Source organism: Carya illinoinensis, chromosome 15, assembly GCF_018687715.1.
Source record: "Carya illinoinensis cultivar Pawnee chromosome 15, C.illinoinensisPawnee_v1, whole genome shotgun sequence".
Lineage (NCBI taxonomy): Eukaryota > Viridiplantae > Streptophyta > Magnoliopsida > Fagales > Juglandaceae > Carya > Carya illinoinensis.
The window spans coordinates 33,433,238-33,557,184 of record NC_056766.1 but is presented as its reverse complement, the minus strand read 5'-3'; the positions used below and the strand labels follow the sequence as shown (position 1 = coordinate 33,557,184).

The 123,947-nt window shown below is 38.2% G+C and overlaps 1 protein-coding gene and 2 non-coding genes across 5 annotated transcripts; 1 reads left to right on the top strand and 2 right to left on the bottom strand.

Annotated features, from left to right (window-relative positions):
- Positions 1-23,954: 23,954 nt before the first annotated feature.
- LOC122296385 (transcription initiation factor TFIID subunit 2) lies at positions 23,955-82,431 on the bottom strand. Of its 3 annotated transcripts, XM_043106017.1 has the most exons (25): positions 82,203-82,431; positions 81,770-82,100; positions 81,059-81,204; positions 80,870-80,936; positions 72,138-72,337; positions 71,892-72,045; positions 68,695-68,779; positions 68,477-68,568; positions 67,400-67,525; positions 67,246-67,299; positions 64,597-64,665; positions 54,728-54,825; positions 54,230-54,577; positions 44,384-44,471; positions 38,060-38,185; positions 37,915-37,971; positions 36,316-36,395; positions 36,185-36,227; positions 34,746-34,832; positions 29,036-29,125; positions 27,134-27,192; positions 26,951-27,041; positions 26,707-26,872; positions 25,688-25,871; positions 23,955-25,352 (listed from the first exon to the last, which is right to left on the bottom strand). In XM_043106017.1, exons 1-25 carry the CDS (start codon positions 82,316-82,318, stop codon positions 24,200-24,202), a joined length of 4,110 nt encoding a protein of 1,369 aa, XP_042961951.1. In that variant the 5' UTR covers positions 82,319-82,431; the 3' UTR covers positions 23,955-24,199. The 3 variants fall into 3 exon arrangements, with proteins under 3 accessions (XP_042961951.1, XP_042961952.1, XP_042961953.1); XM_043106018.1 differs by lacking the exon at positions 54,230-54,577; XM_043106019.1 differs by lacking the exons at positions 81,770-82,100; positions 82,203-82,431 and having other exon boundaries at positions 81,028-81,107.
- TRNAF-GAA lies at positions 79,311-79,383 on the bottom strand. Its single transcript has one exon. It is a non-coding gene; the product is annotated as a tRNA-Phe (tRNA).
- Positions 82,432-84,620: 2,189 nt separating the features above from the next.
- On the top strand, positions 84,621-84,708 carry LOC122298044. The gene has a single exon (XR_006239100.1). It is a non-coding gene; the product is annotated as a small nucleolar RNA Z102/R77 (small nucleolar RNA).
- Positions 84,709-123,947: the final 39,239 nt, after the last annotated feature.

The window sequence follows — 123,947 nt, the reverse complement described above, 5'->3', positions numbered from 1 at the left end:
GATAAAATTTAACAAAATATTATTTAAATATAATTTTTTAATATAAATTTTAATATAAAATTAAAAAATTAAATTATTTTGTATATTTTATTTTAAAATTTAAAAAAATTATAATAATGGGATGAAATTGAACCTTAGCCCCTCAAATATATATATTTTTTTAATAGCTAAATGAGACGTAGCATTGTGTTCTCGAGGTCATCTCATTATATGTATGAAAAGTCTTACGACTATAAATTTATAAATTATAATAACTATAAGTTATATTTATTTTATAATAAAGATAATTATTTTTAAAAAAATTTACTATTTTAAATAATATTTGAGAGAATCAAGAGACATGTCACGTACACTCAAATGTAGAATCTGTGCACGTGAGAGAAAGAGATCAGGGATAGAGAGAGAGAGTAGCTGAACTTTCGTGGCCAATCGCTTTATGCATATGGTTGCACAGACCATATATGTACGTGTATGAATATATATCCGACCAAATTTCAAACAAGAAGACTAAAAGATAGAGCAGCAATTAATACACTCTCAAATTCCTTGCAGAAAGATTCCGAGGGTAGCCTAGCTAGCAGCTACTAGCCATGCCCACTATACTTCTGATCATGATCTCTTTCCCATGCTTCGATCGTACGTACACATATGATACGTAGCTATTACTCTATTTTCTCTTTTGTTTTCATGTATTTTTCCAGCTTGCTGCTGCATCATGTGTTTTTGTCTACCTACTACTCTAATAGCAACAAGTTTAATTTGCCACGAATTTCCGTAAGCAACAGTTGCCTATAAGCTAGAACAGATCAGACCTCTTACCCACTTGTGCCTTTTCAATTATTAAATGTGAGAAATGATTTATAAAAGTTTTATACAAACATTGTCGGTAAAAAAGTGAATTTTATCTTTAAAAAAATATATAAAAAAATTATTTTTTATTAGTAAGATCTATTTTTTATTTTAAAAAAATTATATAAAAAGAAATTTTATAGGTCAAACTCATCTCATAAAATTAATTCAACAAAAAAAAATTACTCATTATTTATAAATATGCCCAATATTTTATTTACAGATAATATGAGATTTATTTTTCAATACTCTCCGTCACTTGCAGGTCATTATTTTTCTTGATCTTTGTTACAAGTTGTGGGATCTCTATTTGTCCTGTGGTAGATCACTATGATACCGTGAAGAAATTCATGGGTGCAGGGGCAGAGCTATGTTGTAGGTTCCCTCCAAAATTTTAAAAATTAATCTTATATATTATATAATTATAATTTTAAGAGTAAATATTTTTAAAATATTTAAGATTGCCCTCAACACGCAAACACACATTATATCACTCAAATATCTTTAAGTCCATTAATATAGTAGTCTTGATTTGATATTTCTATCTCTCTTTATTTGCCTTTGGTGTGCATTGTACAGTATGTTTAGTTTTATATCAATGATATCATGTAAGCTTTTTTTATTTTTTTGAGCTTACATATATAGTTACATGATTTATTTTTTACTTATTTAGCATTTGGGTCATTCTCGACTTCATTGAATTTATTGCCTGTACAAATCTTCATTTACAACCTTTGAGATGTTCTTAACCATATATTAATCAGTTAACTAGCTAGAAGTTTCAAGAGAGTTTATCTAATAGTTAAAAAAAATTTAGAAGATTCTTACACATGGGAGGCAGCAAATTTATCTAGCTAGATGATTTATGAGACATTTCTAGAGAGATAGAGAGATTAATATGTGAAGAATTTATTTTCTTTTGTGAAGAATTTATTAGTTATTCACATGTTTTTTTTTTTTGTTCACTTATTAATATAAATACAATTATAAAATAAAAAATCTAACGACTTTTATATTTTTAGATACTTTTTCAGGTTTATCCTTGATTTATAAATTTTTCTTAAAATTTAGAAAAATATGAGTAAGTTGAGAAAAATTATATAATTTTATGAAATATGATTATTTTTTTTATATAGTCACGTGCAAAAAGTATATATTATTTATGCTGACACATATTGTACACTTTGCCAATCACCTCTCTAGACACCAAATCATAGTTCTGTCCTTACATGAGCTTAACTCATATCATAAAGCTAGTTCAACAAGATAGAGTTGTTCATTATTTATAAACATATCAAAGACATTATCTACATGCAATGTGAGATTTATTTCTCAATAGTATGCAACTTGACTATTTGAGATTTGTACGTGACATTACTCTAAAAGTAATTGTATCATACAATAATATTATATAAATTCTTGAGTTATATAAGTGCTATATATTTCTTCTAAAAAATATATAATATACTTTATAAATAAATAATTATTATTTTATGTAAATTCCTTATTAATTACTTATTTTTTTTTAAAAGAAGTGTACAAGGTCACTTAAATATTATATAATTATAAATATCATTTCTTTCTTATTTCCATCTTCTCAAATTTCTCCCTAATGCAAGAAATACTTATAAATTTCTTCCTAGTGGGAAAATCCCTAAACGAAACCTATTAGTAGCATTCATTGATCTAGATTAAACGTTGATCAATCTTCATTGTATTTTCTCCACCATTTAGCAAACGAGCAAACGAGATTGGAATATATTTTTTATTTTAATAATGTTAGATATATATAATTTTAAGATATATATCTTCCATATATTTCTTTTAAAAAAAGTATGATTTATTATTAAAAAAATAATTTTTTATGTAAATTTTAGATTTACTCAGTTTTTTTTAAAAAAAAAACACAAAATTTTCGCGCATTAAAATTAAAAATATTATTTCTCTTTTTATTTTTATCGGCAAACTCATTAGACTTTTTGATAAAATTATCAACATGCACGCATGATTACTGTTTTGTGTCTTCTATATATATATATATATATATATATATATATAATTCTCCACTTGACTGACAAGGATTTTACCAACGCCAATCATTACCTAATGAACAACTCACACGTGCCACTTTTAATATTATATGGAAATTCACGTGTAATTAATAACTTGATCTAGATGTCTTTCGATCAACAATATTGTGTGCTACATTAAAGCCTAAATAATCATATTTTACTCCAATACTTTGTAAATCGTGAACCCAATTATAAGGAAGCAATGCCCAAATTCGATTTCTGTTTAAAGGAACATGCACGCATGGATACTTCGTTAGTATTTTTAGGAGTTGTTTGAATAGTAAGATAAGATGAGATGTTTTATATGGACGTTAAAAGATAAATAAAATATTATTTTTTAATAATATTATTATTATTTTAATATTTGAAGAAGTTGAATTATTTATTATATTTGATATGATTAAAATTTTAAAAAATTATAATAATAAGATGAGATGAGATGAAATATTTCTCAATCCAACGGTCTTTAAATAATTTTAAAACGGTCTCACATAATTAGAACATGAGTCCCATTAATATTGAAAGTTTTATTTTACATGATGTATATCTAAAAGAACCAATTATTTGTTCAAAAAGGAGATCTAATATTGGATCATCATCTATTTTATCTTCAATTCTCATTTTCATCCTGCTGCATTTAGTTGGTGATGTTCATCAATGTAACTTCTTTTTTTTTTTAATTCATTTCTCTTCCTAATATTCTTAACACTTGCTAGATGAAATTGACTTTGATATTTTGCTAGATGCATAACTAGGAATGAAATGACCCCATGCATCTAATAGTTCTAATTTTTTTCTCATAATATATATAGTGGCACTTTTTTCATCTTTTACCTTTATTTTTAATTTTCTTGCTTATAATTTTCTTTATTTTTTGTATAGGAATTAGAAATTATATTATATTGTATATGAATAGTTATTGCAAATTTATTGGCAGTTAGAAAGAATATTTGAAATTAATAAAATATTTAAATGATATAGAGAAAAAAAATAAATAAGATGACATATGGTATATTATAAAAATCATTAGTTAAAATGAAAACAAAAAAGTGAATTTTGGTGATGCATTAAAAAGAAAATATATACAAACCATTTGGAGTCGTGCTCTAAGAAAGAGAATTCAAAGTATACATTTATTAACAAAAATTCTGTTTGCAGTCATTTTTACATACTCTTTATGCACTCCATTAATGTGATTGACCGTATCACGTTTTTTAATATAAAATAACTAATTTGATTAATCACATCAATAAAATGTATAAAGAGTACACAAAAATGACTGTATGTCAAAAAATTCATTTATTAATGCTTGCACTTCACATGCTATATTGTACATTTGCATGTTTGATTGTACACTTGGGTGTATTTTGGCATGCGTGGATAAGAGAGAGGTTCACGCATATATGCGTGGCTGTGGGGTGCTTTCGTAGCACCTTGTTGGTGCAATTGGCACTTAGCACGAAGCATCAAAGTGATCCTAATTGTTAGTTTTTGGAAGGTCCTTAAAATATATTTCATCTTTCACTTCTTTCTTTTCAATTTCTTCCTTTTCCATTATTCTGATCTATTATTGATCATTAGGGTTCTTTATCAAAATCGTAAATCTTTTGTTATTTTGATTTGATTTCATGAATTGAATGGCTTGCGCAATCACTTTATGATATTTATTACCTATATGAGCTTTAAATAACTATTTAAAATTAATTGGGTAACTGTTCCAAGCAAATGTTCATTCACTTCTCCATTTATAATAATACGGTTGATCGCTTGGACCACGGGATGGCTTCCATCATTACCAGGTTGATCTCCTATGTGCATGATTGCAACTGGGTCGTCCGTTATGCGAAACTCGCGGTTGCACCATACCAAAATCTTGCCATACAAATCAAAGCCTATCATTGATCTTTTGCCTGACCCTCATTTACTTACTGCATATTAAGCCTACATGATTACTTAAAGATCATTAAAGTCTATTGTGCTATAGATTACATACTATTACTCTGGTATTAATCCTAAGTGACATTATGAATTTATCCTAAGTTGTAAAGCTAGCTTTGGCACCCTTGACCAAGGATGCTAGTCGATCGGCTATATATCCCTTGCATTCATGAAAAAGATGTGTGCCCATATGCTAAGCACACAAGTTGTAGTAAATCGCTACTCATGAATTTGTAAAGGGATTAGTCAGAGACTAATCTAATATTGCCAGAGAAGTATAAAAATACTCTTTACTACTCTTTACTAATAATAATAATAATAATAATAATAATAATAATAATAATAATAATATCCAAATGTCACTATCACTTAGTCCCAAATATAGTTACACACCATCATAAGGTCATCGCTTACATCAATCTACAAAGTAATCGTCACCCAACTACAATGAACATCCTAATTTTACTTCATGGAGATAGACCTCCATGGTTACTCTTCGAGCTGGTCTATCTTCCTTGAGGAATCTTCTTGGGCTACATTTGCATCAAGGTCTACTGCTCCAAAGAATGAAACCATAGGTGGGACCAACAAAGTGAGATTTCAAAGAGGTCTCAATAGGTTAAAACCCATGATAGTACTAAGATTGAAAGATAATGACAGTGAATTTACATGCACTGATTCATGTAAATAAGATTAGAGGACATTTTAAACATGGTAAGAAATCACCTTCTAAGTCCAAACACATGTATTCCCGAGCTTGGCAAGGAATCATCCTCTGAGCAAAACATATACATCCATAAGTATCATCAAGTACGGTGAATCACTCACAAATTTGACATAGAGAATCTCTCTACCTAGTCAACACGTGAATACATTTACCAAAATAATAGAAAATCACTCCACTCATTCGACATGGGGAATCTCTCTATTCGGTCAACACATGGAACACCTCGACCAAAACACCACCAAGGATACTCCACCTGATCAACATGGGGACTCTCTCTATCCTTGACATCAAGTGAACTCAAGACGGAAACGCCTTATCCTAATCATCGTGAAGAATCCCTCTACTCAAATGAAACTTGTGGCAACGTACCACTCAGGAATGGTACGGAGAGTCTTCAACCCAATCACTTGAGTACAGATCACATTGAAAGCACATCACGTTAAATCACATCGTAAAAGTATTTCATAAAATAATGAGAAAAGTTTTCACTTTCATGAGAGAATGATATAAGAAGTGGAATAGGCAAATCCTAATATATATACACATAAGCATGTACCCCATAATTCTAGTATGGTCGTAAGAGTGAACCTACCTTGATAGTATTCTAAATACTAATGGACGTGCTGGAGTGACAATCCTTTATGATCTCTAAAGTGGGATGTTGAAGCCTTAGCTTCCTTAAAGCATTCAATTAGAGAAGAAAAAAATCATTGAAGTCCTTTATGATCTCTAAAGTGGGATGTTGACTATTGTCCATTGCCTTTTATATGGCAAGATCTAGTTACAATCCCGATGAAACTTGATGTTACTTTTGACTTCTTTCTTATTTGAATGAGATAAATTCGATTTCGGCCGTCCATTTGTCCTTTGGACCTGAAGAATAGTAGAGACTGAGTGACTAATGAGACAAGGCATGCAGGTACATATTTTCACAAGCGTGTTTCTGTTGTGCCTTTTGATGAAGCATGGGCCTTGGGCACGACATATGTTGCTTCTTGGGCCCCTTTGTGTCTATCTCGAAGTGCTCCTAGTTATGTATCTGGCTTGTCCTCACCCTTTCCTTGCCCTTTGTGAGATCAGTACATCCTTTGCACGCCTGGTGTTGGGCAAAAATTCCTTCACCGCCCTATGTTGTTCTACATTTTCCAGGCTCTCTACAACGTGCTGCTCAACCTACTTCTACCTTGGCCACAATTTGCTTGCTTGGTTGCCTCATTGTCACCACATTTTTCCCACTTGAGGGGATTCCTTTCCTTGGTTTGGCATAATCCTCACATTTATGACTCCATGGTTTTTGTTTTTTAATGTTTCTTTCAAAGAGTCCTAATTGTAATCATGGTATTCCTCCACCCTAAATAAGGATCCATTAAAAAATTTGGGGTATAGTCCTCTTTGCTTAAAAAACTTTGTTCACGAGTTTGAACGGAGTCGAGTCGAGCCTTATGAGTTTGGATCACTTAATATTCAAACCAGTATTAGTATTTAAGGGCATCACACTTATTAAATGAATCGAGCATGCCATGCTCCAAATCTAGAGGGCTAGGGAGTGAGTTCCTATTACTTAAATCAAAGGAAAATGCTAGTCTTTTTGCTGGAGTTTTTTTTTTTTTTTTTTTTTTTTGTTTTTTGTTTTTCTAACTTCATGATTGAAGAAGTCTTTTTTAATGATGTTATGAATATTTTTAAAAATGTTTAAAAGTGTTAAAAAATGTTGTTAAAAAATGTATGTGAAAAAAAAAACACATGAAATGCACTAGCGGGAGCTCCGAGCGGTGGATGTAGAGCCACCCTAAATCAAATTCCAACAATAATAGTATAGACTCCAAATAATATTAAAAATATCTTAACAACACCTGAATATCATTTATTCCAATAATACATTCCTAAAAAAAAAAAACACATAGTTGAACTCCTCCAATTTATAAAATTGAACCTACATAAAATCTCAACAATTGCATTATATATTATCTCTAAAGGAAAATACTTTAACCACAAATGGATTACAAAAAATAAGCCCACAAACTGATGTGGCTTGATGTGGTATGTCAGATTATAAAGTTACTTTTATTACAAAATAGATCTAACGGATTCTATGAAATCATATTAGCTTGTGAGTTTACTATATTTAATCTTTTTATATCTATAACAATTCTCATCTCTAATATCATTCAAAATAAATAACTAACTTCATAAATAAATCCCTCTAATAATTCTCTTGTGCCATTTGACACTTATTCCAATACACTCAACTAATCCCACCTGTGCTTCCTATCTCCGATCTTCGGCTGGAACCTCAAAGCCATTTGAAAAATATGAAGATAAACGGGTACGTTATCAACAAATCAGTTTGTAGATAACCTATATTAGTGTGTAAACATGAGCTAGTTACAAAATGCAAAACAAAAAAAGTCTAAAAAAATAACAAAGTCATATTTTAGAAACATTTAATATATGTTGATAAAAGATCTTAGGCCATAACTAAAACACCATACAAACTAAAACAGAGGTCGTGTATATGGTATACTCGTGACAGGGTTGTGCATATTTGCGGTGTGCCACCCCCTCCTCCCTCACCCCCCGGCAAGGATCATGAAGTCGGGATGTTAGTCACTCGGATCATACACCCATCGCACAATGTGATAATAAAATGTGTACTCACATGCTCAATATATGTGTATAGTTAATTTGCTGCGAAAAATAAAAGAATGGTCATTTAAAACTAATTAACAGTAATAGAAATATTTAAACACAATGCAACCCAAATTATCCATAAGCCACTAGTCCCAAGAATATAGGCAAAGAATATTACAATCATATGATCTTTATATAAAATTCAAAGCATAACAAGTTAACGATGTGGGTAACAGTCCCAATCCTCAATCCTCAATCCTCTGGCGGTGTTGGACCTTCATGCTCATGACTGTCACCATATTCTTCCTCTGCATCAAAATTTACAATTACGAGGAGCGGGACTTTAGTGGAACTACCATGGTGAGATTTTACAAAATTTCAATAAGTGGGATTAAGATTAATATTAAAAAAATACATGCCAATGAAAATGAAAATTAAGAAACACTTTTTATGCAAGGAAACTAATAATTTGGCATTTCATATTTAACCAAAATTTAAATATAACCAATAAGCCCCATGTTTTCTCCCACGATCAATTGTTCAAACGTGATACCACATTAAGAGACTCAAGGCTTTGTGAAATGACTTGAACTTAAGATTTCTCTATCCTCCAATAACTAAGAGGCAACCACTAGACATGAGACATTTATACCCTCCGAGTCTCAGTTGGGTTCACTTGGCCAAAGACATTTATACTCTTTGAGTCTAATTGCACTAGTTTTTGTACTCAATTTGGAAAATTCCCCACTATTCATACACATGAGAATTTATCATACTCACACACCCCACATAAAATCTATTTAATCCAAAAACCATCAATATTACAAAATCTAGTTTACAAGCACAATTCACAATCCAATGGTAAGAATTCCAGCAAATAGTTATAAAGCATGAAAATGTCAATAATAAATAATCAGCAAATAATTACATGATGGAAAGCAAAGCAGCATCAAATAGATGGTAACAAACAATATACGTGGAGAAATTTCCAGCAAGCATTCACAAGCTGTAATTCATAGCAAGAAAGGGAATTTTCATCTTACATTCACAAGCTAAAAACTAGTGCAAAAGTGAGAAAGTTCCCAATACCTCCTTGTGATTGAAAAGTATCGTGAATGATGGTAAAATCCCCATGTCACAATGTAATATCATAAGTAATGAAAAATGGATATACAACATTATTTATGCAATGAAAATAAATAATTGGATAGTCAATAAAGGTACTACTAGAAAATCATATAAAATCACAACTTCACTGGGCTTTAAGCCACAACACAAAACTCAAAATAATCCCAAAGTTCCACAAGGCTCTCAGCCACAACACAACTACACAAATCACCCCATTACTTCACACAACATTTGACCACATCACATAACTACGTAATTTACTATTCATAATTTCCATCATAATTATTTTCAAGGTTAGTCCGAGAGCCATTTATAATGCGGAGGGGAAAATTTTATGGATGATTGTAGGCATCCCAAACTTTGCTGCACCCTGTGATTGTTCTAGTTAAGTGGAGGCGTTGTGGTTACTCTGGTGGTTGTAGGTGTCTTGGGCAGAGAGACAAACAGAGTGTGTGTGTGTTGCAGAGAGAGAGAGAGAGAGAGAGAGAGAGAGAGAGAGAGAGAGAGAGAAGGGGTGGGAAAATTGGCCAGTGAAAGGTGGTGCTGACGACTAGATAATTTCACAAAGAGAGAGAGAGAGAGAGAGAGAGAGAGAGAGAGAGAGAGAGAGAGGGAGCAACGAAGATAGAAAGGGAGAAAGAGAGAATGTGAGGGAGAGAGGGAGAATGAGTGGCAGAGGTAAAGATCAAAGGTTCATTGTGGCTTGTGTGAGACAAATGTGGCACAACTAGCTGGAGGCAATGACTAGGGTTCTGAAACCTAAAATGGGTTTGACCTTTGTGTTAGAGAGACATGGAGATTGTGTGTGTTGCCCAGATGACTAACACAAGAGGGGGGTGAATTGAGTTGTATTAAAAAAATAACAATTATAAATCAAATATATAATATAAAATATAAACAAAATATGAAATAACAATAAATATAAAGAGTAAGGGTAAGAGAGAAGCAAACTCAGTATGTTAACGAGGTTCGGCCCCACTGCCTACGTCCTTGCCTCAAGCTACCCCTTGAGGATTCCCAAATTCACTAGTCAACCTCCTTCAGGTGGAGATAGAAACCTATTACATCTTTGAACAACACCGCTACAAAGGATCCGTGTAGAACACCCTTTACACTTGCAATCACCTTACACGTGGTGATTCAACTATTCCCCGTGTAGAATACTTTCTACACACACAAGGGTTATACACACATTTTTTCTGATACAAGAGCTGATAGTGGGTAGGTTATCAGAAAACACTCCTTAATGAGTGAAATAAGAACAATACAGCGCAAACTATATCTCTCAAAATGAACAAGAATTAAGGCTCAATGCTTAGAGAAGAGAAAATGAAAGCTTTGAATGAATGTTGTATACTCTTGGTGTTGTGAATGTGAAACTCTCAAATGATCTATTTATAGGCATATGAGACTTCATATTCAAATTTAAAAAAATTCACATGTCAAAGACAACATCATTCATTTTTTCAAAAAATTCAAATAAAAGGTTCTTCCTTTTCAATTGTCAAAGACAACATCATTCACTTTTTCAAAAAAATCAAACCTAATCTTTTACTTTTGGTATATGACAAAATGAGCACACTTTCCTTTTCAAAGAATTCAAATCTAATCTTTTACTTTTTGCATATGACAAAAGGAGCACACTTTCCTTTTCAAAAAATTTAAACCTAATCTTTTACTTTTTGTATAAGTCTAAAAAAGTATCAATCACTTTTGAAAATATTCATATAAAACATCCACATGTGAAAGATGACAATCAATCATCTTTAATATTTTCAAAGTTCAACCCTTTAATCAAGGCATGCACATGCAAAAGATGACAATCAATCATCTTTCAAAATTTTCAAATTTAATTTTCAAAAATATTCATGCACATGTGGAAAATGTATTTTAATGCTTTATGATAAAATATTAATTTTGAGCATTAATCCTAATTTTGAATTTTAAGAGATTTACAACATTACTCTATGACTTTAATGTGAACTTATTTCCTTCTTGCTCATGCTTGGTTCTTTGATGTGCTTGATTCCATTGTGTGAACAACTTGAACTTGAAACTCTTTTATTCTTTGAATTCATTTGTTATCATCAAAATCCATGTGTAGATTTATAATCACATGAAACTTGAAACCTTGGGTTCAACAGTGTGTGAGGGATGATCGGAGAGAGATATGGAGGGAGAAGATAATAGATAGAGAGAAGGGAGATATGAGGGAGGGAGAGTGAGTTTGAGAGATGAGAGGGTGTTAGAAAGAGTGAGAGGCTGCAAGAAAAGGGAGCAGGTATGATGAACATCAACTATAGAAGAATCATTGCAAAGAGAGAAAGAGAAAAATAGAGAGGGAGAAAGATAAGTAGATGGTAAGAGAGAAGAGAGAGATGAACTTACTGCTACCGACACCAGACAGTGAAAGGTGCAGTGAGGTGGCGATGGACGAGTTGGAGGGTAGATGTGGGCAGCGAGTTTGTTTGCTGAGAGAGAAAAGAAAATGAGGAGAAAAAGGAAATGAGGGAAATGATTTTAGGATTATGGTATATGGGCGGGCTTTGGGCTTTAAAATTGGGTTTGGGTTAAAACATCCTTAGGCCTTGGTTTTTTAATGGGCTAGATTATTACATACGATTAGCCAACTAGAATAGAAACCACTTTATCTCTAAAGTGAGTACACTCAGAACAAAAATGTAGATACTAACATAATAATAGAAGCCACATTTTATACCCACAGTAGGACAAATAACATAATAGAGACCACAACTATAACCTATAGCAAGGCCAGTAAAAGAACAGAGGCCACAATTTTTACCCATGGCAAGGCCTGTAACCAAAGTGAAACATAATCTTATACTTGAGGAGTTTTAGATACAATGCCATAATAGAACACTATATTGAATAGATAAAACCAAAAAACCAAATAAAAATCTTAGACGTCATATTCACATTATATGCAGTAGATAAATAAAGTATAAAAATGCTTATGGAATAAATATCTCATTTCAATGTTCAGATATAGGGAATAGTGCAATAAATAATAGAGGTTGTTCTCATAACAAAAATACGCAAGTTTTTTTACAAAATCAACCTCAATCATATTTTGCAAAGTCTAGTATAAGAGCAATACTTTCTTAACTTTTGCAATGTGTTATATAAGCCTTGTAACTGAATAGTAGCAATGTCACAACCTAGACTACAAATCACTTGTATTATAATAACTCTATATCATTGAACCAACATAAATTAATATAATTCTATTATTTAGACTACATTTCAACAAGAACCAACTCCTTAGACCATAAAAGGGTATTCAATGGTTTATAATGGCTCACATGCAATGCTCCCAATAATACAACTTCGCCAATAGTCAACCCAACCTCCTTGAATTTTGCCTAAAACCTATTTCAAACATGACATCATGATTCACATTCACAACCTTGACATATTAGAATACCAAATTCAAGGTCAAAAACCACTTCCTCCTATGCCCATGATATCTCAAAACTGACCTCCACTCAAACCAACATGGTCAAACCAATTTTACAAACACAATCTCAATCAACAAAATTTTACAAACCGTCTAGAGACTTAATAACTCAAGTTAATTATAGTTGGACCAAAAATTACACGAGAGAGAGAGAGAGAGAGAGAGAGAGATAGAGAGAGAGAGAGAGAGAGAGAGAGAGAGAGAGAGAGAGAGAGAGAGAGATCATAAAACACTTATCACTGTGAAGTGAGGTGGTGGTGCATCTGGACGTGGTGTAGAGGGTTCCATTGAGCATGGTGGCCTGCCTAGTAGATGGCGACAGTGTGGTACTATGGGGTGACCTTAAACACAATACCAACCACATAATGGGGGGGGAGAGAGAGAGAGAGAGAGAGAGAGAGAGAGAGAGAGAGAGAGAGAGAGAGAGAGAGAGAGAGAGAGAGAGAGAGAGAGAGAGCTGAACATAGGAACTTATTGATGTTGTTGTTTTGGGGTTCCTTATTTTCTTTCTGACCTTGTGGGCTTGGTTTGTAAGGTACTTGGGTGTAGGCCAAGTATAATAGAGTATGTATGAGCCAACTTTGAGCTATTCATGAGTGGTTTTGTTCATTTGTAGTATGGGTGCTACTCGCACCTCCCATTTGCCTCTGCATGGGTCAAGGGGTGGGGGGCAGTTTAGGTTCGTGAACTCCAACATTGCCCCCGTGGGTGGGTGCCTCGTTGGGATGTTGGGGGGGTGGATTGGCTCCCAATTTGTCCGCTACCCCTTCCAACAATGCATTATAGATTCCTGAGGACCGGAATACAGATATTACATAATACAAATCTTACACAAAAACTCTAAAAAAGATCATAGAAAGCATTACATATAGCACATATCCAAACAAAAACCAAAACCCAAAGAAACCTATAGAAAAAAAAAATCTAACAAATCCAATAGAAAAATCTACAAAAAAATACATAATTAATTCTAAATAAGTGCATAGATCCACTAACCACTGATGTGGTCATGGGTCATATAGATATGTGCCAAAATCTTCAGAGATCTGTGGGCAATTCTGTATGGCCCATGGTCGTGGCCGTATGTAATTAAGCTCACATACCCCTCACAACATCATCTACAATCGCAGTTGCCAGCCACAGAAGTTAGAACTCCCTGCCCATAGAGTTCTAACACAAGTTGTGACCCACGAAAATGGAGAAAACTCCCCTGTCAGCTTAGAGGAGGAGGAGAAGAAGAAGGGAAGAGGGAGGAGAAGAGAAAGGAGAGAGAAGGTAGGATGATGGCTACTAGGAGAAGAGAACAGGGGAGAATGAAGCATGGGAGTAGAGGGGACCACGGTTGGGAATAGAGGAGGATAGAAATGAGAGGCGAGAGTAAATTTCCCTTTTACACTTAGGATTATGTTTCGAAAACAATGCCGATATCCTTTCATTACAAATCTGTTATATATTAATATATAATTATATATATATTACGTATGTCAGCTGGATGGGGTATATCTTGGGTGGGCTTGGGCCTAGTCCCTACATGTATTTAACATGCAGACGGATGCCTAGCAGCCTGCATCTAATAGGTGAGGCCCCTTGCTTTGGCTAGGCAAGGTCAGGTAGGGAGAGGGTGGGTGCATGGACAGGTGGTGGGGCCTTGCTGCCCACTCCTAATTTGTAGCTCTAACAATGATCTCGTTTGTCTATCCATTTAGACTACAACTGTTTTATGTATGGTATGTACTTTGAATGTACTAAAATATCAATATCTATACAAGGGTAAGCAGTAGCTTTAAGGCAAAGACCTAGCAAAGCTAGATAGTTAAAAGTTAATATATGTAACGACAGTCTACTCAATTAGGAAGAAAATTAGAAATTAAGGAGAATCCATACCATTATAAACCCCATCTTCTGCGATTGGACTAGAATCCATATATACCAAAAGGGCTATTCAACCAATAGAACATATGGTTGGTAAGCTCATGGGCATTTTCAGAGGTATTAAAGTCCTTAGGACCGTATATATATGTGTGTGTCTTTCTCTAGATTGACCAAATACGAGGTAGGAATTGGCTACAAAATCAAGTTTTTACACAATGTATGGTGTGAAAATAAACGTCCAAATGGCCTTTCATGGTCTTGTTCAATACTGGAAAAAATTGGAAAAGAGGGTGCTCTAGTGAGGTTGATGGGCTTATGGAGGTTTGTCTATGGAAAAAAAAAAATCAGTAGATTTCTCATTTGTTATTCTTTTATAAGTAAATAAGAATTTTATTGATGAAAATAGAAGTCATAGATCATGTACATACAATGCATAGAAAAGAGACTTGAATATGATGATCAATAGATACACTAAAACCATGAACACTTGGTCCATCTTAATCTATTGCAATGCCAAAAAAAATAATGTTGGAAAGAAGTCAAGTTCATCCATTATCCACTCACAATCTTCAATACTTCTATTGTTCATTTTCCAGTAATCGCACTACAAAGTGTTAACGCCTAAAAATGACATAACAGACTGGAAGGGGAGAATGATCCATTCTAGATCCTGCTGAGGTGATTCTAGGCCTTGATCGGTGTTGTATGTGCCCTAGTAGTGGTCCAATACAGCTGTATAGTGTTAGTGTGTACATCCATGATGACAAACAGTAAACAAATGAAGGAAAAGTAAAAAAAGATGAACACATAGATTTACATGGTTCTACACTGGATCTACGTCCATTGAGGTTTGGGGAGGGGAGAATCTATTATAATAAACTTGTTTTACAGTCTCTCATGGTCTCTCATCCTCACAATATAATAGATTTTGAAGGTTTCTCTCCCAAGTCCAGACTCCATCGCTGGAACCCATGTTTTGAGGTTGAAGAAACCTTACTCCAGAAACTGGCCAAAAGTCCCCCTCACCTTTATCTCCTGCTCTCCCCTTGCTTTATGTCATTTCACCCATCCTTTATATCCCCTTCTCTCTTTTCCTCCTAACAACCTGACAAGCACCTGACCTTATCTTTCTTTTTGTCCCCTTTCTCTCTCTCTTCTGTTGTCCTCTAGTGATTACCCTTTGATGGGCTAGTCTTTGAGAACTATTTTTGGCCTTGTGATATTTTACCCTCTTATAGTTGCCTTCAATTCTTAACAGAAATTTTGCTCAGAAAGCAGACCTTGAGAATCTTCAAAGGTAAAATATGAAATCGAATTGATTCGCCTTAGTTCATAGAGAAATAAATTTTGGGAGCTGGTCCCTGTTCAATCGTTCCCCTTGTGTTAAGCAATAAAGATTTCTGAATGTGAGACTAGGCTGGAGATGGGCTCGATTGTGTAGAGTGCGAGTGCGTAGCTTGGCTTGGTGAGATAAGTGAGAGATAGGCTTGACTGTGCAGAGTGTGAGTGCGTAGCTCGGCTATGGTGAGAGATGTGAGAGATAGGCTCGACCGCATAGAGTATGAGTGCGTAACTCGGCTATGGTGGGAGATATACTCTATTGCGTAAGGTGAGAGCACTTAGCTCAACCATGGCGGGGTAAGTGGGAGATAGGCTTGATTGCATAGAGTGCGAGTGCGTAGCTCGGCTTGGCAAGAGAAGCGGGAGATAGGTTCGACTATGTAAGGTGCGAGCGCACAGCTGACTATGGAGGGAGATATAGTCTACTGCATAAGATGGGAGCACTTAGCTCAGCCATGGTGGAGTAAGCGAGAGATAGGCTCGACCCTGTAGAGTGTGAGTGCACAACTCGGCTTGATAAGAAAAGCGGGAGATAGGCTCGACCACGTAAGGTATGAATGCGCAACTTGGCTATGGCGGGAGATACACTCTATCACGTAAGGTACGGGCGCTTAGCTCAGCCATGGCAGAGTAAAGCTGGAGGTAGGCTTGACCATGTAGAGTGTGAGAGCGTAGCTCGGCTTGGCGAGAGAAACAGAATTTAGACTTAACCGCGAAGCTCAGCTATAGTGGGAGATGTACTCTGCTGCGTAAGGGGCAAGCGCAAAGCTCGGCTACGACAAGAGATGTACTTTGCCACGTAAGGTATGTACAAAGATGGTTAGGCAGTCAAGTGACTTGGCTACCTATTCGGGCACTTGGTAGGTGGGGTTGTCCCTGCCCTTTCCCAAGTAGGGTACAAGCATGAAGCTCGGCTACGGCGGAAGGTGTACTCTACCATGTAAGGTGATCACGAAGGTGATCGGGTAGTCAAGTGACTTGCTCGCCGATTCAGGCACCTGGGAGGTTGGGCTGTCTCTGACCTTTCCCGCATGCTGACTTCTTTAGAGGAGGCCAAATAGTGTGTTCAAGTTGAACTTGCCTAGTTAATTGTTGCTCTTGGCAAGGGGGCCGAGCAGCACATGAAGGTTGGGCTTACCCTGAGTCTTTAGAGGAGGTTGAGCAGTGCGTTCAGGCTGAACTCGCATCGTTGACCCTTGTACTTGGCAAAGGGGCTAAGTAGCACGTTAAGGCTGGGCTCACCTTGAGTCTTCAGAGGAGGTTGAGCAGCACATTCAGGTTGGACTCGCCTTGTTGACCCTTGTGCTTGGCAAGAGGGGTCGAGCAACACGTTAAGGTTGAACTCACCTTGAGTCTTCAGAGGAGGTCGAGTAGCGTGTTCAGGTTGAACTCGCCTTGTTGACCTTTGCACCTGGCAAGAGGGGTTGAGCAGCACATTAGGGCTGGGCTCGCCCTGAGTCTTCAGAGAAGGTTGAGCAACGTGTTTAGGCTAGACTCGTCTCGTTGACCCTTGTACTTGGCAAGAGGGGCCGAGCAGCACGTTAAGGCTAAACTCACCCTGAGTCTTCAGAGGAGGTTGAGCAGCGCGTTCAGGCTGAACTCGCCTCGTTGACCTTTGCACCTGGCAAGATGGTTCAAGCAGCACGTTAGGACTGGGCTCGCCCTGAGTCTTCAGAGAAGGTTGAGCAGAGTGTTTAGGCTAGACTCGTCTCGTTGACCCTTGCGCTTGGCAAGAAGGGCCGAGCAGCACGTTAAGGTTAAACTTGCCCTGAGTCTTCAGAGAAGGTTGAAATTTTTTGGCGGAGATGCTATCCTTGGGGTAATGTCGGGCAGTCGAAAGATTGAACTCGCACTTCGCCGTGAGGTAGGCTAGGCCTCCTTAAGTCTTGACCAACTTGTTGACCCTCAATGGGAAGGTAAGCAGATGATGTTTGTCCATGCTACAAAAGTCAAACCAATTAGTGTAAATAATCACTTAAATTCGCAAACTTGAGCTGTTTTGCTGATGTGTGGTGAAAAATCGAGGCATTATCCGTTTGGTGTTCCATTGTAAGAGATGGCATCTTCGGAGTAGTGTTGGGTAGTCGAAGGACTAAACTCGCACTTTGTCGAGGGAGGGGTAGGGATGCCTTAGGCCATGCCCTCCCTTTTGGTCTCCCAATGAGGTAATCTGTTGAACAACTAAGGAGCTAGTTCGCATTTTGTCGTGATGGGGACGAGGTAATTCATTTTGGCAGTTGAGAGGCTGGGCCTACTCTCCTCCATGGGGGTGGCTAGACCCGCCTTTTGACCCTTATAGGGGAGGTAGGTCGGGGTAAGTTGTTAGGTGAAGGAAGGGCTAGACCCGTTCTCCCTTGAGGGAGAGAAAAGATGGCTTTAAGGCTCATTTCACCATTTTGAGCCCTGTGGAGAGGTAAATTATTGGGCAAAAACTTGACTCACTAAAAAATGAGTAGCACTAAAGCTATCCCAAGTGCAGGAGGATGTCGTGGAATAATTAGGAATAAATTCCTAAATCGTCTCCTCAGAAAAAGTTACTTAAAAATCAAACTCGTTAAAAAGGGTGAAAAACTTCACAAAGAGAAAATAAAATGATGGTATGTGCAATGGATGGAAAAGGGTACTAGTAATGGACTAGATTCATGTTTTTAGATTTTGATTGTCAGATTGGAATGTAAAGGACTAATAGATTAGACTCAGAAATTAATAAAACTAAATTAAGAATTAAACTAGATTAGGAAGTAATTGACAAAACGTGTACTGAAAATTAAAAAGCCCCAAAATCAATGTTCTAGGGTTCATCATTGTATTCAAATCACAAATTCTCAAATTAAACCACCGTAATTGTAATCACTATTAAAATGAAAGCTTAACAAAACGATAAAAATAAATAATATGAATGAAATGAATAACAAATAAATTACTCAAACGTCTAAATCAAAATTCTCCAAAATAATTTAGAAACTGAAAACTGAAATGAAATAGCAAGTAGGGAATTGAAAAGATCAAGCCAATTGAATGGAGATGAAGATTCGAAGCGGTGGAGAAGGCTGAGTTGCAGTGGCAATTGGACCCCTCAAGGAGTTCTTTAATCTGCTGTAGTGTGAGCGAATGATCCAGTGGAAATTGTGTAGCTGTGTGAATGATTGATTGTATGAATCCTCCTCTTTGAATCTGAATGAAAATCAATGAAAAATAATGAATTGTCAGTGTTTCTCTACTCAAAACCGAGTTTTCCCAGCCAAGAGTCGGCCATAAGATGTAAAAAAATCATCTATATACTCTGACGGCGGAATAAACCCTGATCTGTAAAATACGATATTCGCTCGAGCGGAGTATCGAGCGAACATCGAGCGTTCGACTCTGCCTAAGTTCGCTCGAGCGGCCTGTCGAGCGAACATCGAGCGTTCGACTCTGCCTGAATTCGTTCGAGCGGCCAAATGCCTCTGCTCGAGTGATCCCTTTTCCTGCAACTCGCTCAAGCCCACTGTTGAGCGGAAGTCGAGCATTTGAATCTGCCTGACTTCGCTTGAGTGGCCAGAAGCCGCCGCTCGAGCGATATGTACCATAAACTATATTAATCAACAGTTGATAAAATTAGAGCAGAAATTCATGCTTTTAATCAATTAAAATCACAACTTTGATTTATTCATTTTTCCATATAAAACCAATGATAAAGTAATGAAAGAATTAATATATATTGGTTCCAAAAGTATTAAAAATGTAATAATTCAGCTCAATCACCTACTCTCCTCTATAGGGGTGGCTAGACCCGCCTTTTGACCCTTATAGGGGAGGTAGGTCGGGGTAAGTTGTTAGGTGAAGGAAGGGCCAGACCCGTTCTCCCTTGCGGGAGGGAAAGGATGGCCTTAAGGGCTCATTTCACCATTTTGAGCCCTGTGGAGAGGTAAATTATTGGGCAGTCTGGGACTGACTCGCTTTTATCTGTTGACGCTCATAAGAAAGGTAAGTTGTTGGGCAGTTGAGGACTGACCCTCACTTTGTCGCCGTAGGGATCAAGCAACCTTAGGTATTACGCCCATCCCTTTGGTACCTCATGAGTAAGGTAAATGTTGAACATATGAGCAGTCGATCCGCACTTCGCCATGATGAGGACAAGGTAATTCGTTTGTGTAGCCAAGAGGCTAGGCCTACTCTCCTCTGTGGGGGAGGCTGAGTTGCCAGGGGCATTGGACCAGCCTATTGACCCTCATAGGAGGGGTAGGTTGTTGAAGCAGTTTGGGATGGGATCCACTCCCGCCTGTTGACGCTAACAAGGTAGGTAAATGTTGGGCAGCCGAGGGCTAGCCTGCACTCCGTCGCGGGGGGGATAAAGCGGCCATAGACATTATACTCTTCCCTTTGATATATTGCGGGGAGGTAAGCAGTTGGTGGAGATAATGCTGGTGGAGACGTTTGAATGATGTTCGAGTGGGGTTGTGCAACTGGTGTTATGCACCATTGGAAATAATTATGCTACAAAAAATAAAATTCACACAAGTTTTGAGGGAGATAAATTGGAGTATTTGAACTACTATAGCCAATTTTTGCTTGATTGGATATGGCCTACTACCAGTTGTCATTTCTTCTTTTCCTTGCCTTTCCTTGCTTTTCTTTTATTTATTTATTTATTTTTTGCATATCCTTTGAGATGCATGCTTGTCTATGGTTTGAGTATGGCGGCTGGCATCTGGTATCGATTTCTCGCTTGCACCTAGTTGAGACTGAGGCTGTCCAGGGTATGCATGTAACATGCAAGGTGGTCGGGGTGAGTGCATGCAACATGTAAGGTGCCCGGGGTTGTGCATGTGGTAGCCACGCAAGTGAGGTAGATGGCTGTGAGCCTATGCTCGACATTTGTGCTAACCGATAAACCCCTTGTCATGGAGTGGCATGGCTGAGGATCATCTGGTTGACAAGCTCATGGCCAATGAGAAGCCTGACTGAGCAATTCACGTGGTCGTAGAGTTTGTCTAACCAAGCAATTGTCACGGCCATAGAGTTTGTCTAGGTCGGGTGTTGCCCTTGGGGTGGTCGAGACATGTTTGATCGAGGAATGCACGTGTTGTTCGATGAGCCAAAGGGTTTGATCGACCAGTTTATTGGCTGGTCGAGGAGTTACAAGTCAAGGGCCGTGGGCGAGGAGGAAAGGGCCTTGGAGTCTGTATGAAGAGTTGTCACTGGCCGTGGAGTGAAGGGCTCTCCAGTGGGTGAGGATAGACCTCAGCCGTGTAGCATGGCCAAGGAGTGGAGGCCTTTGGCCGTGGAGTTATTCCAAAATGCTAATAGCTTGTGACTAAGGGACCTAGCCTGTAGGGGAGGAGTACCACGGTGGTAGTGGTTGTGTTGCCCACGGAACACCCTCAAGACGGTAGAAGACATCGGTGGTCTCGGCGAGGGGCTCATAGTAGTCTGCCATGAGCTCCTCATGTGTAAGTTGTGTCTTTGAGCATGGTTGCGGGATAGCTTGCTCCTGCCGTGGCAGTTGAAGACCATACCGACGGAGATAGAAAATGTCGGCAGTTGCCAATGCTCCTACCATCTCACTGCTGGACTAGGCCGCGGCCATGTGCACGGGACTGCACATGGTTGGTGCAGTGAGGTTGCTATTGTGGGGTCACATTTGCGGACCATCTCCAAGGAGATAGACAGTGGTGGTAGTAGGTTTGGTGACAGTCGGTGAATTTTACTTGGTGTTCCATGGTGGGGTTGTGGAGATCATTGGGCGCACATTGCCATGCATCGTGGTACAAGGCCCTGGGTGCGGCCCAGCTAGTGGGGGCCACTGTGGGTTAGATAGAAACCTCCAGCTCCCTATGTGTTGGCTGCTGGTAGTTTCACCTAGCTCGTGGCGGGCTACCGTGAGCTTCTATCGTGTTGTAGGGCGTGCTTGCACTTTGCATGCCATGCATAGTCAGGACGTAATGCCCATGCAGGAACTGTGCACTTAAGTGCACATTGTTTGTTGGCTGTGCACGTGCCTACGCTCTGTGTATTTTTGTGAGCAGTATTTACACTACTCACTTAAATACACTATGAACTTAAAAGCACATAGAGTAGTGGGCGCTATTTAAGCTCAACTAGTAGGAGAGTTTGGGCTCTTGGCTCACATGCTGCGTGCATGGAAAAGCATTTTAAGTGCATTGACTAGGGGAGGAAAGGCTCACTTGCCCCTTTTCTACAGTAGAGCTTTTCATAAAAATAAAAGTGAGAAGGCCAAGAATACTGATTTGAAGAGTTTCATTTGCTCCTTCAGAAATTATTGAGCACGCAAGGAAAATGGTCTTCTTTCGCTTCCAGTGTAAAAAGTAAGTCAATTGCACAAACGACGCCATATGTTAACGCTTGAAAATGGTACAATAGACCGGAAGGAGAGAAGGATCCATTTCAGGCCCCGCTAGGGATTAGTGTTGAGTGGACCTCCGATAGTGGTCCGATGGAGCTGTATGGTGTTAGTGCGTACATCCATAGTGGCAAACAATAAATAAATGTAGGAAAAATAAAGAGAGATGAACACACAAATTTACGTGGTCAGCATTGGGCCTATGTCCACAAGGGTTCGAGAATGGGATAATCCACTATAATAAGCTTGGTTTACTGTCTCTCATGGTCTCTTATCCTCATAGTATAATAGATTTTGAATGTCTTTCTCTCAGGTCTGGATTGCATTCCTGGATTCCATGTCTTGAGGTTGAAGAAGCCATCATCTAGAAACTTGGCCAAAAGTCCCCCACCTTTATCTCCTGCTCTTCCCTTGCTTTATGTCACCTTACCACTCCTGTATGCCCCCTCTCATCTTTTCCGCCTAATATCCTGACACCACACCTGACCTTCCCTTTCTTTTCTATCATCCCCCTTCTCTATTTCTTCTTTTGTCATCTAGTAATTGCCCTTTAATAGGTTGAGCCTTAAAAACCATTTTGATGATATTTTACCCCTTACAAGAAACATGACACTATACTATGTCTCCTCTTATGAATGGTCAAGCCGATACAATAGGCCAGTGCTTTTTTTCTTTTTCTTTTTCATATAATATAATTCAATGGTTAATTGACATGGTTATGGATGGCTAGATTTTTGAGACCGAATGTTTTTGTTATTCCTAATAAGACGGTTTCTTTCATTGCTTTCTTCGTTCATAGTTCAATATTCTGGTTAGGTTTCTTATTTTATTCCTTCCTTGTTTGTAATTGATTTGATTAGAATGATGGAAAAGGATATTTAAAGACAAGCCCACACCGGATAAGGACCAAACTAGGTCATTAAAGTGTAAAGAAATGCTACATATCATCCCACACTACACACTTTATATATTAAAATATTAATTTTTATTTTTTTTTATTTTTTATTTTATTTTATTCTTATTAAACTAATTAAATTATTCTATTTATCATCCACACACTACATATTTATTATAGGAAAAATGAAAAAAAAAATTAAAATAAATATAATTTGTAAAGTGTGAAGATGACAAGAAGATTTTTCCTAAAGTGTAATTCCACTTTTTTGTACACGAGAGAACAATATCTACAATGAAGTGGGTGCGGCTACTGAGTCACATAAATTTGTCCCCTCAAACTTACTCCTTACGTAAATTGCATTTTTATTTTAGTTTTTTTTTTAAATATTTTTTTCACATCTTTAAATATTTTTTAGAAATAAACAAATGCACATCTTCACTAATAATCACTTTCTTAACCATTAAAAAAGAGAAAAAAAAAATAAAAAATAAAAAATAAAACAAGCAGAAGGTAACTTTAAGGGGACAAACTCATAGAACCAAGTATCGTTTTCCATCTATAATAGAATGGGGGTGCGGTTACAGCCTTTGAGGCGAAAGATCAAGACCCTCTCAAGTTCTTGTCCAAATCTCAGAGGAAAAGATCTAAAAATCTCCCAGAGCAGTTTACAGATTTACTGTGTTTAATACAAACTTAAATTACTTGAAAGAAAATTTACCAATTCTATGAGAGCGCATAGTTCTCAACTAGTATGGTTAAAATTTTACATGAACTGATCAATTGGAAGAATAAATGACAAACAAAAATGCATATAATACAATTATTATTGTCAATACAAAGCAGTCCCTCATATGAACGCTCTACTTCTACACACTGCCGGAAATGAAGAATCTATAAAGAGCAGAAGCATAAAATACATCATCTATGATTTGTTAAGCGTTCGGTTTTTTATTTTAATTCGAATTTTCGGAGCAGCAGAAGTGCCTTCCGATGCCTCAGGTTTGACATCAACCCTTTTTGTCAAACTATCTGATCCCCGGCGTTCGTTTGCAACCCTTTTGGTCACAACATCAGATGCACTGGGTTCATTTGGATTCAATTGTGCAGGAGCCAACTTCATTCTAGGTTCCCCTTTCGTAGTTGGCTCTACAGAAGACGAATTAGTCTCCTTGCTCAGTAGCTTTGCCATCTCCTTTTCTTTCTGCTTTTTCTCCTTCTTCAATCGCTTGCGTTCCAAATACTCGGGGTCATCTCGGCGTTCTTTATGGTCTTCACGCTTCCTTTTCTTTTCCTTGCCTTTCTTCTTTTTCTTCTTCTTCTCCTTTTCATGCAGAGAAGAGTCTGTCAAGCCAAGTGAACCACCCTCAAGACCACTTCTACCAACTGAAAGAGTTTGAAGAGATGCGAATTTTTGCGCATCAGCATCTATATTGTTATCTTGGATGAAGCTAGATGATAATGGAACATCAGACTGAAGTCCTGAAACTTTGCTTGAATCTGCAGTGCACTGGAGTTCTTTTCCAATTTCGTCACCATCACTTGCAGGTTTTGCACTACCAATGCTGGCAGTCATTCGAGAACCATGATCATGGCATGAGTTTACTTCCTCAAGATTTTGGTTGCTGATGCTTACAACCTCCGCAAAATTCCTTTGGGGTGCATCCACAGACACAGAACTACTTGCCCCATGATCAGTTTCGTGTTGCCTACCCTGAGATTTCTCGACAGTTTGGTTATCAGCATCCTCAGTTCTACTGGTGGCAGCAGATTGCTTGACCCTGATTTTAATAGATGGCATCTTACGTTCATGACCGCTGGAAACAGTGTCTGCCTCCTTGGAAGCCTGAGGATTAGCCAAAACTTCATGTGAAGGGTTCGGGATGTCAGGAGGTGTCTCCAGAGGATGCAGCGTGTTAGAAGGTGGTTCTGGATGGTTCAGGTTATCAGAAGGTAAGTCAGGAAGTTTCATTTCAGGAACAAGAGATGAAATAATGTTCTTCTGTTCAATGGAAGTTTCTGCATCACCCATAAGCAATGTTCTAGTTTCTCTGGGCACTCCGCATAGAGTTGGGGACCTGAAAAATAAGAGTTCACGTTCCAACCAAAATTAATCTTATAAAAAAGAAAAGAAGAGAAAAGAGAGTGCTATCTTCCATTAAGATGCAGAAAGCAAAAATCTATTTCCAGCGTACATAAGCCAAAGAGAACCAAAAGAATTGCAAGAACATTGGAAAAAAAAGGGAACAAGTAACTTAATATAATTTTTAAGTAAAAACGTGAAAAAACATGTGATTAATTCATGGAAACTTATTCCAACGAAACTACCCATTATTGAAAGTCAAAACAATTGGGGACCAGGAAAAAAAAGCGAATTAGACAGAAGAAAGAAAGAAGGAAAGGGAATTCCTACCTTCCTGCAAGGATTTGTATAATGCAGAACAAGTGGTGCCGAAGAAAAACATTGTTGAACCCAATACGACCATCAAGTAGGAGAAGTAAAGACACAAGAACCTCGCTCTTTATGTTATCATTAGAATCAGATCCACCACTTATCTGACATAACCGCATAGCATGTACACCCAATTTCACCTGCCCTGCAATTAGAAAGGCAAATACTTTAGCAATAAAAGGGATTATACAAAAGTAAATCCACAAACTGATGTGGCTTGATATGATACGTCACATTGTAAAGTTACTTTTATTGTAAAATAAATCTAACAGATTCTATGAAACCATGTCAGTCTGAGTTTACTTTTGTGTAATCTTTTTGTGTCTGTAGCAAGTCTCATTGGGAAATTATTAATAAGAAAAATAATGCACCATCATATAAACCACTTCCCCCACCCCAAAACACCCAAAAAACTAATAATAAAAATCTAGGATCTATTGAAACAAGTATCAAGGGAAAAAATAATTCCTAGGATGTACCAAGGAAAGGCCCAAGCCACACTTGGGCCTATGCTCCAAAAGGAATAGTCAAGATTGCAACTGAAACCCCTTGGAATCATATATAAGACAAGGTTTTCTCATTCCTAAGCAAGGTTGGATTTCATTAACCACATTCTGATACTAAATTTGAGATATTACAATCCCCCCACTAAGTTCTCAACATCCACATCGGGCCATTTCATCATATGTAGCATGGCTTAAGTCCCACATTTTTTGTTAGATTTGACTTTGATATCATTTGTAACCACCCAAGGAAAGGCTTAAGCCACATTTGAGCCTATACTCCAAAATGAAGGGTCAATGTTACAATTGAAACCTTTTGAAATCATAGAAAAGACAAGATTTTCTCCCTCCTAAGCAATGCAGATCCCATTCACTACTTTTTTGTACTTAATCCAGGATATGACATAGGAAACCACTGAAACAAAAAAGCACAAGCCCACGAAAACAACTGTTGCACAGCAGGAAAATAGTGCAGACCTCTGAAAGATGGCTCTTCCTCTAAATATTTTATAAACAATGACAAAGCTGCGTCAATGCCTTTACAGTGGAATTCTAGATCAAGAAGTGCCCTACTTGCTTCAATTCGAACTTGCCATATTGTCTTGAAATCCCGAAAAGGTCTTATAAGTTCTATGACACGATCCTGCAGCCATTCCAATAAAGTGAACTTGAGGGCCAAGAAATCTTAAAAGCAGTGTGATGGGGACAAGAAAACACATACAAGAGGTATGAACTCTGAAAGCTTTAATGCAATCTGTGTCAGGGTCCGGATACAACTGACTGTTAAGATCCCATTGTGGCTAGGCATCAGCCTGGTACATGTCAATCCCAGATATATGAAATCAATTACAGGTAATTATGGGTCATAGTCCACAATATCAGATATGCAAGGAGTTAAACGCACCTGTCAAATTGTAAAAGTCTGTCGATGCGCTTGAGAAGAGATGTTAAAAATAGAACACTCTGGAACAAATTAAAGGACAGAAAGGTAAGTTCTCAAAACATGTGCTAGCAGAGAGAACAAAAATTGGAATCCTAGAGAAGTATTTACCATATATGTTCATACCAGAGATAACAGGAAAGAGAGAGGAGTAACATCAAATTCTTGTGAGTTGAGCAATAAATGCAGTGGCTTCTCTAACAAAAATTTCAGGCAAGCCAAAAACAGACCAAAAGAAAACTATACCACCTTTATATAGATTAGTCAGTCAAACTCTGTATACATTATAGAATATGCAACAAATCCTAGAAACCTGAATGATCCAGCAACACATTAAAAAACACCACCATAGAAGATACAGAAAAAAACGATTTTCTCTAGAATCCAAGCCCAAAAGGTTGTTAGAAGCTGCTCAGACATTTAGCAGTTAGTGTGACATTGTAAGTATCAACCAAACAAAAGACAGCTCTTGGATCCTCACAAGCTGTATATTGACCAGGATGCACCCGTTAATTAGTGAGTCCTAATCACCCAGTATTACAAACACTTTGGACGTTCATATCCAATGCAACTGACAAGACAGCAAAGTGGAATGCTAAGCAGAAAAGGGAAGTTCAAACTCTTACATGTATGATAGTCAGAGTGCAAGAATCAAAACACCTTAAAGATATTTTTGTATAAACTTATATTTCAGTGTGAATTAAAAGAAAAGTAACTGGTGATCTTTACAAAGATGATGAGTAAGCATGCAAAGATCTATTTTGTTAGTACAGATTCATCAAAGGTCATCCAGCAAATAGCTTTGCAATATGGGCCAATTCACAAAGTATTCAGCTTAACAGCAAGTAGAAACATAACCTCATTTACTTGCCAGAGTCAATATGAGGATTGCCGTCAAACCCTTCATAATGGCAGATACAGATTTTTCAAGAAATGCATTTGATTACGAAACTATAAAACCATTCTTCAATCTATTTCACTCTTGAAGAAGAAAACCTTAGCTGCTTTAAGGAGGTCTTCCAAGACAAAAAATTGAACCTCAGGATGCTCAAATTTGAATCACTAACAAGCTAGGTTTATAACTCCCCTACGCCTTCTTTTATTTTTTAAGTAAAGATGCCTCAATGGACAATTAAAAGTTATTTTTACAGAACTAATAATCCTTTGGAAGGTAAGAAATAAGCATGAATTTCAGTCCAGCATCAGTTTGATAGAATACTGCAGACAACTACCAACACTACCAAATACTAAACAAAGATTAACAGCCAGTTGATCCACCATAGCGCACCATTAGCAAAAAAGTTGGAAGTAATGAATAGGCGATGAGATAAAAACTCTCAAAAGCACCATGTACAGTTTGTGCTTGTCGTTAAAATTTTTTTATTTTTGTCAAATAAATTACTTACTTTAGTAATTAATAATCAATATAATTTGAAAAATGAACTGGATTTGAATGGGATACCTTATACAAAAGTATGGTCTATTTCTGTATTCACAAAAAAAAAAAAAGAAAAAAGAAAAAAAAAAGATCTTCAAATAAATAAGAAGATTTTGTTGATTTCTTTCTAGATCGAATTAATTAATAATATAATACAATGACTCCTTAAAATAGTAAGTCTTGTGTATCAGAATGAAATGTAAGATAATGGGTATGTTTATTTCTTTGCCTGGTACGAGAGAGAGAGAGAGAGAGAGTAACAAAAGCCAACAGTGACATAAAAGGGCAATTGAAAGAAAATAGTAGGCAGCTTGAAATGGGATACCACCTAGCAAAAAGTTACTGTGAAAGTTGAGCATTGTCCACTTAATAAAAAAATTACAGCATCTAAGAAAGAAGAACCAAGGAGAATAACAAGATTCACAAACCTGTTGCCCAAATTCAAGCTCACCGACTGACTGGACCAGTGCAGCAAGCCAGAACACATCAGAGTAAGTATTACCGTTGTTGTCGTTATACTGTCAGTAAATGAACCAGAAAAAAAGGAAAGAAAGAAAGATTAAATCATGTCAACCACTGTGCATAGTGAAGATTTAATGGGACGGAAATATGAACTTTTTTTTATAAGTGGGGTGGAAATATGAGAAATTAATGCTGGCTTAGCACATTTCAGGGGGAAGAGGGATGGGAACTAGAACAATACGTTCCAATGATACTCCAAAGAAAATAATAATCTTCTAGCCAATCTCTTTGGTGATGTGGATACACTTTAGAATGGCTTATATATTTGAATCAAGAACCAAATTAGTGCTCTCTTGGTCCCAAAAGTTTTGCATGTTCAAGACCATGATGGTGCTATCCCGGTTGAACTTGAGTTTTCAACATGCAAAATTTCTTCAGATACTGAAGATGCAAAAATAGTTACAAAAAATGGGGCAAATGATTACCAAGGAGAAGACCAGTGTGATGATAAAACCGATAGTGGGTTATCGCATTATGTGGTTTGTCACAAGTGATTCATGCGATTAAATTCACTACAATGTAACAAACAACTTTAGCAGAAGGTTTTATCTATGGCTAATTGTTCTAATTGGAAAATGTAGGAAATACATTGACACTTCATGAAAACCTTTTTGATAAGTAATTTTATTCAACCCCAAGGGGTTGGCCCAAAAGGTGGCCTTGCTCTTGGAGTATCACTCCCTTCAAGGTCCAAGGTTCAACACCTCATGGGTGCAAACAATCCTTTAAGACCACACCCCCTGGTGAAAAGCCAGCGATTTAACCAGTTCCTGGTAGGAAAACTTCCAAGGGTGCAGTGCACAAGACCGGGGTTTACTCTGCAAGAGTGGGTTCGAAGGGCCCTGCCTTGAGGTTCCCCAACATTAAAAAAAAAAAAAGATAAGTAATTTTATTCCAAGACCAAAAAGGTTTCAACCATCACTTAGCAAAAACCCCATGCAGACCAAGTAAACGGGTCGGTTGAATCAAATTCTCTTTTCCTTTATCAAGCTTAAGCGACTTCACCCCATTCCTGTTATCATGTGGACCTTGATTCTTATTCCCTTCCTCCAATTTAAAAAACGTGGCCAGTTTTGTTCCATTTGTTGTTAGCCGAGCCTTTGTTGCCCTCTATGCTAACCTTGAGCTCCCCACCCTTGGGTCTCTTCTCAGCAGGCTGTGTGACAAACCCGCTCTTGCCCAAGTCCACCTTTGTTGATAAAGAAGCAATAACTCTTTCATTTCAATTTGCTTCTTTCTTTCTTTTTTGATAAGTTCAATTTGCTTCTTTCTCAATTTGCTTCTCAGCAAGCTCTTCCCTCATGCCGCAAAAGCTTATAAACAAGCTCTTCCCCAATTATCCATTAACATGAACAGAGAAAACCAGAGCAGGGGCTTGGCATGGCTCAACAGTGAATTTCTACCAACCCAGACCTTCAAAACCGTTCAGTATAACCATAAAACTTTGATGGGCTCTTCCACCATACTTGGCAAATGCTAAATAACGCCATGAGCGTTGGTGCAATGTTGGGCCAAGTACGCTCTGTTTCCATCACTGAGTGAGTTCTATGAACTCTGGATATCCCTCAGCCTGTAGCACCGCTTCCAACATTTGCAGTAGTCACCCTACACCAATACAACTCAGGGAGGCAAACCACACAACCCCTCTACCCTTCTCCTCAATATTCATTGTAGTAACTCCTTGTTTCCATTTAAAGCTCAAAAAGCCTTCGATTCGACCCAAAAATGGCTCAACAGACCCATCACTAACATGTTATCACTGATAAGACAAGAAACAGAGAGAAAAGAAGCTATTTCCAATGAGAATCACGGCTTTATGATTTTCACACAATTAGAAAAGAAAAAAAAAAGTTGTTGCTTAGCAGTCAACACCATGCAAAGTACTAAAAACACAAAATTTGGCATTGCCACATTGAGACATAGCACGATTGAAGCAAAGGGATATTAACACCATTTCTTTAGAGGTTTAGCATAATCAAATTGACTTATAAAAATGGAGTCTACCAACTACAATAAAAGGAAAAGAAACAATAGTGTGTGGGGCTCCCTTTATTTTATGATAGATAGAATTTATTTTAAAGATGTATCTTAAAACAACTAGAGGGTATCTAATGTCATGTTATGAGATATTAATGTGTTATTAGCAAGGTTAATGAAGCTTACATTCATTGGAGAAAGCAATTGGATAGTTCTAAGAAATATGCAATTCAAGCTTCTTGCATCCATGCTATTCCACAGATTTCGGGGTAGGCAACATTGAGAACCTTGTCCCCAACCCAAAGATCATGCCATAATTTAATCCTAAACCCATCACCCACCTCAAGACTAGTATGTCTAGAGAAAGTCCCCCATCCTCTACCTATATGCTTCCATAGCACCACCCCATGTGGTCCATTAACCTCATTTGAACACCATTTACCCCAAGCCTCACCATATTTAGCGTCTATTACAGCCCTGCACTAAGCTCTCCTTTCATGTTGGTATTGCCACAACCATTCCCCAACAAAGCCTTATTAAAAACCATTCCCAATCCTCCACCTTGGATTGGGGTGTATACTGTAACCCAATTCAGAAGGTGAAATTTGAACACATTCCATCGCCCCCATAGGAAATCCTTTTGAAGCTCTATATGGTTGCTAGCACACAGTGGGATCAGAACAAGAAATATGCAGGCGGTTGGAAAGAGTGCTTCCGATCAAAGTGACCCTTCCACCTTTGGACAAGCACATCCTCTTTCAAAAAGGAAGATACACCATTTTTTTGATTACCCCATCCAAAATAGACTCCAACTTGAATGAAGTGACCCAAAGGGAGGCCGAGATATCTCATAAGGAATGAGAATACTTTGCACCACTAAGATGTTAGCCCAAATATCCACATTTGGGACATATTCCCACTGGAAATAATCCAGACTTTACAAGGTTTACTTTCAATCTGGGAACAACTTCAGAGCACAAAGAAGTGCCCTCAATATTCAGAAGTAGTCTTGGTTGGCCCCGAGAAAAACAAAGGTGTCATTTGCAAATTAAAGATGAGAGATATTGAGAATGTCGATGCTTATCTCCCTCATTGAAAATCCTGAAAGGAATCCACCATCTACAATACTTGAAATCAATTTGCTGAAGGCTTCTATTACAAAAACAAAAAGTAATGGAGATAAACCATCACCTTGTTGCAAGCCTAGAGAGCTGTTGAAGAAGCTTGTTGGTGTGCCATTCACCAATATAGAGAAACAGATGATAGAGAACAATGCTTAAACCAACACGATGTCTCCCTGAAACATCATCTCTCAAGCATGTAAAGTAGGAACTTCCAAATGACTGGATCATAGGCATTCTCCATATCCAACTTACAGGGACCTCAACTCTCCTGACTTTTGCCTACTATCCAAGCATTCATTAGCAATAAGCACCAAGTCAAGGATTTGCCTAGCTTTTATAAAAGTGTTTTGGGATTTCAAACAATTTTTTTCATCAATGTACTCGTTCTATTTGCCAACAATTTTGATACAAATTTGTACATCCAATTCAGAAGGCTAATGGAACGGTAATCCTTTATGTCTACCACACCCGGTTTTTTAGGGATAAGGACAATGAAGTTAGCATCGAGGCTTTTTTCGGATGTTTTGTTTGCATGGAACCTGTGAAACACCCTCATGATATAACCCTTTGACCACTTACCAGAAAGTTTGGAAGAAGGCCATGGGGAATCCATTGAGGCCTAGAGCCTTGTTGCTAGCAATGCATTTAACACTTTACATATCCCTGGCTCATCAAAAGGCCTCTCTAGCCATCCCACTTCCTGCTGGTCTAGTGACTCAAATACAAGTGTGTCAAGCTTCGGTCTCAAGTGTATTGTTCAGAGAGTAAGTAGTAGGCAGTATTGTACAATATGTTCTAAGATCTAAGGCAGATTTGATGATAGTACACCATACACTGCCATCATCTTAATGGTATTATTCCTCTTAAGCGAGTTAGCTACACGATGGGAGAACTTTGTGCACTTGTCCCACTCCCTCAACTGTAGTTCCCACAGTTTTTGACTCCAAGAATTCTCCTCCACGAGTGTAGCCCTTTCAAGATCCATAGTAACCTGAATTTTAGGTGCTCTCTCAACTTGATAGTACTCCCACCGCCTCCACACCCTCAAAACACTAAAGTACCTTGAAGAGAGAGTTCTTTTGCCATTCCACATTATCAAATGCATGTCCATTCTAAGAATCTATCAACTCTCGACCATGCTGGACCACGTGAGTGAGCCGCCTACAAGATGGATATCCAAGTGATCTTGCTCTAAGATGAAATTCGAGACATCCACCATAACTGAGTTGATGATAGAGCCTCCCAATCTTTCACTCAGAAACAGAGTTATGCTAAAGTCATCACCAATGCACCATGACATGCCCCACAGGCTACACAATCCTGCCAATTCACCCCCACAATAACCTTGCAGTATTATCTAGACTAGGTCCATAAACAACTGCGAAGGCCCAAAAATACCATCCACAACATTCTTAGATGTATGAGCCACTGTAAATTTGCCTACACAATCTTCCATTTTTTCAAACACCCTCTTATCCCACATTGCCAATACTTCCTGAAGCCCCATCGGATTATAAGTAAGATCAACCCACTTGATGACAACCCCACAACTTCTAGTTGGGCTTAAATTAATAAAGTCCAACTCCATCTTCTGCAAGTATACAATGTCTACTTTCCACTGCAGAGCTGATTTTCAGTTATAAGTAGTTCATTTTCATTTTCAACTTGAACCTTAGTTTAAAATTTCATTTTCAGCTACCCCACTCCGTTAAAAGACCACTTTGGCTATTACAGAAATGTGTAGAACAATGAAATGAACTTTCATGCACTATTGATAGGCTTAGCCTAAGGGTAATTTTCTGTTTTGACGCATATTTCCATTCAATCAAACAGTAATTGGAGCATAACTGATATTGAAACTTTAAATTAGGGTCCAAGTTGCACTGTATCAATGTTTATGGGTAAATTAAGAGAGAAGAGGAGAGGAGAAGGGGAAGGAGGAGGAGAAAGGGGGGGGGGGGGGGGGGGGGGGGGGAAGCTCCAAGACTTCAAGAGTTAGTTTATACAATCTGGCTATAAAACCTAAATGATTTGAGGTTTTGACTGCATTAAACTTGTAACTTTTTTATTATTATTATTTTTATATGACGAGGGAACCACCCCATGGTAGAGCCCTTAGGACTCACCCATGGAACGTAAACCCCCGGAGAGACTACCACAGCAACCCACAGCCATGGCCTCCCACTTGAATCGCAGTCTGATCCTAGGGGGAATCGAACCTATAACATGGGGCACATGCACACAAGTTTGCCCTTACCACTTGGGCTACCCTCTGGTGGGTCTTGTAACTTTTATAAAGATGAGATCGAAAAATCATGAATGGGGCTTCTCTTAGTATAGACTACTCCCACTGTTAAGCTTCCTTACCCTACTCATTCCATACTAAATTACAAGTTCCTTTAAATCTTTACAGAAATGCAAACAAGAGGCAATCAGGAAAGATATTCTTTGTGGTTGTTCTATCATGTGAATATTGCTGGCAATATCATACAAGCAGTACCAAAAGCATAAGTACCTTCAAAAGTTGTAATATAAACTCAACAGCTTCTCTTGGACTTTTCTTGTCTGCAGCTCTGACCATAGCTACAGCATGTGGTATGGCCTGAGAAAACCCAAATTAAAAAAGAAAAAAAGGATTTTCCTAGTTGCTATGAACTCATAGAAATTTTGTCCTGTAATATGTGGCATGAGAGTAATATCCTAAGTATCACTCAAAAAAATTTGAAGTGATACCCTCTAAGTTTTCTAAACATTACATTTTTATTAAAAAGTGCCAAAGGTGCAATCCTAGTAGACAACATGTACACAGGAGAGATAGCTATCTAGAAAAGAAGAAAAATATACAAGAAAATCATGAAAGCAAGGCCCTGAAGTCAATATAAGATTTCCAAAAAAATTGTATTGAAAAAGAAAGTTCGCTTGTTCAGAATTTGTTCACGATTCTCAAAAGTTCCTATCACTCCTTTATATGCAAATATGAATACACTAGGTCTCTTTTCCTTCTTTCTTTCTTTTTTTTTTTTTAAAATTAATAGAAAGGATGAAATGAATGTGTACAATCTAAATAGGGCATCTCTTTTATCTCTTCTCTGCAACAGTTTATGTCAGCCTAGAGAAATGAAGGAGCATCTATTCTGTTTGGTTAAGCATAGTTTCTAGGCTAAGCATCAGTTTGGGCTGGTCAAATTTAACTTCCAATTGCTTCATTCAACTCTAACAAGCCATGAAAGCTAACAGGTGATAAATTGGACATTAGAAAATTAACAAAAAATTTAAAATATAAGGAAAATTTGCACTCATCGTCTAATCACCAACAAAAATCAGAAGGAATTAAACAGCCTTGATCAACTTCAGTAACTGAAGAAAAACTTAAACTGTAAAGCACAATTAATAAAAATAGTTCAATCATATATGCACATAAACTCTTTTGAGCTCCTGTCAGCCCAGTCTATGAATTATATGATGATCTATCAATTAACTGAGAACTACATTAAGAAAAAATTAATTTGAAAGAACAATAGCCTCGTCCAGGAATGGATAAGACTAATGTCATGTAAATTCTTATCCAAAACTGTACAAATCTAATTTGGCAACTAATGCCAGAAATTTTGCTTTTAACAAAACTGTAGACTAATGTAGGATAATGCCTTCAGTACATCACAAAAATTTGTTCAGACAATTTTATAGTAGTTGCAGTTGTATGGAGTGAGGAACTGATCGCCCAAATAGCCAATTCCGTAATGTATCAATAATGTTTTCCTAGGTCTTCTGACATTGGATGCAGACAGAAAATAAAGTGCTCAGAGATTGACAGATGATAAAACATCCTTGAAAACAAATAAAATGAGTAGTTCATTGCAATACTCCGAAAAATAAAAGCTTTAGCACAAAACTGCACGAAGCAATCACATGACATCGCATACAACTTTTACATATCCTACCTCAGTGCATTACCTCGAGAACAAAGTACTCAGGAAAATCGTGAAAGTCATTTGGCCTGACAAGATTAGCAGAAAACAAACTATTTCAACTTCATAGCATAACAATCAGCCCACTACAATAACCACATTTGTAAGTAATCATACTTGGGGAGTCCAATGTTTGCATCAAACCTCCTACTTTTATAAAATTTCACCAAATGAACTAAACCAGCCCAATCAGTTTCCTGCATGTCAATATGACAGAAAACACAAGTCAAAATCAATATTTTATATTTGCGTCACTGAAGACATAAATTAGTAGCCAAAGTCATTTTATTTTGCCCCTAAAAAAATGTAGATGAAGGCATTGCTATTTGAATACACAAGCAATAGTACAAAGCGAAATAAGTAACAATAATTTCAAATTCAATTTGAAAGTTGTTATTGTTTAATAAAACTTTGTTTTGCTAAATGTTTATTGCATTTTGCCATGGAGATTGGTGGTAGAACCTAAATTTAGTAGTATGTGGGAAGGATGGAGTGCAAATGTATAATAGAGGGCAGCCCACAGTGCACTCTTTTAAGGCTTTATCAATCACAGTAGGCTTGGGAAGTGAAGCTAGATATGGCACAGTTAGTTTTATCAAGCCAAGTCAAATGCTCACCATGTTGGAAGGTAGTTAGCTACTGTGGTATGATGTGATCATTCATGGATAAAAGAGTTGTTCTCTTTGAAAGTACAACAATTAAACAAAGGAAACAAGATCTGATTTATTTGGGAAAACATGTATGGGAAGAGACTAAACCTTAGCAAGAATGGAAAGAGAGATAGTTACTTTTTTTATCAGTAAACAAGATTTTATTGATCATAAGAACAGGCAAGAGCCCAAGTATACAGGACATATACAAGAACAATGCCTAAGTGCACTAGTTTAGTGATACAAGGAATTCAAGAAAAGTCAGAGAGAAATAGTACTGGTAATTAATGTTTCCCCAAGGTTGCAAAGGGTGATGATATTGTGCAAGCTAGGAAATAACGTAATTAGATATGATCACGGCTTTGTGGTTAGCAGATTCTCATTGATATAATTTCTTAGAATGTTTATAATTTTTCTAAATTACATTAATTGTTAGCTTTTTACAAACCCCATATTCTGTATCTTAGATGGTATTTCATGACTTGCAATTTTTATAAATATTTTATACTACATGCTTTGCTAGATATAATATAAAGGGAAATGATTTGTATAGTCTTAAGGTGTGAAAGCGTCGCGCACTCCATTTGAAAAACGTGGGCAAATTTGAAACCCACATGAAAAATCTCATTTTTTAATAGTGGGCTCCACTATTTTTCAAATTGAGTGCGTAGGTTTGCACATCCTAGGACAGTATCCAGCATTACTCTAATATAAATACTCAATGTTACGAAAATTTATGAAGGATCGAATGAAAGAAAAATGTCTATGAATGCATGATATGATTTAAAGTATTTATAAATAAATAATTTTGGTTCAACAAGGAAAATGGAACAAGCTTGAAAAAACATTCTTCATTACAATAGAAAACAAAGCTATGTATAAAAAAGTATTTCAATTCAATATCAGAAATAACAGTTGTGAAAATAATGTGGTCCAGTCAAGAACCATTTACAGAAAGTCCATCCTACAAACAGTTTGGTGGATGTTTTACGAAGAATATTAATAAAAAAAACTATAAGGGCCCACCATGTAGGTGAATAAGGTACATACTAAATAAATACCTTACCTCAGATGCTGTATTAGCTAATGCAAAAGCTGCCTCAATTCGAAGTCTCCAGAAGGCCTTGATACCAAAGAACAAAAGTTCAGATAACCAGTCCCCATTAGATACATGGTTAAAGACCAAATACACCTCACAGAGCAATCAAAACCTTGGAGTCAGTGAGGAAACTATTCAGAGCATTAACAACAGAAAATGAAAGCTGCGGCAATGCCTCTAGTGTTGCAACTGCTTGCGCCTGAGCAATAACATCTTTGTCCTTCTCTAACTGATTAATCTGATTAAGCATTCCAATGTTACAAAGAGAAGCAAAATATAATTGAATAAAATATATCAAATAAGGTAATCCATGCATGGACATACCCATACATAAGATATATGTGTATATGTAGATAGTTACATGCAAACAACACCACCAAAACATTTGGTCACAACCCTTAATGTTTCTAGACCACTCAAAAAACAAAGCTGAAATTCCAAACTATGAATTTGTAGATCTAACTGGTATCCACATTTTGCTTCTGCATCCTGATACAGAGCTGGAGGGCTGTCCTGAAGCATAGATGTCAACCTAGAGCTTATAAATGAAAAAGAAAAAGAAAAAAGGTAAACAAATGAGTAATGTCACATACCACACTCCCATCTCACTTTCATCCAACTATGTGAAATATGGCATTTTTATCACCCTTGGATCATCCTTTATTCTTTTAAAGAAAATTCCAAGGTTGATGGGCAATGCTACCTCATAACAGGGAAGAAAGCAGGATTGGAGTGTGGTATGTAGAGTTTTCCTTCCAAGAACGGTAACCACAGTCCACTTTGGATGATTCGGCTTTAAGTTCCCTACATGTCTTTGCTCTTGGGTTCCTATCATTCTTATGCACAGAAAGGATGATATCAAACAAATCATGCATGTTTAAAAGCCACCTGCCTAGCATAACCATATTGAAAAATTTCTCTCTTACCCAAAAGTGGCAGTAGCTGCCACAACAGGGCAAGCAACATACTTAAATAACAACGGATTCTCTCCAGGTTATTATAGTGAGAGGTGTTTATAATATTATCCACAACCTACTTTCAAAGTGAATATAGGCATCATGATATTTAAAATTAGTGACTTTATCTGCACGCTTTACATGTAACCATTTATGACCTTTCAAACCTCTCTGACTTGGGACCTTCTAGTGTCCAGATAACAAGAAGAGAAGCATAAATAACGGCAGGAAATTATGGTATTATAAGATTCACATAAAGATTTCTCAGTCTGCTTTCTTTAATTGTGATGATTTTGGAACAGTTTCGCTTCTAAGCGGTCTGACCGATATTGAGCAAATAACAGCCTCCCTTTCATCTGCTGCCACGTCAGAAATTTCACCAAACCCACAATAGCCTCATTCACACGGTATAACTCTCAAAACAAAAAAGGAATATAGCCCAGGCCGATAACACTTCCGTCTGCCCCTCTCTGCTTCCGTCTCTTTGCACCGCCACACGATAGCAAGTTCAGTTCCACTGCCACCAGTCCGACGCTGACCATCCGTTGCCTACCTTGGCGTTGCCCACCATCTCAGATTCTCTGGTTCCCTTCTCTCACCACTTTCTCTTCTATTTTCCCTTATGGTGATTTGCTATTCAACGCTGCCGCCAACCACCATGTCAGTCACACCAATTCCAGCCCTCAATATCTACTCCTCCGCTGCCATCCTCCACACCGTGAGATTCATCCTCCGTGATAGAACCCACAATAGCCCCTCCACATCAATCCCGAATTTGGAAGCCACTGTGCACACACACACACACACACATACATAGAGAGACACTAGCGCACTACGTTTAGCCTCTGTTAACCCACCCAGCAATAACCACCATCATAGCAGCCCAAAGCCCCACTGTGCTCCACCACCCCTTGCCACAAAAAGAAAAAAAAGTTACTGCATCATGAGACAACCGAGCACTGCATGGCATCACAAGGAAAGTGCACCTCGACATCTAACTCCGTAGCCAGCCTTGAACCACCATGAAAATAGCCCAGATGTCGCATCCCAACTGCCCAACAAACCTCTGTTTTTGCTCCTAAAAAACACAGCACAATTTTTTCCCATGCACGACAATCCCGCAAGCTTCATCTGCCACAGCAACACCACTACCTACAGCCCATGGTAAACTAGCAACCCCACGGCCCCTTAGTACCCTGTCACATGATTAAACTGCCATAGTTGAACCACTGCACCTCCTAACACCACCACCGATAGCACCCAGCACCACCGTAACACACAAATATCCTGTTTTTCATATCCAAAAAGAAAAAAGGAGTGATGAGCACCCTATGAAAACCACACCAAAGGATCCCCACACCACAGATTTCACGGCCATAAAGCCAGAACAATGCTCAACTCCGACGCACATTGTTCTCTTTCCTCTAACTTAGTCGCCGCCGTTGACTCCATCTCTTTTCTCGGGTTCCATTGTCGTCGATCTCCACCTAGATCCACTACCGTGCCCAACCCCTCCTCGAGCAGCTGCCCGAATCTCTCTCTCTCTCTCTCTCTCTCTCTCTCTCTCTCTCTCTCTCTCTCGGATGTTCTTCTTAAATGGTGGTGGGAATCTGATGTTGTGCATACACATGATAGTTGTGGTGGGAAGCCTATGTGTCACTTAACTATTGGCGGGCTGTTAATTGGGAGTTGTTGGATGGACCAGTGCTAAGGTTTTCTCATTTTGGAAACGGTCAATCACCATCCCTCTCCACCCCTTTTCAAAAATAAGACACATCGGTGAAGAGCTTTCCCTAACAACATATTTCAAATATTAGAAGTACTTGCTTAATAATGACATATCAACTGCAGTGAGCCAAATAAAATTTAACTTCACACTTATTTCATAACTTCAGATATATGAAAGACCCTTAGAGAAGAATTTTGAGTGGAACAGTTGGTACGTACTGGTAAACAACTACCACTTTTGTGGCACCCATCGAGCCCTCCTAATAGTTCCTTTATTTTTTTTAAAACTTTTAATTTTAATTTTTATGAGTAATCCTCCTAATAGAATTACTCATCTAAGGAAAGGGTGTAGTGAGAAATTGAGACTTTTTTCCTTATTTCTTTATGTAAAAACTTACTTGAAAAATACCATGGTTTCATGAATATTTATGAATGTTTTCAGGACATGCTTATTTTTAAAACTTGACTTTTCATACAACAACACAACTGATCGTTTTTTCAGAACACGGCCCATTCACGATATCGTCTTAAAAACAGAATCCTAGGTACAGTGTTGATTTCAAAACAGAATTTCAGGAAAGTCAGAAAAAGGAAGAAGCATGCACAACTTTATTTAAACTCTTTTTCTTTTTTTTTTCTTTTTATAAGTAAAATAAATTATATTATCAAAAGAAGGCAAAAGCCTGATACAAAGTTTAGTGACCACATCTAGGTATGAACAATGGATATAAGGAACTCATGTAGCCCCAAACCATTGAAATCAACCGCTAAGGTCCATGTACAAAGAGTTCTAAAGAAAAAAATTTTTAATTCCTCCATCGATCTCTTTGTCCTCGAACGTCCTGTTATTGCGCTCTCGCCATAAACACCACATGATACATACAGGGATCATCTTTCACACCGCTTTTATCTGCTGATTTCCTCTCAGATTTTTCCAACTGGCCAATACCCCGACCACCGTCTCTGGCATAGCCCAAGCCAAGTACCTCATTCCATAGCCTTCTCGCTACCTCACAGTGTATTAAGAGATGGTTCACTGATTCACCTTCCTTTCTACACATGCAACACCAATCTGTGATGATTACCCTGCGCTTCCTCAAATTATCAGTTGTGAGAATCTTACCCAATGCTGCAGTTCACACAAAGAATGCTACTTTAGGTGGCGCCTTATGTCTCCATATCTTTCGCCATGGGAACTGAATAGGTGTCTCTTGGGAAAGAAACATATAGAAAGAGCGCATCGAAAAAGTACCTTTAACTGTAGGTATCCACCATAAACTATCTCGTGAATTATCCAGTTTAGTAGTATACAAAAGGCTATAAAAGGCTTCAATACTGCTCATCTCCCAGTCTTGAGCCACCCTACTGAAGTTGATATTCCATTGAATTTGGTCCCCTGATCTTTCCAGTACATCAGCTACTGAGGCATCAATATCTCTTGCAACTCTGAATAATGAAGGAAAAGATTCCTTTAGTGCCACGTGATCACACCAAATATCATACCAAAACTTAATATGGGTTCCTCCTCCGAAACAGATTCGGGTATAACGAGTGAAGACCTCCCACCCTTTTCTTATATGTATCCACAAATCCACTCCATGCGCTCCTCTCACTTCTTTTGTACACCAACCCCCCCTCCCCATAGGTCCCCATATTTGATCTCTATTACTGTCTTCCACAAGGCTTCAGGTTCCTTATGGTATCTCCACAGCCATTTACCTAGTAACGCCCGATTGAAAGTTCTCATATCTCTAATGCCCAAGTCCCCATTCGAGATAGGGCTACATACCTTGTCCCACTTAACAAGGTGAAATTTTTGTTCCGCGCCCAGTCCACCCCACAAGAAATCCCTTTGAAGTTTCTCCAACCGAAGTGCAACATTTGCTGGAATAGGAAACAATGACAAAAAATAGGTGGGTAGATTAGAAAGAGTACTCTTAATTAGTGTTAATCTGACCATCTTTTGACAAATATAATTTCTTCCATCCGGCTAGCCGACGTTCCACTTTCTCAATAACTGATTCCCATAATGAAGCCGCTCTTGATGCCGCCCCCAGTGGAAGTCCCAGATAAGTCATGGGTAAAGATGCAGTCGTGCATCCCAATATACTAGCCAACTGTCTAATATGCCAAACACGTCCAATAGGCACCATCTCGGATTTTCCCAAATTAACTTTCAATTCGGAAGTTACTTCAAAACAAGGAGAAGGGCCTTCAGAATATGAATCTGGTTAGGATCTGCTTTGCAAAAGAAAAGAGTATCATCTGCAAACAATAAGTGAGATACATTAACAAATCCCCTATTCGGAGATCCAATCTTAAAACCAGCGAGCAACACATTCGTAACCAAAGCTGATGACATTCGGCTCAGTGCTTCCATCACAATAACAAAGAGTAAAGGAGATAACGGATCTCCTTGTCTTAAGCCTCGTGTGCTACAAAAGAAATCAGTTGGGCTTCTGTTTATCAAGACGGAGAATTTCACTGTTGATATACACCACCTAATCCATGAACACCATCTCTCTCCGAACTCGCATTTCCCCAAAAGATCAAGAAGGAACTCCCAGTTGACATGATCATGCGGCCTTCTCCATATCTAGTTTGCATATAATCCCTGCCTCACCAATTTTCAACCAACTGTCTAGGCATTCATTCGCAATAAGAGCCGCATCTAGGATTTGCCTATCCTTAACAAAAGCATTATGAGGTTTCGAAATAAGCTTTACCACTACCTTACTCAGACGATTCGCTAGCACCTTGGAAACTATCTTGTAAACCCCATTTACTAGGCTAATAGGTCGAAATTCCTTAATCTTCTCGGCCCCCACCTTCTTTGAAATTAGTGCGAGAAAAGTAGCATTAAGGCTTTTTTCAAACTTTCCCACTAAGTAGAACTCCTGGAACACCTTCAAGAGGTCATCTTTAATACAGCCCAGCAAGTTTGAAAGAAACCCATCGAGAAACCATTAGGGCCCGGCGCTTTGTCTTTAACCATTTTTCTCACAACTTCAAAAACCTCCAACTCCTCAAAAGGCCTCTCCAGTCGGTCTACATCATTATGTTCAATGGAATCAAAACCAAGCCCCTTCCAATTTAGGCCGCCAACCCCCTTATTAAAAACTACATTTAAAAACTGTCTTAGATCCTAAATTGTCTTGTGCTCCAATCCTTTCCGAATACGTTTTTCAGGTAGAGGCATGCATGATAGAACAAAATGTTCAAGAAGGTTTAAACACACTTCCAAGCACACAATAATATGATCCATGAAATCAGTCAGCCATCTACATTAGTAAGGAAGAAAATTATGTTCAACAAATGCAGATCTCTGAAAGCATGTCCATTCAGCAATCACAATAAAACTCTGTCATTGCTTTGCCACTTCGGTTTTGAAGTTGAGAGCAGCAAGTTCCTAGTGTTGAAGTTAAAGCTTTCTATTTTTTGGTGCCTTGAAGATTGGACAGCAGCTTCTAACTTTCTCTCTCTCTCTCTCTCTCTCTCTCTCTCTCTCTCTCTCTCTAATTTGTTAGAGTTGATTCAACACTTCAATTTTAGATGTGTGGTACCCTCTTCCATCCCTCCCTATGCCCCTTTTTTTGCTTTTTCTAAAGAAGTATTACTTATCGGACCAAATATGCATCTTACTCTGTTAAAACTCTGCGGGCAAAAGCATAATGCATAATGACCAAGACGAAGATACTTAAGCAACAGCATGACTGTGTACTATTAGAAAGAGGCCAAGACCTTGTTCTTACCCACATCTGTAAAGGTTGATTAAAATGAATTTCAGCAAGGTATTCCATTTCAGGATCTGCTCTCATCCATAACAAGGGAGATTCTGAACTGCAAAAGACAGGAAAAAGAAAAATAAAAACCACAAGAAAAAATAAAAGAAAATTAAAATGTACCCCCCTAGAACTTATCCATAAACTTGGAACCCCCTTACAACTCAACTTGCGAACATAACACTCATGCTTGGGATTAAATTTAAAACCATAGTTTTTCGCTTCCAATTCAAATGACAAGAGGCACATGAAGATCGTGTGACTATTGATCAATCATATCACACCAAATGGTCTCTAATTGATATGTTGTCCAATTAGATTGTTAAATAGCCAATTATCCTAAAAACTTAATCCACTAGAAAAGAACAGATTTATTTATTTATTATTCTCTCTTTCACGTGAAGGACCAAAATTTGGTCATTGAAAATTTCAGCCTAACACATGAATTATTAACTAAAATGGAGATGAAGTATGGAATGAAGGTTCAAGCTCGGGACAACCTTATTTTTTATTTTTTTATGAATAAAAATTTGATGTAGACAAGTAACAAGGCAAAGCCTCATACACAGGAAGTATACAAAAAACTGAACTTATTACATGTCAGAAACTAGAAAAAGAAACAAGAAAATCACGGACACCAGTTCCATTAAATACAACAGCCAAAGCCCACTGAAATAAGGAATTAAAGAAAATACATCTAAGTTCATCCACTGAGCCTTCCTTATCTTCAAAGCATTGACCATTCCTCTCAACCCAAATACACCACATATGACATAAAGGTATCATATTCCAAACAGCAACTATTTTGCACATTACCCCTTAAACCTCTCCAACAAGCAAACCGTACACCACGCTCCTAGGCATCACCCAAACCATAACACACCTATTGCACACACTTCAGTCCATAATAACCTGGTCACATCACAATGTAATAGTAGATGATCCACTGATTCACCAGATTTTTTGCATAAGAAACACCAATCCAAAACAATTAATCCACGCTTCCTGAGATTCTCCAATGTCAAAATCTTCCCTAAAGAAGCAGATCAGCCAAAGAACGCAACCTGTGAAGGCACCTTACTCTTCCATATACCCTTCCATGGCAAAGAATGAACCCCATTTGGCCTAGACAGCGTCTAATACCAGGAACGAACTGAAAACTTCTTGTTATCAGTATGCATCCAGCTTATTCCTCATATCCCTCCCAAGCTGAATAGCATACAATAAACCAAACAATTCAGAAACAGCCCCCATTTCCCAATCATTCACAGCTCTAGAAAATAGAACATTCCAATGACGAGCCACTGGAACAATCCAAAAACTCAGCCATGAAAGCATCCAGATTCAGGGAAATACAAAAAAGATCTGGAAAAACAGCACAAACAGCCCTACCACCACACCATGGATCATGCCAAAAACAAATTCTGGAGCTGTCCCCAACCACCAAGATGATATATTTTACAAAGGCATCCCAACCTCTCTAATGTTTTTCCACACCCCCACACCATAAGTACTTCTTACCTCCTTAGAACTCCACTCCACCAAGCACTCCCATATTTAGAATCAGTCACAGCTCTCCACAAAGAATCACTCTCCCGATGATACCTCCACAACCAATTCCCTAGTAATGCTTTATTAAAGATACTCAACTTCCAAAACCCCAACCCACCACACGACACAGGAGTACAAATCTTATCCCAACCAACTAAATGAAACTTAGCTTCCTCCCCTATATCTCCCCACAAAAAGTCTCAAAATAACTTCTCCAACCGATTTGCCAAACCAATTGGAATGGGAATTGAAGACTAATATGTAAGAAGGTTAGACAACGTACTTTTGATAAGGGTGATTTTTCCCCCTTTTGACAAATACAACCTCTTCCAACCTACCAACCTTTCTCTCTACCTCCTCAAACACCCCATCCCAAACCGTACTGGCATTGAACATAACCCCCAAAGGAAGCCCAAAGTAGCAATTCGGCAAAGATGAAACCTGACAATCCAAAATACTTACCAACCTACTCATATTTCTCACCTAGTCCACCGGTACCATCTCTGACTTTCACAGATTTACCTTGAGGCCAAACATAGCCTCAAAACAAAGCAGAAGCGCACACAAAGTTTGCACATGGCCTGGATTCAAATCACAAAGCAGCAAAGTATCACCAGCGAACAAAAGATGCAACTATAACCAAGCCTTCTTGAGGCCCTCCCACCATGAAACTTGACAACAAACCATTGCCAACCACAACTCCCAACATATGACTAAGAGCATCCATCACGATGACAAAAAGAAAAGGAAACAACGGGTCCCCTTGTCTCCAACCATGGGAACTATTAAAAAACCCCCTCAGAAGAGCCATTCACTAAAATTGAGAAACGAGCAGTCGAGACACAATGTTTGATCCAACCACACCACCTCCACCCAAACCCACATTTCCCCAAAAGATAAAACAGAAAATTTCAATTAACATAACCATAAGCCTCCTCCATGTCAAGCTTACATAAGATACTTGGCTCACCCGATTTTATTCTACTATCCAGACATTCATTTGCAATTAATACGGAATCCAAAATCTGCCTCTAACAAACGCATTCTGCAATTTCGAAATAATCATCTCCATGACATTACTCAAATCTTTTTTTTTTTTTTTTTTGAAGAAATCTTTTTGATAGTTAATAAGAGATTTTATTCTAAGTAAATAGGCATAGCCCAAGCACATAGGATATATACAAGAGAGTACACCTAAATACAAGCTAAAGCAAAAACAGTACTAAAATAAAACATGACAAATGTTCCCATCCCTTGCAAGATTCTTCACCCAAAAACTTAGTGCTAAAAAAAAAATCCCTAAACTCCCCCATAGAATGTTCATAATCTTCAAAACACCTCCCATTTCTTTTAAGACATAAGCACCAAAACAAACATAAGGGAATCATCCTCCACAATGCAGCACTGCCTCTACATCCCACTGAACCTTGCCAGCAAGCCAAAAAATCCACCACATGCATAGGTACCACCCAAGCAATGCCTACCCTTGCTAAAATCTCGTTCCACAAAATTGTCGCCACCTCACAGTGAAGAAAAAGATGGTTAACAGATTCACCATCCTTCTTACACATAAAACACCAATCAACCACAAAAAAACCTCTCTTCCTCAAATTATCCATGGTTAATATTCACCATCCTTACACATAAAACACCAATCAGCCAAAAATAAACCTCTCTTCCTCAAATTATCTGTGGTTAATATTTTCCCAAGAAATTACTTATATATATAAAAAAAAAGAAAAAAAAATCCAAGAGGCACCAACCAACAGAAAAAAGCAACCTTACTAGGCACCTTTGCCCTCCAAATACATTTCCAGGGATATTCTTTAACTCCCTGACTAATTAATGCCTTATAAAAAGATTTTACAGTAAATCTGGATTTATTTGTTTGCAACCACAGCAGGCTGTCCTCTCTATTCTGATCAATTTTCATATCATATAAGCTTCCCAAAAAATCAGAAATCTCACCCACTTCCCAATCCAGCACATCTCTGTTGGAATCCACATTCCACTGAAGCATGTTATTAGAAATCTTACAAGACTCAGCCACTGCAGCCCCTTTATCTCTAGCAATCCTAAATAAATTAGGATAAATGTACTTAAGAGCTGAATCCCCGCACCAAGGATCATGCTGAAACTAAATATTTGCCCCCTCCCCAACTTTTAAAATTTAAGTTTTTAACAAAGTTTCCCCCATACTAACTGGATGGACTTCCACAAGCCCACCCCATAAACCCCTTTAACTTCATTTGTGCACCAGCTCCCCCACATTCTCCCATATTTAAAATCCACAATTTGTCTCCACAATTTGTCTTAAAATGGTACCTCCAAAGCCATTTTCCAAGTAGAGCTTTATTGAAAAGCTTTAAATTTCTCACACCCAAACCTCCATATGAAACCAGTTGACAAACCTTATTCCAACTCACCAAATTACATTTTCTTTCCTCCCATAACCATCCCACAAGATATTCTGAAAAATCCTCTATTTTTTTTTTTGCAATCCCCGCTAGTAAAGAGAGAGAGGAAATATGTGGAGAGATTAGATAAAGTACTCTTAATCAAAGTAACTCTTTCCCCTTTTGACAAATAGAGTTTTTTGCAACCAGCTAGCCACCTCCCAATCTTCTCAATAACCCCATCCCATATAGAAAGTGATTTGTGAAGAGCACCCAAAGGTAATCCAATATATTTCAAATGTAAAGAAGCTACCTTACATCCCAAGATGTTTGCCAAACCAAAAATATTCCTGATTGTACCCACTGGAACAATGTCAGACTTAGATAAGATAACTCTAAGTCCTGAAACAGCTTCAAAGCATAGCAATAAGGCTCTCAAAGCACAGAGATAATCTTGACTTGAATAACTAAGTATTAAAGTATTGTCTGCAAAAAGTAAATGTGAAACAGTAATGCTGCCCCCATAAGTCATCTCCCACCATAAATCCCGATAGAAAATTCCTCTTCACAGCCGCTTCGATCATACAACTCAAAGCATCCATAACTAATACAAAAAGATAAGGACATAAAAGAGTCTCCTTGCCTTAGTCCATGGAAGCTATTAAAAAAACCCACTGGAGTGCTGCCATTCACCAATAAAGAAAATCTGGCAGTCGAAATACAATGTTTTATCCACGAACACCACTTCTCTCTAAAACCAAATCTCCCAAGTATATAAAGAAGAAATTCCCAATTGACATGGTCAAAAGCCTTTTCCATGTCCAATTTAACTAAGATTCCAGATTTACCCATTATAATTCTGCTTTCCAAACATTCATTAGCAATTAAAACCAAATCCAGGATTTGTCATCCCCTCACAAATGCATTTTGAGACTTCAAAATAATCTTGTCCATGACCACACTCATGCGGTTAGCTAGCACCTTAGAAATGATCTTATACATCCCATTCACCAAGCTAATAGGGCGAAAATCCCTCATATCTACAGCATCCGGCTTTTTTTGGAATAAGAGTGATGAATGTAGCATTAAAACTCTTCTCCAATTTTAAGAAAGAATAAATTCTCCAAAAACTTTCATAATGTCTTCCTTCACAATATCCCAAAGAGCTTGAAAAAATGCCATAGAAAAGCCATCTGGACCCGGTGCCTTATCTTTAGACATACCTTTAACAACATCAAGAACTTCCTCTTCCTCAAAATTCCTCTTCAACCAATCTGCACTAAGCTGATCCATGGACTTGAAAGACAGCCCATCTAACTTAGGTCTCCAAGAATATTCTTCCCGAAAAAGCTTCTCATAATAATTCACAAAATCTCCAATCTTCCCATTGTCGGTAATAACATTATCACCTACATGAAGAACCTCAATCGCATTATGTCTACAGTGTGAATTAGCCATTTGTGAAAGAATTTTGTACATCTGTCACCTTCCTTCACCCAAAGAATTCTTGATTTTTGCCTCCACGAAATTTCTTCCACAAGAGTGAGCTTTTCAGTTTCTGCCATTACCCCTTTCTTCTTCTCCTTTTCCTCATAGGATATTCCATTCATCTCCATTTCCTCCAAAATATGAAGCTGCTCCATAAGCAGTTTTCTTTTATTATCAACATTGCCAAGAACCTCCACATTCCATCTTTTCAAATCCTGTTTTAACACCTTAAGCTTACCAGCCAAAACAAAGCTTGGAATACCAGAAAACTGATATGAAATCCACCACCTCCTTACCCTTTCAATAAAACCCTCATCCTCCAACCACATATTTTCAAATTTAAAATCTCTTTCCACTAACAATGCCCCCACAATCCAACAAGATAGGATAGGATATTGACATTACTCAATAGATTGGCCAACACTTTAGAAATAAAGTTATAGAGCCCTTGAAAAGACTAATGGGGCGGAAATCCTTCACATCATAAGCTCCCACCCTTTTTGGTATAAGTGCAATAAAAATAGCATTTAGACTCTTTTCAAACTTACCAAAAGAGAATAATTCATGAAAGAATTCCATCACATCCTCCCTAACAATGTCCCAACAATCCTAAAAGAAAGCCATAGTAAAACAATTTGGACCAAGAACCTTATCTCTGACCATCCCTTTTCCCACAGTAAGAACTTCGTTCTCATAGGTTGCTCAAAGAATCGATAGTATCAAACTCTAAACCATCCAATTTTGGCCTCCAATCATGCTGCTCTGTAAGAAGATTCTCATAGAAAAGATAAATATGTTCTGTAATGTCAGACTGATCGGAAAAGACACACCATCAACCTCAATCAATTCAATAGCATTATTTCTCTAATGAGACTTTGCCACCTATTTTGATACCAAGTTAAATCACAAATTTGTCCCAAAAATTAAAGCTGATGGGAAAGAGTGAGTTTACTCATTAATTATATCCTACACCAGCATGTTTCATCATTATCTTCGCCAATTACAAAAAACTAATTATGTCATCAAACAATCTATTTCTTTTATACCAATCTGTTTCTTTTTCTTCTTTTTTTCACTTATTAAAAAAAACAAATGACCACCTCATCTAGATGGCGTAATCATTTACCCAAAAGGGCTCAGTTAAAGGTACTCAATTTCCTCACTCCAAACTGAACTACAATTCGAAGAGTGGTGAGTAGTAAGTGAAATCTGGCAGGCTATATCCACCCAGCTCATAAGCTGGATATCAACACCTCGGTCCAACATGCTAAAAGATCCACCACACTCTTGGGCATAGCCCAATTCAACCCAGCCCTACTCATGATGCCATCCCAAAGCTCCCTCGCCACTTTGCAATGCAGAAAAATATGGTCCGTACTCGGTCGTTTCACCATACTTCTTACATAGGCAGACCACTCCAACACAATCATCGCTCTTTTCCTTAAATTTTCAGCTGTCAAAATCTTATCTAAAGCTGCAGTCCATGCAAAAAAAGCAACTTTAGGTGGCACCAGAACTCTCCATATACTTTTCCAAGGAAACATACAAGACTGGTGGTCTTGCAACACCTTATAAAAGGATTTGACAGAATTTTTTTGTTCCCTGAAAGTTTCCACAGCATTCTATCTCTCCCATTTCCTCCTATCTTCGTGGAGTAAAGAAAACTGTAAAAACCTACTAACTCCTCCACTTCCCAATCCTGCACATTTCTGGAAAAAGACAAGTTCCAATGCACTATGCCATTAGATCGACACAACACATCGGAAACAGCAACCTGTTGATTTTCAGCTAATCTGAAAACCCTTGGAAATGCAGAAAATAGAGCTCTCTCTCCGCTCCATTCGTCAAACCAGAAGCTGATTCTTGAGCCCTCACCAACCGCAAAATTGGTATGTGTTGCAAATACCTTCCACCCTTTTCTAATAAACTTCCAAAGACTCACTCCATAATTCCCCCTAACCTCCTTGGAGCTCCAACTCCTCCAATCACAGCCATACTTCCCCTCCACGACCATTCTCCACAACGACTCCCCTTCCAATTGAAATCTCCACAACCACTTTCCTAATAAGGCTTTATTGAAAGTAATCAAATTACGCACCCCCAAGCCCTCCATCTCCTTTGGACTACACACCTTTGGCCAACCCACAAGATGAAATTTGTGTTCCTCACCCAAACTACCCCACAAGAACACCCTAAAAAATTCTTCGATCCGATTGGCCACCCCCACCAGTAAAGGAAAAAGAGAGATAGTACGTAAGGAGATTGGAGAGAGTACTTTTGATGAGAGTAACTCTCCCACCTTTTGAAAGATAAAGTCTCTTCCATCCCGACAATCTTCTTTCTACCTTCTCTACTACCCCATCCCAAATGGATTTTGCTTTAAAGGAGGCTCCCAATGGAAGGCCAAGATAACACATAGGAAGAGCAGCCACTTTACAACCCAACAAATCAGCTAGAAGATCCATATTCTCCACCTCCCCCAACGGGACCAATTCCGACTTCCCCAAGTTTACCTTGAGACCTGAAATCGCCTCAAAACACAGGAGAGTACAGCCCTTAAAGCTTTAAGTTGTCCGCTGTCCGCATCACAGAAAATTAAAGTATCATCCGTGTACAATAAATGAGAGATGGATAACCCATTACTATAATTTCCCCCCCGAAAAACCAGCCAAGAACCCACCCCTTACAGCAGCTTCCACCATACAACTCAACGCCTCCATAATGACAACAAATAGAAAAGGAGATAACGGATCACCTTGTCTCAGGCCCCTCCAACTCTAAAAAAATCCACAAGGTTGCCCGTTTACTAGCATGGATAACCGGGCGGTTGAAACACAATGTTTAACCCAGCCACACCACTTATCACCAAATCCACATCTCCTTAACATATAAAGCAAAAACTCCCAGCTCACATGGTCATAAGCCTTTTCCATATCCAGCTTGCAAAGGACTCCCAGGATACCATCCCTCAACCGGCTGTCCAAGCACTCATTCGCTATCAAAACTGAATCCATAATTTGTCCACCCCGAAAGAAAGCATTTTGAGGTTTGGAGATTATTTTCTCCATCACCAAACTCATGCGGCTTGCTAGCACCTTTGAAATGATTTTATAGAGCCCTCCTACGAGACTTATAGGTCAGAAATCTTTCAACTCCATGGGCCCCGCCATCTTCGGAATGAGAGCAATAAAAGTGGCATTAAAGGACTTCTCAAACTTGTGACAAAGGTGAAACTCTTGAAAAACCTGCATCACATCATCCTTCACCACATCCCAACACTCTTGGAAGAAAGCCAAAGAAAAACCATCGGGGCTTGGGGCTTTGTCTTTGCACATACTACGCACCACTTGATGCACTTTGGCCTCCTCAAATGGTCTCTCCAGCCAACTTGCAGCACTATTATCCAGTTGATCGAAAAACAAACCATCCAATTTTGGGCGCCATCCCGCCGTCTCTTTGAGAAGCTGCTCATAATAGCTCACTATATGATCTTGGACATCCCCTCCGGGGCTTGAAACACCGTATCTCCCGATCAAAGACTGTCAATTACATTGACCCGCCTATGCGAGTTTGCCATTTTATGGAAAAACTTAGTACACTTGTCTCCCTCTTTCAACCATAGCATCCTAGATTTTTGTCTCCAAGAGATTTCTTCCGACAACAAAACCTTCTCTAACTCCGCCTCCGCCTCAACCTTCCTCAAAGAATTCTCCTCATTAGCCCCCCCAACTTCTAGAGAATGCAACTCCTCCCATAGAAGATTCTTTTGCTCATCCGTGTGTCTAAAAACCTCAATATTCCACCTCTTATTACAGTTTATGTAAACAATCTAAATTTAGACTTAAAAGGGCAGAATAAATCACATCATATAAACAATCCAAACCCAATCACATAAAACCCAAATTAACAAGGAAAAAAAACTATGGCACAGCAATCAACGATTTGCCCAGCTGTCTCGCCAGTGGCTTCAACCCACAGATGCTCAAAGAAAGTTTTGGTCAACCTATCCCCCAACAACCCATTTGCCACAGCACACAAAAAAAATAAAAAATAAAAAAGACACTTTAGCACCAAACTGTAGATGAACTGATAGAAGAATGGCAAAAATGTAACCGAGACGTTTATGTAGTGAAAAATGCTGTGTACGTAATCAGTTCCTATAAATGGAAAAACTTACTTTTTAAATCCGCTCCTAACCGCCTATTTACTTGTAAAAAAAATCAGCCCCTAACCATGAAAGGGATGTTACAAGTTGGCCTGCACAGGAGGTTTTATGTTTTGGAGCCAAATTATAGGGGGATAAACTGCAATTTCTCCAAATTTAAACTATGTCCTTTTCAATGAAATATGTCACCAGAACCTACTAGAAAACAGTAGATACCTGGAGCGCATATCTAGGGCCGGCATAACATCACCATTATCATCAGAGCCATCAGGTTTTGAACCCTTTTTGGGCTTCTGGAAGCGCCTAGCAGCAAGCTTTGAATGGCATTGTATTTCTAATAGCTGCCATATATCTCCAGCCATCGGCAAAATTGGATGGTCATACATACCATCAAGCTCATAAATTCTGATGCTCATCATCCCAGGCCAACCAATGTCACTCTCTCGGTTTTCTGAATCAGCATTAATATTAAGAACTGAAGCACCAGAATCTGGTGAAGCAGTGCATCCACGTAACACCGCCAATTCAACCATATTTTTCCGTTTGTTATAGGAGAATCCCATCCTTATAATTGAAGTCCCAGGAGAGAATATAAGCAAATAAAATCAGAAGAGAATATCAGTAAATAAAATCAATAGAGAATATCAGCAAATAAAATTAGTAGAAGAGTCCAAACATGGATTGAAGAGAAATGATTCCTGATATGGACTATACCTCAGCACTGGACAACCACACGAACCCACCCACCGAGGAAAAAACTCTTTGAGAAAAGGACGCTCAAGATTTCCAACTTTATTCGCCAAATGCCGGAACTGCATCTCAAATAGCATAAATATTTAGGTACCTCCACTAGGCATGTGTGTTGTGTTGTATGCCGACAACCATCAAGAATGATATTACAAACTCCAACATCCTTCCAATTAGAAAATCAGGAATATATATGCTCATCAAGAAAGTTTATCTAATAGAGAGAGATGCAAAGATGATGAAAGTAACAATAAGTTACAAGGTAGGTCCTGAACCTAAAGGATCTTTTCTCAAATATTTCAACATGATATCAAAAAACAATATATACATAGTTGGTAAAGTTGCAGATTCATGGTCATTTCCAGGCCAATCATCTCACCCGTTTAACAACAGTTGCACGGTTCACATCTTGAGACATACACCTAGATTTCACTGTCCATGTCACCTATGGACCTATATTGACACCCTGACATACATTGTTAGTATGGCCGCAACAAATCTCAGATAGTCTATGTTACAAAAGGAGGAAAGGTACTAAAAAATGGATACATCAGTAATAGCTACATAGTGCCTCATCTTGACTGAGAAGGCAAAAGCAGCACATTCATGGACAAAGCAGCACGCTCCACCATTATTAGAAGTACAAATTGTTTGAGCATTGTCTCAACTACAAAATTGGTCTACGGTTACGGTATGGAGGGTTTACTAGCTCCATGGGTGAACTACCCAATCCATGGACTCTGGTGAAATCACATTATTTGTCCCCTAAAAGATGTCACACTCACATTCTAAGACAACTCGCTTCATCCAACAGTGGAATGTCTCTTTCATCCAGATGGCGCAAGATTGAATCGTGGATCTCTTCATTTCCTTCTTTGATCTGTTATATTCTTAGGATGGGGAGCGGTGGAGAAGAAAAGATTAGGTAGACTCCTTTCTAGTTGCGAAGTTGTTAAAATCAGATCTTTGTATCATGTCATATATCCACATGCTAATAATGTCTTCCCTTGAAACAGTACTTAGAGGTGTAGAGCTACACTTTTGGATAAATTTAAGGAAAAACTGGGTGCTGATGATTGATTAGTGTTGTATGTGCAGAACAAGGGGTGAATTTGTTAACCATCATTTGCTTCACTGTGAAGTGGCTATAGCTTTATTGAAATTATTCATTTGGGTAATGCCTAGAAGCGTGACGGATCTCCTTGTGTTGGAAAAGAAAATTTGGTATGTATCATTGCGAAGTTTTGTGGAAACTACCTATGTCTTGACTAATGTGGGGTATATGGTGAGAACAAAATGATTGGTATTTTGAAGATTGTGAGAAATCAATGGATGAGCTCAAAGGTTGTTTTCCCTTAATATTGTGAGGCCACTCATATTTTTAAAATTGAACTTCCCTATCAGGATTTCCTTCTTTTCCTTTCAATGCGCATCTCTATTGTATACTGCACATGTACTTGCATTTCCTGACTTCAGAGATCGAATAAAACTTAAATTTACTCGTACCAAAAAAAATATATATATCATGGATACACATCAAGATAGCATGTTTTCTGCTAAAGAAAGGTCTTATCGATCTATTATTAATTTTTTTTATAAGTAACAAATTTTATTAATGAAAATAGGCATAGCCCAAGTACTCAGGGGACAATCTATTATTTATTACTCTCCTTATTAGAAAAAAAAAAAAAAAAAGAAAAAGAAAAAGGTTAACTCTTGTGAAATCATGTACAATTCTTGAGATATTCTTTTCTGTTTTTTTTTTAAATATAGGTAAGGGATAAATTTTTATTGATATGAATGAAATAGGCATAGGCCGTGTACATAGGAAGTATACAGAAAAACACCTAAATACATTCTAAGTGAGATGAATTAAAGACAAAAAAATCATGAACATTGTCCCCATTTAGTACAATAGTGAAAAACCAAAATAGCAAAGTGTGAAGAAAGAAATTCTTTAGCTTCTCCATTGTACGTTTCTTATCTTCAAAGCAACGCTCATTCATTTCTGACCAAATATACCACATGATACACAACAGGATCATCTTCCACACTACTGCCACTTGATGACAACCTTGCATCTTCCTCCAACACCCCACAACAAATCCACCACCTTCAAAGGAAACCCAAGCAATATCAACCCTTTGAAAGATCTCATCCCACAGCCCCTTTGCTACCTCACAATGAAGTAGAAGATGATCCATAGATTCTCCATTCTTCTTGCACATATAACACCAATCTATCACTACACATCCCCTCTTTCTTAGATTATCCATGGTCAAGATCTTCCCAAGGGCAGCATTCCATACAAAAATGGCCACTTTGGAGGGCACACGAGACCTCCATATATTCTTCCAACGGAACGGAAAATGATCTTGTGTTGACAAAATTTTATAGTATGCCTTAACAGTACATTTCTTATGATTATTAGACCTCCACTTCAATCTATCCTTTTGTGCCATAGGAGTCCCCTTGGAGTATAGTAGGCTAAAAAAATCTGATACAATAGGTAGTTCCCAATCATGGAAATCCCTATTAAAAAGAATATTCCACTGGTGAGAGCCATAAGAAAAGAGTCGCATATCCGCCACTGAAGCCTCCCTATTTGCTGCAATACAATAAAGAGCTAGAAACGCCCTTTCCAATGCATGATCCCCACACCACACATCTTGCCAAAAGCTTATACGATTGCCCTCACCGACTACATAGCAAATCTGATTATCAAAACATGGTCATTCCCTCCTTATAAACTTCCATAATCCCACACCATAGCCATCCTCTCACTTCGTTGGAGCACCAACCACCCCAAGCAGCTTCATATCTAACATCAATAATTGCCTTCCACAATGATCCCCCCTCCAAATAATATCTCCAAAGCCATTTCCCCAATAACACTTTATTAAAAGTTTTCAAGTCACCATACACAACTGGAGCACAGACTGTCTTCCATTTAACCAAATGAAACTTCTTCTCCTCTCCCATATCCCCCCATAAGAACACCTTAAAGAGTTTCTCGATCCTGTTCACCACCCCTACAGGCATAGGAAATAGAGATAAAAAAATTTGTAGGAAGGTTAGTAAGAGTGCTCTTGATAAGGGTGAGACGACCCTCTTTCAATAAATACATCCATTTCCAACCAGCCAACATTTTCTCTATCTTCTCTACCACCCCATCCCATATAGCTCGAGCCTTAAAAGTTGCTCCCAAAAGAAGGCTCAGATATTTCATTGGTAAAGAGGACACCTTACAATCCAAGATGCTTGCTAAACTGAGAATATTTGAGATGGCACCCACTGGAACCATCTTAGACTTACCAAGATTCACCTTGAGCCCCGACACTGCTTCAAAGCAAAGTAATAGTGCTTGTAGAGCTTGGATCTGGCTATTGTCCGCATCCCAAAAGAGTAAAGTATCATCTGCAAATAAAAGATGTGAGATGATAATAGTCACCAATGCCATTGCCCACCTTATAACTAGATAATAGACCACCATCCACAGCGGCCTGTACCATCCGACTAAGAGCCTCCATAACTATAACAAACAATAGGGAGAGATAATAGATCACCTTGCCGCAAACCCCGGGAACTATTAAAAAAACCAGTAGGTGTATCATTGACGAGAATAGAAAACCGGGCAATAGAAATACAGTGACGCATCCAAGAAATCCACCCATCACCAAATCCACACCTCCCAAGTAAGTATAGTAGGAATTCTCAATTCACATGATCAGAGGCCTTTTCCATGTCAAGCTTACAAAGAATACTTGAACATCCCTCCCTCAACCTGTGATCCAAGCACTCATTTGCAATGAGCACCGAGTCAAGAATTTGTCTCCCACGAGTAAATGTGTTTTGAGGCTTGGAGATAATATATTCCATCACAGGGCTTAACTGGTTGGCAAGAACCTTCGAGATAATCTTGTATACGCCACTAATTAGGCTTATAGGGCGAAAATCCTCATAATTGAAACCCTTTGTTTCTTGAGAATAAGAGCAATAAACATCGCATTAAGAGATCTTTCAAACTTTTGAAAAGAATGAAATTCACTAAAGACTTGCATGACATCACCCTTCACTATGTCCCAACAAGTTTGAAAGAAGCCAATAGAGAAACCATCTGAGCCCGATGCTTTATCCTTAGCCATACCAGAGATAACCTTGTAAATCTCATCTTCATCAAAAGGTCTCTCCAACACGCTCACACTCTGAGAATCAATTGCCTCAAAAGACAAGGCATCAAGCTTCGGCCTCCAACCAACCGGTAAAGTGAGAAGGGTCTCATAATAATGCACAATATGATTCTCTAATTCGGAAGAAGAAGACAACACTTCAGTACCTGAATGTAGTGTCTTGATAGCTATATTGCGCTGATGTGAATTTGCCACTTTGTGAAAGTCCTTCGTACACTTGTCACCCTCTTTCAACTAAAGGACCCTGGATTTTTAACGCCAAGAGGTCACCTCTGACAGCAAAACCCTCTCCAAATTTGTCATAACCGTGCTCTTCCTCAAAAGCCCCCTCCTTTGAAATATCTCCCAATAATTACCATCCCCCCTCTAACTCCTGCAATTCCTCCAAGAAGATAGCCATCATCAATTTAGCCTTCTGATTATCAATGTAGCCAAATACTTCCAGGTTCCACTTCTTCAGGTCTTGTTTCAAAGCCTTCAACTTACTTGCAAGAATAAAACTTGAAGTACCAGAGAACTAGTACGATGACCACCAAGCACTTACCAACTCTACAAAATCATCTGCTGTAAGCCACATGTTTTCAAATTTGAAGTATCGGCAACCTCTGTGAATGAGCTCACAATCTAGGAGGAAAATAATCAGAATTGACTCGAGCTAGCCATCTCTGACAAACCTCTAGAAAATGGGCTTCCCATGCTGGAGAGATAAGGAATTTATCTAATTTTGACCATACCTGTCTGTTTGGCCAAGTGTACTCGTCCCCTACCAAGGGAAGGTCCATGAGATTTAGATAAAAAATGAACTCGGGGAACTCCTCCATGGCCACATAATTCCGATAATGCCTTGATCACTCACTATGAAAGCGAGTAATGTTAAAATCGCCCCCCATACACCATGGCACATCCCATATGCCTACAAATGCCCATTCCCATCCGTCAACAACATTTTTGAATATGGTTGCTATTGAGAAATCTCCAATACACTCCTCAATCGCCTCAACCACTCTTTTATCCCACATAAGTAACACTCCACCTGAAGCTCCCAAAGAGGCCAAATAGGGCCAACCCACATATGAGCACCCCCATAAGCGCACAATACTTCTATCAATGCATCGCAACTTTGTTTCTTGATCTTGAGATATTCTCAAAGTATGATACAGTCACAAAGCTTGATATATAAGCACCATGTCCAATGATGAAGGAATGACCACATGGCTCAAGCGACCGTTCAAAGAGTGTGTGGTCCTTAAATTGGTAAAAATTAAGGTCCATGACAAATCACCGACCCGAATGGTTTCAATATGGCTTTCATTTAGGCTTGTTGGGATGCCATTAAAGATAACATTATGAAAGTATTCAAGTATTTTCATGCCAATAGTAAGTTTCTGAAAGGCCTTAATGCCATATTCATAGCCCTCATTCCCAAAAAGGCAAGGACAATGGATGATGGCAAAGAATACCAACCCATTAGCCTTGTCAATGTCGTGTACAGGATAATTTCTAACGTTCTTGCTAATAAGTTAAGTAGGACTGCTGCGAAGAGTATTTTTTTTTTTTTTTTATTGGCAACGGGTGTCTAGGATTAGCATCCCAACTAATCCCGGGGGTGCACAGACCCTCGGTAAGGAGTTTCCCGCAAGTACACCTCAGGTAATTTAAGAAGATTTAGTCCAATAGCCCCTAGAGATTGTTTGCACCCAAGGCGATTTGAACGTTAGACCTGGGTGGAGCATACTCCCAAGCCCAAGGCCTTTACCATTTGAGCCAACCCCTAGGGGTTTGTTAAGAAGATTATTTCAAAGCCACAAAATGTGTTTGTTAAAGGTACACAAGACTTGGTGCTTATTGTCAATGAGCATCTGGATAGTAAACTCAATTTAAGTGAGCCAAAGGCACTTTGCAAATTAGATATTAAGAAGGCCTATGATCATGTCGATTCACAACTTCTCCACTATTTGCTTGGGAGATATGACTTTGGGAAAAATGGCGATCACTTCTTCAGTTTGCTTTCTATATGGGTGAATGGCTCTGACTGGTTTTTCAATAGCTATCATAGTTTGAGATAGGGTGATTCAGTGTCTCTGTTACCTTTCGTTATTGTCATAGAGCCTCTCAACAAAATGTTATTGGCTACTGTAGATAGGGGTTCTCTCTCTAGCATTTCCATGGGGACTAATCGTCTTGGTGTACATTTCCCATTTATTGTTCGATACCTAAATAATAATTCAAGGCAAAATTATATTGAAGCCCCAAAATGCGTTTAGAAGAGGTATCAAATATTAGACATGATGCTTATTGTCAATGAATGCCTGGAAAGTAGACTTAAGTCGAGAGAACCAGGAATTCTTAGTAACCAGGAAAGTAGACTTAAGTCGAGAGAATGCATATGATCATGTCCACTAAGACTATTGGTATTATTTGCTAAAGAGGTGGTTTTAGGGAGAAATGACACGCTCTACAGTTTGGTTCTCTGTGTTGGTGAATGGTGCTCTTGGTGGTTTTTTTTTTTTTTTTAATCGATCGACAAGATTTTATTGATCAAAATAATATATAAGAGTCCAAGTATATGGGACATATACAAGAGCAGCACCTAAGCGTGCTAGTTTAGAGATACAAGGAATTCATGAAAAGGCATGCTATGAAAATCAATTACAATCGACCAATGGAGTAAAGTATTGAAAAATAAATTTCTTAGCTCATCAATTGACAACACTTGATCTTCAAAATTTCTTTCGCTCCTCTCCCTCCTAATACACCACCACAAACATATTGGAGTCATCTTTCAAATTGATATGATTTGAGAGTTACCCCAAATGTCTATCCACTAATCTAACTTGGCATCACCCACTAATCCCATATGAGCAAAGACTTCATTCCACAATGTCCTGGCAATCTCACAATGAAGTAGTAGATGGTCAACCAACTCTCCACTCTTTTTGTACATATAAAACCAATCCATGACCATAATTCAACATTTCCTTAGATTGTCTAGAGTGAGGATTTTCATCAAGGAAGCTGTCCATACAAAAAATTTTGCCTTTAGGGGGTGCCTTTGTCTTCCAAATACTCTTCCATAGGAATGGATTTGTATTATGCATTGTCATGGCTTGGTAGAAAGAGCAGACTATGAACTTCGCTTTCTTACAGACACCAAAAGATCCCGTCTTCGACTTCCCCCAAAAAATGGGTGTAGTAAACTAGGTCATAGAACTCAGAAAAGAGTCAATTTCCCAATCTTCAATAGCTCTCGTGGTTTGAGGCAAAGTGACCCATTATATCCATTACTCTTAGTGATTGTCATGGAAGTTGTTAGTAGAATATTGTCAACAATGGTGGAGGGTGGCTCTCTCTCTAGATTTTTGGTGGGAATGATACCTATGGTATACTCAACAATTCTCATTTGTTGTTTGCAAACGGCAATTTGATACTATGTGGGGCGAACCAAGTTCACAACCACTCTTTGAAGGCACTCCTCATATATGCTTTGAAGTTGATTCTAGCTAAAAAGTGAACTCGGCCAAGTTAGAATTGGTTCTGGTGGAAATATCCCTTATTTATGTGGGGGAGTTTGGCTAGCATATTGGGTTGCAAGTTGTGATATCCCATTCTGATAAATAATAAGCAGTATATGGGATCCCACATTGCTTGGAAAAAAGAAGTTCTTACTCTTTATAATATTCCAATGAGCTCTAATTGTATCATTGACTAATCTTTTTGAAGTATAGACCATGTAGCTTGGGCCTTCCAATGGGGTGTCATAAATGGAATAAGAGCTTATCCAAAATAGAAATGTGATACCCCATTCTGATAAGTGATAAGGATAGGTGGTGTATAGGATTCTACATTGTTTGGAAAGAAGAAGTTCTTACTTTTTATAATATTCCAAAATGGCTCTAATTATATCATTGACTAGTCCTTTTGGAGTAAAGGTCATGTGACTTGGGCCTTCCATTGAGGTATTACAAATAGTATTAGGCTCTATTCCAATAAAAAATGTGGGATTTGAGTCATACTACCTACGACGGACTGGCCCAATGAAGACGTCGAGAATATAAGGAGGGGATTGTGATACCTCATTTTGGTAAGTGATAAGGGTATATAGTGTATAGAATCCCACATTGTTTGAGAATGAGAAGTTTTTGCTCTTTATAATATTCTAATGGAGCTCCAATTGTATCATTGATTAGTCCTTTCGAAGTATATGTGACTTGGGCCTTCCATTGGGACGTTACAAAAGTTATCCTCTTTGCTTATGAAATGTACCTTAATTTTCTTTTGATAGCATCCTATAAGGCTAAGTCCATTTGGGAATGTGTGATTGCCGATTGGAAAGACTAAACAAAAGTTGGCTAGTTGGAAGAGGGAGTATATGTCGAAAGGTGGAACTATCACCCATACTAAGAGCACTCTTTCCAACTTGCCTACATATTTCTTGTCCTTATTCCCCTTTTCTAAATAAGGAAGAATCATTTCATTGTTAGAGATTGGTGCCTATATGGGCTGAAAAATAGGGTATCTGTCCACCACCTATTGCTCCATTTTGAGATTGTCAAAACATTGTAGAATGGCATTTTTGGTAGAATTGGTTTGGCTTGAGTTATATGCAAAAGAAACAAACCTCTCTACCAACTGGAGAGGAATTAACGGTAGGCCACAAATTGCTTGTGGAAAATGGTCTCCATCTCTCTAGTGTGGTGGTGTACTTGTAGGAAAGGAGTTTTCGAGGATCATGAACAAACAACAAAAGAGCTTAAAGTTTCTTTTTCAATACTTTGATCCTTTGGGCAACCGTTACACATTTTGTTTATGTTCTAATTGATGTTCTTCATATGTTCTATGTACTAAGGCTACTTTTGCATTTTCTAATAATAAAATTTTCATCTTATTATAGAAAAAAAAAAAAAAAAAAAAAAGCTTTTTAAGGTGCCCCTTGTTCTAGAACTCAAAGATGAGAATAATGCCAATAATAGCTCGTTCAATTTGATTGTGCTAATGGAACAGCACAAATTAGAGTTCACTTAGAATAGTAGCATTGGATTATGCATCAGCATATGCAAACTCTTCAAATGTTATTTTACTAACTATTTCTCTCTCCTCCCATCTCTATCTCACAACCCTTTCCTCTTCTACCTTCCTCAACAACACAACAAACCTTCACCTTCACCTTCATTTTATTATTATAATATATTATATTATATTTTTTTATCATTATATTTGTATTATTAATGTCACGTGTATGTAGTGGATGCTAATTGCAAAATATATATAAAAAAATTAATTTTAGGAAAAAAATTAATAATAATAATAAAATAATTATTATTTTGACTCAAAGATGCATAATCCAATGAGAGTTTTTCTTGAATGGCAAAGTCAATATCCAAAAGTGGTGTTTTTGCATATGCATATGCATAAACCAATGCCAATGCTCTTAGGTTGTGTTACTACTATTTAATATTTTATCATTAATTTTCACTACTTTTTACTACTGTTCACTATTATGTAATATTTTATAATTATTTTTTCACCACTTTTTCACTACTATTCACATATTATTTAAGATCACCTCACTACCCAAACGTAGCCTTAAATTGCAGGGCGTAATGTACCAATAGTTGATATCATTTTTCCATAGTATAATGCCATTACCTCCTTTGTACTGAGAGATCTGGATGTACGAGTTGAATCCTGTGCTCGAGAAACTATCGTCTGCAAAATCTGTACAGACAAATCAAGAACAAAAGTCATCAGTATGGAAGATTGTGATTTCAACATTGACAAATTATAGTCACGTTGAGATCCACATGCATATGCAAACACGTTACTAACGAAAAAAAGTATAAAATATATGACCATAAATTGCAAATGGCATCAGGCCTCGTTTGTTTACTCAATTCAAATGAGATGAGATGAAATGTTTGGTTGAAAGTTGAATTTGAAAAAGTTGAATCGTTTATTATATTTTGTATAGGAATTTGAAAAAATTGTAATGATTATATAAGATGAGATGAGATGATATAATTTGGTTTTATGTAAGCAAACCAGCCCTAAAAAGTCGGAGGGACAATGCGGACCCAAGAGCAGCAGATGTGCTGTGGTTGGTTTTGGGAGGTGAAAAATTATTAGCAGTGTTTTTCCGTATATAACTTCATCAGCACACATGAGCTTGAATCCTCAGCCTTCATGGGCGAGACCAACATTAATATATTTATTTGACCTATTTAAAAAAATAAAATAAAATCTTGAATACTCAGCTTTTACTTGAATACCTTTTACATGAAAATCAAGCAAAAACTTCGATCTCCACTCCTCCCAAAAACAATTTATGTAAGCACAATTGGCAATTGAAATATTGTCACAATCTTTTATCAAGAAAGGCTAACTCCACCATCAAAGGCACAGTATTTGCTATCAAACCACCTGTTATATGTTATTAGAAGTATAACACCATTATAATTTCAAAATCATTATTTCAACGACAACTTCAAAGACAATGATGACATCAACACAAACTATAACTAAAGCAAATATAAGGGACTGTGAAAGGAATATGGACATATCTCATAGCAACTGATGAGAAATAGCTTCATAAAGGCTGACTACATAAATTGCACATTCATTTCCTTCTACATGTGCATTTACACTTTTATGTCAAAGTTACCCTCACCTATATTTTCAATACAAGTTAATTTTTTTTTTATAAGTAAATGAAGTTTATTAACAGAGACAGGCATAGCCCAAGTACACAAGATGGTATACATGGGGTAAAACCTATCTAGGTCGATTCAACACAAGTTAATATCAACAGCATTTATAAAACCTCCAACATCTGCCACCTCATCCCAAAACCAAAGATAAATAGAAAATACAAACTAGAGGAAAAATAACAGAACTTGATGATTCTGGAACACAAGCTAGCTTTCACAAATTGATTAAATTACTGAAAATGCCAATATTGTCATCACAAGGCACCAACTGTGACAGAGTATATGCCAAAATATTATAAGTTCCCAACCAGTATTGTTTATCACGATTGAACACTACAATTTAAGTAAAAAGTGGATCATACGCGGCGTAAGATTGAGGAAATCAGCTCTCTAGATTTATCATCAATAAATCGACTGAGGGAATTACAATTCAACAGTACAATGAAATAAACGAAAAATTAATAATAAGTAAAAGAAAAAAAAAAAAAAAAAAAAAAAAAGAGAGAGAGAGAAATTGAGTGACCTCCCCGTGATTGAGATAAGAAACATTGAGGGCTAAAGGGTAAGAAAAAATTGAAGTGCATGTGTGGGGTGGGAAGAATACCCCAATGCTTTTCAGTTTCAGCTGGTTAAACAACTTCCATTTGGGCAGCCTATGGATCCACTTTCAGGAAAAAACTATGAACGACTCGCATACTGTTTAACAATATTCCTGAAATCCTGAGGTCCTAATATCTTTATGAAGATCGATAACTATCAAAATAAAATTATTTTTTCATTTTGATAGAGTAGAACCTCACCAAGGCAAGGCCCTTCAAATCCACCTCAACACCCTGAATAAACGAGTCTACCAGCCAGAACCGTGTATCAAGTAATTCAGAATAATTTCTAGCGCAAAATTGAACCGTGTATCTGGGCCCACATATGTAACATCCCGAGGAAGGTCCAAGCCAAATCTGGGCCTATACTCCAAAAGGAATAGTCTATGATACAATTGAAGCCTCATTGAAACTATTATAAAGAGCAAGAACTTCTCCTTATCAAGCAATATGGGATCCCATGTACCACCTACCCTTATCACTCAGTATGAGGTATCACAATCTCCCCCCACCCCCTCCCCCCAACTCAAAAAAAAAAAAAAAAAAAGAAATCCCAACATGTTGGGCCAGTCCATCGTAGGTGGCATGGCTCAAGTCCTACATTTCTAGTTGAGATAAGCTCTGATACCATTTGTAACATCCCTAGTAAGGCCTAAGCCACATTTGGGCCTATACTCCAAAGAGACTAATCATTGATACAATTGGAGCCCACTGAAATTATTATAAATATAAAGAACTTTTCCTTTACAAGCAATGTGGGATCCCAGATACTACCCATCCTTATCACTCAGTATGGGGCATCACAACAACTAATCTCAAGCCCACCCTTTGACCACTAGGCTACACCCTAATGGGTCTATTAAAATAAAACTTCAAAAAGATATATTAAAGACATAGAAAAACCAATCAATGCAACAAGCTCAAAAAATTGCTCATGTTTCTCATCCATCAAAATAGTGCTAGCCAAACAACAAAGTATCTAGGGGTCTTACATTACGGAAAGACTCAGGCCCCATCTGCTTTTCCAACATTTGAATGATTGCCACCTTTAAAGAACCAACCAATTAGTTACTTAAAACTATAATACAAAAGCAATTTAAAAATGTAGGCATACTTGAGATGGGGAAAAACTCAAAGTGAACTCACAGCCTTCCATGATCTTATTTTTCCGATTAGACCAATGCACTGGGTTCCATACAAATCCTTACAAGATGCGGAGAGGCTCAAAGCAGTTGCACCACTATAATCTGCCTTGCAAACCGCACAGTTTGCCTGCACTTACAAAAAGAAAATGGCACTAATTTTTAAGTAAAATTATAAATAAACTACATAGAATTAAAATCTGCATTTCTTTAGAAAAAAGTAAATTGCCACAACTTTTTTTTATGAGTAAAAGTAAAACTGTATTAATAGAAAAAAGCATAGCCCAAGTACACAGGGAGTATACACAGAATACGCCTAATAACCACTAACACTAGTGATGGATACAAGCAAATTATGAAAACTGTCCTCATTACAAATAATGGCCAAGGCCCACGAAAACAGTGTGTTAAAAAAGTTGCCACCACAACTTTTTGATAAGGTAATTTTATTCAAAATGCTGGGGGCACAACCCGAGTATACAGGAAACATACCATAAGAAACACCCAACTATGTGGAAGACGAGAGAACATAATCCATAAAATAGGCAATTTAAAGTTACTGCTAGTGCAAAATCAAATCCAATAAGTCTGAATCTACAGCTCATTTCAACCCCACGTTTGATCACTACGTTGCACCCAGACAGGTTTCACCGAAGTGAAAACATTAAAAAGGCAAGTCAAAAAATTTTTAAATGAAAGGAACATAAAGAAGTGGAAAGGATGAAAAAAAAAAAAAAAAAACCACAGGCATATGTCGAGGAATAAATCCAACAACAGCTAGATTTTATTTCTACAGAAAAACAGAAATTTCGGCAAGAAAACTGAGGGAACAACCACAAGGTGACAAATCCATCAAGTGGCCAAAAAATATGGCATTTGCATAAATTGTAATTGCCCCGAGTGAAGAACGCAGGAGATAAACGTCACCATAGTTTTAAATAAGCCTTCCTCTATTGGAATAAATCCCCCTTCCAAACTAGCAATCTGATTCAGCACCTTAATGTAAACAACTAGTCCACATAACAACAGATATTAGCCTATTAGGTATGTAGCACATGCATGTACGAAAAGAAAAGCAAACCTTGTATCGCCGATAACGCGCTTCATTATTTCCCAAATTTTTCTTGATAAAATAATCCGTCAAGAAACCAGCAAGGCCATCCAGCAGCCATTCTGAACAATGAGCACAAGCAATGACAGCAAAAAACGATTTTCTCAACTCTTATGGAAAATAAAAAAAGTACCAATAATCTAAGTTCAGCACAGTACAAACAAAAAAAAAATACTGTACCAACTTACCATCATTTGGTGCCTCAGGAGTGATATAGACACCAAACCACTGTCTTGCAAGGGCATAAGCAAGTTTAATCCTTGTGTCTATAGTCTGCCACAGAAATGTTTCCCATCAACATGATGCAGTAAATCAAAGTAAATTTAGATCGGCTTTCCCGAATGGCAACTCTAATGAAGATCAAAACTGTTTAGTCTCGCACAAACGTGACCATTGCATCTTACAATAAGGAGAAGACAAATTTAACAAACAAAACAATTAATCATAGCCCTTATTTAGACAAACTCTAGTTGTCATAAAATTGTTCTTAAAAAAAAAAAGACTCCAATAAGCTTCAATAGCTGAAGGAAGACAGGATGAAGTGTTTCATGTTACCATTTGAACAGTACATGCAAATAGTACAAGGCTTCGTTTGGTTTCATCTGTCCACAAGGATTAAACACAGTATGTTGTATAATTATAGACCAAAGTAGTGAATAGCAAGCTTTCCTTTCTCTTCATTTCACCATTTAGGCAATTGAGAAATGTTTCCATAAAACAAAACGCAAGTCAACAGAAAATACGTTCCAGTTAAGAAATGTTAGAACGATGCGCAAAAAAGACTTTTGCATCCACAAAGCAGGAACCATTTTCCACCCCACTTAACTCCAACAAAAAGAACTATCTTCCAACCATCACTACTACCCATTGCTTAGACTCTTAGGTTGAGGGTAATAATGACGATCTGTAGCTCAAGGCTACAAGGATAACTACCAATGCCTACACCGCGCTCCTCTATGACACGTTCTTTGGCTCTATATCCACCTTTCTTGAGAACAACAACTTCGAAAAAGCCAGCCATTCTGAAATCTCTTTCAGTGTCAAACTGACTTGTTGGAATCAGCATTACTTTTTTTTTTTTTTTGATAAGTAGAAATAAAATTTTATTGAAGTGAATGAAAAAAGGTATAGCCAATGTACACAGGGAGTATACAGAAGAAATGCCTAAAAACATTCTAAAGACGCTAAGTAAAAGATAAGAAGTCATGAACATTGGTTCCATGAAGCACAATGGCTGAAAACCAGAGCAGTAACGTGTGTAAGAAAAAATTCTGAAGTTCTGCCATAGTGCGCTCCCTATCTTCAAAGCACAGCGCATTCCTTTCCGACCAAATACACCACATAATGCACAACGGTACCATCTTCCATACTGCCGCCACCAGAGGACAGTCGTGAATATCCTTCCAACAAGGAATTAGATCAACCTCCCTCAATGGCATTACCCAAGAAACCAGCATTACTTCTTTGGTGAATGGTTCATGCTGCTCTCTTTCTCTCACCCTTTTCTGCGATGTGCAAGCAATATTGCTGGGCAAAATCAGTGGGGTTGGTTCTTGAAGATGGTGGATGTTCTGTCACAGGAGGAAGGGTCAAAGGAATTGCCCAACGAGCTCCAACAGCCATGACAGGTTTTCGGCCTTGGAAAAATATGCCAGGTTGAAGAGGGTTCACAATGTTCCATTGTGAGGTGGCCAGGGATCTATGGACCTCACTATCTCATACTTTTGGGATTGAGTGATCTAGCGTTGAGGTGGTCGACTTGATGCCTTGTTAATGAAGTCCCCTAAGCAGCCATAGCAATTATGGTCGATTCTATTTATGTTTGGATGGCAGCACAAAATAGATTCTTTCCACTAACTTTCTAGATTTTATTGAATTTTGTTTTTTCTTTATTGCCCTAGTTAGCTGTTTCTTTGTTGAATTTTATACTAGGATTTTCTCTTTGCAGTAAAGAAGAATTTTATTGAAAATAGGAATAGGCAAGAGCCCATGTACACGGGGTATATACAAGAGCGTCACCAATGCATGGTGATTCAGTGATACAAAGAATTCATGAAATTTCATGCTGTTAAAATCAATTACAATCAATCAATGGAGTAAAGTATTAAAAAAGAAAGTTCTAAACTCTTCCATTGACCGCTCACGATCGTCAAAGCTTCTTTCGATGAATGCTAGGGTTGCACCCCTTTTTTAATAAAGTTGCCTTACTTATCAAAATATAATGTTTTAGTAACAACATCTTCCAACCAAAAGAAACTACATTAAAATAAACAGAGACTTGGTTAAAAGTTGCACTTGCTTTTCAAGGCTTATTGTTGTCCTATTTTTATTTATTTATTTATTGAAAAAATGGCATGGTAGACAATGTCTGCAGAGCAATTCAACTTCATAATCTCTAAAAGAACAAAAACAAAAAGTTGGAAAAAAGGAGGATCATTGAGCATGTAAAACAAAAAAGAGTAACCCCTAGTGGTTGGCTAAAGCGGTAAAGGCCTTGGTCTTGGTGGTATGCTCCCTCCAAGTGTAAGTTTCGAATCCTCTTAGGTGCAAACAATTTCTAGGGCAGGGCCATCAGATTGGGAGAACTTCCCCTTGAATTACCCAAAGCCCACTTGCAGGGGACTCCTTACCAAGGGACTGTGCACCCCTAGGATTAATCGGGACTTTGTTCTCAGATAGCCAAAGCCAATAAAAAAAAAAGTACTAAACAAACAATCTTCATTACCTAGTCATTTTATTTTAATTTAAGAATGATGAAACTCTTTTAAACATCAAATGGCATAGTCAACAAAACAATATACCCTAACCTTCACCTCTTTTTTATTGTAATAATTAATACATACTTTTAGACCATAGACTTCTCCTCTTAAACTGAGCCATCATATTTGGAAATTCAATTGTTGGAAGCCCATAATAAATTCAAGACAACCATTATGAGAAAAGACAATAGTTTTTAAATAAATAGTCCAAAGTGGTGCTATTGACTGATCATAACCAAAGAGCAAATATGTAACGGTCATGTGTCCAGTAAAATTTTATATTTCTTGGTAGAAACAGCCCAGTTTTAGCATAGCATATTAATGCTTTTAGATAAAGAGTACATATGCTACCACTACTACACATGCATCATTTCTCGGTACAAAGTTTTTATGGTTGGCCAAACCTATTTCCATCACCTTCCCATGTGTTTTGCCTGCAAACCAATGGCCCCCTTATTGCGCACATAAATAAAAAATTAACATTCATCTATTAGTACATTTAGCAGCCGGCTTGCCAACCTAACATACATTATGCCTGTATGCGTATACAAGTATAACAAATTCACGAGAGAATGACCGCAAATGGTAATAAACTCATCAACCATAGGGGTCAAGAAATGACCAACCTGATCAATAACCTTCTCATCAAATAGTGCTTGAGAACTAAAGATGCTCATGGAAGCCCCCAGACTTACTGAGGATACTGCCATCTCAGGTTCTATGAAAACTTGCTTGTATGACTCAAATGGAAAGTCTACCGAAAGGTAATCCTTATAACAGCTACAAAGGTTAAAGATTATATCAAGAGAAAATGTAAAAGGAAAAAACTATAACTGCAATAACAGGCCAACAACATGACAAGGATGAAAAACCTGAATGCACTATGGAAAAATTCCATAGTATTCCGAAGCTTTGGCATATTTGCAGACAAGCAAATGTGTGATATGAGATTAAATTGGTGATCTGGAAGGATTTCAAATGGTGCCACAGCCAAAGATATCCACTGAGCAGCAACTGGAACATTTAGACTATAGACATATGTCTTCCGAGGGGGATCATCCTTGCTCAGAACCTACAAAATCCAAATGGAAATGTATAAAAAGTTCACTAACAAGGTTGTTACTCATATAAGAGAAGTCATGTGTCAGGGACCAACACACTAGACCATCCATAAGAACCATGAACCTTGAATTCTTATAACAAAAAAAATGGAATAAAGTTCTCAGTTGTTTTGATACTGAGCAATCAAAACGGAAGAATATATTATGCGAAAAACAAAAGCCAAGTGCCTTAAAGTTTTAGCAAAACAGGGATCAAAGCTAACCTTCCGGAGACAGCAAGTTAATTCCTACTACTACTACCTGATGCTTAAGGCAGTAGACTGCAAAAAGCCATTTTTAATTTGCTTATCAAGCACTCAACTCACTTGTCTGCCAATTAAGCAAAACTCAAGCCAGGGTTCAGGAAATAGCTCCCATCTCTTAATTTTTATTGAAGACTATAAACAAACTAACTCACAAAATTTTCTAGATATATATGCTAAATGATTGTGCAATTGTACTTCAGAAATCCCAAGTTTTCCTAAAAAAGGCAATTTTTTCAAAATGGGCAAATTCAAATTTTGTTTGCCTCTACATACATTCTACTTCATGGAACGTTTAACCATGTGTTTTCACAAGCTAGCACATAGAATAAATTGTGTATAATACAGTAAATATGAGGCTCTGTAAATGCCAAAGTATGTACTAAAGAATTCCCAAGTTCTTTTAGAAAAAAAATTCTCATTTCTTTTTTTCTTTTTTTTTTTTTTATATAGGTACTTTTCTCATTTCGTATTACATGGACACGTTTATATTTTGTTGCCTCTACATGCATTCCACTTTGCTGAACCCTTAACCATGTGTTGAATTAACACATGGGACAAACTGTGTAGCATACATTAAATGTGGGGCACAGAAGACTAAAAGGCAGGATAAGCAAGCTGAACCTCTGACCAACCTAGAAAAAGAAAATACTAGGCGTTGAGCGAACTTAACCAACCTTGCATTCGGCTTCTTAATAATATTTGAAACCATTATCAAACTCCTCTGTTTTTTAAGAACAGGTTGAGACACCCAAAAAAGCTGCAATAACTGAGAAAACCAAAAGGAAAAAACAAACCTTAAAAAATGAGTGGAGTAGAGGAAGGAGATATAGCCCAGTGAACCTTCCCCATGTAGGGCTGGCACAGGAGTGGAACTACAACCGTGAGGGGCATTGGGAGAGAGACCCCCTATCCCAACATCATGCCAGAGGGGCCAAATCCACTCTCTGCGGCACAAAACTGGTAGAGGAGTCAAGGGGGTGGATCCTCATTGGCGGTGCCCTCTTTTCTGAGATTTTTTGTTGTTTTTTAAGATTAGTAGGTCTAATGTGGAAATAACAGGCATCTTTCTTAACACTCACAAAACTTGTTTTGGTATGACATGGGATTCTAAGAAGAATTACTTTATAAAATAAAATAGAAAAGACTTTAAGTTATGAATCCAAATACATCTCCTTTTTCCATATTTTGAAGCAAGTTTTTAAACTATTTACAAAGTTATTATAAGCCGGAAAACAAAGTTCTTTATCATAGGTATGCATCAATTAACTTCTTAACCATACGTAGAGAAAAAAACCATCAACTATTGTATGGTTAACAAACAAGGGGGTGAGGATAACCATAAATTGTGATTTTAGGCAGCTAGCCCTACACCCCTTCTTTACATCTCTCGTATGAAAGATAACACCTAGGTCACCTCCATTGCAAAAAACGACCTAAATATCTTTTCTGCCACTTAAAGCTTGGGTGCATATCAATTTCTGGAAACAGCACATTGAATGTGCGAATTTGGTTTTGTGATGCTCTACAAAGAAAATGAATTAGGCTAAAAGAAAGCTATTGCTTTTATTAACGATGACAATTTGCATTCCCTATTGTGTTCTTTACTATATAAAATTTTCGATCACTTGACCAAAATTATTACAGTTTTGTTATGGTTCCTGGGGATAACTTATATATACTCCAATATTACACAGCTTGACCATCCCTTTTCAGATGCTTCAAGAGCATTGTTAATTTAAAGAAAAAACTACATTTTTGTTTAAGGTTTTTTTTTTAATTTTTAATTTTTTTTATAATAAGTAAACGATTATATTGATATGAATAGGCAGAACCCAAGTACACAAGATGGTATACAAAAGGCCACACCTATTTAGGGAGAGGAAATAGAAACAAGAAATTCATGAAAATCGAGGCCACAAAAATCTACAGCTGTGGCCCAAAGAAAGAGTGCTGATAAAAAATAATCTAAATTCTTCTAGTGAGTGCTCCTTGTCTTCAAATGTCCAGTCATTTTGCTCCTTCCATAGACACCACATGATACAAATCGAGACCATTTTCCACACCGCTAGGTTTTGTGGGAAACCTCGTAGATTTATCCAGCTGGCCATGAGCTCTGTCACTGTGGCAAGCATAACCCAAGCTAACTCCATTCTATTTAACACTTCATTCCATAACGTTCCAACAACCTCACAATGCAACAATAAATGATCCACAGTTTCACCATTTTTCCTACACATACAACACCAATATACTATGATCACCTTACGTTTCAGTAGACTATCCGTCGTCAAGATCTTACCTAATATTGCTGTCCATACAAAAAATGCCGCTTTGGGAGAAACCTTGTTTCTTCATATCTTTCTCCATGGGAATTGCGTATTTTGTGATTGTGTAAGAGACTTGTAAAAAGAGCAAACCAAGAATGTACCTTCACCAGTGGGTATCCACCACATCTAGTCTGCTCCTTGGGTTCTTAGCATCATGGTTTTTAGAAGACCAAAGAACTCATCAATACTGCCAACTTCCCAATCTTGGGCGGCTCAGGTGAAATTCACGTTCCATTGCGTATTTTGTTAAGTTTCTTTAGAAGTAAAGATACCTAAATTTTATCAAAAGGAGCACTAGGGCAACCCAAGTATACGAAAGCATACATAGGAGAACACCAAAGACGGAAGAGGAGAACAATAATTCAGAAAATCTAGAAAGGATGAGAAGCGAGTGCTGTTGTGGGCAGTTGTTCACTTCTACCTCCACCCACGCCAACCATCAAACACAAGATTGGGCCTTCTCAAAGATTTGATGGAATGGCCCAGCCCACCCAAGGGCACTTATCATGGCTAGAAACAATACGGATGGTTTTTGTATCCATTAGGAATAATAAGATCAAAGTCCACCTCAGTTGGTGAGCCTAGTGATAGGAGACCATCTAGCTAGGTTCATAGAACAATTGTTGGGTTAAAGAGTTTTTTTGCTGCTGAATGTTACAGCCTAAATGCTAAACTATTGACCCTACTTGCCCAGATGGGTGTTCACCCCAAACTGTTCCCGGACTGCATGCATACATCAATAAGTAACTTTGTGCAACATGGCACATATAATTGAGAGGAATCATAGAGTTTGTGGAATGAGATTCTTGGTAGGATGGGTATAGCGTGGGTGATGCCTAAGCAAGTGATAGATCTACTTGCTTGTTGGAGAGGTGTAGAGGGGAGACAACATCTTGCTGCCATTTGTAAAATGGTTCCTTTGTGTTTGATGTGGAGTTTATGGCTGGAGAGGAATGGGAAGTGTTTTGAAGATAGAGAACGTTCAATGGGAGACATTAAGGAATTTTTCTTTAATACTTTATGTTTGTGGGCTAAGGCTTTCGTAATGAATGGTGAGGAATTTCTGGATTTACTATAGTCTTTTTTGTCATTTTTAGTTAGTGTATGTAGGTATTTCCCCTTGTATACCTCCTGTGTACTTGGGCCATGCCTATTCTTGGTAATAAATCTCCTATTAATTATCAAAAAACTTTCAAAAAAAAAAAATCAACTCAAATCCAAACATCTTTCAGTCTCAAAAGATATATAAAAAAAAAAAAAAAAAAAAAAAAAAAAAAAAAAAAAACTTATCAAAAAAACTTTTTTACTTTTTATCCAATCATTTGCCTAGATTGAAGAGTAAAAACCATGACCAACAAAAACTACCCTAAAAAATTTATTCAAACAACTTTTCAACTCCACCTATCCACTTTCACAAACCCCAATACAAAATATATTTCAAAAAAATTATTTAAAATTTTACTATATACTTTCACAAAAACTAATAAACAATACACCTCAAAAAATTCTAAAAAACTTCAAGCATTCTATAAATTTCTCCTAACCGATCAAAACAATATTCTCTTAACCAAACATACCCTTTAACTTTAGCAACATTTTCTCACTTTCTTCTGTATACTCCATCATTAAGCAAAAAGAAGTGGCCCGCATACCCGACTAATGTTTTGTTAAGTTACACGCTTAGGAATGATAAAATAATTAAGCTTCACCAGTATTCTCTATGTTAGTTTAAATGTAATTTAGCGCTTACAAACACCACATGCCATTATTACAAATAAGCATAACTTGTACATTCTATCAATTCTGAAACATGGTAATATTTTGTATTTTCAAAATGCAAAACTTGTAATATCACTCAGATTATCATTATGGATTACTATAATGGGCCCCAATGAAAGGCCCAAATCACATGACCTATAATCCAAAAGGACTAGTCAATAATACAATTGGAGCCCAATTGGAACCTTATAAAGAGCAAGAACTTCTCCTTCCCAAGTAATGTGGGATCTCATACACTACCTACCCCTATTCTTATCATATGGGTAATCACAATAACATATGCCATCAAGATTGACTGATGTTGCACATGTAAGAAGAGCGAGTACGTTAATCATCTTTTACTTAATTGTGAGACTGCAAGCATACTATGGAGTAATTTCTTCAGTCAATCAGGATTGGCTTGGATCAAGCCTAGAATATTTGTGGATCTTTTCTATTCTTGGAAAGGGTTAAGTAGTAATCCAAAAATTGTTGTAGGGTGGAAATGGTTTTTACTTGCCTCATTTGGTGTATTTGGAAGGAAAGGAACAACTGAATGTTTGAAGACCGCGAGCGAATGTTAGCGAAGCTCTTTTTTTTTTTTCTTTTTTCTTTTTACAAAATACCCTTCTCATGTGGAGTGTTTCTATAAACTTTAATGAGCTAAATTTGCACGATTTTCTTGTATCTTTTTTTTTTCCTTGTAAACTTTATACAATTTTCTAAATACCACGCATCCACCACCTTGGCCACAACACAGGCAACCTGCCCACCCTAGCAGGGGCGGGGGGCAATCTGGGCCGAACCCACCCCCCTCTGCATCCCAGGCCTAGGCTTAAGCCCAAACCAAACCTAAAACCCCCCCCCCAACAATCTCTCTTCCCCCCTCTTTCCTCTCTGTAGCGCTGCCCTCTCTCCCTCTTGCAGTCACCGTGGACCCATGGCAATGGGTTCGCAAAATCATTTTTACTAGTTTAGTTTTGCACTCTTCAAAATCCTTGCTAAGGAAACCTGTTCCCTCTAAAAGCTTGCAAGGCTTTTAGTTGAATCACCATCTTAAATATTGAGTTGCTTCCCAAGGATGTAAGGAGCAACTTAATGTTACTCAATAAGAGGGACGAAAATAGGAGTGTCACCAGAAGACAAAAAAAATCTTATTGTTGATAAACCGCCCTTTTGGGGAAATGAGTTAGTGACAGCCTAAAAGAGCAACATTGTCAATAGTGAATCAATAGGGAATGAGCAAACTTGTCAATACTAAATCAATGGGGGAGTTTTCTAACTTACAAAGATTTTTCTTCGTACTATATTCTCAAGTTTAGTTACCTGTCAAAGACATATTGGAACATCTTCTAACTTTAACAGGGACATTGGACCAGTTGCACCCCTTGGAAGCAAATCCACATTAACATAGAGGGATGACCTACTCTTGTATTTCTAAACCTATTCTCTTGTTTGGAAATAGTTAGTGTTGGTAAAAGCGCGCTAAAGCACAAAGCATGAAGTACCAAGGCTGAAGCACTTCACATATCAAAAGAAAAGCGAATTTACAAAAGCATGCTTTAAGTATGCGCTTTGGCACTTTTGGTGGGAGCTTACAAGACTTTTTTTTTTTTTTTAATCGGTGCTGGTAGGTGAGCTTACAAGACTTTATTGATATTGTATTCTTATGCTTTTAGTTCATAATGAAAATCATTTACATACCATAATAGTACATGTTGTCGTATGGATTTATATGGTTTGAACCCAATATAATAGGCCAAGTTGACTTAACAAATGGATTGATATTGTAGTGCTTATGTTAGCATAGAAGTCAATAGCTACAATTCTTGAGCTTTTTTGGTCTTGGCCTTCTAGGTATATTTGGATTGAACCATGTAATTTAATTTGATTATGATATGAATATAACTTCTTCATAACATATCTATATAAATATATATATATTAAAAAAAGAAAAAAGAAAAGAAAGATGATTATGACTATCAAATATCATACGTGTATATTTAGTAAAGCATAAGACAATTTTTTTTTTTTTTTTTTTTTGTCTTTTTTTATGTCTGTGAACCTTTCCAAGGTAGGGCTCTTCGGACCCACCCCTACAAAGTAAACCCCGGTCTCGTGCACCAAAAGCATAAGACAATTATGGAAAATGTTATGTTTAAATATATGTAACTAGTTTATTACTTAATTCTTTATGTTGCATGACACTAATAAATTGAGCTAATAGGCTAAATATACTACCATTTTGTTTTTAAAATTATTTTAGTTATGTTTTAATGGCTTTTTCATACATCATTTTTAAAATTGTGTGCCTTACTTCAGTCAGGTGCGTGCTTGCACTTTGTGCCCAAGCTCTAGACAACACTTGCACTTAAGTGCATCTAGCGTTTTCAACAACACTTACAATCAAACCAGAGAACAGCTTCCTAATAAAAAAAATTGTCTCATTTTCAATAGTATGTCACAAGATAGCTATTTTCCTCTTGAAATGAAGACTAGTATTGTATAGAGGGATTTTATCTTGATCAAGGGAAATGTCTTATCAAATAACTAGATTATTAGTCAAATCATTAAAGCCCAGTCCCAGGGATGCGTGCGGTGAGCGTGGATTGAACACGCGACCTTCAGATCTTCAATCTAACGCTCTCCCAACTGAGCTATCCCCGCAAAGTATGCATCAATTGGGAAACAAACCCTATTTGTACCATGGAAAAATATCCTGTAAATTTGCATATCTAGTTCAAATATCATTACGGGGCCATTTGAATTCAAAAACTATCTCATCTCATCATTACAATTTTTCTAAATTCTCACACAAAATATAATAAACAATTCAACTTTTTCAAATCTCAAAACAATAATAATATTAAAAAATAATATTCTATCAATATTTTATTCAACTTTCAATTTTCACCTAAAACCATCTCATCTCATCTCAATATCCAAACAAGCCCTACGTTGGCCAAGGTTTGTCAATATGTAAGGTTGGGAACTAGACTCTTATTGAAATAAAAAGGTATAGGTTCAAGAAATGCGTAGAGGAAAAAAACATATTGACCATTATTTAGAACCCAATCCACAATATGGACGTCTATAAAGTGAAAGAAGGCACCATAGCCAACTAGAGCACTACAAAAACATTTTCATTGTATAGACTCAAGTATTTGGAGGTCCAAAAATTCTCAAAGAATGCAAATTTGAAAAAATAAAAACCATGAATTAGCATGCAATGATGCTACTATCCCGATTTTGGAAACTACAAAAAGTTTTCTAGGAAGGAACAGGGAACCAAAAACCCCACCAAAGGTTCCTACTTGTGGTCAACTACCCTAAACAACACACTGTCATCAATCATCTGTTACTAATAAAACAAACTTAACTCCAATAGAAGACAACCAATACACTTGTGAGTTCCTAGATAGTACATTGTTTCACCTCCCAGTCCAAAAAACTCATATCATCTTTTTATATCTTTTATTCAATCTTGGTCTTTTCCAAGTAAGGATGCTGCAGAGTCTAATGGGGATTTGTCTTGCTCTCTCTTAGTTTACCCCTATCCCAGTAGAGATACTTCACAACTGTTGCCTTTTTCCTCCACTTTTCCTACTAAATAAGGGTTTTCTTTTATACTTCTTGAGTACTTGGGCTGTGCTCCTCTGTAATTTTTAATAGGATTACATTATTAAAAAAAAAAAAAAAAAAAAGATTTCTTTCTCCTTGTGATTAAAGTAGCAATTTTATTTTCATCCAAAAATCTCTGTGCAACCGCATAAGAGAATGAGAGCATATAAAGGTCATTAATACCAAACATGAGTCTTTTGATTCATTTAGCTCCAAAAAGTGATTTCCCCCACATATTCTTCAGGACAGCATGGAGCAACATTGATTTTAATACAGGTATTCTAATTAAATCAACCAATAAGTTCCTCTATAAGTTAAAAACATGGGGACAGGTTACTGAGTGTACTGTAAGGGAAAAGAATATGCAAGTAATAATATATTAAGAATGGGAAATTGTATACAAGGTATTCGTTCAAATGCACAGTATGGTCTAATAATGTAAAATATAGCAAGAATCAAGATATTCTATATGCAGCTTGCATGGAAATGCTCATAATCCTAGCACTGACACAAAAAATATCAAGTATCCCACCTGGTATTGCAAGTTTCCATTGCTGACAGCCACAAGATTCTGGGCAACCGTAAACTCCATATCATAGCTGAACATGAATCATGAAAGCCACAATTATAAAGAGTATGAACTGTGACATGGCAATTGGAAAAAAATTGCCAAGAAAAGCATGCACATACACTGTCAGTCATATAACCAAACCATTCATACCAGCAGCGCTGTGAACTGTCATCAATACAAGGGAACCAGCACCGCGCACGCCTTATCTGGTTATCAGTATGTAGCACATTATCCTTGAAGTGAATCCCTGTCTCAGCCTTCTCTACCCAATAATCAATACGAATCACTCTCGCATTCTGCAGCCAACACAAACCAACATGAGAAAGCATAAAAACGTAAACCTCACTACAGCCTACCTTGCACTATCAAGCCACACCACTCATTTTATTATTTTAAGTGTAAAAAACAAATGATTAAAATATAGGTTCAACCTTAAAGCTCTCCGGATGCATGCCCATCCTGCTCAGCCACTAAATTATCTGGTTTTGTGTCTGGTGTAAGTTTCAATTTCTTATGTGTTGCATGGGTAGCATTAGTACTCTGATCTAGCTATGGATACAAGATGTGCCACCCAAAAACAGGCCAACCGGAATACATAGGTCAAACTAATACTATATCAGATTAGCCATTCAAGTCCACATTGGTCAAACTAATACTGATAAGTTCTTGATCTTCTGCAAAATTTCTACCCAAAACGTAGAAAATGAATGCATTTGATACAGAAGAATGTACATACATAGATATAAACTACAAGATAAATGTGAGTTAAGCACAACAAAAAAAATTCAATCAATGACTAAACATAAGCCCGCATTTAAAACCCATTTTCCGTGACGGGTCTTGAACACAGATAGAAATTACCTGTTGCTTGGCCTCTGTGGACGAATGAAAACCGTTCTCCGTGACGGGCTGCTGTTCACTCCCGTTCTTAAAACCCTTACAGCAATTAATCAACAGATTCGGGACCAATTCCCTTTCGAGAGCCGTTATATATGCAGACGCCGCTGCGTCCGCGGCCGAACTCGGCGTTAAGACCGCACTCAACCCCTTTTCGCTCTCCTCGTGATACTGATGCGGGTAGTACTCGAATTCAGCCACCTCTCCGTCGACCAAAACACTCCCAATCCCCAAATTCTCCGCGTGTAACCCTACAATACCAATCTCTGGAACAGCAATTTCCAACTCCGTATGCCTGAAAACCCCAAAAGAGAACAAACAAAAAACATAATTTTCCTTGTGCATATATATGCGTGTGCTAATAAAGAAAGAGGTGATATATGGGGGCGTGGCGGACCCGTAGATTCGGCGCCTATCGATGTCGATGGATAGGCAGAGCTTTTGATGGCGGACTAGGGCTCCCGAATTTTCAGGCTTGGCGTCGTCGTTTTTGGGCTTGCGAGGCTTCGCCATGGCTATCTGGAGTGCGAGGAGAGCTTTAGGCTGTGCATTTGGCTCAGTTCGCTGGAGGGGGAGGGTTTTTTTATATAGGACTACTCGGCCCTCTGCTCAGTCTGGTGTTAGGTCTCGCCCATTTAGCGAGCAGAGATTGCCGTTTTGGCGTCACGCTCCTCAGCGGCTTCGATCCAACGGTGGTCGTTAATTCTAGCAACTTGTGTTTTTAGATTTTTTTCAAACTTAACTATTTACAAAATTTAAGTATGTTTGGTTTCACAAATATTCTCAACTTATTTTATATCATCTCAATATTTAAATATAAATAAGTTTTAATTTCAACATTTCAATTTTTTCATCTAATCATTATATAATTATTACAACTTTTCTAAACTTTCAAATAAAACACAAAAAATAATTTATAAATTCAAAAATAAAAATTATATTAAAAAATTATATTATAACAATATTTTAACTTTATAATATTTTTATTCAAATTTTTCTCTCTTCTTTTTCAAAATTTCATAAAACATCTTAACTCAAATAATTTTATTACTATTCACAAACTATATCACTATTACAAAAATTTATCATATCTATCTCATCTCATCTATATAACTAAACAATGTCTAAAAATGTCTCGTTTGGATGTTGATCTGAGTTGAGATGAATTGAGTTTTTTATTAATAGTAATGAGTTGAAATAGTGTAATGAGTTTTTTAGGACTCACTTAAGATGAGTTTAGATCTATTTGGATGTTAAGATAAATTTAAATATATTTATAGGAAATTGAAAAAAGTTATGGGTCCCGCATGTAAAGAGGTGTTAAGTTAAAAAATATTGTAAATCTCCGTGTAAATATTTTTAAGTTAAAATAAGTTTAGTGATTTGAAAGTTGGATATTTAGATATTAGACTCGGCTCAAAATTAAACTGACCTGAATTGATCTCAATTTAAACCAAAAAAAAAAAAATGAATTGTTTAGAGGTAGGCTATGTATATTTCTTGAGCAATTATAAGGTACTTCTAACCTTCTAGGGTACACACATTACTCTTGTCTCATTACAATATATCATGCCAATTAAAAATAAATATTTGGTTTATATTCTTCTAAAACAAAATTATACATTTGTTTAAAAAATGAATGAACAAAATTGTTTTAAGTGAAAAATTAAAATTTTCTGATCAATTTTCCAGTTTTGTTCATTCATTTTTCAATAGATGTATTTAGTAAATTTTTACAAGATGTAAATCAAACCCTAAAATTAAGGAAAAATATAGTTGCAAGTACAATTGTGCACTAATCTGTGCACCAATGTGATGTGATTGGTTAAAAAGTAGATTTTATTGAAAACAATGTTAATTTAAATTTTAAATATGAATAAATCAGTATTGGTATACAGATTAGTGCGCGACTGTACTTGTATGTAGCAAAACTCTAAAATTAAAGTTTACCTCAATTTTAATTTCATTGCATGTTGATGTAAGAGTATCACATTATCTTATTAAAATAAAAAGAATATCATATCATCTACATTTCGAGAGAAAATCCTCTATTTATACATTCATATTTAATATTTCTACGAATTAATTCGAATAGCTATAAATATTAACTATCACACTTTAAATAATTCTCTATTTTATTTTAGAACATGGAGCTTGGATAGGAATCGTGGGAGAGGGGATTCAAATCCTTTACAAAGAACAAGAATCACTCAAAATAAAAATAAAGAAGAACAAGAACAAGTATCACTAGTGATTGTGCTAAAGTCGCAATCCAATTCAACTGTATATTTGGATCGTCATTCAAGGTCATTAAGAGCATTTGTCTTGGAATAACCAAATTCTAATCTTTGTAAATATTTGCATCACTTGTCTCAAAAATGCCTGCATTGGATTAGCTAAATATATAATTTTATGACTTTAAGTTACAGTAATTTCCTCTCATTGGTCTTATTTGGCCTATATTGTTCATAGATCTAATGAATATTTTACTAAAAGAATAAATTTTGCCAATTGTCATCTCTCCTCTTTCCCTCGTATTTCCCTCCTATGGCCCAAGCCCCCTTCTCTTCCTTCTCCTTGGTTCTCGTCTTCCCTCGAGTAGAGGATCTTTAGTTGGCCGTTTTATGGTCTCTGGTTGTCGTAATCCCTAATATGTGTGACGAAATACCCCATCTTTAAGGTGAGGATTTTCTATAAATTACAGATTTGGACTTCTACAATAATCTCCTACAAATTTCCTTATAAATACCCCCTCTTTAGGGTAACATTTCCTTATAAAGTGTGTTTTCATTTCTTTCAATCTGCTAGTGTTGGAGAATGGCATGATGAATAGAAGATGTTTCCCTATCGGTTTGATTGTCATGATGATGGCATCTCTAAGTATTAACTCTATATAATCATTATCGTAATGGTCATTAATATGTTATCAAGAAAACAACGTTCTAGTTTCTAACGTTGTTGTGCTAATTGTTTGCTAGAGTGATTTGGTGTTCTTTTTTTTGATGAAATAGATCTTAACTCGTGGTATGACCCATTATGGTATGTTATTAGGAAAAGTGGAAAACAATGTTTCATCTTCTAATACTAGCTACAAGTGTGCCCCGTTAAGCAACTAAGTTTATCTTATGTGAATTGGAGTTGGTATAGGAGGGTTCTATCCTCCTTGGACAATAACATAGAAGGCCTCTAAATCTCTTGATATCAAGATTTATTTTGTGGTTACCGAAATGGAAGCTGGTTGTATTTTTTTTTTTTTAATTTATCAATGACTAAGTTTGTGAATTCAGTTAGATATTGGAAAATTTGTATTGCTAGAATTTTTATTTTACCATCTGCCTTGTAAAGTTGTAATGCATGACCCAAATTTTTCTCTCAATCTTTTTTGTCTATTAGCAAGCATGTCAACTTTGTTTTCCAAATTTGAAATATACGTGCTCCCTTCTGCACTCTTATATTGATTGCTTTTAAAATAGAGAATTTGTCAAACTTTGATTGTTGCTCATTGATATTTGTAGGATGATTTGAAAAAGACGTGGCCGTGCAAAAGGTGTGAGACTATGAGTGCAAAATTAAGGGTTGTCACACTAGCATTTAATGTCTCTAGCAAGTGAATGAAACTTGTGGTGGATTTTATTTGTGCCCCAGTGTCCCTATTGCTGTTGTGAAATTGTGGAAAGTACTTTAATTGTGGAATGCTATTGTGAATTACTGGGCAATGTGGAATTACTGTTGTTTCCATTGTGAAATGTTGTTGTTGAATTAGATGTAAATTTAGCTACTGGTGGTTACTGATTGGTGCAATTAGATGTTGTAATTTTATTATCTCTAGTATGGAAGAATTGTTTTGTTTAATTATATAGTTTGTCTCTACCAATTTTATATTTTTAATTAATAATCAAATTATAATTAACATATGATTGGAAGAATTGCAAAATATGATAAAAATAAATTAGAAAAAAATATTATTATTAACTTAATAATATTTTTTTATTATTTTAGCTAATAGACGGATAATCTAATGTGGGAATGGGTTTTGAGTGAAATAACCAAATGCAATCATGTGATATTATGCAAATTATGACTTTGCATTTGCATAATCCAATGCCAATGCTATAAGAAATGGATAAAATAATAGAACCCATAGTCTACAACAAACTATAGAGTAACCCACACCCTAAATTCTTGTTTAGAAAGACATTTTGCAATTAATACAAAAGTGGCCAAATTAGAACAACCAATACTATTTATCAATTTTATATTTAAAGAAAGAGAATATTTTAAAATTATTAGCTAAAATAAATTATTAGCTAAAATAAATAAAGTAACTCTTTTAACAATTTTAGATAGAAAATTAGACAGACCATAGAAAATTATCTAAGAACAATATCTGAAGAGCTACAATAGAACTTTGATTAATTTTATTACATCTATTACATTCCAAAGCAAGCTTAGCCTAATTTCTCTTTTTTATTGTTTAGGCATAAGCTTACCCTATTCTAAATTATCAATAATGATCACTTGTTGCATATTTCAATGATATATTGGATTAACAATTTCATGCTTAGATGGAAGAGCCTTCTTCTTCAATTGCACTCTTGACCATATCCCCAAACTCTTTAGCTCTCTTTCTTCTATCTTGTCCTTCGTGATCTCCTTCATCCATCAACTAATCTATTGCCATTTTAACTTGTTCCCTCTTCACCACCACCCCATACTTCTCTTCCTGTCCCCAGTTCACAACAAATTTGGCCCCCATAGGCACACCAATCTTCAACACTTGCAAAACAAACTTCTCACTGTAAAATTGCTCAGCAAATAGTGGCTATGTTATCATTGGCAAGCCTGCACATATCCCTTCAAGTAATGAGTTCCATCCACAATGTGTTAAAAACCCTCACACTATTGAATGTGACAAAATAAACAATTGCGAAGCCCAACCTTTAATGACAAGCCCTCTCCCTTTGACCTTTTCCTCAAACTTTTCTTCTAAAATCCATTTCTCAAGCTCAACTAATCTGTCTCCTGATCTTATCACCCAAATGAAAGGTCAGTTTGATGCTTCTAAGCCTAATCCAATCTCTATCAATTGTGCAGATGTCAAGCGACTAAGGCTTCCCGAACAAGCGTAGACTACAGAAGCTTGTCTCCACGAATCAAGCCAAATCAGACATTGGTTTTCATCAATAGAAGATTTGTCACCTCTAGCAGTCTTATTTAGGTTGTTTTGGTTGGTTTATGACACCAGCCCTATACACCAAACTGTCTCCTCTGACCTTTCGGTATTCTCTAACATATGCTATTTCTAATTCCTTGAAAGAGTTGACTATAACCCCATATGCTGCTACTTCATCCTCTCTAATTTCTTTGTGAGTACTCGCTGTGTTGGAGGGGACAATATTGACAGAATTAGGTAGTTGGGATTTAATTAGCTCAATTCTATCATGCAAACTAGGCACAACAAAGGGCTTCGACTCGGACACATGCTCACAAACCTTGGATGTGATAATGTTGTGTGTACACAAGAGAGCAAAACAACTAGTACCATAAAAAACATTTTGGGAATATGAAACTTATAGGTTGTGCTGTCAACCTAGGCAAGATATTTGTCAGAAACGATGTAGTTTGGAGGAGGCTTTACCTCGTCTAGAAGTTGCTCCGCTGGTTGTTGCAGCATGTTAATGCTTGTCAAGAGATTTTTTTAACACGTCTTTTGAGGGGAGGGTGTCCATGCTTTCACATTCTTCAAGCAACCCAACTTCAAAGCTTGGAAATTGGACTTTGAGAAGCTGGATATGGAGCTCGGATTGGGTGGCCTGATCTATGACTAGTTTAGCTCAAGCACCATTGATGAGGGTGGTGATTATGGTGACGCTCACACCATGCTGTGCTAGTAACTTGGCCATGTCCTTCATGGGGATCTGGTGGCCTTGGGATAGGTGAGGGATCAAAACAAATTGAAGGTTTTGGCTTTAAAGAGCGATTAGATTTGAGTTTAGTGGAGACTAAATGATGAGAGAATAAGCAGTATAGTTTGACAGTAATGCATTTATTTATATACTAGTAAGATGTTACGTACCTGAGGCACTAATACCCAGTTGAAAGTACTATTACATTTTATTAAGATAAAAATAAAATAAAAAATGTGAAATTATGGAACACATAATAAATCAGGTTTATGTAGTCATCTTGCATGGAAAACTAAATTGGTGGTGTGGGACTTTAGACCATTTTTATGCTTATTGTATGTGTTGGGTTAGAAGTTAATGGGAAATGATGGATTCCCCATCCCTTTCTTGGAACTCAGAAGTTGTTTCACCATATGCTTTAGCTCTTTTGGGAATACTAAAGCATATCAACAACCTTCTGTTTGCAAGCAGGACTCATATCTACCCTAACAATAATGGCAACAATGTCATCTCTAGTTGTAGCTCCAAGCAAGTGTCAATGTTGTTGCAAATTACCAAAACCCACTTAGCTAAACAGATGAAGTCTCCATCACACTACAAAACTCCAAGGAGTTCTTCAAAAGGATGGTGATCTTGATTAGCATGAAAAGAAATGCACTTATCTTTAAAAAGTAAAAATTATTAAAATACCAAAAATTTCGGATGCAACTTAGTTGTTGGATATTTGTTTTTATTATCTTCACAAACGAATATAAGAAAAAATAAAGTCAATGGATCCAGAAATTCTGAATGAGATTTCATCCATAAACCAAATTTTACACGAAACGAAAATGGAGAGGACAGATCTAGACAATGGAGAACAAGAAAATGGGCTAAACTAAAATTTCAAACTAGCTACAAAGAGCACACTATATTTGATAATAGAATGCTGAATCTATTATCAAATATAGTTTTGATCTTAGTTTTCATTTATGGATCTCTCGAAATCTATGTCAAACATTATATTTAATGTCATCTTAAATATAAAATAAACAACGTGAGTTACAAAATGAGTTATATAATATATGTTGTCTATTTGGTACCATTCAGAAATTTACTATCTAGAATTGATATAAACTACAAAAAATCTCAATAAGGTATTTACTTTAAATATAACCTAGAAGGAAATATGAACGGTAAAGAAAATCTGAATGTTGTTCTTTCGATTATTAGACGTATTTGTTGGGTTTTAAACTCTATATAACCTAGGATTTGGTCTAAGGGTTTACTTTCTTTTAAAAATAGAATAAAGTAGAAATTAAAATTGGCTTTTGTTTGGATGTGTGCAGTGGTTCAAACAATAAACTTTCTTCCTTCTGCTTTGACATGGAAGGTGGATTTTAGAAACCTAATTCCATTTGGGAAGGAAAAATCAATCTCAAAGAGTAATTGATAAGAAAGTCCAACCAACATTTTAAGTTCAATAAAAATTTATGTACTTAAAATTTAAACAATTATCTTATGACAGGAGGGTCATTATGATCCAATAACACAGTATGTCTTCAACTAATTTTACACTCATAATTCAAAACATATCTATTTTATCATGACCAACAACAATAGTCATAGATCCAAAGCTTTGAGATTCACCACGAGGTCTAGAACTCCCACTTCGACCCCACCTCCCACAATGACTTCTTGGAACAAATGCTCTCCATCATCCATCCTCTTTCCTGTTCCTAGTCCGAACTCAACCTCGCTAGGACCCCCACCAATTCCCCATTTTCCAGTAATTAAGGAGGAAGAACATACTTCTACATTAAAATTAAAATTCAATACTAAGAGAAGGATCATGTAAACATGAAAACCAAAATAGACAGCACAAAAAATTGAAATAGATAGTAACAGAAATTGTAAAATCAGCAATGAGTTCTTTTGTCTCTCAGATTCTTCAAGTTTTTAACCTTTTTCCCTTGATTTCTTAATGAATTATAGCTATAAAACATCCAAAAGTAATTGCTAATGGATGCAACAATACCAAGTCTTTGGGAGTGTTGGAGTACTCTCATTGCTTCAAAATAAATCAATTATAGTCAAGCAAATATTTAAAAGAGAGAAGAACAAAATCAAATATTGCTTGAACCATTCACAATCAAAAAAGATTTTATATATTATTATCCATGTATGCATTTCACCCCTTTCTAGGTGACAAAAAGTTACATCCATGCTAGTTACATGACTTGAATATCCTATTTGATGCAATGAGTTCGGGTATGCCAATTAGATGTTCAACTTTTGCACATTGATGTATTTCTAATACTAAACTCCATTTGGCTCTACCAATCACCATGGATGATGTTCCAGGCAATCCATCTGTATTAAGTCATGCATATCACAAATTCATAGATTTCAACTATGTTAGATATGATATATTAATGATCAATACCTATACCACTTTTGTACTAATTCATAATTTAAATATAGACTATCATTCTTTAAACATGGGCAATAACAAGCGGAAGAGGAATTATTAAGCCACTTCCATCTTTCATCCCCGACAATATTCAAATTGGAAATCCCAATGTCAATTTATCCCATGTAAGCATCATCAATTCAAGATATGTTGACAACATCATTTATTCAAAATATGTGAAATCAGAGGAATCATTTGTTGTTCGCTTAAAGCACTAGGGTAGTATTAGTAGTAGCACTAGGATCATCAGCAAGTACATGCTTCTCTAAAGTTGTTCCTTCTTACACATTGGCATTTAAATTAACTTCAGAATCTATGCCTAGTTAAGTTTGCATAGTTAACCCTAATTGATATGTACTGAAACTATCACCTTGGAAGTAAACATTTCAGGGCATGAAAACTTGTGTTTTCTTTTGCATAGTTTAAATTGGGTTGTGACTTTTGTGTTTTGCACTTCAAGGCACAAAAATTTAGCTAGTAAATTGTGGGCAATAATGACTAGTTTTAAATTATAAGAAAAGAAAAACTAACTAGGATCTCAACCTGACCCATATTGGTCATGTTAGGTTGATTTGACGTGCTCAATTGAACGAACCAAGTCGAGTTAGGCCAGGACCTTACTTGGGCTAGTCGGGTTGCAACCCTAAATGAGATATTGCCATTGAAAAAAGCTTGCGAACTCCCAAATGTGATTTTGGGGTAAATTGGTTGAAAACAAATATTTTTCACACTATATGCACGATTGCTGAGAAGGTTTTACAAACTCATTATTGATGTTGGCAGCAATTTGAACATGGTGAGGTAATAGCTCAAAGGTTTCTAGTGAATATTGTTTGAAAGGGGTAGTAAGGTAATAGTAGATAGGAGGTGATTGGTTTCTCTTTCAATTGGACATAAATATTTCAATATATTGTAGCTGATGTGCTACCTGTTCTCAACATTGCTACATCTATATCAAAAGATAGAACAAAAATCTTTTTGGGTGGAACCCAACTTGGGTTTTGTGATTGGGTCTTAGCCTCCCATGCATTGCAATGTTATTTGTAAACATTGAGGACTTTGGAAACAAAAGGATTTGGTTATGGGATAGTGGAATTACATATTACTTGGTTTAGATGAAACCATAGGTTGTCCAACGATGTCACTGCAAGTAGTTGGAAATGGTCTATATTATATTTAGAAAGTCCATTTTCTTTTCCTTTTCCCCCTTGTGTGTTCTTGTGTTTAAAAGTAACATCATAAAGTGTTGAGAAATAAATCCCATATTGCATGTGGTCAAGGTCTTGGGCATGTTTATAAGGTTGGAATAAACTTCTCTCTTTGAATTAGTTTTATAGGATGAGTTAGGCAATGAATTTATTCACGAGGGAACCATCTGCATGGTGGTCCTTGGGATCGACAAGGAGGCGACCATAGATGCTGAAGAATGAGAGACGCAATCCTCATCTTTACATTTTTCTATCTTCACCATTATTGAGCTTTGAGGCATTTTTGGCTCTCTCTCTCTCTCTCTCAAGAACAAACAAAGAGAAATTACTTCCGGAGATGTTTATTCTCTGCAACAGCTCAAAGGCACATAGGTACTCCCGATTCCCCTTTTACTTTTGTGTGAAATGTAGACTACTGCTTTTAATTTCTCTCATCCCATTGTATTGCGTCTGCAGCTGGGTTTTCTTTTGTGATCAGTTTCTTTTTAATCTTTTAGCTAGATTCCTAACATTTGGGTTTTGATTTCCATAGGAGAAATCTTATTGAATCTGAAAAGGGCTTTTCTTTTTCAACCGTATGATGATCGATTCTTAAAATTTTTTAAGTGAATTTAGATAAGGCCATATAAATATAGTTTCTTCTTCAGCTAGTTATTACCTTCAGACCGTGTAACAGCTTAATTATCAAATCACCAAGAAACTTACCAGTTTGTTCGTTCTTACCTTTTTGGTGGTTTAGTTCAAAATATTCTCATATTTCCTTTTACATTTCATATAACTTCTGGTTGATTATTATATTTTAATTGGATTTTAGCAAATGTTGTGGAATTTATCTGGACTCTATCTCTAACAGGACCTCGGGCTTGAAGAATACAAATTCTCCATCCCTTTCAAAATCCTCAAAATGACCATTCCTCTCATTTTGAATGAATATGGAAGAGCTTCAATGGTTCTTATAGGAGATGTTTTGAGGACAAATACCCGAGTCTTTTTGATCTCTGTCTTCTTCATTTGGGTTATTTGGCCGTCAACTTCTCAAGGTAACTCTCTTTTCATCCCAAACAAACTACTTACCATGGTATTTTGATCCATTTCATTTGAAATTGAAAATATGGAATGTTTAAGTCTTTTTACTGCTTAAAAATGACTAAAATGTTGGTAGTTTTATTGAAATTGATAATCCACACAATTGAAAATATAAAATATTTTAATTATTTTACTTACAATACAAACACTTAAATATATGTTTATATTTTATATTATTTCAAACATTGGAATATATAGATACCATCTTATTCGAAACATTTTATATCAATAGGTGCTATCTTTTTTTGAGTGTTGGGGATTAATTTGCTGCAACCTTTTAGATGTGATGCACAAAAAGGGGTATGCTTTATGTTTTTTTTTTTTTTATTGTTAATTTTACCAATATATATGTACGGACCAATTGCTTGTATGCTGTATTGGAGTTGGTTAGTGACTTACTCTTTTCTTTTTTCTTTTTAGCTCCCCAAATCTTAGTATTCCCATCCAATAGTTTTTTAGCTTGATTCTAACAATATTTTGGGGTGAATGAGAAGAAAATAATATACATCAGAATGAAGATGACTACGGAGGGAAAGCTCCATGCAAGGTCAATCTTTAATCTAAATCTCTCTTTCTATCTTATCTCATGAAAATAATTCAATGAATGCTTGATGTTTGTCAAAACTCTCTTGGTTTGTGTATAATTGGCATTTTCTCAATAAGCATGACAAATGGCTTATTGAGAAAATGCCTTACTACACTTGCTTGAGCTTTTAGCCTTTCATGTCTTTGTCTCTTTTCCTTGCATAGAAAGCTTCAATTTGTCATTTAGAGCTGTTAATGGAAATAACATACTTTCAAAGTTTCATTAGGCTTTCTACCCTTCATTCAATTTGCCTCTTTGATGGAAGAAAATACCAAGTGTTTTTTGCTAAGATTACCTTTTAGAGTTCAATTTATGAGAATTACGCTCACCTAAGATAAGATGGTATATTCAAGAGTAATCATAGGATGCCTAATGCATTAAAATAGTACCGCACTTTACATATTGAAAGTTTTATATATATCACATATGAAATAGTATCACACTTCATATATTTTACTAGCTTGGGTCTGGTCTGGGGGAAAGATGGTATAGTTGAATGGCACGCCAATTGGTTTTTCTAATAGCTTTTGAGAACTAAGATAAAATGATCTATTACTTCCTTTTCTATTTATTATTGTTGTGGATGCTCTAAGTAGAATGTTGGATGACTGCTTATGTTGGTGTAGGGTTTAGATTAAGCCTTTGGGTGCGATGCTCAAACAATCCTGTCAGTGTTTCCCATCTACTTTTGCAAATGTTACCTCACCTATTTGTGATACATGTTGGGTAAAAATTGTGCACTAGGGGCGAGGAGAGGTTATAAGATGACTAAAGCAGTATGCATAGAAGCCCACATGAAGGAAGGCGAGGATTGACTATAAGTAGGTAAAACGCATTGTCTAGTGTGAGCATGTGGATCACTCTATCAACAAAGAGTTCTATGCAATAGAGCTTATCTCATAAGAGATTTACGCCAACAAAACAGGTCCTATAGAGAAACGACACTCCGTAACCTGCTCAAATGGGATGGTTCCCATATTCACTCTATAGTGATATTGGAATACCTAAACTCCATATGAATCACTCGATAGTCAGTATGATAATAAATGCTTCCAGGAAAATCATGAATCTCTATCTCAATAGACTTGAGGGCATGTCTTCATACAATACTACAAGCTAGAGGTATCCTCCAAGCGTTCAGTAGCAACTAAGTCAGAGTCAAACATAGATAGTGTAGAACATCTCATATTGGTGTAAAAAGGAAGCCTTAGTCCCATTGAGAGCATTTTGATAATAAGTAAGAGTTGATTATGCCATTGAGGGGTCCAGGGAGAATCAAACAGACAAAGTCCAAAACTTGAAACCATTCTCTCACAGAGTCAAACTTTGCCTGAGTGATTGTCTCTATCCAACAAGTCTTAGCTCAATGGCTCTAGGATGGATAGTGTTGGGGGGTTTTTTCCCCTAAGGACCTTTGGCCTAGAAATGCTGGCCCAAGTGTGTGAGGCTTGACCTGTCCAGGTTTACTTGGGCACAAGGAGCCCATCTGGGCCCAAAGAAAGAGAAGCAAGGGGCACACAAGTTTCCGTCATGTCACCTAAACCCAGAGGAGTAAAATCAGCAAGTGGCCCATACAACAAAGGACTCATAATCCTCTAACAACAAGCTAAGAGGGAGGGGCGATTCGACACATCAACCCTTGTGACAGATAGACGGGATAGAGGCCATGCCACATTAAATGCTCCTACCAGAGGGTCACGCCACATTAAATGGACATGAATGAGGAAACTATGGTGAGCACGCCTCCCCTGGCTACATGGCATAGGCCTTTGGTCCCAAAACTTTGGTATAAAAATGACTCTTAGGCATTAGAACAAGGCTTAGACTCTCTGAACTCTCTCTACTCTTATTACTCTATGTGTATCTTCTGCAAAGCATCATTAACCTAGGCATCGGAGACTCTCCCGGCTGCCACCACGGCCATAACCACTTGGTGCTTTCTCTGGGTTCACAAGCCAAAGATTGAAGTCTCAAGCTGTTGAGGGTCCAACCTAAAAGCTTATGAAACATAACGTTAATAGTGGCATCGTCTGTAGAATCCTAGAAAAAATTTACGTATCTTTCGTATGCTTGCAAGAACCCGTTCTCAAATAGCTTAGGAATAAGATGAAGCATGGACACATGTAAAAGTGGAAATGAAGATCATGGAAATAACACAACCGTGAGGAAAAAAGAAGGAGGTGAGTATTGGTGCCACCAATGAGCTGGGAGATATTGGAGGGGGAATAAGCATCGCACAAATGGGGGGGATACGCAAGCCGTCCTCCCACCAACATCAGAGTGTGCCCCAGCAGAGGGTAAGATACGTGATGCGTACGCCCTCAAGAAGGTAGAGCCAAATGAGCCACTGGAATTGGTCCTTTTGGATCCAAATTGCCCCAGAACCACTGCTAGGATCGAAATCAAGATGGCTGTCGAGATGAGGGCTGCTATGTAACAGCTCCTAATGGAGCATCATGAAGTCTTCGCCTGGAGCCATGAGGACTTGCCAGGAATCGACCCAACTATTATACATCATCATATAAGCGTTGGCCCCAGAGCCAAGGGAGTAAGGTAGAGGTGCAGGAGCTTCAACGCAAAGAATAACGCTGCCATTGTTGTAGAGGTTGATCGGTTACTTGCAGTAGGGTTCATACTTGAAGCAAGCACACTACTTAGATTGGGTGTCTTGTGGTGCTTGTAAAGAAACCGAATGGCAAGTAGAGAATATGCATGGACTTCACCGATTTGAACAAGGCTTGCTTAAAGGAGAACTTTCCACTTCCTCACATAGACCTCATCGTAGACTCAATAGCGAGGGCTGCACTATTTCTCGGCCATGCCTTAACCGTATGTTCAAGGACCAAATTAGGAGGAATATGGAGGTTTACATGGACAACCTACTAGTCAAGAATAGAAATCCTGCACGACACCTAGACAATCTTCTGGAAGCCTTTGTGGTGTTTAAGACAAGATGAAGCTGAACCCAGCAAAGTGCACATTCGATGTGGGTTCCAGGAAGTTCTTGGATTTCATGGTGTTAGAACGGGAAATTGAAGCCAACCTAGAGAAGATGAAGGCCATCCTCGATATGCCTCCCCTTTAGAGCATTAATGGCGTCCAGAAGCTTGCAGGTTAGGTGGTGGCCCTAAACCGCTTCTTATTAAGATCAACCAACAAGTGCCTTCATTTCTTTAAAGTATTGTAGAAGGCCTAAAATTGGAATGAGGAATGTGGCGAGGCATTCAACACCCTTAAAAAATACCTCACTAGCCCTTCATTGCTTAGCCAGCCTAGATGCAAGGATGTCTTAACCATGTACCTGTCCGTCTCACCGCAGGTGGCCTCCTTGGCCCTAGTGCGAGATGATGGTGGGGTCCAATGAACAATATACTACATCAGTCGAGCCTACAGGGGGTAGAGGCTAGATACCCTAGCATTGAGCAGCTCACTTCCACTTTGGTGGTAACCACTCAGAAGCTCCAACCCTATTTCCAAGCCCCCTGGTCAAAGTCCTCATTGAGACCCTATAAAGAAGATCCTACAAAGACTGGATGCCTTAGGCAACCTCACCAACTGGGCCGTGGAACTAAGCGAGTTCGATATCGAGTATGCCCTGTGCACCTCCATAAAAGGGACAAATATTGGCAGAGTTCACAGGCTTCCCTAAGGATACTGAACATGCACAACCCATGAAACCTTGACAAGTCTTTGTCAATGGCTCATCTTGCTTGGCTGGAGGGGGAGTGAGAGTGCACATCATTACGAATAAGGGCGAGGAGCACAACTATGCCTTTAAGCTGGCATTCAAAACGACAAATAATGAAGCAATATGACGTAGTGTTCTTTAGGCTGATGATCGCCAAATCTCTAGGTGCAGAGGAGGTAGAGGTTCAGGCCGACTCCTACGTGTTGGTCAGCCAAGTGCGAGGAGAGTTTGCGGTTAAAAGCGAGAAATTGAATAAGTATCTAACACTAATAGATGTCAAGCACACTTGCTTTAAGTACTTCCTGATACAGTAAATCCCAAGGGCTAGGTGGACAGGCTGGCTGACTCGATTTCAAATGTATTCTTCCAAATGTAGAAGTGCCAAGTTGTATTAAGGATAAGTCCAGGATCGTATTCCACAGGAATAAAGGGTTATCAAAGTATTTGTGACATTTTTGTTGTAAAAGATGTATCGACTATGAGAGAGTGAAATTAAATGTGAATCTATGTTTCTAAAATTACCAAGAACCAAGAGATTTAAGAAAATGTGTATAAGTTAAATTAAAATATTAAGAAGCAATAAAACAAACACTTGAGATGCAATTTTTGCTCATTTCTAATTTGAAATTGGATTTACCTCTAATTTCATCTTCTCTAAACCATTTTATCATTCCAAGAGATTATGATCGGTTAATTAAATAATAAGTACACTTTTCAATATAATTAAGGTGCTTGATAGATTTTATAACAAGTGTAAAAGTGAAAGAAAGCCATTAAAATCTTGTTATAAGTTCAAGCATCAATCGTACCTTTATGTCTACGACTGATCAAATTCAAGAACATAAAACTTTAATCCTTCCCATAGGCAAAATGAAATACAATCTATCAAGTTAATCATTCAAAATTCCATAACCTTGAAGAAAATCCAACCCAAAGCGGTCATGAATTACTCATTGAATCCCAAGCTAAAAATCTAGCCTATCATTTCTAAATTAGCAAAATGTCCAAAAATAATGAACCCTAACATTTCAAGTTGATGTATAAAAATAAATGAAGACGAATAAAAAAAAAAACAAGCTGAACGATAAAAATGAAAATAACAATCTGGAAAATCCAACCGCTGAAAAGATAAAATCTACAAAAAAAATGAGTACCGCCTGGTCTGTAAAACAGAAACATAAAACACAGCAAAGAAATAAAACTAGCCGCCGCCCAAGTTCTGGAAAATGCCGAAGAGTAAAGTTGCCCAAAGGGCTGAAAACTGGAAAGAAATGAAAGAAAATTAAAAATGAGAAGACGAGAGAGAGCAGCACCACGACGATTCTAGTCTGAACAAAACTAACAAAAGAAAAAAAAAATAAAAACTCCAAAATGAGATAGAGCTCCCCTCCCATAAGGTCTCCAACCGAAAAAACCAAAAAAGGCCGAAAAGAAAGAAGCAAAAAAAAAAAATGTCTACAAACCCCTAAAGAAAGAAAAAAGAAAAAATAAAAATAATAATCCCCAAATAAAGAGTCTCTCCAGCCCATGCCGTTTGGCACCCCATCTGTAAAAGCCAAAAAAATGTCTGCGTTGAGCTCGTGCTTCAAGTCTGCTGCTCCGTGTGTCCCTTTCTGTGTTGTGTCTTCAGGCTACGTGTGTGAGTTTACACACTTTATCTTTTGGATGTTGCACTAGCTGTGTATTTCCCAGATTACCCATGTTATGAGAGGAGTAAAATTTAGAATATTAAATTTTATGTGGAACATCTGCATTATAAATATTTTCAAGTGCAAAATATCAGAATTTAACAATTAGTCAAGTACTAAAAATCACTGCATAATTAAGTGCTTAATTCACTTTTGGTTAGACAATTTATTTAATTTAGCAGCATAATCAAGTAGTTTTCGACACTTTATCACACCCCCAACTAGCTTATTGCTAGTCTCTAGCAAATAATAAGATGAAAAATGAAGGATCCAAGAGTAAGCCACTGAACTCAAAAATCTATACAAAAGATCAAATCATATTGAAATCCTGGGCATGAGAATATAGTTAGGTCAGGTTATAGTTCAACACAAAGACTTATAAAATTCTCAACAACTCAAACAAGGGGAATGTATCTAAGCTGTAAATTCTCACAATAGTTTCAGCTAAGCAACTTTTTCAAGAAAAACCAAAAGGTCTTTACTCCAATTCAAAACCATTACATCGACGACTTTCACGCTATCACACTTTGAAAGACTTTTTTTTTTTAACGGATCCCGGTGATAGGCAGCCTTTTCCAATGTACTTGTATCAATTTTTTTTTTTTTTTTTTTTTTTTTTTTTTTTTTTTTTTTTTTATCTTTGGCCTTTCGCTTTTCTCATGTATTTTTACCACCATTTTGTTTTGAGTTTCTCATTCACTTTTCCTAGGCCATTAAGATATGGTTCATTGTAGTTCTTGCTAGTTGCTTAGATGAAAACCACTGATTGACATCAATCAAACAACAAAAGTATCTATCTTGTGTCTATTAGAGTCATCAATCAATAGCTTTGAAATAAATTGCCTAAGTTTGAGTTGCTAGAATTATCATAAGGTCCTGTGTTGAACTTAAACCTAAACTAGTGGGAATTAGTGTAACCCAAGACTACAACTATTTAATCTTAAGTAAAGAAGTGTGAAATCAGTAACTTCTCAGAAAAAATTTCGTAATTTGTCTCATGAAACATCAATTTGCATTTTTCACATGTAAAAAATATACATTGCCGTAGGGAGACTCTGATGTCTAAGTTAATGATGTTTTACAAAAGATAGGCAGAGAGTAATAAGACTAGAGAGAGTTCAAAGAGTCTAACCTTTGTTTTGATTCCTGTAAGTCATTTTTATACTTGAGTTCTAGGACTAGAGGCCCGTGCCCTGTAGTTGAGGGAGGCATGCTCACCATAGCTTCCTTATTTGTGCCTATTTAATGCGACGTGGTCTCTATCCCATTTATCTGTTGCAGGAGTGAGTGTCGAATCGCCCTTCCCTCTGAGCTTCTTGTCAGAGGATTATGAGTCCTCCGCTTGTATGGGGCCACTTGCTGATTTTACTTCTCTGGGGTTATGACATGGTGAGAACCCAAGCACCTCTTGCTCATTTTTCTTTGGGCCCAGATGGGCTCCTTGGGCTCGGCCAAACCTGGCTGGCTCGAGCCCTCACGCACTTGGGCCTACATTTTTGGGCCAAAGGCCCTCAGGGGAAAAAACTTCCTAACAATTACCCTGCCAATTCCAACCGGTTCGGTGGGAATTTCTCATTGTCCTTGCCCCATTGTTCCCTCATCTGGTTGGCCATTATCGTCCCCTCTTCAAAATCATGGCCTTTGTTTCTTGGTTTTGCCTACATGTTCTGCCGCAATTGGCCTTTACCTGGTCCTTTTGTCTCCTATGGTGCGGCGCAACAGTGCCCATTCCCACTTTTCTGGGTGTGTTTCAACGGTTACCGTCAGGCACTTGATGATGTACGTTATGTCCTATCTGTATTGATGGCCTCAGGCAGCTCCTGCCATGTTCCTAGTTTGCACCCTTCATGCTGCGTGTAGGTTCTCATGACCTAGGATTCAAGATGTCCCTTCAAGTTTATATAATCCCTAGGGGGTGAGTCGTCCCTTTCTTCTCCCTCGTGCCCACTGAGTGTCATCAACCTTTTCCTCCTTCCTGATGCTTTTTGTGTCCATTTCCTCCTTTCTCCTTACCCTCTCATGGCTCCTAAGAATCCTACTCGGACAACCCTGAAAGGTTCTAAGAGCCCTAAACCTACCAGGCCTTCAAATCCTCCTCAAGACTTCACGGATGCCCCAGCAGAGACACAAAGATACAGGGGCTCATGTGGTGGCCAGTAATGACTCCCGGTGAGCTAAACTTGTTAAAGGATGAGTACAATGTGCTGAAGGGTCGTGAATTTCGAAGTGTCGCTACTGGAAAAGGGTGTCGTAGACCCCAGGGGTATGCGTACAAAGTGGAGATGTACCCTGTCATGTTTTTGAATGGCTTGCGATTGTCGTTTTGTCGTCCTGTCCATGACATGTTGGACATGGTGGGTATGGCTCTAGCCTAACTTCATCTCAATGCGTGGAGGATTCTCATGAGCTGTTGTGTCATCTGCGACATGCCTTGGAAAAGGAAGGGGCTAACTGGCTGAACCTCACTAGTTGAGAATTTTTCCTTACCCACAGTATCTTGAAGAGGGATTGGAATACTTGTAGCTTTTGCTATAATCGAGGCTTTGGCTCGCTTGTAACCGAAGTACAAGAAACTATCCCCGTGGTCTTAACATTTCTTCTTCATGTCAGGCAACGGGTGGGAATACCCCTTGGGTAGGCCGCTCAGCAAGACTTTCCCATACGAGCCAACATGGGGGTTGTGCAGGAAGAGGAACAGGCCCGAAGTTTCGAGTGACCCAATAGGAGTTCCAATGGCTCAAAGTCATACGGGCCTGGGCAACTGCCCACCTAGCCTAAGTTTTTATGAACACTCTGCTAACTACCGACAGCCTGCACTGGTACTTGCCTCATTACACTTCATTATGCCATCTAGGAAGCACTATCCCTCTAGAGCCAACTGGTTTTCTAAGGTGTAAGCATTCCCCTAGCCTGTCAATAGAGGGGAAGGGGAAGAAACCGAAAAGGAGTTCGTCGGTCGAGCCAAATTCTACGATGACATCATATGCCCCTTAGGGCAATCTTCAAAGGGGTGTCCATTCAGAAACTCGCTCCTCTTCTGCCCAAGAAGGAGGTGATTCCTATATTGCTGGGTTGCACCACGCTGCCATCCTTCCCCTAAAATCAGGGGGGTTGGCCCTTCTTCAGCGAGTTTGTAGTACCCTCATTGCAATAAACCTGATTCCATTACCGGGGACCTCAAATGCCCTTTCCTCTACACCACCAGATGTCAACAATGCCTCCGGGCTTTTTGCCTAGTGAACAGTGTCTCGCAGTGCTATTATCCAGTGCCTTCAGAGATCATCCCCCTCACGGATTATGGGGTGCGCCTTCTTCTATGCCCAAGGTACACCCCTCCAGGGCTGAGGATCTCTTCAGTCGCATGCCTGCACCTGGTTCCCCTACCGCTTGCCCTTCCCGAGCTCGCTTTAGGGTATGATGCTGAGGCCCGAGAGGAGCTTGCGTGGGCCATATTGTGGGCCGAGGAGGTCGTGGCCAATGTGCCAGGTGCAGCCCCCCTAACGACAGGGGCTAGCACTGGGGTGGTGGGGACAATGAGGCCCTGGCACCTTGGGAATTCGTCAACACACTCGACGTTCTTCTTGTTGTTGTTACTACGGTCTTGGTGCTAACAAATGTTGGGATCAAGGCAACTTCTGTTGAGTTTGGAATGAATCCAAGAGCTGTCCCAGGTGAGGGGGTGAGGTCCAGGGGGGTCCTTTGCTAGAGGGGTCGCACCTCAACTACGAGATGAGGGGGATTGTGTTGGTCGGGTCCATGCGACTACCTAAAGTTTGTAGGAGTTCTTCTTGCTATGGGTGAAAATTTAAACCAGAAAACTAGAGAACTGGCCCGAATCAGATCGGACCGGACAGGTTGGTCTAGTTTTGAATCGGTCTATTCCAGGACCTGTTCCTACATTTTAAAAACCGATTAAATCCAGTCTAGTTATGGTTATTGGCTTTTTGAGACCAAATCGGTTTATAAAATATATACATATAATTAGTTTTTAATATTATATAAAATATTATATATATACTTTTTATATATAATTATATATGAAATAATTTTATACTACAAAGTCAGTAGATGATTGGTGTTGTCATTCTTTGCACCCTCCGTCAGAGAACGATGGGCTGCTCGCATTTTCCACCTGCTTGTCAGTAGATCCTTTATTGCTAGGTGTCATTTGGAATGTTAAGGGCGGAGAGTCTCATCTGTCCCTATCGATCTATTTTCCTGCGCAGCGCCCCCTTATCTAGCTAGTGCAATTCATGGACTGGGCTCCATAAGTGATTCTAGGGATGTTTGGAAGATGAGGTCTGGGCCGGGATGGGATCCTGATGTCTTACACAGGCCTGACTCACAGACGAGGTCTGGGTCAGGAAATTCCCTTCTAGTTACCTTGCCACTTTCTATCGAACAAGTATGGTAGGCATTCCTTTGTTTCCAAAACGTCGTATCGCCACACTCCCCGATAGGTCATTATGTACTTGATTGCACCCATTAGGCCTCCCTAGCCTGACAATGGGCAACGATTTCTTTCCTTAGCTCTGTTGGTACATAGGACAGGTTGTAGTGCACTTGATTGCGCCCGTTCAACTTTCTTTAGATGTGTAATGTCAAATGCTTCACGTGTGTTGTGGGATTTGTGCCTATTTCCCTCTCCCTCGACACGTGTGTGTGCCTGTGTTCTAGGGACTTCAACTGTAGGAGGAGCCTACTTAAATTCATCCCTCCTCCTCTTTTGGGTCTACTTACCTTCATATTTCCTCTTCCCCTGTGTGCATTTTACTTCCTTCCTTCTTCTCTTCATTCCTTAGGAATCGACTCACACTTCATTGTGACAAATGTCGGGGTAAGTAGTTAGGTAGCCCAAAGGCTGGACCCACACTCTGTCATGAGAGAGATCGAGCTACTTGGAGGCTAAGCTCGCCCCTTTGTGTCTCACCTGGAGGTAAGTCTAGCATTTTGAGACTGGAGTCATACCTGCCCGTTGACGCCACAAGGAAGGCAAGTGTTGGGCAGCATGGAGTTAGTCCCCCGCTTCGCCGTGATGGAAGTCAAGGTAAGTCATCAAATAGCCAAAAGGCTGAACCCACACTCCTTGTGGGAGAGGTCGAGTTGCCAGAGGTCAAACCCGCCTCTCTGTGACCCACCGGGAGGTAAGTCGGGCAGTTTGAGACTGGACCCCCACCCACATCTATGACGATAGGATGTTGTTGGATAGCCAATGGCTGAACCTACCCTCTGCCGTGGAAGGGACCAAGCAGCCTAGAGACTAAGGGGATGATTAGGGAATGAGCTAAGGTAAAAGTTTTGTAAATAGTAGTAAAATGGTTTGTCAATAGTAGTGAAATAGTTTGAGTTAAGTATTTTTTGGGTTTTGGAAAAGGAGAAAGAAAAAGTTGAATAAAAAATATTATAAAGTTAAAATATTAATTTTTAAATATTAATTTTGCTTTGAGATTAGAAAAAGTTAAAATATTTTCTATTTTTTATCTAAAAGATTGAGAAAGTTGTAATGTTAGTTTGAAAATATTTGTGTTTGACTGATATTTGGGAAGGAAATAAGATGAGATGAGATGAGATAGTATGAGATGAAAACTTCTTCCAAACATCCCTTAAGTCCACCCCCTTGACATTACTGGGAGGATATTGCACCCAGGCTAGACAAAATATATTCCTGTGAAAAATCACAACTTCATTGACAATTTACACATTCTTTTGGCTAAGGGAACATAACATACACACTTCACGATTTCAGCAAAAGAACTTTTGTAAATGCTTCGCATTCTAGGGGTGTAGCAGCTCTCTCTTCCTTGGGAGTCTCAAAGTTTTTAGGAGACCGGGCGATTGTTGGTAGTGACTATCCTCCCATTGTGGCCCCAGCTTTCTTTTATCTTGGATATTTGTCTTCGTCAATCTCAACACAATGTCCCCGACCTTGAATGACCTTAGCCGGACACACTTGTTGAAGCACTGTTTGGGTCTTCTTTATTTTATCATCATCCTTACCTCCACACCTCTAGTTTTCTTTCTTCTAAGAGGTCGAGCTGTTCTTCAAGCCTTTCATTGTTTAAGCCTTGATAAATTTGTTGTATCCTGTAAGTGGGCACCCTTTCTTCGACAGGTGCTACTTCTTCGTGTCCGTAGGTGAAGGTGAAAGGAGTCTCTTCTGTTGGGGTTCTGGCTATGGTTTGATATACCGAAGACCCCTAAAAGTTCTTCTACCTAGGTGCGCTTTTAGTCAATGAGTTTTCTCTTAAGGATTCCAAGCAGTGTCTTGTTGATCGCCTTGACTTGTCCATTGGACTGTGGGTGTCCTGGAGATGAGTACTTAAATTTGATTCCCAGGTCTCAGCACCAATCCCAAGTCGAATTGTCTTTCGTTATTTGATATGATGAAACAGGGAATGCTAAATCTGTAAACAACAACCTTCGACAAGAATAAGGTGATGTTGCTCGCCGTTATGGTCCCCATGCCTTTAGCTTCTACCCATTTAGTGAAGTAATCCACCACCACAACTATGAACTTTACTCCTCCTTTGTCTGGGGGTAGGGGCCCACCAGGTCGGCCCCCCGTTGTGCGAAGGGCCATGGCAACGTGATCAATGTTAGCTCTTCGGTGGCCAATGACGTATTGGGGAGAATTCTTGACACTTCGTACATTTCTGAATAAATTCCTCTGCATCTTTGAGGGCATATGACCAGTAGTACCCTGCCCTCAACAACTTGCCCACAGCGCCTTCCCCTAGAGTGGTTACCACAAACTTCCTCGTGCACTTCTGCTAATACATATTGTGCTTCTTTGAATGAGACGCATCTTAGGAGGGGTATGGAGTAACCTCACATGGACAAAGTTCTTGATTTTCTTTGCTTCCCACTTATTGTCAAGTAGTTCATTGGTGTTTAGATACTTGGTTATGTCCATCGCCCATTTTGGAGCTCTCGGTCTCACCTCCAAGAATTCGATTCCTACTGTAGGTACCTCCACAGTTCTAACTATTGTTTGTTTTGGGAAGGGGGATTCCTCCGATGCAGACGTTGCTCGTGCTAGATTTGCTAACTTTTGTTTCTTAGCTCTTTGTATCTGACTCACTCAAAATTGAGTAGCACAAAGGCTCTCCCAAGTGCAGGAGGATGTCGCGTAATAATTAGGAATAAAATTCCTAAATCGTCTCCGCAAGGAAAGCTTGTTTAAAATCAAACCCGTATAAAATGGTGACACATTCACAAAGAAAAAATAAAAATGGTGATATATACAATGAATGGAAGAGTGCAACGGAAATGAAAAATATACTGGTCGTGAACCAGATTCATATTTTTGAATTTTTGAGTGTAGCAAAGAGAAGTAAATGATATCAAATTAAATAAGCAAAAATTTAAAAGCAAGTAAAATAAATGACATCAAATTAAATAAACTGAAATTAAAATAAACTGGAGAAATAAAGCTAAAGGTAGAAGAAGAGAGATGGGCAGCAATAGTGTAGCCAAGGGGCTCTACAACTATGTTGAATGGTGGAATTTAGAGGTTGGCCAAAAACCAATCTACAACCCTCTAGCAAGCGTCCGTTTTCTCATCTCCTTCTCATAAAATAAACTGGAGAAAAGACTACAGGTGGAGGAGGAAGGATGGGTAGCAACATTGGGCCCAAGGGGCTCTACTACTGCACTACCGTCTCCCTCTCCCCACCTGAGTTCTCTAAACAACTAAAAAAAAGATTAGGAAAAAAAAATTACTACGCTATGGCTTTCTCGACTGAATAATCAAGGGCCCCTTTACACTACTATACTCCCCTCCTTTATAGCCATTTCGTGCGTCCAAAAGAAAGGAAGAAACAAAATAAATTGCCTAACCGAGTGTGTTTCTGCACTGCTTCTGTCTAATGTGTCAGAAAGCTTTTTTTTTTTTTTTTCTTTTTCGTTTCTTGTCCAGGAAGTTGCTCAATTGTCCAGCAGCTCAAGTCCAGCGTTTCGTCTGTGTTGCCCTATCCTCTACTCAAGCCATGCCTTCCCAAAATGTTTTCAGCGTGCTCCTATTCGTCCGTCACTTTCTACTCTTCTCCGCCCTGCAAGAGCTGCAGTTCGTGTCTTCCCCAAAAGCTGAAGTGTAGTAAAAGTTTGTCACAGTGCAGCTTGTGTCGTGTCCCCAATACCAAAAAGCAATGAAATCTTTATTCCATACGCCTATCTCTTGATCTTTTGGTCAATTGGTGGTCCCATGTATAAATGTAGTTATTGTGTGAAATCGGAAATGTGGTCCGGTTGAAAAGTCAAAAGGTGCATGCAACAAAATTGAGAGAAATAAAGCATGGATCCATATAATTTGCTGCATGCAAAAGACAAAAAACCAAAAGTGTCGTCCTTGTGAAAAATTAATGCTTTCACATTGTCTTTAGCCGCATGGTCAAAATTGGAAGGAAATGGCATGGTCAAAACTGAAATATGGCTTCAAGAAAGATCATGTGCATCTATATTTTGTCATATATTTGAAGTCATGTATCAGTAAGGGGCACTGGAGAAGGGCGGCATTTTAAAAGCATACAATTTAATAACACATAAATAATAGGAAACTAAAAATAAATTAAAATGAAGATTGAAATATCAAAGATATATTGTGCATGTAAGAAAATATTATCCAATTAAATCATAGGTTGTAAAACTAGGCATAAATTATGATATTAATCAATTTAAATCATAACTCGTATTTATGCCTATTAACCATTTTTCTTTCTAAAACCAATAACAAAATAATAAAATAATTAAAAATATATTGGTTTCTAAAAGTATAAAATATGCAATAATGTAGCTCAATCAGTATCTTTTGGATTTGGAAGTATCAGAAGTGGTCATGCTCACCTTCCATCAGTATTAAGTACCTCTTCAGCTTCTTTCCCTTCGTAGCAAACTCCCATTGCACCTGATTGAAGACTACTTAAGAGTTGGCCTTACCTCTATCTTTTTTGTGCCCAACGACTTGGCGATCGCTAGGATAGCTAGCAATGCTTCATATTATGCCTTGTTGTTGGTGGTTTTAAATGCTCACTTAATAGCATAATCATATTCTTTACCAACGTTCAAAACAATGTGTAGCCCCACTCCTCCTCTAGCTTGGTAGGATGAGCTATCAATGAAGACTTGCCAGGGTTTCACAGGAGGTGCATCTCTATGACCTTTGTTGGTGAACTCTGCTACAAAGTCTGTCAACACCTATTTTTTTATAGCATTTCTGGGTGTGTAATGAATTCCATTGCCCAATTTATTAGGGATAGGAGGCATCAGGTCCTTGAAAATCTTCTTAAGGGGGGCTTCGGTTAGAACTAGTATCTAGTGAGCTTGGAAATACGACCAGAGTTGTCAGGTAGTCATTATCATGGGGGAAGGTGAGTTAATCCATGCAGGGGTATCTATCTTTTTCTCCCTAGAAGACGCGGCTAGAGTAATATACCATCTTTTGGATCCCCTTGATGTCATGTTCTAGGGTTGAGCAGATCACATGTTGTGTGACCTACAATAGGTAGACTCAATGTTTCACCACATTCTGGTTGCCTGAAGGGTGGTGAGCTAGTGAGGTACTACTTAAAGGTCTCGAATGCTTTGTCGCACTCGTCGTCCCATGTTTGTGCCTTCCGCAACACTCTAAAGAACGATAGGCATTTGTCCATTGATCTGGACAAAAATCGGTTAAGGGCCACCACTCGGCTAGCAAGTCCTTGTACCTCGTTAATATTCCGTGGTGGCGCAATAATGTTCCAAGTTGAGCCTCATCTAGTATTGTCGCAGCACTGTGAAGGCTTCGCTTAAGACCTCCATGATTCTCCCTATCTGATTCTTGAACATGCGGTTGACTAGTTGCTGATAGGTGGCCCATGCATTTTTGAAGCCAAAGGGCATCATCACTAAGTAGCAATAACCCTTATTAGTGATGAACGGTGTCTTTTGTTCATCCTCAGGCCTAATCTAGTTGTATCCTGAATAGGCATCCATGAAGCTTATCATGCGATGGCCCATAGTGGAGTCTACTATTTGGTTGATTCAGGGGAGTGGAAGCTGTCCTTCAGGAGGCCTTTTTCAAATCCGTGAAGTTGATGCACATCCTCCACTTACCATTAGCCTTTTTCACCAATACAGCATTGAACAACTAGTTCGGAAAGTGTGCCTCTAACATGAAACCCGCTGCTAATAGGTAGTCAACTTCTAAAGTGATGGTGGTGCTCTTGTCATCACTAAAGCTCCAATGTTCCTGCCTGCTTCCCTTGGCTTTTGGGTCCATGCTTAGGTGGTGTTGTATTATACTTAGGTCAATCCCGAGCATGCCCTCATGACTCCTGTTGAAGACATCCCAGTGCCATTCTTCCGCTGATCTTGGTTGTAGCTTCAAGGCGACTCGGGTCCAGGAGGACTAACTTGAGTAATTCATTTGGCTAAACCCATCTGAGGGTCTGCTCATCCTAGATTTCTCCCTTCATCGTGGTGTATTCAGGTGGGGGCGGAATGTGAGCAATGCCTGGCCTATTTGCTACATGGATCCCACCCCTTCCCAATTTCAATTTTTGCACATAACATTTGATTGAGCTGAAATATTGCATAGTTTAGCTATTTAAAACCAATGTATTTTAAATTCTTCGTGACACTATTATTGGTTTTAGATTGAAAAATGGTTAATAAGCATAAATACGAGTTGTGATTTTTAATTGATTAGTATCATGTTTATGCTTAATTTTATAACTATGATTTAATTGGACAATATTTTCTCACAAATATTTTTTATAATATATTTTTATTTTAATTTATTTTTGAGTGCTATTTTTATCTACTTATTTTTAGCTCAAATAACATTCACATGGGATCCGGTTAAAACTTTTCATCAAAAGTGCATACTAATTGAGAGGAATGAAGAAAAGGAAGGAAGCGGTGTATTTCCGCAGCTAAAAAGAAAAGACGAAGATTTTTGGTGGTGACTTTCTTACTTGGTTGTTCATAGATGCATGCGGTGAAGAAAATGATTTACGGTGGATAAACACATGCAACGTTAAAATCTAAAAAGGAGGCTAAAACCAAATGAAAATCCCATGAAGTAGCTCTTTATAATTTTATTTTTGCTTGCTCTTAGACGTGGGAGTGTGAATGTAAGAGGCGGCAGCTTGTTGATAGCTTTGATTGGTGCAGCTAAAGCGAACTGGAAGTACTTAATCCTCCAATGCTGAAAATGTGGTAGTTGATATTCAAGAATAATCAAATAAAATTGATGGCTTTGGTTGGTGCATGAGTTGATTTTATTAGTCGGTTGGTATGAAAAGAAAAAAAAGAAAAAACGAAAAGGAGAGTCGGCTGCTTTATTTGGCTAGCAGGAGGTCGGTCATTTGATTTTTTTGGCTGGAGTGAAAAAAAAGAAAAAACGGAAAGGAGAGTCGACTGCTTTATTTGGCTGGCAGGTGGTCGGTCATTTGATTTTTTTGGCTGGAGTTTGTTTTCATTGGAAGAAAGAGAGGTGCCGTGATTGAAGGGGAGTAAAGAGTAAAAGTTGGTGGTATGATTGAAGGAGAGGTGCCGTGATTGAAGGAGAGGTGCCGTGATTGTTTATGAGAAGTCGGCTGGAATGAATTGGGATTGGAGGAAGGAGTTCGGCACCGACTTGAGGCAGCTCTATATATATTGCTGGACGTAGAAGGAAGGTAGAGAGGGTGAGTAGAGAGGGAGACGTGTAGGGAGTGAGAGGAGCCTTGCTTGACTTGGTTGGACGTGAGGGAATTTATTTTGCTGGGCAGCTTTAATTCTCTTGTAGGAGAGGTGTCGTGCTGGAGTTTTATTGTGCTGAGAAAGTATTAACGTGGGAGAGGGAGAGTGAACGAGTGAGTAGAGAGGAGAGTCGGTCAGCTAGGATAAGTGTAAACTTTTGCAGGAAGTCGGTGCAGTAGGTACGTGGGGAGTTGAGAGAATTAGAGTTGGAGGTGTGAAGGACGGTGATTTATTTTCTCTTGGAGGAGTCAGTCGGTGGGGAGTTTCCAGAATTAGAGAGGGTGAGTTGAGAGGGAGACGTGTAGGGATGTGGTTAGAGGTTAGAGATGGAGAGAGATGTCGGTGCTTGAGTCTTGATTAAAGAGAGAGTCGGTCGGTTTAATTGGAGGGAAATAAATTCCGTTTGAGGCAGGGAATGGAAGGAATTTCGCTGGCTCTCTGCTTGCGTTAAAGTGGAAAGACGTATAAAGGAGTCAGTCGGTGCATGATTTTTCAGTTGAAGGGGAGTTCTTGCCCAGTCTTGCTAGCTTCATTTCTATTTTCTGCAGTTCAACAATTGCGTAGATTTTATTCTCTCAGCATCAACTGGATTCCAAATTTTATTGTTTTTAAATTGTTGCCTAGTATTTCTTATGTTTTATTTTAGTTTTCTAATAAAGAATATTTATGTGATTTCTATAGTACTTGTAATGAATATGTTTGGCTAAATTTTCATACTAAGGTTAGAGGTGAAGTTTAATAATTTAAATATTGTTTTCAGATTCAAGTAAAATTTATTTTGTGAGTTTGATCGATTGAAAGATTTTATTGTTAGATATTTTGATTATCTATATATTCATCTTGATTCATTGTGATTTCCGAATACAGTGAATGCTTGAGGAATCCCTGTGATATTCAAATAGATTTGTGAATGTTTTAATCATCAATCGTTTACGCTCAATCATAAGCGACTATTTTTCTTGATCTTAAATGCTAAATCTTCCAATTAAACGGAATCATTATTCTATTTTAATTGAAGTAAATCGATCGGAAACAATATCATAAATTATTAGATGGATCCTTGAAACCTTAGTCTTTCTCTATATCAATTCATTTTATCATTTTAGTTTGATTCATTTATTTTACAAGTCTTCATCTTTATATTCGATTGTACGTTTCTTTTAGTAATTTTGTTTCATTGTCTGAATTTATTTTCTTTATCACAAAAGTCAATCCCTGTGGATTCGATCCTGTAAGATACTACAACACCTGTATACTTGTAGGTAAAACTATACTAAATTTTTGGTTCATTAATTTGAGTCAAAGTTTAGATGCAACAACATTCCTGTGCCAAGACTTCTCTCTTCAAACCTCGCCTATTCCCTTTAGGGTTAGAATTCTAATCTTCAGGTGGTAAGCTGGCCAAGTATGGTTTTGTACGACAAGGGATCTTTCACCACTATGAAATCGGCCATGGTTGAGGCTGTATAAGGGGTTTTGGCTACCAAGACCAATAGGGTGATGGTCCTTACAGATTGAAACTTGTCACCGAAGAATCATTTCAATGGCTTGGGCACCAGTCGCAAACCCGGGGGGGGGGGGGGGGGGGATCAATCCCCATCATGATTATGGCATCCTAGAGGAGAATGTCGATAGAACTTCCTTGAAGAGAATGTCGGTAGAACTTCCTTTGTCGACGAGAATTCTTCTGGTGGTGAAGTTGGCAACCAGCATGGTTACTACTAGAGCATCATCATGGGGATAAAGGACCCCTTCCTCATTAGCTTCCCCGAAGGAGATGACTAGTGCAGGGTCACCCTTTCTCTCTCTCTCTCTCTCTCTCTCTCTCTCTCTCTCTCTCTCTCTCTCTCTCTCTCTCTCTCTCTCTCTCTCTCTCTCTCTCTCTCTCTCTCTCTCTCTCTCTTTTTGGGAGTGGGGCATGATCTATTGAATACACTTCTTGTTATCGTGCCCTCTTGACGTGCGCTTTTCGGCTAGATGAGATTGCCTCCACCCCCTGGGCAAATCGTCCAGCAATGATCTTGATTTTGCCAAGAGGGGGACTGAGGGTACTCGTGTGGTGGCCTTCACTCTACCTGTCTCCTTCTTGGGCTTTCATCCCTCCTTGGCCTATCGAACCTCTCTACACTTCTCTACTACTCCCCATTGTCCCCTTTATGTACCTATCTTCTGTCCCGAGAGGGGGCCTGTTACTGGGGTCTTGGAAAATTCCAACTCTTCATTTTCCTCCTTTAGTGAAAAACAATATGTTGTGTTGTGGGTTATGGATCGGTGATAGGTGTAATTGAGGCGGCTGCTACCCCGGTAATCAGTTTATCAGATAACAGGCCGATCTCCTTTTTGGATGGAAAGTGTGACCCTGTCAAACTAGGGTCCTAAGCCCCTTGAGGGGGTGCTTCTTCCCTCATGTTGTTGTGCTGCCCCCTTCTTATCTTCTCGGGGCCCTTGGCCTTGCTTGATGTCCTCTCCTTCCTATCTGCTTGTTCCAATTCTATTTTTCTCGACTCGATCAAGAGATCAAGACCTATAGCATGTCCTTGCTGTTGATGAAGTTGACAGCCTGATCCATAAACTCTTGCAGTGCAGTAGGAGTTCTTCTTGCTAACTCTGCCATGAATTGGGTCCAGGGCCATACTCCCTCCAAGAGGCTAGGGTAATTTTTTCGTCTTGGTCTTTTTTCATGTACTCCTTGTTGAACCTAGACAAGTTACGCCTTTAAGCTTTCCTCCTCCCTTTGTTTGATGGTTAGGAGATACGCTGTTTGGTGTCTTCCCCCTCTGCTGGCCATAAATTGTGTGCAGAACAGGCGGGTCAATTCTCTAAAGTTGTCTATGGATCTAAGTGTCAGCGACCTGAACCACGCTCTCGTGGCTCCCCTCAAGATCAATGGGAAGGCTTTGTAGCCGATCTCCTTAGGGAAACCATGCAAGGTCATGTGGACTCATAAAGTTTCTACAAGTTTGAGGGGGTCCTTGGTCCAATCGTACATTTCTACTGGGGGAACTTGGAACTTAGGTGGTAGTGGGACAACCATCACCTCAGCACTATAAGGCACGGCGGTGCTGGTGAATAGCTGGTCCACCAATAACGATGTGCCCATCCTCTTTGCCATTTCCTCCTCCTTCCCCTTAAGGCTACGCATCTCGTTCCGCATGTTCCTCATTTCCTTGTCGCCATCACCTGCTCTTTTGGCATTCTAGGACTTGGCATGTTCGTTCTGGCATGGCCCAACATCGTCCTATACTCTGTAGGTGTCTAGCTTGAGGGTCTCAATCGTCCTAGTGAGTCATCCAAGAAACCCAAAAAGATCATTCCTTTATTTGTACCTAGAGGATGGCTTTTATACGAGGTTCATGGGAAACATCCTGTACTATCTGCCAGGGGGTTCATGTCACCCCTCCCCCCATAGTAGCCTAGTTATGACCCTTTAATGTTGTGTGGCTTCTCGAGTGGTGCCTTGCCGATAAATGATCGATGTTGTCATTCTTCGCACCCTCTGTCAAGGAACGATGGGCTGCCCATGTTTGCCGCCTGCTTGTCGATGTAGATCCTTTATTGTTAAGGGATGTTAGGGGTGACAAGCCTCATCTGAACCAATGCTACTTCAGAGTTAATATGGGAACCATCCTGTTTGAGCATGATACAGATGGTGGTGTGTCCTTTCTCTGTGGGACCTGTTTTGTTGGTGCAAATGTCTTTTGAGATAAGCTTTATTGCATAGAACTCTTTGTTTATCATGCCACTTGATCTCACTAGACGATGTGTTTTACCTACCTATAGCCACAAACTGTGATACTATTTCATATGTGATACATATGAAACTTTCAATATGCAAAGGGTGCTACCATTTTAATGCATTAGGAATCATATTATTACAATTGAATATTATTACCATTGTTAACGACGTGTTTCATACACCTTTGGGCCTATCCTTAGCGATCCGGGTCTTCTGTTCGGGGGCCTGTAGCAACTAAGAAAGGATTGGGAAAGGTGTTCGTTTCTAGTTATGATGGTTCTTTTGGCCTTAGGCCAACCTTTTGGTATTCATCTTGTAGTGGGCTTGTCTAAAGACACGTGCTTGGCAGTTTCTTAAGGCTTTCAGAGAATGTTTTTCTAGAAGCTGTGTCATTTTTTTTTATCACCAGGAGATGCATTGGAAAGAAGGCATGCTTTCAATCCTGTGGCTGGGCCGTTCGATGGATTTTTCTATCTAAGAACTCCCCGTGCAGTTCATGTTCCGTCCTTACATCTCGACTCGCCCCCTATCTAGGGTGGAGTTGGGCTTCTTCCTTAGGCCTTGTTATAATAGAAGGAGATTTTTGACGTCTTGAGCCTGCTTGAGCTCAATCAGACACTTCCTCGCCAGCCAGGGGAGGAGAAAGAGGGGGCACTTGTGCTGACGCGGGGGAGTGGTTGGGTGGGGCTTTTATGGAGACTGTGGAGGGTTTGACCTTCAACTGAAGCTCTCCATTATCTCGCCTTCTTTGGGGGAGTCCACAGAGGGGTGGTCTCTATTTGTCACTTCCTTATGGGCCCCCAGCCTGTGTGGAAGTGGTTTTGACTGGGGCCAGTTTCCCTTCCTTGGTTGTCCTTGATGGTTGTGTGGTTCGGGAGCTTGAGTTAACTGAGGCTGCTCTCGGCTCCTTCCTCGTTTGGCTTGTCTTCGAGGCGATTCATGTCCCGCAACCCCTTTATACTTCTATGATGATGCCTCTTCGGTGATGATATCGACGTAACCTTTTTTGCCGATGGTGCCGTACGGTACCCTACCAAGCCCAACGTAGCTAGCGGATTACTTTGATTTTCTTTTTGCATGGTTTCTCGTAGATGTGTTTAATCTTTTCATTGTAATTATTCTAACAGTTGATGAATAAAACGTTCTTCCATTTATACTTTCAAACTTATCACTTTCCATATTGCTTGCCTGTGCTTGTTAAGACTTGACACATTTTTCTTTCAATCTTGATAAATTAATAACCTTTCGAGTAGCACCTCGACGAGAGGGGATGGGTGATGTGTAAGCCTACACCCACTTCGATTCCTTTCACATGATGTCTTGCTCACTTTTAACTCCCACTGAGGATCTGCATTGCATAAGCGAGGCCTTGGCGATAGTCTCCCAGATTCTTTGTAAGGGTCGCGCAATATGTAAGGCTAGACATGCCTCGTTGACCCTCGCGCTCGGTGAGAGGGGGCTAGTGGCACATAAGCATGTACTCACCCAAATTCTTTATGAAGGTCACGCGGTATCGAGAGTGCCTTGTTGACCCTCACGCTTGGCAAGAAGGGGCGAGTGGCGCGTAAGCCTGCACTCACCTAAATCCTTTTGTGGAGGTCGCGAGGTAGGTAAGATCGGGCGTGCCTCGTTAACCCTCGCACTCAGGGAGAAAGGGCTAGTGGCACGTAAGCCTATACTTGCCTAGATCCTTTGTGGAGGTCACGCAATATGTAAGACCAGGTGCGCTTCGTTGACCCTCGCGCTTGGCAAAAAGAGGCGAGGGACGCGTAAGCTGCACTTGTCCAGATCCTTTGTGGAGGTCGTGTGGTATGTAAGACCGGGCCCGCCTTGTTGACCCTCAGGCTCTGCGAAAGGGGGCGATTGAGGGCTTACGCACCACTCACCCATATCCTTTGTAGAGGTCGTGCAGTATGTAAGACCAGGCGCACCTCTTTGACCCTCACCCTTGGCGAGAGGGGGCGAGTGCAGGCTTACGCACCACTCGCCCAGATCCTTTGTAGAGGTCGTGCGGTATGTAAGACCGGTACACCTCATTGACCCTCATGCTCGGCGAGAGAGGGCGAGTGGCACGTAAGAGGGGGCGAGTGCAGGCTTAAGCGCCACTCACCCAGATCCTTTGTGGAGGTCGCTCAGTATGTAAGACTGAGCACACCTTGTTGACCCTTGCGCTCAGCGAGAGAGGGCGAGTGGTGTTTAAGCCTGCACTCACTTAGATTCTTGTGGACGGGTTGCAAAATCAAAGCCTAGATATATATACTTTATTTGACAATTACCAACCTGCCTTGCCGGTTTGACGTGGTGAGATTTCGTGTTCTCTGCTCATTTTTAAGGAATATGACAACTTTTGCGGTTGAGATGGGTAGTCTTAGGACTATCTCGTACTCCACCAAGGGAGGGGTAGGGGCACCTCAAGCCACTCCCTCCGCTTTTAACCCCCAAGGAGGTCATCATCCCTTTACCACGACCAGATGAGGTCAATGTTCGAGCAGACTCAGGGCTAGCCCCGCTTTCCTCCGCAGGAGAGGTTGGTCTAACCCGGGGTTAGATCTGCCAATTACCCTTACATGGAGGTAGTCTGTTTGGACAATATGTCTAGCTGGATCCGCTCACATCCTCTGATACTACAAGAAAGGGGAGTAAGGGCCAAGCTGGAGCTGTGCCAACTCTTCGTCATAGAGGAACGTGGTATGTTTGGGCAATCTCAAGGTTGGACTTGCTCTCCCCTATGGGAGGGTCGAGATGACCTCTAGCTTATCTTGCCCTTTGATACCCCGAGGGGAGGTCGTCTATTCGATAATATGTCTGACTGGACCCGCTTCCGTTAGTCGACGCCCATGAGGAAGGTAGTGTGTGTTGGCTATTTGAGGATAGACCTGCACTCCATAACGGGAGGGGTAGAGCAGCCCTTTGACATTACACTCATCCCTTTGTTACCCCATGAGGAGGTAATAGGTTGATGTAGAGTTGGAGTTTAAAAGTAATTGTAGCTGGAGACTCGTTTCATTGACTTCCTGAAAAAATGCCTAATGCTTTCATTATGCAGAGTTCATACAAAAAAGAGATCGAATTTATACAAAAGAGAATAAAAAAACCCAAGGTCCTTCTTCCTTTTCCTTCTTATGAGACCCTTTTCCTTTCCCCAGTCAAGACAACTCGTGTGATGACAAAACTTATCGTGGCTTTATTAGTGGTGCCTACTTGCCCTAGGCATTGCTCCTCCCACCATCGGCTTCAGCTCCTGTGCATAGAATTCTCTTACTTAGGTTTGTTCTCCTCGGAGCTCGCCCACCCCTTGGGTTGTTGGGAACTTTACCTTTAGGTGGTAGGGGAAAGTAATTGCCTTCAGCGTTGGTCGGCCAGTGATAGGGTGATTGTCCCCACAAGTTGAACCATTTCCCTCTAAAAGCCCTTGAGCGACATTGGATTCGGCAGGAGGCGGGCCGCATCTATTCCCATGAGGACGAACGCTTCCCAAAACAAGATATCCACTGAGTTGCCATTGTCGATGAGGATTCTTCTAGTGGTGAAGTTAGTGATTTGCATGGTGACCACTATTGCATCATCGTGCAGGTAGAAGACTCCCTCGTCGTCAGTTTCTCCAAAGGAGATCAAGGGAGTGGGCTCATCCCTTGGATACTTAGTGGGGCAGCAGGAGGCCAAGTTAACTTTCCAATATCGAGCCTCTCTCATGTGCACTTTCATTCCAGATGAAGTTGTACCTCCACTAACAAAACCTCCCTCGATCATGTAGATTTCTCCCGTCAGGGGCACCTCTTGGCGTGGTTGCTGTGGAGGGGCGTGCGGTGGAGCCTGGTCCCCCTAGTGTGAATGGCATTGCCCTGTGTTGTGGGTGTTTGACTAATATTAAGTGCAGTAACAACGCTCCTCTAGGTTTGGTTGTTTATTCTCCTTCATGAAGGTGAAAGTCGATCAATCATGTTGGTGTGGCGGGTTCCTTACAGTGGGCTCTTTTTTCCTTACCTTCCCATTGCTTTCGTTCAACCTTCTCTTGGGCTTGGCTTTTGGTGTCGGTTTTTCCTTTCTGGCCTGTTTGCTCTAGCTCTTCTCGTCTAGGTTTAATCAATGTGCAAAGGGTATCCTTGGCATTTATGAAATTGTCAGTTTGATATATGAACTCTTGAAGGGCCATGAGGGTCCTTTTAGCCAGTTCTGCCATGAACGCTGATTAGGGCCAAACTCCCCCGAGGAGTGTTGCTAGGGTGATCTTTTCATCTTGGTCCTTCGTAGACATTCACACATTGTTAAATCGAGACAAGTAGGTTTCCAGGTTTTCATCTTCTCTTTGTTTGACGGTAGGAGGAAGGTGGCAGAGCACATTCTTCTCCTGCGGACCATGAAGTGGGTGAGGAACAAGAAAGCTAGTTCGTTGAAGTTTTTGATGGAGCTCGGTGCTAGGGAGTGGAATCACGTCCTTGTAGGTCCCCTCAAGGTTAATGGGAAGGCTCTGCAAGTTACCTCCCTGGGAAACCCACGCAACATCATGTGAGCCTTGAAGGTTTCAAAATGCACAACTAGGTCCCGGGTCCAGTCATACATTTCTATAGGTAGGCCCCATAACTTTGGTGGTAGTGGAACTATCATCACCTTTGCGTTGTAGGGCAAACCTGTACTGATGAGTAGCTGATCCACTATAGATGAGCTCCTCATTTTTCTCATCATTTCCTCATCCCTTGAGGTTGAGCAACTCATCTTGCATATGTTTCCTTTCTTCTTGGTCGTTTTCGCCCTTTTCTTCCCTCCGAGACTTTTGGTGCTCATTGGCGCTAGGATCTACATGGTGCGCTGACTCATGAAGATTGTCTTTGAGGGCCTGGTTCTTTGCTCGAAGGGCATCCATTTTGTTGGTGAGCTTTCCAATGAGTTGTTCCATGGCGTCAATCTTGTCTCCATATTGCCTCAGTTTTCTTCTTTCGGGTCCCACAACAACTGAGAACTGGGTCCTCATAGGTATACATAGGATATGTTTGTTTTTACAAATTTTCAAATCCCAAAGATGACGCCAACTGTTAACGACATATTTCGTACACCTTTGGGCCAGGTCCTCAGTGGTTGAGTCTTCTGCTCGGGGGCTTGCAGCAACGAAGAAAGGATTGTGAGAGGTGGCTTGGGGGTGGCCTTGGATTTACTAAGCAATGGGGAATTAAGGAGACGACGAGCATTTATGTATCTTTAGCTAGAGGATTATATCTCTCTTACTTGGTGGTCGAATGAGTCTTTTATACTCGGCTCAGAGAGTCAAATGGCCATGTCCTACAACCTGGAAGAAAGGAAAATCCTCTCAGAACTCCATCCGCCATGATGCCTTCAATGAGGCGTGGCCCTGTAGAATCAATCATTTACTGCGGCGTGGTTATCTGGTGAACCCATTTAATGCAGCATAGTCTCCTGGTATCGCTGGGTAGTCTAGTCTTTTCCTCCTTGGCATGTTTCCTCTTCCTTCCTCCAACTTGGTTTCTTGTGCTTCTTTTGCAACGTCCCATCTTAATGCGAGCAGTAATGCCTAACCTATGCGAGTCATGCGTTGATTCTAAACCACTAGGAGATCTCTTGTGGCCTTGGGCCAAGCTACCTTAGGCTATCCCAAGTATGGGAGACATGCTGGATGTTGGGGCCAAGCTGGTCTCTGTTGGGCTTTGAGGCCTTTGATGAAAATCCCCCCAACAACCATCTTATCTTAGGTGAGTGTAACTCTCATAAATTGAAATCTAGAGGGTAGTCTTAGTAAAGAGATTTGGTATGTTATTCCATCAAAGACAGAAAGCAAACTGATTGAAGGGTGAGAGCCCAGCTTTAAATGTATGTTACATCAAGTTCTAAATGGCACATTAAAGCTTTCTATGCAATGAAAAGAGACAAAAGACATGAAAGGCTGAAACCCCAAACATGGTCATCAGCCATTTGTCACGTTTATTGAGAAATGCCAATTATACACATACCAAGAGAGTTTTGGCAAAGGTCAAGCATTGATTGAATTATTTTCACAAAATAGGGATAGAAAGAGAGAGATCTTTATATTAAAAATTGACATTGCTTGGAGCTTCCCTCCATAGTCATTGTCATTTTGTTGAACATTATTTTCCTCTCATTCACCCCAAAAAAATAGTTAGAACAAAGCTAAAAAACAAATTGGATGAGTATCCTAAGATTTGGGACACAAGAAAGGAAAAAAACGACTGCAACAAATTAATCCCCAACACGAAGAAAAGAACCTATTGATATAAAATGTTTGAAATAAGATAATATTTATTAACTCCAATATTTGAAATAATATAAAATATAAACATCTTGGTTATTATATTTTTTAGAAGTGATTGTATTGCAAGTAAACAACTAAAATATTTTATATTTTCAATTGTGTGGATTGAACTATCAATTTTATTAAAATTACCAACATTTTAGCCATTTGTTAAGGACTAAAAGACTTTAAACATTCCAAAATTTCAACTACACTGATAGTCTTATCAATTTCAAATGAAATGGATCAAAATACTATGGTAAATAGTTTGTTTGGGATGAAAAGAGTTACCTTGAGAAGTTGTAGTAGTGCACAAGGGATGGTCAAAGAACTCAAATGAAGAATACAAAGAGACCAAAAAGACTCGGATATTTGTCCTTAAAACATCTGAACCATTGAAGCTTTCTCTTTGTCAAAATGAGAGAAAGGGTCATTTTGAGGATTTTGAAAGGGACACAGAGTTTTTGTATTCTTCACGCCCGAGGTCCGGTTAGAGATACAGAGTACATATATTTGCAACTACTTTTGTTGAAATCCAATTAAAAATTTATATGGCTCTATCTAGATTCATCTCTAAAAATTTCAAGAATCGATCATTCAAATATGGTTGAAATAGAAAACCCTGTTTCAGATTCAATAAGAATTCTCCTACGGAAATCAAAACCAAAACCCAAATGTTACAAATCTAGCTAAAAGATTAAGAAAACAAACCGAATCATATAATAAAAGAAAACGCAGCTGCAGACGCAATCCAATGGTGCGAGAGAAATGAAAACAAGCAGTCTACATTTCACACTGAACTAACATGGGAATCAGGAATACCTCAGGCTGTTGCAGAGAATAAACAACTCCAGAAGCCATTTCTGGTTGCTTGTTCTTGAGAGAGACCCAAAAATGCCTCAAAGCTCAATAATAGCGAAGACAGAAACTGTAAAGATGAGGAACGTCTCTCTCATTCTTCATAGTCTACGATCGCCACCTCGGCAAACCCAAGTACCACCATCTCTCTCTCTCTTCCCCCCCCCCCCCCCCCCCAAAAAAAACTCCAGTTCCTGTGTTTTTCTCTTCATGCATAGGACTTCTCACTTCTGGAGGAATATATACAAGAAGTATGGAATGATGCAGATATGAAAACCAACGGCCATGTATCCTTTTTAAATTTTTTAGCCGTTGTTCTTAATAGCATCCTTATTAGAGCATCCCTATCCGGGTCTGCATCCTTTCTCTATCCCCATAATTTAGGAAAATCACTAGGGTATTTCACAAAAACCCATCCTCATCCGGTTCCCCATTTTGCGGTTAGGGTATATGATCTGTACAGTGAATCCCCATTTTTGGGGATCTACTGTACATCCCCATCGGTGCCAAACCCCATTCGGTTTTCCCTTCCTCCCGCATCCTCTTCTCTCTCACGTTGAATGGTTGGCCCCTCCCTCTGTTCCCGATCATCACTGTTTCCATTGCAGGTCTCCATCGACAATTTCTGTAAGTGAAAATAAAAAATCTCACGTAGTTTCTCTCTTCCCTCATTTTAGAATATTTTTCTTTTCATTTCTCTCTCTTTCTCTATTTCTCTCTTCCCACTTTTCTTCCTCCCGACACCATGAGAGATCTCTTCCCGATGCCAACTGATAGATCTTTGAGCAAATAAAAAACAGGCAATTGCTCTTTCACATTTTTTACTGTTTGGTGCGTTGGACTGTTGGTTTTGGAGGAGAATTTGGTGGATTTGGTGTGTTGGGTTTTTCGATTTCACATGGATATTTCTTTTGATTACGTTGATGATTTTGGGCATTTTTTCGATTTGGGGTTTTTGCTCAATCATTACTCTGATATTCAATTGGATGAGGATTTATGCATGTGGTTTTTTGCTTATTTGTTAGTCTCAATCCATGCTCTGATATGTATGATTGCTGGAAATAAATTGTGCATCTTTCATGTGTAATCTCTTAGCTTCTTGTGGGATTTAGTGATCTTTCCAATTACAGTTGGTTCATCTTCTTTATTTGCTTCTGCTTATTGAGTTATTGAAAGCAAAAATCAGCTGAGGAATTGATGTTAATATTCACAAGTGAGTTAAGGGGAGTGAGTTGCTTTGGTGTTGTGAAATAACTAGTGAAAAGTTAAACTATCTAGAGGGGGTTTCTTACAAGACTCTTAAAGGGGAGTTGTTTATGTGATTGTATGCTAACTGCTGAAATATGAAGAACTTGATGTTTCATGTGTATTCGATAATTGTATGCTAACTACTCTTCGATTTCAAGGTTGGGATACATTACTTTGTATTCTAATTCCTAAACTATAAGAGGTTGGTTCAGTACTACTTTCCATTTGTGATTTCGTCCTTTCTCTGTATTTATCTTCTGGTGATTTTGTTGTGTAATATCTTCTGCTCATTTGAGAGCCTCTCTTATGTTGAAGTAATTTTAATTGTCCTTCAGTTTAGTTCTATGGAGAATTTAGTGGCTTGACAAAAAAATTATAAATTACCAAGTTTGTGTAAATTGCTGTTTGTGTAAATTGCTATTTGTATTCAATTTGAGAGACTCTTGAAATCTGAACCGAGTCTATTATTGTGCCTCTTGATCATGCTTAATGCATTTCCAGTTTTCACTGAATTGTTGTGCCTTATCTCTACTCCATACTATTTTTAAATATGTTTGAATGTTATCCTTCTATCTAGAATGTTATCCTTCCTCTGGTTTAAGTGATTGTCTTTTTTTCATTTGTTTTTTTGAAATTGCAGATTCTGCCTTTAACATTCACATTGCTTTGCTTTTCCTTGTAGTTCTTGTTCATATTTAAAAAAAAAAATTCCTTTAAATCGTGGCTAGCTTGTTTGCTGCCTTGCTTTTAAATTTTTCCCTTTTAAATTGCTTTGCCTTTTCTTGTTCACTGCCTACTTTGTTTACTCCCTAGGTTGTTTGTGAAAATAATTAAAAGAGGTCACCAATCTCTCTAGCTCATCTTCCTAATCTGAATGCTTTTAAGAATACATAGACTTTTATAATAGATATGATGATTTGTATTTTGGGTAGTCATGTTGTTTTGGGCATTTCTTTTACAGCTATATATATAGCTCTTCTAATATATATATATATATATATCAGATATTCTATTTAGGTGCTGTCTTTGCCAAAAAAACCCAGCTATGATATTTCTTCAATCGGTTCCTGTGATATTGACTATGTAACCCGATACCTTTTTTCTTATTTTGGTGCTATCTTTGACAAAATATCCAGTCCTGTATTGCTTCATTCTAGCTGTGAATTGGCCATGTAACAATCTACTTTTCTTCTTAAAGTAAGATCATCATTAGTAATTTTATTCATACTATTTTATTGTGCTTAAACAGTAGTGGCAATAAAATATAAGGCCTCTGCTAGTGTATTATCCGTGCATGTTCAGTTTTCTCTAATGTATACCATCGGTTAGGCCCTTTTTATTTTATATACTCTTCATTGGTCAGGCCCTTTTTTATTAACTATTTTAGTGGAATTTGTCGTGCATGAACTAAATAGGTCTCTGCTATTTATGTAAATCCATCTGTTATCATGATTTCATATCCCAACAATCTTTAATTGTTTGGATTCAATATAGGATCAGAAATTAAGTTTTGTCAGTGATGGAATTGATGGTGTTATATTTAACAGTTTGAGTGAGAAAATTCATGATATAATTTTAGTTACATTTTTGTTTTGAACCTTTGCATTTAATTGGTTCAACATGACTTGAGATGTTGTATATGTGGTCATTATTTAATTTTACTTTAGGTAACAACACTTTCATTGCTCTTTCCAGAGGGTAATTTA

Bases quoted from the DNA above. Each gene is read 5' to 3' on its own strand.
- LOC122296385 (XM_043106017.1), bottom strand. From the start codon at position 82,318: ATGGCGAAGCCTCGCAAGCCCAAAAACGACGACGCCAAGCCTGAAAAT. The intron at 54,826-64,596 runs GTAATGGCATTA...TTTGAGATGCAG, and splicing joins GATCTCTCAGTACAAAGGAG to TTCCGGCATTTGGCGAATAA. The intron at 54,578-54,727 runs GTATAGTCCATA...TTCAATTATAAG, and splicing joins TGTGGTTGTCCAGTGCTGAG to GATGGGATTCTCCTATAACA.